We start from the raw sequence: 142,007 nt of genomic DNA on the forward strand, positions 1-142,007 counted from the left end.
TCCTTGACTAGTGTAAACACTACCTAGCAACAACTAAAACATCGGTGTGTTATCAACTTTGTTCTCACCCTAAATCCAAAACACAGCACTGTACCAGCTACTAGGAAGGAAATTAACTTTATCCCTGCTGAAACCAGGACACCAGGTCTCCTGTTTCGTTCCGGAGAGGGCCCACATTTTCCCTTGTCTTCCTTTTATCACTGACGTACCTATAGAATCTTCTCTTGTTGCCCTTGACGTCCCTGGACAGATTTAATTCTATCAGGGCTTTAGCTTTCCTAACCTGATCCCTGGCTGCTCAGACAATTTCCCTGTATTCCTCCCAGGCTACCTGTCCTTGCTTCCACCCTCTGTAGCCTTCCTTTTTGTGTTTGAGTGTGTCCAGGAGCTCCTTGTTCATCCATGCAGGCCTCCTGGCGTTTGTGCCTGACTTCCTCTTTGTGGGGATGCATCGCTCCTGAGCTTGAAGGAGGTGATCCTTGAATATCACCCAGCTTTCTTGGGCCCCTCGTCCCTCCAGGGCTTTGTCCCATGGCACTCAACCAAGCAGATCCCTGAAGAGGCCAAAGTCTGCTCTCCTGAAGTCCAGGGTAGTGAGCTTGCTGTGCGCCCTCCTCGGTGCCCTAAGGATCTTGAACTCCACCATTTCGTGGTCACTGCAGCCCAGGCTGCCCTTGAGCTTCACGTTCCCCACCAGCCCCTCCTTGTTGGGGAGAACAAGGTCCAGCATAGCACCTCTCCTCATTGGCTTCTCTACCACTTAGAAAAGGAAGATATCATTGATGCATTCCAGGAACCTCCCAGATTGCTTATGCCCTGCCGTGTTGTCCCTCCAATAGATGTCGGGGTGGTTGAAGTCCCCCATGAGGACCAGGGCTTGTGAGCCTGAGGCTGCTCCTATCTGTCTTTAGAGGGCCTCATCCGCTCGGTCTTCCTGGTCAGGTGGCCTGTAGCAGACCCCCACCGTAACGTCACCTCTCCCTGCCTTCCCTTTAATCCTGACCCACAAGCTCTCGGTTGGCTCCTCATCCATCCCCAGGCAGAGCTCCATGCACTCCAGCTGGTCATTGACATAGAGGGCGACACCCCCTCCTTGTCTCCCCTGCCTGTCCTTCCTCTTCAGAGCCTGTATCCCTCCATCCCAACACTCCAATCACAGGAGCCATCCCACCACGTCTCCGTGATGCCAATAAGGTCATAGTCCTGCAGGTGTGCGCACGTCTCTAACTCCTCTTCTTCATTCCCCATGCTACGTGTGTTTGCATAGAGGCATTGAAGTTGGGCCCCCAATGAAGCTGTCTTACTGGCTGGAGTTCCTTTGTGCTGCTCTTCAGGCGCTCTCCTGCTGACCTGTGCTCCTTCCCCAGGCTCTGGGCAACTATTGCTGGCCCTGGCATCAAACTGGTAGGAGTGGGATGGACTGAGGTTCCCCTCCCCCGGCATCTCTAGTTTAAAGCCTTCTTCACCAGCTTGGCAAGATTATGACCGAAGATGCTCTTCCCCTCCTGTGACAGATGGACCCTGTCAACCCCCAGTAGACCAGGTTTCTCAAAGCAAGTCCCATGGTCGAATTAGTCGTATCCCTGGCTGTGGCACCAGTCCCGTAACCATTTGTTGACTCGACAGATTTGACTGGCCCTTTCAAATCCCTTCCCTTTGGCCAGCAGGATTGAGGGAAAAACTACCTGCACTCCCGAGTCCCTTATCACCACTCCCAGGGCTCTGTAGTCCTTCTTGACAGTCCTCAGACTGCTCCTGGCTGTGTCACTGGTGCCCACATGAAACAGCAGCAGCGGATAATAGTCAGTGAACTGTATGAGGCTTGGTAGCCTCTCGGTGACATCCCTGACACAAGCCCCCGGTAAGCAGCACACCTCCCTAGAGAGTGCGTCCGGTCAGCAAATAGGTGCCTCCGTACCTCTCAGAACAGAGTCACCTACTGCTGTCACCTGTCACCTTTTCTTCATGGCGCTGGTTGTTATCCGGGGGGCAGATTGGGCTGCATTACTCAGCTCCAGCACTTCTCCTGGTGTGACAGGACTTTCCTCTTTGGCCTGCAGAGCAGTGAAGTGGTTCTGCAAGGGCACCTCAGGCTGCGGGGGAAGTCTCTTCCTCCTGCTGGTCCTTGCCTTTGCAACCATCCATTCTTCTGCATTATTGGCCCCCCTGCTCCCTTCTGCATGTGCCAGTGGGGGAGTTATTGGTTGTTTGACCATGAGCTGTCAGTCCGCTACAGACTGTGCTTGGAACCAGCTATCTAGCTCCTTCTCTGCCTCCCTGATGCTACGTAGGTTCTTCCATGGTTTTTGAGAATCCTTTGACTAGCAATTGTATAAAGACCTCTCTGGCAGAGAGGAACCGTTATGGACTGACCATGGTGCCGCTTTCTCCATCCCCCTGTGCCACTCACAGGTGGGGGGAGGTAGAAGAGTCAGGAGTAAGGGAGTGAAGTTGAGCCTGGCAAAAAGGAGCTTGGGGGAAAGGTGTTTTAGATCTTTGTCTCTGTTTCTCACTAGCCAAACCTATTCTAAGTAGCAGTAAACTAAATTAATTTTCCCCAAGTTGAGTCTGTTTTTCTCATGATGGCATCAGACTTGACCATCTGGAGAAAGACTCCGAAGGGATGAAAAAGACCAGGAGGCAGGTTCTTCCATGGGTTTTGAGACTCCTTTGACTAGCAATTGTATAAAGACCCATGCATGGAGGGAGGCATCCCATTACTGTTTTCCATGAGCCTGCTCCATGCCATCCACCCAGATCAAAGAGCTTGTGGGGTATAAGAGTTTTGCTACACACTACAGGCTGCCCTTTGCTCATCATCAGCTGCCTGGTCTTCCCAATCATGCAAAAGTTTGCCTACATCCTGCCATCACGCTGGTAATGACATGGTATGCCACTCTGTATTCTCTAAGCTCCTTTCACTGTTTAAATCTGTTCATCGCACTTCTGTTCTTGGACCAACCTTTTGCCTGATGCACCCTGTTCAGGAAGGGAACCTGTTGATTGGACACCTGAATCCCATTGGGCATGCTCCTTGCTGCCCCACTGGAAAATCAGAATGCATTGGGCAAGGGTGATAACCTTAAGGTGACCAACTCAGCTGGAGATTTCTACTGGACAGACACTTACACTGAATAAAGCCTCAGTTGAGGGCACCTAAACAGAAGGATCTCCGTATCACTCTACATTCTGAACAGTATCCCTTCATGTATGTAACAACCCCTTTTGGTCTTCTGAAAAGTTCATAACCATCCTGCTGTGTCGCTCCTTCCTCCTCACACTTCTCTCCTGCTCCAGCATGGGTAGTCTCCATGGGCTACAGTCCTTCAGGACCCATCTGCTCTAGCAGGGGTCCTCCGTGGGCTGCAGTTCCTGTCAGGAGAACATACTCCAGGGTGGGCTCTCCACAAGCTGCACTCCTTCAGGATCAACCTGCTCCAGTGTGGGCTCTCCATGGGCTGCGCTGTGAATACCTGCTCCAGCGTGATGTCTCCACAGACTGCAGGGAAATACCTGCTCCATCACGGATTCTTCCAAAATTTCCATGGGCTGCAGGGGAGTCTCTGCTCTGGAGCCCAGAACCCTCTTCTTACAGGGGCCACCTCTGCAGCCTCCCTGCCTCCAGCTACCAAAACTTTGCCATGTAAACCCAATACGATTTCTAACTAGAATTTGACCATTTTGACACAAGCAGCTCTGAATGTTTTTCACAACAAATAGTTCAGAGACTGAAGAGAAGTTTTACTCTCCCCTCAGCCTGTCAAAGTTTAACCAAGGCGGGTGTGAAAACATGAAATAAAATGCAAAGAAAGTGTAGATGGTATGAAGATCAGTTTACGTACAATTTATTATAGAGGTTTTGTGCAACATTTTCATGTTCGGTGAGACCTTTCAGGCATTTAGTCACATGTTTTTTCTCCCTTCTCCATGACAGATTTTTTCCACAGACACTTAACTTAGCTCCTTTCGAGTCATCGGGTCTCTAAATTAGCTGGAGTTGATGTGGGAAACGTATGAAACTCAAAGTAAAGCAGTGCAGGTTTCTTTTAGAACCAGCTTTGAGTGTTACTTCTGCCAGGACTTACTGGCAGCAAAAAGGGTCAGGTTCAAATTCAAGGTGGATGGCAATCCAACAAAACCCTTTGGTTTAACCTCCACTCGGAAAGTTTTATTACACTGTCAGGCACTCGGAGAAGAGAACGCACTCTTGGCAAACGGTGTTTAAATGTAAAGAGAAACACAGAAATCTAACAGCTTAGAGGGGGGAGCCATAACTCCTTTTTGAACTGTAGCAGTAACAACTGATAATCTTTCCCTGGGGAGGCAGCTACTGGACCGGGGCATTGCTGTCTCCATCCAGTTGTCATAAATGCCCAAGTTTGCATGGATGAGCAATAAAAAACACATTGAAATGGGGGGGGGGAGGGGGAAATCCTTGTCACCCAACAACATTCTAATTAAAGAGACAACAGAGAATATATCTAGGCCTCTACAAGGGCAGAAGACTAAATTCCCTAATAATCATAATTATTTGAATGGATTAACTAAACAGTCAAATGCTTCTGATGTTCCTTTTTTACTTCACGCATTGATTTTCTCCATACCCGTTCTGCTTAGATCATTCAGAAAGAACAATTAAGGAAGTTTTCTCTTTGTCCTGGACTTACTTACAATAGCACGTTATTTCTGTGATGGTTTATACACATCTTGGAATTCACCCACAGCTTTGAGAATATTCTCCACCAAGAAGCCATCATTAGAGGCTTTCTCTGTTCTCTCAGTTGAGAACAAATAATATTGAAGAGTTCTTTTCTTCAAGGTGCTTTTTTTTCCTAGTTTGAGACACTGTAATTTTCTCTCATTACTTCTCCCTTTTTTTCAGGTTTTCCTGTTTTGTTCCCCAGTCCTACTCTCTTTATTTTATAACTACTGATGTCCTAAGCCATTCTAGTCTCTCCTCCTCTCAGCCCTGACCTCTTGGCAGAGAACTTTGAATCTACAACCCATTTGATTCAACATTTCCTTTTACAGTGTCTCCAAAGGGACAGGGGTTAAGACCGGGCGGATAAGAGGTGTAAGTGCCCCTTCCCTTTTGGATAGAAATGGGTAAAACTTTTCTGCAGGTTCCTTTCCAAGCCTTAGAGGCATTCTCACCATGATGAACTTCACCTCTGCTTCATAAAAGTTCAGTTGCCCTTCCTCCAAGTCCAGGAGCACACCGATCACTGAATAACTGATGTTCTGCTTCTCAATCCCGCGGTCTCCTTTGCTAGAGAAAATCTCTCCCTGGGACCTGTGCAGAGCCCAGCAGTCCTCCCCAGGAAGGGTCCCTTCCTCCTCCTGTCTCCCTTTCTCCCTCACCACCCCCAGCACCCAGTCCTGCTGCTGGCCCACCTCCACCTCCCAGTAGTGTTTCCCAGCTGCAAAGCCTTCCTTCCCCACCAGGACAGGGACCGTGGAGGGAGCGTTTGGGCCAGCAGGTTCAGACGCGTTGCTCTCCACACCTGGAGCCCCTGGCACCTGGAGCTCCAGGACTCGGCAGTCAGGATTCACAGTAATGGGAACTGGAGGGGAAAACGAGAATCATCCGATGAGCAGAGTGGCTCAGGGACCTCTCTCCGCACGGGGCTACGGGTTGAAGCGTTCAAGGGTCTGAGCGGTCCTGGCGAGATTCAACAAAGAATTTGAACATTCCCCAGAACAGGGCATGCAGTCACTGATGAACCGACAGGCACCTTGGAGCTGTCACAGCCATGTCCTCTCTCGGGGCGCAAGTCCACACGCTCTACAATAAATCTCTCTTTCTCTTTTCCATACGGCCATCTGTCCTCCCCAGACTTGTGTCCGCACCCCACCCCAGACTTTGACACCTTTCCGCAGCTCCTTTTCTCGGTCTTCCCAGCAGCCACATCCCAGCCTCATTGTCCTGTTAACCAAGCCAGGCACATTCCTGTGACGCCGGCTCAGTTGGTATCTCTCTGACATCATGGCAGTGTCATTTCAGGGTCACTTGGACACATGGCCACTGCATTTTCACACCCTTCCTCCTGCCAGCTTACCTGCATGGCTCCGGGCTTCCCAGAAATCTACAGAAAGGAAACAGAGAGTAGCGCTTTATGAATCTATCGGGCAGTTAGATACTTGTCAGCCTACAGTATTTCTGTCTATTGATGTGCAATTATTGTCATTACCGTGATTCTGCCCCAGGGTTGACTTTACTTAATGCACCGGTACATATAGCAATAAAATAAAACTTTTAAACCACTTACCCAGCTCAACTTTGAGTCGCTCTGAAAGGGAAAGATGTTCTAGTTATTAACACTTATTTTGTGAGGGTTTTTTTGAAGTTGGACAACCCCAAACAGTAGAAGATCAAGCAATGCCATGAGTCAGTGTGAGGACTTTTTTTAATCTGTGTGATTTAATTTTTTGAGACTGCGTTGCAAGGTGAGGGACACAAACTGGGGCTCTAGGGAAGGTCTGCATTTGTTTACATTTAATAAACATTTTAGAGTACATTAAGTCAGCCAGTTGGGCTGTGTGGAGGAAACTAATTTCTTGGCTGTCATCGTAATTGTTCCGGTGGACGTGATTTGTAAGGAAAAAACATAGGTGTCTGTAGCTTTGGTGTAGTTTTTAGGTAAGAAAAACCTTTTGGCAAAGAGGATTATTCATAGTCCAGAGAGGTCTTATAGCAAGCCGTGTGACAAATCTCTTGAAGGAGAAAATCGAACCTCACTGTGAGGAGATATTTACATTGGCTTCACCCTCACGGACGGCATAGTCAGGCTCATCTAAACACTTGCTTTATTTTTTATGAGGTTTATAAAAATGTAAGATTTATACAAGATGTTTTCTTACCAAGGTGGTGTCTGTTTTCACGCATTGCTGTAAAAGAATAACTTTAATAAGTGAAATGAAAACTCGAGGAGATAACGATTAAGAGGTGAGATCTGAAGGAAATAATTCTATTGCTGTGCAAATACTGAAATGATTTTTTCCTTTGAAATTTGCCATGTAAAAACTTGTCAACTCAAATTCTTAAAAGCGTATGTTGTGGATAAAAGTCGGGTGTAAATTAACACAACTATACTGCACTGTTTCTATGCTCTAGAGTTATGGAACTCTTTTTTTTTTCTTTTTCTTAGCCTTATTCCCTTAGTTGTACACCTCCAGTGCTGTCTGAAATGGTGTGCCCTGGGCAGGAAACTGCATGGCGTCTCAGCAGAACCTAGAGATCCTAGTATAAACAGCTGAATTTCAACCCAAATGAACATAGTCAAAATAGTTTGGTATGCAGGCTCAGGTAACCAAAGGCAGGTGTCTATTTTTGAGTTCTCTAGGTGCGACTAGCAATATTGCTGATCAATATTGATGGCACTGATAGTATCCTCTTTATTGTGGCAGAAGTTGTCTAATGCTATTTGTCTACTCTCTATTCATAGGCACAAGCTATCTAATGTTATTTGAGATGCTCTAACGTCTCCTGCCTGGCGTTCAGGAGGTGTACTCATCCAAAAGGAGTTGACCTCCAGGGGGGTCTTTGCTGTATGTTACGTCTCCAGGTGGGTATCTCAGCTGAGGGATGAAGCAGGAAGAGAGGGGGAAGCATGACATCATAGCATTTTCCTCAGAACTTATTTTGTATGTAGCTAAACATCCAAGCCAATATTTCTCAGGATACAGAGTCTGAGCCATACATTTTTGGCTTTGTGATGCCAGTTACAGCTGTTTGAATAATGTGACCAGAAAGTGAAAAAGAACAGGAGCAGTAGGTCAGAGCTTCAAGAAATTTCGGTACAGTCAGCAAGACTCCAGGCAGAGAGATTACACAGAAACAGAAAAGTATCATAAACCTCTTAGAAATAGAGCCACACTAAATAATATATTTTAGCAATGCCTAAAAATGACATAGAAGTAACAATCATTTGAATAAAGGCAAGCTGCTATGCTATTTTATGAAGTAGCTTATTTTCATTTTCTCATACGTACTTACTTGTAAGAGCTGATTAATATTGTTTTAATTGTAGAACTATATTTACCTCCTCTATATGTTATCTTCTGGTGTTCTAAGTTGATCAACAGACAAAACAAAAAAGGAAGGAAAAAAAAGCATTACTGGCTGGCCAGCTGGTTTAATTTAGAAGTTGAAAATTATGAGACGAGCTTTTAAATTATTTCATTGTCCTCAATTACTAAAGCTCCAACAAGTTATTGGAAAATGGATCACTTCTGAATTTATAATCAAACATGAAAACAGGTCATAAAAATGTTTGTTAAAGGGGACAGACACATCCAGAAGTACTTCATATAAAAATCTACATCTCATTTGCTCTTTTGGGGATGTAAATAGCATGCACCCTAGAAGTCCTAAAAGGAGCAGAAAAACTCTATTCTTACCTAGTTCTGTCTTCAAACGTTCTTTTTCTGAAAGAAACAAGACATGATTATTAATGTATAAGTTTCAGTATCAGATTTTAAAAGTTCAATTACAATGTTTTCTTGAATACTTTTACTCTCTTTTTCTTCAATAATATTGAAGAAATAGACCACCCATGATCAACTTAATCTATTTGATGAGGTAAAGAAGGTTGAGTTACACAGAGAATTATGAAGTCAAATACACAAACAGGTAAATTAGCACACAAATTTGGAGGAGACCTTAACTGGCTAGAGAGATTAGATGATCTTCATCTGACCTCTCTTGGGTACCTACAAGATGAATATCTCTTATCTCATCTAGTTGCTTTTCAGGTCCCTTATAGTCAATGTAGGAAGTCCACACACACTCCTTGTCGTCCCCGTCCCCCGCCCCCCCCAGTCTTCTTCTCAATAATAGCTTTCTCAAACAGTGTGAATCTCGTCTCTTCTCTGAATGTTCCTGTTTCTCTTAGCTGACTACAAAGACAAGACCCTCAGGAAGACCCTTAGACGTCTCTTCTTTTAGAAACGTAGATAAATTGAATCTCACTGGTAAGTTGAAAGGCCAAAATGAGATAACTGAGCTCCTCTAGTCTATGTCTTGTTTACTGTTACCATTATTTGACAAGAAATACCTGCTGACGACACACAGAATTTGCAGAAATTGCAGCAGGAATTTTTACTTGTTTCTTCAGGCTAGACTGTCTGGGTGAGAGGATCAGAGTCAAAGCCATGGGGTGCAATTTAGCAGGAAACAGTTCAAGGCTTGTTATTTAATTTTATTTTTCTCTAACAATCTTGGGAATTATTAGCAGGTTAAAACAGAGGAGGCAAAAGATCAGAATACATGGATGACTGTGATCCAGCCGTGCAAAAAATGGAGCATAAACCTGGTCTAGAACAATGACATTTTCCAAGCAATTACAGCATCGATAAGGTTACACCTCAGGATATTAGTGCAATCATACTAGATCACGGTGTATCAGTCTGGTCACCACCTTGCAAGCATCAGAGGATTACCCTGAGTGATTTACTCTACTCCAGGCTACCTACGGAGGGGTCAATACTTTTTAATTATAAAGGACAATGTGACCAATTGTCATCGAATCCTTTATGCCCATGACTGCTACTTTTGAGGTTCAGGTCCAAGAAATCAAAATGCCCTAGAACAGTGTCTTTGATTTTATGTTTTCAAGGTATCCTCACAGCTTTCGAGAAGCATTTACCTGTTACCATGCTCTTCCTCAATTTTACTAGGGAAAAAAAAGAATTTGCAATATTAATTATTCAGTATCTCAAAACAATAAAAAATAAATTATACCAGTCAAAGGACCTGGAATGCTAGTTGAAAGTTGAACCCATCAGTTCTGTAGAAAAACTAAGCCATTTTAACAGAGGGTTATTTCAGTACCAGAATACCTTAGAAATACCTGAAGGAAAAAGAACTACTGGAAGAGCAACCATTTACTGAAGAAGCCCCTCTATAACCTCACATCTGGAGAAATGCTAGAGGCAAGGAGAACTGCCACGTGCAAATAGGTAGGCAGATTAAAAAGTCTTTGTATTGGATTCATCAGCTGATGTTGACATTTCAGTATATATATATATTTTTATTCTTGTCTTGAGGAACAGTTGAGTGAGCTCTGGAGCAATAGAAGCCATTGACTGTATTGTTGTGTTGGAGTCTATGCAGCAGGAGACTACCCCGATTTATCTGTGCTGACAACAAGATCTGCCTATGAGGGAAAGAAGCAAAGCTCCCTGCTTAAGCAGCAGTGGCGCTACTCAGAGCTGAGCAGTGTCCAAATACCCCCACTTCAACTTGGTGTTCTGCAAAACTGAAATACTTAAATATCGATCATGCCTGCATTATTATCACACCTATAAAACTGTTTCTGAGGCTGTTGCTGGCTCAGAAGCATAAACTTTTCTCCTAAAATACGTTCATGTGGGTTTATATTTAGCTTCTTCATTACTCACCTGCTTCACGGGATTGTGTCAAACTACCTGGAAAAAAACAAAGAAACTTTTAAAAATTTTTAAACAAGGTGTCTATTGAGAATATTGAAGCATAATTTCAAAATTTCTCATTTTAAAATGAGATTTTTTTCAGAAATCCACTGTTCTACAAGCTAAAATCATATTCTGTGCCTGTAAATACCTGTGATCATACAAAACGGCATGTCATAGTAGTGACCTCCCTCTAAAAGATGCTCTGTGCATTCACACACGTGCAGCCCCCACCCATACGCTACTTTTAACTATACATCTGTTAATTTTTTCTCTCTCCCTCTCATTCCCATATGTTTCTCTCTGAATCTGACGTTAAAATGTTATTTATGTTTTCATTAACTGTGTTTTGCATTGTAGATGAAAACTTCCATATCAACTGTTGTAGGCGGAAATACTTACTGTTTCGTTTATAACCTATAGCAGCAATAACAGCTATATTAAGAAACAGAATTACAAGGAAGGCCGTCATCCAAGGTGAAGTGGAAGGAAAGAAGACATCTGTAAAATATAAATGGCGTTACCTTCACTGAACGTTTGTGAAACAGCTGAGAGAGGCTCCAGTGGCCAAAGCATATGCATCTAGTGCCGTGTTGTTTGCTGTAATGTATCCTTTACAGTCTCCTCCTGCCACCCCTGAAGGTTGCAGGTCTCCCCTGAATCCCAAAACATCCATGTGCTGCGCGGCCAGCTGTTCCAGGCCATCAGAGAGAGTATTAGATGCCTATGTGCAGGTAATCAAACTGTGCTCCTACACTGCACAGACTCACACTCATTCAGACTCAGACTGCCATGGGTAGAGGCATGCTTGGGGAAGCTACCTCTTTATGAGGGATATACGCTGAGCCGCCCATCTCCGAGGCCTCTACTTGCACTCTTGAACCACAAGATGAAGTCTTCAGCAAAGCAGAACTGTTTTCAGTGGCATTTCAGGTGGAAAATATTTTTGAAATAAAGTTGCCTACTTTCCAGACTAGGAATCATCCAGAGGGAGGCACATGCTGAAGCTCAGAGTGATCATGGTGGTGTTAGGAAGAGAGAAGGGGATGGGAGCAGACACTTAGCATTCCCTGTCAGCATACTCCAGCTGTCTCAGGTCATTGTGCTGGGTACCCTGGCAGCATTGCAGGGCCTTTGTTCTCCCCATTGGCACTTCTAAATCCTTCCCTCTCCAAACCGGCACAGTGCTCTCAGGTGGCAGCTAACGAGAGCTCTGCATTAGTATTTATAGCTAAGAGGTTTCTTGAATGTAACAAGTAATCTAAGACATAAAGATGGACTTCTTATCATGTTATCCATCTAAATGCTAGTCGTTTGTGCTTGGGCTGGGTGTCCAGGATCACTCCAGGGTCAATGGAGAGACAACGGACAGCAGCCTACCAACTGGTCCTGACAGCGATTGATCCTGGAGGTCACTCACCTGAAATCAGGACTCGGGATTCACACATTGCATTGAGACGGTTATTGACTACTCTGCAGGAGACTTCCTTGTCAGATCCTGGTTCGAGATTCATGGAACTTACAACATCAAAAAAGCCTGAAGAAGTCTTTGTGCTTTGGGCGGTCACTGCCTCCTTCCGTGTCTGTCCTTTGCTGTTCAGCCAAACTACTTTGGGCTCTGGAAACCACCCCTGTGACTTGCAGGTGAGGCCGATGCCCTGACCCACGTGACCATCCAGGAAAACAGAAGACTCATCACCTTTAGCTATAGAACAGCAAACAAACAAGCTCCAACAAACAGGAAACAAGATATTCTCTCACCAAAGAGTACATGGTGGGAAGGTCTTCCCCAGATTTATCTATAAACACAGTGTGTAAATTCATCAGGTTTGAAATTTTAGTTCTCATTAAATTGCTCGTAAATATCTCTTCCTGTCTTCCATTAAAATGGGACATTTGTACGTAACTTCCCTTCTACAGTCCTGACAGAGACAGATCTTTGGACTGATTTTTGTTGTCTCCACGAACAACTGGAATTAAAATAAAGCAGCGTTGCACTGACTGGAAATTTGTTGGTAAAACAAAGTTGGACAACACCATGAATAGAAGAAGATTGGAATACTGGGCAGAATATGAGATGATGTGTAGGGCAAGAGTGCGAGAAATGGGTTGCAGTACCAAATGCAGCTTCAGTCAGGCTTCAGTTGCTTCACCTCTGCAAAAACAGGCTTGTTTTACTGTAGGATTCATCTCTCTCCTACCTTCAAATGTTTTAAAGCTAAGGTGTTGGCTACGCTTCCTCTGTAAGACATGGCAAAAAGACATCTATAACTATTCAGAGTCTGCTGGCAATAGAGGTAGCCTAAGCTATAGCAGAGGCTGGTCTTTCACATGGCTAAGAGCAAGTGAGATGAATTCAACCCATTGATACCCCATAGACCTTTCTGATGTTATATAACCGGGATGAGGAAGAAGTAGCAAATGCCTGTCATTCCACTCACCTGCCACATCCAGGTCAACAACCACTTCATCATACCAATTCTCAAAAAAGACACTGCAGGTGTATTTCCCTTTGTCCGAGAGCATGACATTTTTCAGGTGAAGAGACACGTTTCCCTTATTAAATTCAGACTGAAAAAAATTTGTTCTGCCCTGGTATGTCTCGTCCTCACGAACTGGACTGAGTGTGTTTTTTCCATCATAAGCGGTCACATCAATTTTTTTTGAGTTTCCAGTAAATATCCACTGAACGGAAAGTCTCTCAGGGATTATCTTAACTTTCAGCTGACAGGGCAGGATGACTCCTTTTCCAATGACTCCAGTGACAGGCTTGTCAGGAGGAATAATTTTATACTGGCCTGCAAGAAGATATAGATGTAAATCTCACCTGTCATAGAATCATAGAATAATACTTTGGGTTGGAAGGGACCTTTAAAGGTCACCTAGTCCAACCCCCCTGCCATGGGCAGGGACATCTTCAACTAGATCAGGTTGCTCAGAGCCCCGTCCAACCTGACCTTGAATGTTTCCAGGGATAGGGCATCCACCACCTCTCTGGGCAACCTGTGCCAGTGTTTCACCACCCTCAGTGTGGAAAATGTCTCCCTTATATCTAGTCTGAATCCACCCTCTTTTAGTTGAAAACCATTCCCCCTTGTCCTATTGCAACAGGCCCTGCTAAAAAGCCTGGCCCCATCTTTCTTATAAGCCCCCTTGAAGTACTGAAGGGCTGCAATAAGGTCTCCCCAGAGCCTTCTCTTCTCCAGGCTGAACAACCCCAATGCTCTCAGCCTTTCCTCACAGGAGAGGTGTTCCATCCCCCTGATCATTTTTGTGGCCCTCCTCTGGACCCGCTCCAGCAGGTCCATGTCTTTCCTGTGCTGAGGGCTCCAGAGCTGGACTCAGTACTGTCACAAATGTTCTCATTAGCACTTCCTATAGGAAACTGGAATACATACAGGTACGTGAATGCAAGAAAAAGGAGCTATTCTGCTCTGGTAAAAATCAGAAAATGCTCTGGACCAGGATGTTATCTCAAGAGCAAGTTCCATGATCTCCCACTGTAAAGGCTCGTTTACCAGGCAGAGACTGATGGGACAAGAGGATTGGATAGGAAGATATCCTGTGACAGTAATCAGATCACGTCTCTGTAGGTCCATATGAGCATATACAAGCACAGTTTTGTACCGAAGGTCCCTGCCATCCTCTGCCATCCTTCACCACTACCACTTATCCTAAGAACAGAAGCGTAACTTCAGGGAGATGCTGCTGAAAATACTGAGCTCAGTTTGTAGACTGGTTCAAAGGTAGAAATGGCATGTCTATCATGCAGAAAGGCTAGCTCATTTTGTAAAGCTGGAACGCACAAAGGCAGTATTTTACCTACCTAATTTCAGATGTCCATAATCTTTTCACCGCTGCATTCAGTGATGAAACAAACCACAGTAAGTACATTTCATTTCAAAAGCAGGCTACTGTCCTGCTTTCGGCAGGGATAGAGTTAATTTTCTTCCTAGTAGCTGATGTAGTGCTGTGTTTTGGATTTAGCATGAGAATAATGTGATAACACACTGATGTTTTAGTTGTTGCTAAGCAGTGTTTATACTAAGTCAAGGACGTTTCAGCTTCCCATGCTCTGCCAGCGAGGAGGTGCACAAGAAGCTGGGAGGGAGGACAGCTGACCCAAATTTGCCAAAGGGATATTCCATACCATAGGAAGTCATGCTCAGTATATAAGCTGGGGGGAGCTGGCCAGGGGGCAGCGAAAGCTGCTCAGGGACTGACTGGGTGTCCGTCGGTGGTTGGTGAGTGTTTGCATCACCTCTTGTGGGGATTTTGGGTTTGGGGTTTGGTTTTTTTCCCCTTCCTGGGTTTTGTTCCTCTCTCTTTCTCTCTCTCTCTCTCTCTCTCATTGTTTTACTTTCCATTACAATTTATTGTTGTTGTTGTAATAATTATTTTATTATTTCAGGTATTAAACTGTTCTTATCTCAACCCATGAGTTTTCTCACTTTTGTTCTTCTGATTCTCTCCCTCATCCCTCCAGTGGGGGGAGAGTGAGCGAGCGGCTGTGTGGTGCTTAGTTGCCGACTGGGGTTAAACCACGACAGCTACTTGTTGCAAAATGGTCGCTAGTGAAAAAGGACAAGCTTTATGTTGAGGTTTAACAGCAAAAATACTAATGGCCCTTTACAGAGTTTACTTTCCCATTCAGTTAGAATGTACTCCCATACTCTAAAGTGGGAGATAGAAAAAGGAACCGAGGCTTTCTCAGCATGATAAAGTGACAGGGTCAACTAAGGTGAAAAATTACTCCAAAACAGAGAAAGGAAGCTCCCCGAAAAACAGTCGGGGGGGGAGGGGGGGGGGGAGGCGGGCCTGTGAATCTATTCATAATCCTATGTTGAAGGTTTAAGTGAGGCTTTAGTATTGCCTGGGCCTTGTGTCATCTACATGGTTGAAAGGTATGAAGATTTCATACAATGCTACTGTTTGGTTCTGGCTTCAGAAAATGTGTGGAGGGAACGGTGAGTGTCTGCTATTCATATAAAAAAAGAGGTATTGCTACAAATACGTTGCAAATAAAATATGCATTGCCAAAAAACCCCCACAAATCTACTTTTTAAAATAATTATTTATTTATTTTATTTCTAGATCTATCCAGTCACTCTAGAAATTAGATGTCTTTTTAAATAAAATTGTGATTAGAACATAACCTAGATTTACCTGTGAGCGAATGAATTATCTGTAGGAAAATAATGATGTGAAGAGCTGTCACCTGCTGATATCGAGAACCCATCGCCTTGCAGTTTTGTAAGACATCAGTAAGCAAAACTTCCGGGGCAAATCTTACCAGATTCCTGTAATGTTTTCAAGCACAGAACAGAAAACGAGAAGAGTGAATCAAACTAGAGCCATACATTTCTCTATGTATCGCTGTATATGGAGTGACACAAGGGCAAATCCTCAGAGGCGTTTAGGTACCTTTGAGCGATATTAGGAAAATGACAGAAGCAGCTGTTTTTAAGGGAAGTCAGTCAATTAAGTTGTGATTTTAAGACTTACACTTGACAACCAGAGAAAAAAGAGGTATTTTTGAGAGACTGAGAAGGACACTATATTGGATCTTAAGGGCACTTCACCGGCCTGGTCCCCAAGTGTCCATGAGACACTCAGTGTTCAGGAAACTTCTAGCTAGGATAGCAACATTTTTCTAGGTGACATGAGGCTAAATCTAAACCCCATAGGATGTGTCTGACTTCAGGCAGGTGAGACCATGAGACAGGCAGAAGTCTTTGTCATTCATTTCCAAGTCCTGCTAGACAGCATCTACCGTACACTGAAACTCCATATGTTGTTTCTCTTACTCATACTTGCCTGGTCAAAACTTCTGTTGTCATTGTTAGTTGGAGGAAGAATCGAGGATTTCTAGAAAGGATCTTCAAAAATGCCAGAAGGCAAAAAATGAATTTCTACATCATTTCTGTTTTGAATAAAATGCTTACACACTTCTAACATCAGCAGATGCACATGCCATTTGAACCCATGGATTCAACTTGGGAAATTCCTGACCTAAGTAACACACATTGGCTTGCAAATGATTATTCCAGGCCCGTACAGCCAGTAAAAGCAGCAATGGGTGGAATTCACCTGCTGTATATCAGTTAAGTAAGGATGTTTGGATCCTTGGAGAGAAATACGTAGGTAAGAGGAAGCAACCTATCGATTGCTGTAAAGAAAGTCAGAGAGGATACACTGGCATGCACATTCTAGGGGTGTAGATTTAGGTGCACAGAATCTCATTCAATGTTTCCATAGTTTTTTTAGTATAAAATGTAAGTACTTTCCTCCACCCAGAGCTTTTCATGTGAACTCTGAAAAAAATTAGACCAACCTAGACCACTCGTATGACCAAACTCAACATCGGAAGGGACTGAGCCCAGAAGCATTTCTGTTCAGTGCAAGGTCTGCAGAATACGATTGGTGCTCATTTCCTTGTGAAGGCTAACCCATGTGTACCTTTGCTTTCCTAACAAAGGAGAAGCAAGAAGCAGTAAAGAGTCGAAAATGAAGCTAGGGACTGCAACTGCAGAACGCCAAGCCCATTGTCATAATCTGCACTCATTCATTGCTATTTCTGTTGAACGATTAACTGTCCACCCAAATGCAAAGCTAGCTTTCCCAAGATCTAGAGTGAATGAAGGAAGAAAAAAAAGGATTAAAAACTGCAGCAAAGGTACAGAGCCTTGTCTGTCTCGCTTTCGATTTATTTGTTTTACACTCCTCCAAATAAAGCGAAAGGCTCTCAGACACAGGCCAAAAATTTTTTTTAAAAAGGGAAAGACAGAAAAGAAATGCCACAGATTTGTACCATTCACCAGCTGGAAAATTTAGCAAAGACTTATTGTTTGCACTTAGATGAATGTAGAAATCTGTATCCTTTACCTTGATTATCTACAGAATAAATTTATACCTGAGTTATACTTCATTAATTCAGATTATCTGTGTCATGGCATATATAATAAGTCATAGTGGTATATGCCTACCAGACAAACATATAACAAGTCTATATTTCTGACACTAAAAGAGCAAATAAATTTGCTTTCATAAGTGGAAATACGTTTCAGAATCCGCACGCTGCAGTCCTCAAACCAACCCCATCATCCATCACAACAGTTTCAGCAAACTATCTCTTTTGAGCAACCTAGCAAATAACAATTAACATTTCCGTGACTAATCTCTTTAATAAAGGTTGCTAGCAGGTCGCATCTGATTCAAAACTAAAATCATAGATCAGATTTAGGCATTATCCACTCTCAAGCAAGCAGACTGTTTTATTCATTACGTTAAGGCAGTAAATAAAAAGAAACTTCAATGACCTTTAACAAGTTCATTAGAACGGCACCCACAAATGGCAGTAACATATTCCCACTGATCCAGGCAGGAAAGAAGCCTTTTTAATTCCGGACTGGAATCATCCCCTGGGGGCAGTAAATAGCAAACCGCCAGCTCAACGCTAATGCAAACACCTTCACAAACCTAATAATTCACAATTCTGTTTCAGCCAGATTTTGGTTCCTTACCTGAATAGCAAGATCCAAAGTAGCCATTTTAAATTCAGCATGGATTATGGCAGTGGGGAACCCTTGGCTTGTATTACCTGAACATTCGCACTTTCTTTTTCCATATCTATAGAGGGGATAGACTTCACTAATTTCCTCACTAAAGCTTACAGGTATTAAAACCTGAACTTTCACCACGAGCAATTTTTTGCCCTTGGGTGCAATATTCCAGCCAATATCTGCAGATACCAACAACCTATAGTAGGAGACATCCAAAGGCTTGATTTGCCTACACACCTAGATCCAAAGTACAGCAAGAGGATTATGTTTCAAATCATTTTGCACCTGCGCAGTGCAACTCATTTTCTAGTATGGCTTTCCGACAATTAAATAAAACTGAGCAAGCAGCATGAATGGGAGGTAGAGAAACCAAAATGGGGTGTTGCATGAGCCCATTACCCACTAGGAAGATTTGAAGTTAGAAGTAGGAATATACAAGACAGAGACCGGGTAGGAAACCACAGAAATGTAGAAATTGTGTAATTTCAAGTGCAAGACCTTATGATTCAATTACACCAGCTTTATTTATGTATTGAAGAGAGAGAGGAAGTTAAGATCTGCAGTGAGCAGGAAAATATCATTTTATGTTATTACGACATTCCCACTTTATTTCTTTATGAAGCATATCCTTTTTTTTTTTCCCCTGATCAACAAAGTGACTAAAAGCTTTCTGTTCAACAGGTTTCCTTTCATATATCACCTTTCTCATAAGGTAAGTCAGGTGTATAAGAAGAATTTGTCAGACCTAAAATATTCCTGCCTTAATTCTTCAAAGCTGAATCAAATTCAGCAGAACCAAGAAGTTGTGCCTAAAAGGTCTATGGACTTTGGTCCGGGTCATTAAAAATCCCCCAGGCAGAATATTGCATTCCTGGGCATTGGTGGCACCATCCAAACCTGGATGATATGGGGAGTCCAGTTGAGAAATTCTACCCTAACTACTATGGTGATCTCAGACAACTCTTCCTCCACCTGCATCCCTAAAGAAGTTAATTCAGGCTTTATATGTGCCCATTTTCTAGACGGGGTCATCACTGATGAGGTTGCAAGATGGACCTGCAGAATTCACCTCATCAATGAAGAACCCATCTAGGAAATGTCAAGGTTCACATGAGAAAGCATCACATTTTGCCTTCTTGATGTCATCGTAGGGTCCATCATTCTGCAGGTTCTTTTTCAAGCAATCTCCCCCATGCTTTCTTCAGTTTTGTCTCTGGAAAGACCATCTTGCAAAACTGTTTCATGCTCCTTCAAAAGTCTCCTTTGCTATGTGACTGTAGGATTTAACACAAATGCACCAGTGCCAGATGTCCTGGTGTAAAGAGAAAAAAATATTTTTTTCTTTAGTTATCTTGGAGGGTGATTGAGAGTAGGTCCAACTGAGTGTTGAGCAAAACCCAACAGGTTTTGTTATGTTATGGTTATGTTATGTTATGTTATGTTATGTTATGTTATGTTATGTTATGTTATGTTATGTTATTTTCCCAGACAGCATTTCAGCTAGCTCAAGAACTCCAGCTATGCAGTTTCTACAGGAAAATAGATTACGACTGTAGCCCTACTACACAGATTAGTTCCCTTGGAATAGCACAAATACTTGACTTTCTCTGGACAAATAAGCAACTGTTTTCACAGACCTTACAGAAACTTCGTAGCTCTGAGAAACTCCACTGCTCAATCAAATTGGAATAAATTGGATCAAATTATCCTCAAAAGTTAGAAGTGTGAAAGCGAAGGGCACAGTTTGCCTTGGCAATCTCTGTTTTCACAGCCATGCCTTTGTTTCAAGAAATAAAAAAAATCTGGCAAAACACCTAATCAGCATTTTGGCTGGCATTTTCAGTCAAGAGTAGCTTTTGTATTTCTGTGGCAAAAAGAAAGAAAAACAGGACAAAAGACAGACCCCCCCCAAAAAAAAAAAACAACAAACAAAAAAGAAACCCCAAAAAGCAAAGTATACTATTATACTGCCACACATAAAAGCTCTGGGACATCCCCTTTTCAAGAATTTTTGGTACAATCTGGATATAGAAAGGGAGACAGCAGTCTCCTGAGAGCACTAAATGCTTGTTCACAGGATGGCCAGGAGTCAGAAAAACTGAAGGATAAAAATGAGAGGAAAATTGGCTGAAATAGGCAGGAAATAAAAAGAACAATATGGAAAAAACATCCCAACACCACCAAGATTCAGATATATTGGCAAACAAAGGGAAAGACTTGAGCGTGTGATAGAAAAGAAGTGCCCTGCTACGTTGTTCATGACATACTTGTAAGTCTTACTGCAGTGCTTTCTGGCTAAATGCTGGTTGAACAGAGAATGATTTTGCACGGGGAGGAACATCCCTACCTTGTTCCAGCCAGGAGTATAGAGAGATGAACTGGGAAGCAAGAAGCTGTTCTGGTCTTGCAGTATGAATCTTGGCAGCTACCTTTTCCCCAGTCATACTGCCCAATCCTCGCTAGCCCTATTGGATGTGGAAAATGCAATCACAAGCTTCAGTGGTAATAAAGATATGAGGACAAAGGTTCACCACAACCATATCCCACAGAGAAGTCTTCAGGTTCTTACAATTCAGGTAAGAAATTATACTTTTGCTAAATCCATGAAGAAAACCCATTGCATTTACTATGATACTTGAATTAACTGGTGTGGAGTTGGTCCGTTGCACTGACAGGAATGAACCTGCCTGCTGTAGATGCATTATTGCCATTTTCAGATGGGAATACCTCTCTCTGACAGCACTTGATTTTATCACTGATTGGAGACGTGAGAAAAAACACAGAAAAGCAGAGGAAATCAGGAGCTGTTATATCTATAATTAAGTTGTGTTGTGCCCTTTCAGCTCACTAGTCAGTTTGCGTTACGTATCTTTACTGTGAGTATGCTGTGAGTATGGATTAGTTCAGCAGTGAGTTGAAAGCAAATGTCTTGGGAGGAATTTGGAGAGAGTCCCATTTGTTAAATCACAAGTTTCTCTTTAAAATGCTGATGTACGTCAACAGGGAGAGCGCTATAGTAACATTGCCCCATGAGGTTGTTTGGGGTTTTTTTACTAGAAGAAAGGAAAAGGGAAAAAAAGAGTAGTCTGCTAACATCAAAAGACTAGGTGAAATGCTTTAAACTCCTCACTGAAAGGAAAAAATTGCCAAAGAATGTAATAAAGGGTTTCTGGAAGACAAAGGTAAATACAGCTGAATAAAGGCGGCAAAGAGTATATTTCTTTTGCGCCATTTAGGTAGTTAAATTTGTTAAGATGAGGAAAGAAAAGATGTCCTGCAATCCTCTTTGCCTTTGACAGCATCAAACCCATTATCTGTAAGGTCATTCGTATTTTTCCCTTTTATTTTATCTCTGCAATTGCGCCTGTTATTTTGCATTGAACATGTGAAGAGGCTGAAGGAGTCACACAGGAATTTCACCTGGAAGCTTTGCTTTTGGTCCTGTGGATGATTAGGAAGCCTGGATATTGATGGGTTCCCCCTTTTGGTGGCTGACAGCTATTCACATACTGACTTTTCAGTGCAGATCATGCCTGATTACAGGTAAAGGTAGTTCCATTTTGAATATATTTTAATGAAACAGCTTATTTGTGCCTAGGTTCACAGAAATGTAAAAGCCAAAAATAATGAGTACACACCTTTCTTCCTTTTAACTTGGGTGACATAAAACACCAAATAAGACCCTGGTGCAGTCTGACGTGTGTTAAGGTACTTGAGACATCCGCGTAGGCTGGAAGATGTCATAGGGCTGCAGGAGGCTTATAACCCTCTAGACTGGTGAATGGAGGTCAGCTGGGAAGCTCTAGGGTAACCCAGCACTAGACAGCTGGGTGTAGCCAACTGAATTGTGCCCAAGGTTTTGGGTTTGGCTCGCAGGTTTAGCTGCCTACGCTTAGCTTCCTAGAAGCAGACGTCTTCATGCAAGCTCAGCATCTAGGATAAAGATTCAGTTGCTCGTGCATTGGCATCTACTGGTATTTTAGATGCTGTAGGGTCTTCTTGCTTCTAGATTTTCCAAAATAGAACAGACCTACCATGTAGCCTGTGTCACATTTGCCAATCCTGTGCCTAGAGTACCTCAGGGCATCAAAGATGGATGTTCAAGGAACTCTATCCGACCCAACAAACAGACTCACTGCCTACTGTAGAATGAACTGAACAGACTATTGGCTAGATCTCCATTGACTATAGTAGGAATGCAGTCGAGTCAATGATTGAACTGGAAGTGCCAGGTCAGCGGCAAGTCTCTCTCTCAGTTTATTCAAAGATGGAAGTTTTGCTTTTAGTCCTCTTGATGACTAGGAAGCCTGGGCATCTGTTTTTAGGTTCCCAGTTCTGGACCTTAACCCCACTCCTTCTGAGTTATTCAGGTGCCGAACCACAGACACCTGGTGCCATTGTAAATGCTTTAGCGTATCTGAGATTTCCTGTCAAATGGAGCTGGCAGATGCGACAGAAGACCAGCATGGACTGGGGCCCTTGCGGCTCGATCAGATGCAATCCCGTACAGCATATGAAGTACCATTATATTTAATATTAAATATTTCCTTGACGTTTCATGGTAGATTTTTATCTTGCCAAAGAACAAATTCAAGTTGCTGTGATACAACTTCTTTGCACATCCATGTTGGTTGCCATCTATTTGGTTATTTCCAAGAGGCTTTTTTCCTTTCTGGTGTCCTCTTTGGAACTGAAATGAGAATGACTGCTATAAGATGTCCTGGTGTTCCCTTTTTCTCCCTTTCAAAGATACATGTTGTGGGTGGGATTCATCTCCTGTGTCTTTAGAAATATGAAAGCTGCACATCTAACTTCACTACAGTAACCCTAGAGTTCACCATCCAAAGAAAAGATCTGGAACAGAGAGCCATTGACCCTTTAACAAAGGCTGATCTCTGAAGCTGCCTGTTTCTCCCCATTCGTTGCAAAGGGAACCTAGGACATCTAGCTCAAATGTAGATGACCAAGTCATTGTACATGTGATTCAAGTGCCAACGTGTAAACGTCTAGTGTCCTTCTAGGCACTGCTGTATTCTGGTCTGTTCTCCAGCTTCTCCTTCACATGAGTGCAGATCTGCTGCAGGTCATATGCCACATCTGCCAGCACCACAGGGATGTCTTGCGTATCCTACGACATTTCAAATGATACTAGGTACCAGCATTTGCGCAATTGAATCCCACCTTTACATTTTTGTTAGATAGATCCTACATCCCATATTTTACCTTTTGCAGACTTCTCAGTGCTCACCCATTTTCCATGACTTCTCAACAGCCATTACTTAATGGCCACAAACTTGCTTAACTTAGTTTTCAAAATGCTGAAGGATAAACTCCATGAGCCTCACGTAATGTGAACATTACTCCTGTAAGTAATCTGCCATGCTATTTTCCAGTTTTCTTCTGGATTCCTCTCCTATTGACAGTGATATTGGTTCTATTGGTTGCCTGATGTAGTGCCACAAAAAATGTGATATGGACAAACAGAAACAACTGCCATTTGATGTTTACACAGGTCAATTTATTAGCTCTCCTCCTACTAGTTCCGTCATTGGAGTCATTGGAGAAGGGGTCATTCTGCCCTGCCACGTGGTAGCACATAACATTCCTGAGGTATTCTCTGTCCAGTGGATATTTCATGAACAGTCTCAAAAAATAACTGTGAGCAGATATGATGGAAAGAATAAAAAGGAGAAACAAGATGAGAGATATCAAGGCAGAACAGAATTCTTCCGCAGTGAATTTAGAGCTGGCAACATGTCTCTGCACTTGAAGAAAGTCAGGAGCTCTGACAAAGGATCATACACTTGTGTGGTCTCCTTCAATGACACATACCACGATGTGTTGATTGAACTGCAAGTGGCAGGTCATTGGCAATTCTCTCCCTTTTTATTCAAAGACGGAGCTAAACAGAAACATGTATATCCATCACTGACCCAGGGAATTATAATATAAATTTAATATGATTTGATGCATAAAAAGTCTTCATGGGGGGATGCGTTTGACTTGAGTTAGTTTCCTCTGAGTTAATGGCCATAACCGATATTTGAGGTAAGTTTTAGTTCTAGTTTGAGATACTTTTATTTAGGTACCTGAAGACATGCAGCTGCATGTGACTTGAGAGTACAATTTCCCTTCATACTGAATGAAAGCCCAGTCAGAAAGTTCAGGGAACCCTGCAATTATGCAGCTGATCAATGTGAAGTTAAATTTAGATTCCTACCGTGCAATCAACCGTTACTGAGCTGATTGTCCAGAGCTTCTCTATGGCCAGCATAATCAATTGGTCCCATCCCAATACCTCACTGCTTACCTTGCTGCTTGCCCACAGCAGGAGAACAAAGCAGTGGGTAGGCCTTCATTGTTCCTATTCCTATTTCAGCACGTTAATAGATACCATCTTCATGGGTAGCTTCAGTTAATGTGGTTGGCTTGGAAGTGGACATGTGTTCCTCTGTGCTTTCCCTGCTACACAGGAACCAATTGCCACTAGATAGGTATTGTGGCATCTCATATTGCAGCCAGATTCTTCTGAAGATGTCCTCTTAGCTTTAAACCTCCAGGTGAAGCAAAGGTTTAACATGTAAGTAACACTGTAATTTAGTCTTCTGAGATCCTGATTATAAACAATACATTTTTTTTGAACTGTAGACCGGATCTGTACCATGTCAATAACAGTTTTACTTGAAATGATTAACCTGAGACACTCATACATTCTGTTTTCGTGGACAGATTGCACTAGTTGTTCATAGGCTTCCTGTAATCCATAATTATATGGATTGTTTTTTTTCTTTTTTTGCAAAATTCTGGGAAATTCCACTGACAAGTTCATTCCAGAACAGCCATCCCCAGCTAGCTCTGTTTGCTGTCATCTCCATTAAATTGTTCCTTATTCTCAGTCTGATAGACTCTGAATTGCTGACCATTAAGAAACTTCAGGGCCCCAGTCCGTCACAGTTTAAATTCAGAAAAGTCTTTCTATGTACTTCCATACAAATATATATAAAAAGAAGTGTTGAATTCAAGATAAACCAGACAATTTCCCGTTCTCAGTACTGGTTGAAATGGAGAATACATATGCTTTTTCTTAGCTGAAGGTGGTGTGCCTTCCATTTTCCTGAGGAGTCACGCAAAGCAGGGCATTGGCCTCACCTGCCATACAGCTGGATGGTTTCCTAAACCTGAGGTGATTTGGTTGGATGGCCAAGGACAGGTCCGGAAGGAACTATCGACCACAAAGATGACAATGATGCCTGCAGGCCTATACAGTGTCATAACTTCCATGAACCTAAAACCGGGCTCTGACATGGAAGTCTCCTGCAGGATAGTCAACAATCTGCTAAATACGACGAGCGAGTCTCGAGTCCTGATCGCAGGTGGGTGAGCTCTGTAGTCACCTGCCGGTAAGATTAAAAAGGCAGACTGTCTAAATGGCATGGGTCCCTTTTTTATGTCATGAGCTGGCCTGAAGATGTATTCCCAGAATCAGTGCTGGAAAAAAGTTCATGAGAGCTGCAGTCTTCTTCCACCTTTATTTCTTGTTGACTGCACAGCCTTTGACAGTGAATCAGTTTCTCCTTTTAAAAAGGGGTCAGGCAGTATCAAGACTTTCTGTGTTCCCTTCTTCAAATTTAAGGCAGTCAACTTGTTGGAGCTGCATTAAAATGGATTAAGAATACAACTGCATGCGCATACAAAAATGACATACTTCCTTAGCGATGGCCGAACACTCTAAAGGCTTTCATTATTCAGAAACAGGTTACCAGGCCATTTAATAAGATGTGCGCTGGTGGGTTTCACAGAGCATAGCTGAAAACAATAGCTACGGTCACAAGGGTTAAAGTGGTAATTTCAACATCTCACAAATGTTTTTAGTCTATGTTTTTATCTTCCCTCTTTTTAATATGTGCGTTACTGTGTAATCGCGGTGTGGATGTCATGCCCCCCCGTACTCTGTAGAACTTCACACATCTCTGCTGTGTGTATAGACAAGCATCAGGTAGTCCTAGCATCCTAAGTTGTAATTGTCTTTATGTATAATCATTAATAGAATATAACTCCTTTTGGTCATTTTTACAGATATTTTCCTTCCCTCCATTTCAAAATGGCTGATTATCTTCCTGGTAATTTTATGTCTTAGCATGGTCCTAATTTCCACTGTATTTTCCAAGCTGAGAAGTAAGTATTTCTTTGTATGTTATCTCAGTCAACGTATAGAACTATCACAACAGTTCATATTGAAATCCATGACTGTAACAAAAGCTCACAAGCAAAATCACCAGTGATTGTTTAATGATCGAATTCAGGAAATGGAACAAAAAGGGGTGGGAAAGTACACGGTCTGAAGAAGGAGTAATGCAAATTGCACGTCCTTACCTCAGGCGGCTTTAGGTCTGACAAGAGGAGCTCTGTGAGCTAAACTACGTGTGTAGTTTCCTTTCTATAATCATTGGGAAGATAACTCCAGAGTGTTGCTAATGACACTAGAGTTTAAATGACAAGTCAGAGAACTGATTTCTGTCAGTATTACTCTACAAAACCATGCAAAAAAGGGTTTTTTGCTCTTTTTTTAACCAGGTAATCACAAGAAAACCGTTAGCTCAGGTAAGTAATGAGGAAGATGAACGTGAAGATTATGACAATTTGTAAGCTGGAAGGTTTATATTAAATTACAGAACTAATTAGCAGTTCTAGTTGCATCCAAATGTTTTGTAGTTTTTTATTCTATTTTTGCACCGCACAATGTAATAAGTTCCTGTATGAGTTATACATATGAGGTTTTTTCATTTGTGCTTTATAAACAGAGTCTGTTTTCTTCTTTCATTAAGCTCTAGTCATTACTATATGCTTACTGACATACTCTACCATGTCATACACATTCAAGCTTTGTTTGCAATTGTTCAAGAGGTAATTAATTGATCAGAGGCATTCCTCAGATTCTTCAGAAGAGGAAGAACTAAATGAATTAACCAAACAGTCAAGAGCAATTCAAGGATCCAACCCAAGGCCACCTCAAGACTCTGAAAGCAACTTACTCTTTGAGTACATCTGTTTGGTACTCACCACCTATGTCTGTACTTGAAAATAAAATGGACCATTTGGCATAGAGCCACAGAATGGTTTGGGTTGGAAGGGACCTTTAAAGATCATCTAGGCCAAGCCCACTGCCATGGTGTGGGGGAGCATGGCACAGCTCATGTGGATTGTGCTGAACATTCCTGCTCACCAGGACAGAGTACCCACAGTCAAACCATCTACTGGCAACGGCCCTCAGCTCATGTTGTCACCTAGACAACACCTGCTTACTGTTTGAGACAGTACTAATTGACCCATGCCATAACCGTAGCAGGGATTGTTCTAACAAATGAATTGCATGAATAATTTTATTCCCTGAGGCACATCTGGTTCTGTTCCCTGACCAGGTTTGGCAGTTGAGGATACACATGTCCACAGGGCCAGAAGGGATTTATTCCTGGTCTCTGAACCTCAGTTAGGCTATCGTTGGGACAAGACTCGCCTAGGAAGGACTGGGTGTCTCAGAATGCTACCTCATTTTTTGTGAACTCCATTAGAAATGAGGCATGTCTCGGTATGAAAAAATAACAATTCTTTGGACTAACAAGAAGCCTTGGGAAGTTTATTAGGTTACATTAAATTAAAGTTTTAACCCCACTTATTTCTCTTTGTACATAGAGTATGTTGCTGTATGACAAGGGAAGTTTACAAAAATAACTAACTTTATGATTCGTTCTCTTTATTTTTCAGTAAAAGTGAAGATGGAAATGGAAGAAGGTAAAAGTCCTTTGCATTTCAAATGATGCTAAGATGTTGCGAGATCTCAAAGATGTAAATTCAGGGAAACACTATTCAAATGTTGATTATCAATGCAGTAATTGCAGGAGCGGCAGCCCTTTTCAATATTAAGGAAACAGTGACAACCAGACATCATATCCCACATGAGGTCTATTCTCTAGTGAAGACTGCCAATGTCTACAAGAAAGTAACATGAGCCAGCAGTGACCTTTTTGAAAACTCAGCCCAGATCTCTGCTGTTGGATGGAAAGCCTTAGCAAGCTTCTAGCACTCCTTCTCTTCCTGGTGACCACTCTTCTGCCTTTTTCAAGATTATTCAGAACTACCTTTAGTCAGCTGAGTGGCCCTGTAAACCCTGTGAACTTTATTTATGGATCTCCACCGGGAACTTGGATGCTAAGGCTCAATCCACTTGTGTACTTACAGGTGCCTTGGATCATTTATGATGTCCTTGGTCATCCCACTTATCTCCTAGCTGCCATCCTGGAAGGAAGCAGATACCTCATTGATCTTTGATTGTATCTGACAGATACAATGTGAACTAACAGAGCGTCTGTAGGAGACCAGAGATCTTTTAGAGAGACACCTACATGCCACTTGGGGTACCCCACGTGTCCTGGTTTTGAGGTTAAACTGACTGCACTAGGTGCCTATGCATCTGGATATCCCTCTTAAATGTGGTCAGTTAAGACATGATCTAAACAGGCTTTGCAAGAAGACCTCTACCAGCTGTACAAATAAGTCTTGTTCCCACCTGCTTAATGAGTTTTTAATTAATAACTTAATGAGTTATCTAAATATAATAAAGTTGAAATAATGTGATACATCCACGGGTTAAATTGTTGAATTGGATTTACATGGACTTAGCTCAAAGCAGTTGACCATGTAATCCAAGGCTGCACTTGTGACATGGTGATGCGGTTCGTGTATCGGTATTGCTGAGTGCATTAAGCCACTCTATCAAAGAGCTTACACCGATATCTCTGTACTGTCTTTTCTAGAAAAAAACCAGCTGAAGTCAATGTTAGGTAAGATGCTTTTCTTGTTCATTGTGCTTAATGGTTTTTGTGCTAAAGTTATGTCCACTTTGGGTTTTTTCTGGGTTGGTTGGTTTGTTTGTTCTGATCTGATTACTGGGTTTGATGGCACTGTTTAATGTGGTTAAGCATTTAAAATGAAATGCAAGGCTCAGCCGAATCAAATCATTTTCATGTGGAAAACTCCAGGCACAGTCTGCAATATTTACTTCTTTTTTTTTTTTTTTTTTTTTTCAGAAAAGAAAGGCTTTAAGTAGTGTAGAATTTTTGTAGGTATGCTTAGCTGTAAAACAATCTAGTAGAAAGTGTGCTGGAAGGATGTGTTTCCCACAGAAATGACACAAGCTTAAAGCTTTATGGAATGCAGTACGAAAGTCCACTAAGTAACTTTTGACTTCCAATTTCTATCCAATAAGTCCTCTGTTAAAATTATTTCTTTTATTCTATGTGCTGAACTTTTCAGAAGGAGAGAAAACCAAAAATCGAGCAGGTAAATCTCATTTTCCTAAAATATTCATTGAGAATGGATGCTGTCCGGCCTCAGTGACAATAAGCTACTCTGTTTAATTAGTTTACTTTTATTTAAAATGACTTCTCAGAAATGTTATTAGAGGTGATTACACGGCAAAGAAGCCAATGACATTTACTTCTCCACCTACACGTGGAGGATGCATTGTGCCCTAGACCCTGATGACGGTCCACTTACATCTCTCAGGGCTCTGCATTAAGTTTTTTCTCTCCCTTGTGGTTTCATAGAATCATTTGGGTTGGAAAAGACTCTTAAGAGCATCGAGCCCAACCGTTAACCTAACACTACCAAGCCCACCACTAAACCATGTCCCTAAGCACCACGTTTCACCCGGACACAACTGCAAATTTCACAGAACCCAAACTCTCAGCTTAGCTTTCTCGTTCTCTCCTTCCCCTCTTCTCACGTTACTAAGAAAAAACTGTAACTGCTTTTATCCTGCAAATTTAATGACAGAAATCTCCCACATAAGTGGGAGATTATTGTTCCCATAAGGAACAACTGGGGATGTAATTCTAATGTCTTTCTCACAAATGTGTTTTCATTTTTGCCTTGAGTTTTTACATCACTCATTTATGCTATTCCTTTTCAGCAAAGTCCAAACTCAAAAAACGCTTTGGTAAGAAAACACATTTTATGTGAATCTGACATTCTTGTCAAGTTTAGAAACAATAAGACAAGGCTTCATGTTAAGATGTCTATGTTATCCCTAGATTTGAAGCCAAGTAATACAGTGAAATAGCAACCTATGGAGAGGAATAGTCTCCTATTCCATGCTTGGGTGTTGTCCTATTTTGAAAAAATGGAATAAAAAAAGTCACTAACAAATGTTAGTGACTGGAATATCTTTCCCTTTCAGGTCGACTGAACGCAGAGCTGGGTAAGTGATTTAAAAATACTAGTAATTAGACGTCCTGGTGGGTTAAGAAGAGGAAGGTCATCACTGATGCAGAATCACAGTGATGATGGGAATTGCACACTAGTAGACTTCTCAGTATTTCAGTCTGAGAAGGCTCTAACTGCTCTATAAAAACATAATACAGTAATGTCCATTTTCTTTCTGTAGATTTCTGGGAAGCCCGGAGCCATGCAGGTAAGCTGGCAGGAGGAAGGGTGTGAAAATGCAGTGGCCGTATGTCCAAGTGACCCTGAAATGACACTGCCATGATGTCAGAGAGATACCAACTGAGCCGGCGTCACAGGAATGTGCCTGGCTTGGTTAACAGGACAATGAGGCTGGGATGTGGCTGCTGGGAAGACCGAGAAAAGGAGCTGCGGAAAGGTGTCAAAGTCTGGGGTGGGGTGCGGACACAAGTCTGGGGAGGACAGATGGCCGTATGGAAAAGAGAAAGAGAGATTTATTGTAAAGCGTGTGGACTTGCGCCCCGAGAGAGGACATGGCTGTGACAGCTCCAAGGTGCCTGTCGGTTCATCAGTGACTGCATGCCCTGTTCTGGGGAATGTTCAAATTCTTTGTTGAATCTCGCCAGGACCGCTCAGACCCTTGAACGCTTCAACCCGTAGCCCCGTGCGGAGAGAGGTCCCTGAGCCACTCTGCTCATCGGATGATTCTCGTTTTCCCCTCCAGTTCCCATTACTGTGAATCCTGACTGCCGAGTCCTGGAGCTCCAGGTGCCAGGGGCTCCAGGTGTGGAGAGCAACGCGTCTGAACCTGCTGGCCCAAACGCTCCCTCCACGGTCCCTGTCCTGGTGGGGAAGGAAGGCTTTGCAGCTGGGAAACACTACTGGGAGGTGGAGGTGGGCCAGCAGCAGGACTGGGTGCTGGGGGTGGTGAGGGAGAAAGGGAGACAGGAGGAGGAAGGGACCCTTCCTGGGGAGGACTGCTGGGCTCTGCACAGGTCCCAGGGAGAGATTTTCTCTAGCAAAGGAGACCGCGGGATTGAGAAGCAGAACATCAGTTATTCAGTGATCGGTGTGCTCCTGGACTTGGAGGAAGGGCAAGTGAACTTTTATGAAGCAGAGGTGAAGTTCATCATGGTGAGAATGCCTCTAAGGCTTGGAAAGGAACCTGCAGAAAAGTTTTACCCATTTCTATCCAAAAGGGAAGGGGCACTTACACCTCTTATCCGCCCGGTCTTAACCCCTGTCCCTTTGGAGACACTGTAAAAGGAAATGTTGAATCAAATGGGTTGTAGATTCAAAGTTCTCTGCCAAGAGGTCAGGGCTGAGAGGAGGAGAGACTAGAATGGCTTAGGACATCAGTAGTTATAAAATAAAGAGAGTAGGACTGGGGAACAAAACAGGAAAACCTGAAAAAAAGGGAGAAGTAATGAGAGAAAATTACAGTGTCTCAAACTAGGAAAAAAAAGCACCTTGAAGAAAAGAACTCTTCAATATTATTTGTTCTCAACTGAGAGAACAGAGAAAGCCTCTAATGATGGCTTCTTGGTGGAGAATATTCTCAAAGCTGTGGGTGAATTCCAAGATGTGTATAAACCATCACAGAAATAACGCTCTATTGTAAGTAAGTCCAGGACAAAGAGAAAACTTCCTTAATTGTTCTTTCTGAATGATCTAAGCAGAACGGGTTTGGAGAAAATCAATGCGTGAAGTAAAAAAGGAACATCAGAAGCATTTGACTATTTAGTTAATCCATTCAAATAATTATGATTATTAGGGAATTTAGTCTTCTGCCCTTGTAGAGGCCTAGATATATTCTCTGTTGTCTCTTTAATTAGAACGTTGTTGGGTGACAAGGATTTCCCCCTCCCCCCCCCCCCATTTCAATGTGTTTTTTATTGCTCATCCATGCAAACTTGGGCATTTATGACAGCTGGATGGAGACAGCAATGCCCCGGTCCAGTAGCTGCTTCCCCAGGGAAAGATTATCAGTTGTTACTGCTACAGTTAAAAAAGGAGTTATGGCTCCCCCCTCTAAGCTGTTAGATTTCTGTGTTTCTCTTTACATTTAAACACCGTTTGCCAAGAGTGCGTTCTCTTCTCCGAGTGCCTGACAGTGTAATAAAACTTTCCGAGTGGAGGTTAAACCAAAGGGTTTTGTTGGATTGCCATCCACCTTGAATTTGAACCTGACCCTTTTTGCTGCCAGTAAGTCCTGGCAGAAGTAACACTCAAAGCTGGTTCTAAAAGAAACCTGCACTGCTTTACTTTGAGTTTCATACGTTTCCCACATCAACTCCAGCTAATTTAGAGACCCGATGACTCGAAAGGAGCTAAGTTAAGTGTCTGTGGAAAAAATCTGTCATGGAGAAGGGAGAAAAAACATGTGACTAAATGCCTGAAAGGTCTCACCGAACATGAAAATGTTGCACAAAACCTCTATAATAAATTGTACGTAAACTGATCTTCATACCATCTGCACTTTCTTTGCATTTTATTTCATGTTTTCACACCCGCCTTGGTTAAACTTTGACAGGCTGAGGGGAGAGTAAAACTTCTCTTCAGTCTCTGAACTATTTGTTGTGAAAAACATTCAGAGCTGCTTGTGTCAAAATGGTCAAATTCTAGTTAGAAATCGTATTGGGTTTACATGGCAAAGTTTTGGTAGCTGGAGGCAGGGAGGCTGCAGAGGTGGCCCCTGTAAGAAGAGGGTTCTGGGCTCCAGAGCAGAGACTCCCCTGCAGCCCATGGAAATTTTGGAAGAATCCGTGATGGAGCAGGTATTTCCCTGCAGTCTGTGGAGACATCACGCTGGAGCAGGTATTCACAGCGCAGCCCATGGAGAGCCCAACCCTGGAGCAGGTGGCTATTCCCTGAAGGAGCTGTGGTCCATGGAGAGCCCACACTGGAGCAGGTTGATCCTGAAGGAGTGCAGCTTGTGGAGAGCCCACCCTGGAGTATGTTCTCCTGACAGGAACTGCAGCCCACGGAGGACCCCTGCTAGAGCAGATGGGTCCTGAAGGACTGTAGCCCATGGAGACTACCCATGCTGGAGCAGGAGAGAAGTGTGAGGAGGAAGGAGTGACACAGCAGGATGGTTATGAACTTTTCAGAAGACCAAAAGGGGTTGTTACATACATGAAGGGATACTGTTCAGAATGTAGAGTGATACGGAGATCCTTCTGTTTAGGTGCCCTCAACTGAGGCTTTATTCAGTGTAAGTGTCTGTCCAGTAGAAATCTCCAGCTGAGTTGGTCACCTTAAGGTTATCACCCTTGCCCAATGCATTCTGATTTTCCAGTGGGGCAGCAAGGAGCATGCCCAATGGGATTCAGGTGTCCAATCAACAGGTTCCCTTCCTGAACAGGGTGCCGCAGGCAAAAGGTTGGTCCAAGAACAGAAGTGTGATGAACAGATTTAAACAGTGAAAGGAGCTTAGAGAATACAGAGTGGGTTTAATCTATGGCATACCATGTCATTACCAGCGTGATGGCAGGATGTAGGCAAACTTTTGCATGATTGGGAAGACCAGGCATCTGATGATGAGCAAAGGCTACAGCCTGTAGTGTGTAGCAAAACTCTTATACCCCACAAGCTCTTTGATCTGGGTGTATGGCATGGAGCAGGCTCATGGAAAACAGTAATGGGATGCCTCCCTCCATGCATGGGTCTTTATACAATTGCTAGTCAAAGGAGTCTCAAAACCCATGGAAGAACCTGCCTCCTGGTATTTTTCATCCCTTCGGAGTCTTTCTCCAGATGGTCAAGTCTGATGCCATCATGAGAAAAACAGACTCAACTTGGGGAAAATTAATTTAGTTTACTGCTACTTAGAATAGGTTTGGCTAGTGAGAAACAGAGACAAAGATCTAAAACACCTTTCCCCCAAGCTCCTTTTTGCCAGGCTCAACTTCACTCCCTTACTCCTGACTCTTCTACCTCCCCCCACCTGTGAGTGGCACAGGGGGATGGAGAAAGCAGCATCATGGTCAGTCCATAACGGTTCCTCTCTGCCAGACCTTTCTCCTCACACTTTTCCCCTGCTCCAGTGTGGGCTCTCTGTGGGCTGCAGGCCTTCAGGGTAAACCTGCTCCCACATGGGCTCTCCACGGGCTGCAGTTTCCCTCAGGGAATACCCACCTGCTGCAGTATAGGGACCTCCTGGGGCTGCAGTGTGGGCACCTGCTCCACTGTGGTCCTCTCCACAGGCTGCAGGTGAATTTCTGCTCTAGCACCTGGAGCACCTCCTCTCCCTCCTTCTTCTCTGACCTTGGTGTCAGCAGGGTTGTTTCTCTCACATTTTTTCCTTACTGTTGTGCTGCATTTTGCCCCATTATAAACATGTCTTCTCAGAGGTGCCACCAGCTTCACTGATTGTCTCAGCTTTGCTCTGGGGTGGGTCCATTTTGCAGCTGGCTTGTATCAGCTGTGTCCAACAGGGGGGGCAGCCCCTCACTTTTTCCTACAGAGGCCACCCCTGCAGCCCCCCTGCTACCAAAACCTGGCTACAGATACCCAGTATACCCAGAAAATAGGTCTCCTATATTTACCTATCATCTTCTATGAGACTTCTTGATTTTATTTTTCACCAACAGGTGAAAGGCATTTCTTATCGTTATCCCATCAGTGCAGAATTGCTCCTCCTACTTCAGTGGTAACTTGAGTCATCTTGTTCCTTCCTGTATTTTTTAAAACCTCTAGCCAAGACGCTCCTTCCAACAGGTAAGAGCACAAGACTTTTTTAATGCCAGAAGGGACGCACAATGAAAATAACAAAAGGATATTCTAGATGTCTTTTGGGGCAGGTATATTCTATTTACTACTTCACAAGTGACATCTGAGGATTAATGAGTGAGAAGGAATACAGTGGAGGATATCTTAGTGTTATTCAGGAAGGAGTATTTTAATAACTAAACCTCTCAGTATTTGTGTTAGTTAATCAGGCGCTGTTCTGAGATTTGTACTGTAGTTGTAATTACTTTATCTCATTGGACTAATACTTTGTTGATATATAATGCTCTTCCAATGAGGTTGATTGAAAATGTAACATCCTCTGCTTTGGAATGGTAATATCTATTGAAATGATCTTTGTAATACAGGTAGAAATATTTAGCATAGCAGGGAATTAAGGGTTGTGGAAGACGACCGCAAACATATACGAAACAGTGGCAGCCAGATACACGTTTTGCTGTTTTCATTCATTCACAATGTTGAATGGTTGAGACGTAGATGTTAATTCTCTGTCCTTCAAACAGACTATTATGAAAAGATGTTGTAAGTGCCAATTGGTACTCAGAATGTGGGTAATTGTGCATTTTTATACGTAGCTGAGCTTTTAGGCCAAGCAGCTCAGCATGACTCTGGGGTTCAGTAAAGCAAAGGGAGGGGGCTTCCCTGGGGATGCCTTATTGTCCTCTAACGTGCCTTTCAGGTGATTAGTATGATGTGTGGTGTTTTCCTGCACTGTGCTTGCATTGCCTCCCTCTTATACTCTGTGCAGCTAGAGTAAATGCTGGCTCCTTGCAAGTCACGGTGTACTTCCCCGGTGCTTCCTTACAGCACTAACAGTTCCTCCAGTTTTATTGCCCTACTGAACAACTCTTTTTCTGCCCTTCAGCAGTTCACCAACGTTTTCTGTTAAGAGAGGACAAGAGTACAAGTTTGTGGGGAGTTAAGATAGATTGCAGGTGCAAGATAACGCAGCCATAGAGATAGGGAATGGGGTGTGCTGATTGATTTAGTCAGGCTGTGTGAGGAACTGTGAAAGACAGAAGAGAGTGGCTGGTGGGAGTAAAGTCACAGCTGACTGGGCACAGAGGAGCTGCAGTGTTGCACCTTTGTGGAATACATTGCTTTTCTCAAGCCTTCTGAGATGGGACCCTGGAAAAGTTTCCAAAGAGACTATGGGAGAACCAGACCAGGCAGTTGCTCCCATTGTCTCTCATTTATGCATGAGGACCACACCTGCTCGTCTGTAACAAAGCAAAAGCAGGATTTTCAGTGCTTCTCTGTCACATCCTCGTCCAGGATAGTGTTCCTACCTGGAGCCTCCTGCACCAAGTGACACACTGCTGCAGAATCAAAGTAGGCAGGGAAGTATGAAGCACAGTCCAGTTTCCTAGGCACATCCAACAAGAGCAGGTGATGCAGCCCATCCATTGCATGAGAGCCTAGTAATATGCGTACAGGGCTGGCAGTGGGCATCCTGGACTTCTGGCCTGCCATCCAAATCAGTTTGAAGTCAGATGTTCCTGAGCCCAAGAATAGGGACTGTCAGGGAACAGGAACGGGCAGATTTCCCTCAGAGAAAGGAGCCAGGAGCTGTGGTTGACCCCACCAACATGACGCGGTCCCACAGGATTGGAACACAGCAGGCACACCCAGGTGCTGCCTTTGCGTTTCTGTCTTTAGCAAGATTCATTCCCTTCTGTTTCATTCCTCTCGGGAATCCTTTCTCATTTTCACAGTGCATCATCCATTTCCCTTGGGAATAGAAGGAATTTGACTTGACCCACATGACATTTTTGGAGGATTTATGGAATAAGTGCTCAAAAAAGAAGCTCGTACTAGCCCTGATCTTTGCTCTTGCAACATGGGTTTTAACTGGAAAGTGGCTTACAGGTAAGAAACTCCCTACTGTATCCAGCTAGCCAGTTATCCTACGATATCACGCCTGCACTTCAGTTCATAGTCCCTAAAGGAACAAAGGCACTGTAGATCCTATGTGGTGTCTGACACCTCCGAGTCCAAGTTTGGGATAACATCAGCCATCTTGATGATGTGAGACACCCCAGTCCTGCTGTGGGGTGTCAGCTATTTCAGGGAGGCGGTGTAGGTGTAGTGATTGTCACAAAGCCAGTGCCTGTGGAGAACAAGAGCCTGTGCAGATCGCTTTGCAGGTTGTAAATTTGCCGAGTGTGCAGAACATTGCGCAGATCCTTGCACCTCATGCATGGTAACTTGCTCCTACCTCAGTGAGCTTTGGTTTGCAGTCCTCGCGCCAGCGTACCTATTGTCTTCCTGAATAAACTGCTGCCCACAATACCCATGAGTATGCTGCAGGAGTATGTAACACAACTGACTTATATAAAACCAGGAAATTTGGTAACTGTAAAGCATGTCTGTGCCTGGAGGAGGTGGTAGCAATGACTCAAGACCCTGTCCTCACTATTGTAAGGGACTATGAGACTTTAACCTAGAGCTCAGCTTTCTGGTTTGGATTCAGCTAACACATGTGGCTTTCTTCCCTCTATGGAAAGATTACACTCGCGAGGTAAACCAATGCATTTGCTCCTACCTCTTCCCTGCAGGTGAAGTGCCTATCACCATCAGCATCGAACCTTCGGTTGTCCTTGTTGGAGAGCAAGTGACTCTGTCCTGCCAGCTGACAGACAGTGTCCCATCTAACATGAGCGTGCTTTGGTACAAAAAGGAAAAGGGGAGGGATGCTCCACTGTGGTCTTCCTCCAGCCTGGGTGGGGTGGTGGAGCAGCGCCAGGATGAAGAACAGTGGAGGACTGCAGGACGCTGGCAGAGAAGAGCATTTCTTCTGGTTATCCGGCAAGTGCAAGTGGCCGACGAGGGGGCATACGTTTGTGCTGTAAACAGCAGTGTTGTCACACAGGAGGCTACGACTCACCTTCATGTTACAGGTAAGCAGGGAGATTTTCACTGTGAAATGCGACCCTCTACGACCACGCAGAGTTCAGTTCCCATCATGACTCTATGGCTCTGCCTATTCCTTGCTGGACAGCTCTGAGACCTTGTTGTGGTTAAACCCCAGTAGGCAGCTAAGCATCACACAGCTGCTTGTTCACTCCCTGCCCCGGTGGGATGGAGGAGAGAATCGGAAGGGTAGAAGTACGAAAACCTGTGGGTTGAGATAAAGACAGTTTAACAGGTAAAGCAAAAGCTGTGCACGCAATCAAAGCAAAATGAGGAATTCATTCACTACTTCCCATTGGTGGGCAGGTGTTTAGCCGTCTCCAGGAAAGCAGGACTCCATCACGCTTAACGGTTACTTGGAGAAATGAGGAAATAAGCAAAGACACAGGAAGTAGCCAGAAAGTCTTGCTTCAACCCTGAATATCTAAAAGCTGGGCACTGAGGGGGACAGGGCATGTGGCTTATCATGTGGGAAAATAGTGCAATGGGAAACTGCATTAAGATGCTGAATATCCCTATATAAATCCCTATGTAGGTGCTGAATATCCCTATATAAACAACCTATAATTGTTTTCTCTTCTGGGATTATGAATGTTCAGCCTCTCCAGTTGGGGCTGTGTTGCTTTTCAAAATGAAAAAACAATTACTCAGAGCTATTTGGGAGGGTATTCACTGATGTGCAGTGCACATAATGATATGGTAAAGGCCCCGTTTCCCTCCTTATTAGAAATCCCCCGTCTCAGAAGACCTGTCCCAAATGCAAACCTGAAAGCACTTCCCCAAAACACCTTATCAGATCTGACCTGTTGGACAAGTCACATGCTGGAGCTTCGTTTGAGTGCATGGAAACATCTAGTATCCACAAATCTGGCATCAGTCTATTCCGCAGACCAATGGCATGTTTGAAGGCCCTTTTCATTTCTTTTCTTTTGAACCTACCATGTGCTAGGCTGACTTGATGCCTCCTGTTTTGGAGTTGGACAAGACAGGGAACAATTCCTTGCTCTTCTTCCTCTCCACACCGTTCCTTTTTTATGGACCTGTATCATACCCCCCTCAGTCACGTGGAGAGTGCTCATCTATTTTGCAAACTCCCAGATGCTCTTCCTAATCTTTGATCATGCAGGCTGACCGGGGTTCACTATATCCCTGTGGCAAGATGCCCTAGTGCTCACCATTGTTGGAGTCCAGGTAAATGGCCCTTTTGATCTGACCAGGCGTGGTTCTTTTTATGAGCTATGAATTTTCAGAGCAACGTACTGAGGCTTTCTGTACTTTGTTGGTTTATTTTGTTGTTGTTGTTGTTGTTGTTTTGCAGTAACTCTAACTTTGTTTCATCCTCATTGCACTAACTGTTACAGCGATTGGGTATAAGCCAACTTTGGACAGGGATCTGCAAGAGGAGAGTATGTGTCGCTACACGTGTAAGTCAAAACAATGGTACCCAAAGCCTGAAGTCATTTGGATGAACTATGGAGGAGACGCAGTAAATGTGGAGGCCAAGACCAATGTAACCTGGAGTGAGAGAGACCATTTCACGGTGCAAAGCATCATCACAGTGCCTTGTAATAATGTAGATGTGGTGTGTGTAGTCAAACTCATCAAATCCAAGATAAGCCGGTCAGGTAGGTCACATTTTTACACCTGCATCTGCTTTGTTGAGGGAATCGGATCCCTCCATTATTGCTAGAAGAGGTGAAATTGGACAGGTCTCAGCACCTTCCCTGAAGCCCTCAAGCATCCTGCAGAATCTCACCCTTCAGGAGAAATCCTTGCTGTTGGGCGATGGAGGTTTGGGTTGGCCTTGTGGCGTCTTCAGGGGAACACCATGAAACAATGACCCAGGAAAGTGCTGGGAGTGATCTTCTCACTGCTCTGCCTCTTTGGGCCGAGTTCAGCCATAACTTAAGGGGCTCATAGCTTTCCTTTGTTTTTAACAGTCTGAACCTGAGTATTGTTATCTTTTTAGCATCACTTCTGTTTTTTACCTTCCCACCTGAAGCGACAGGCTGTATCGCTTACGGTTTGGGAAGAGCTTCTTGTACACAGTCCTGTCTCTTTTCATTTATTTCAGCAGTTTCACTCTTACACACAGAAAGTTCATACGACTCTTTCAAGTGTGGAATTATTAAAAATGAAATGCTCAAAAGCCAGATGGTTTTGATTAGAGATGAAACAACAACAAAAGTGCTGGTGTTCTGCGAGATCTCTTTCATGGCGTACTTGGTATTTCCGTGTTGTGCCAGATGCGGTGGTGTTAAATTGCCTCTGTTACAGGTTCCATGAATGAAATTATTGTGCCACAGTCAAGCACTTGTACATACAAGGGCAGAATAAGAGGTTCCTATGAAAAGCCCAGAGTGATGTGGGTTAATCACCAAGGAGAAGATCTATCTTCACTGGCCCAGACAAGCATTCTACAGGAGATGGACAATATTTTTGCAATAGAAAGCTCCATTGAGATACCCTGTGGACAATCGCCACCTTCTTTTGTGACCACTGATAGGGAACACAGTCCACAGATTGCTCAACGGTCAGGTATGCAGCAATTAAGACTTATATCATGTACTTTGGCATTCTCTGAGCGAGCAAAGCTACTCTCTTTTCACTCAGATACTGCATCACCCTGCACTAATGAGAAGGCTGGGCCTAATGCTGTGAATTATTTCACTTAGTTTCCCACAACACTCAACAGTTGAATCCGTTTGGGAGTGTCATGAAAATTCACAACTGGCCCGTGCCAACTGAGGAGAGAGGCTAGGACGCAAAGTATAGAATTGCAAAAGTAGTTCTTTTAGTCATGTGCATGAGGTGTCCCAGCCAAACTGGGAAAGCCGAATGTGGTTTTACGCATGCTTCTTACACCTTTCAAGCATTCAGTTACCACATGATTTGACTAATCACTACTTAACACACACATACTACTGTTTGCACAGCAATGATAATTCCATGGTGTCATCATCCATCTGCTTCTCTATTGGTCTAGATGTCCCTGGAGTTGGTCTTGCTACAGTTACTTATCTATGACACCAGACAATGGGAGGGTTTCACAGGGATGTTAGAGGGGCTGGGATGCTGGCGTTATGTCGGTAGTCCAGGGGTATCCTTTATCCTTCACGGATGGCTTTAAGATTCTGAGAAACAAAGGTCCGTATCTCCAGGTGGGGCTGTCCTCCTCCTTGCAATGCGCTGGGCTCCTTCAGCCATGCTTACTTAAGCATGGCTATTCAGTATACAGTGTAAACTACATATATCTAAAGAAAGTTGATAAAATTTCATACTATAAAGACTAATGGGTACAATAGTTAGGGAATGAGATTTTGCCTACGAGGAGCCTATTGCTCGATACTTTGAAGAAGTTGTCCCAGCATCCCATTATCAGGACTGTGGCTGAAAGCCAGGGAGACAGTGGGCTCCTGAGCTAAGCGCACACTAACCTGTTTCCCAGCATGGACCTCTATTTTTTGATGCTGGCAGAGAAGTTTTTCTGGCAGATCTTCAGACTATCAACTGCTGAGATTTGTACCAGTAAGGAAAGACTTTGGCATTAGGCTACTAGAGGGTTATTCTGCCTGAAGGTGGTGTTGAGCAGCAAGGGTAAGGCTGAGGTTTCCTCCAAAATGTCTTCTCAGTCAAAGATTCAAAGGCCAACTTGTCTTAAGCTAAAGTATTTTCATGGTATCACTTAGAACAATATTGCTCACTTCAGAGATAGTGGCCTCTTGAATAACAATAGAGACCAATTGCAAAGACTAAAAATAATAAAAAACTTCCCAAGGAAAAAAAAAATCATACTTCCCAGTTTATATCAAATCTCGTTTTGAGTGTGTGTGTAGAAAATTCTTGGACACGAGGCAGTGAATTGAAAATGCAACTATCAGTGTCTCATTTCATCTTTCGTTAAGCCTATTTGTGTTGCTCATCATATATCCAGATGAAAGTGTTCTTCTGCCAACCATGTCCAAATAGTGCAGATTATGTGACCCCCACGGCCACTCTGTGTATGTGAGTGCTATACTGCAAGAAAATTGCTGTCTTTTTTTTTATTGCTTTTTGCCCATTTTTCAGAAACAAGTAACTTCTCCTGGATTACCTACTTCCTTCTCCTCATTATTGTACAAGGTAAATTACTTCCCATTTGCCCAGTTCACATTGGTAGCAAAGAACCATCCCCAGGGCCAGTTGTGGGCTGCCTTTTGACTCTTCCTTTTTGTGGGGGGTCTCCCAATAGCTGTTGTGGAGGTACTATTTATGGTGTCTTTGCCTTTCAGCAACCCTTCAGAGGCAGATTGGTAAGTGTGGATGTTTGGGGTTTAGTGTCCTTGCCTGCCCACGGTGCAAGCTCGGTAGTGGAGACTTGACAGTGCCAGGGTGGTCCTATTCCTGGGGTCCTTGGCTGCTGTCGTGGCCCAGCGTGCATTTGGCAGGGCTGGTGGGATGTTCTCGTGACTGGGGGGACCCTGTTGTTGACTGGGCTCCGTTGCAAAGGCTCTGTGTCCTTGCCGCTGAGTCAAGGGGAGAAGTGGTGGCCCAAGAGAGAGAATCCATCCCCAGGGAAAGGGAACACTGTCCCCTGGGAAGTAGGAAACTGCCAGGCTGAATTGCCTGTGTGAGCCAGAAAGAAGGGGCAGGGAGGTTGTGGTGGGGGTACTCCAGCTTCTGGCTTGCCGGCTGCTGGTCGAGTGGAGATGCTGTGCCCCTCAGCACCTGACATGCCATTGAGGACATGTGGCTGTGATGTCAGTGGAGGCAGCAGCCCTGCAGGGTGTCTGTGCCAGACAGGGGCATTGACGTGAGGCGTGGTGAGCGGGTGGGAGGGCACTGGGTCTCAACAAGCATGGGGGCTGCATGTTGCTGTTCCAAGAGCCGAGGGAGCCCCTGTCCGCACTGCTGGCAGCAGCTCCTGCCTGGGCACCCCTGATCGCTCCCCCTTCTCCCTACCCCTCATTTGCAGCGGAGCTCCAGCTGCAAGGTGGGGCAGCAAGGGGGGCTGCAAAGGGTGACTGCATGCAGTGCACTGCCACCATGGCTCTGTGTCTGGGGGAGCCCTGGCTGGGGGTGGGTTTAGAGCAGGATAAATCTGCTTTGCTGAATAAGTCCCAGGCTTTAACCACAATCTTCCTTGGAGTCGGAGTGCTAAACAAGGTGTTCTCCCTTCATCCTCTATTCCTGCAGAAAACCAGAAGAAGGAAATTGGTGAGTGTTGCTGACGCCCTGGGGGCCATCTGTGCAAGTGAATCGTGGGATGCGGTGCCAGGGTGGGACAGCGGAGGGCAAGTCACCCCGACTCCATGAGATAGCTAGGAGAGCCTGCAGTGTGAGCGTGACTGGTGTCAGGAATGCTGAGAGACAGCTGGGTGGGAGGCAATCTCTCCCTGCTTTCCCTCTGCTTCCTTCCACCAAATGTCCCCGGGGAAAGGACCTCTAGTGGCAGCCATGGCCCTTGCAACAAGTGAGACTTGGGGTTGCCATGGCGGGTGGCTTGTGGTGTCCAGGCTGGTGGAGCCTTTGGTGCAGGCAGGAGCATGAGGGAAGGACATGCTGAGGGAAGGCCATGGTGTGGCTGATGGGGTGGAGAGCCTAGGTCCCTCACCAGCCCTGGGTTCTGGTAGGGACGTGGGTGTTTGTGGCTGGTGGCAACAATCCCAGTCAGAGCCAAGTGATGAGTAGCTCCAAGGGGCGTGAGCCATCCACCACGCCAGAGGATTTTTTCATCCTTCCCCGGGGGTGGACAGTCCCAGAGTGGACTGGCTTGCAAGGACCTTGTGGGTCTTGCCCTGACTTGATGTCGTCTTCTTCTCCTGTGACCGCGGTGACTCGGCAGAGGAACTGCATGCAAGGAACGGTGAGTCTTTCTACTTGCCCAAATGCCTTCCCCGCTGGGATAGAAGCCTTGGGGCAGGTGAGGAGGGACGCTCCAGCCATGCCAACTGCTCCCCGAGTGCCACGTCGAGAGACCCTGCCAGTGCCCAAGGCTCAACGTGGCAGCTGGCGCTCCCTGGCTTGGACTTTGCCAAGGCAGTGCCCCAGGGCCAGTTGTGGGCTGCCTTTTGACTCTTCCTTTTTGTGGGGGGTCTCCCAATAGCTGTTGTGGAGGTACTATTTATGGTGTCTTTGCCTTTCAGCAACCCTTCAGAGGCAGATTGGTAAGTGTGGATGTTTGGGGTTTAGTGTCCTTGCCTGCCCACGGTGCAAGCTCGGTAGTGGAGACTTGACAGTGCCAGGATGGTCCTATTCCTGGGGTCCTTGGCTGCTGTCGTGGCCCAGCGTGCATTTGGCAGGGCTGGTGGGATGTTCTCGTGACTGGGGGGACCCTGTTGTTGACTGGGCTCCGTTGCAAAGGCTCTGTGTCCTTGCCGCTGAGTCAAGGGGAGAAGTGGTGGCCCAAGAGAGAGAATCCATCCCCAGGGAAAGGGAACACTGTCCCCTGGGAAGTAGGAAACTGCCAGGCTGAATTGCCTGTGTGAGCCAGAAAGAAGGGGCAGGGAGGTTGTGGTGGGGGTACTCCAGCTTCTGGCTTGCCGGCTGCTGGTCGAGTGGAGATGCTGTGCCCCTCAGCACCTGACATGCCATTGAGGACATGTGGCTGTGATGTCAGTGGAGGCAGCAGCCCTGCAGGGTGTCTGTGCCAGACAGGGGCATTGACGTGAGGCGTGGTGAGCGGGTGGGAGGGCACTGGGTCTCAACAAGCATGGGGGCTGCATGTTGCTGTTCCAAGAGCCGAGGGAGCCCCCGTCCGCACTGCTGGCAGCAGCTCCTGCCTGGGCACCCCTGATCGCTCCCCCTTCTCCCTACCCCTCATTTGCAGAGGAGCTCCAGTCGCAACATAGGCCAGCACGTGATGCAGAGAAGGGTGAGTACAAGCAGTGCGCTGCTGCTATGGCTCAGTGCCCAAGGGAACCCTGGCTGGGGGCAGGTGTTCGTGGAGGTCAAGTCTGCCTGGTTGAAGACTTCCCATGCTATGCCAAGAGTGGCCACAGTGGGAGTGGTGCAGCCAGGCAGGGAGCGTGGGCTGGGTCTGTCTCCAAAGAGTGCCGGGAGGCCAGTACGCGTGCTCTCTGAAAGAGGGATGTGCTGTGCCCCTGTCCTCCCTTGTTCCTGGTTGAGGACTCACGGGGCAAGACCTCCTTGCAGATCCCAATGGCAATGGTGCTACGAGACACGAGTGCTTTGCTGCTACTGCCAGTCCCATGGTCCCCCGGCGAATGGTTTTCCCCCTGTTTTCCTTGAGTCAGGGTGCTAAGCAAGGTGTTCGTTCTTCCCCTTCTTTTGTCACAGAAAACCAGAAGAAGGAAATTGGTGAGTGTTGCTGACGCCCTGGGGGCCATCTGTGCAAGTGAATCGTGGGATGCGGTGCCAGGGTGGGACAGCGGAGGGCAAGTCACCCCGACTCCATGAGATAGCTAGGAGAGCCTGCAGTGTGAGCGTGACTGGTGTCAGGAATGCTGAGAGACAGCTGGGTGGGAGGCAATCTCTCCCTGCTTTCCCTCTGCTTCCTTCCACCAAATGTCCCCGGGGAAAGGACCTCTAGTGGCAGCCATGGCCCTTGCAACAAGTGAGACTTGGGGTTGCCATGGCGGGTGGCTTGTGGTGTCCAGGCTGGTGGAGCCTTTGGTGCAGGCAGGAGCATGAGGGAAGGACATGCTGAGGGAAGGCCATGGTGTGGCTGATGGGGTGGAGAGCCTAGGTCCCTCACCAGCCCTGGGTTCTGGTAGGGACGTGGGTGTTTGTGGCTGGTGGCAACAATCCCAGTCAGAGCCAAGTGATGAGTAGCTCCAAGGGGCGTGAGCCATCCACCACGCCAGAGGATTTTTTCATCCTTCCCCGGGGGTGGACAGTCCCAGAGTGGACTGGCTTGCAAGGACCTTGTGGGTCTTGCCCTGACTTGATGTCGTCTTCTTCTCCTGTGACCGCGGTGACTCGGCAGAGGAACTGCGTGCAAGGAACGGTGAGTCTTTCTACTTGCCCAAATGCCTTCCCCGTTGGGATAGAAGCCTTGGGGCAGGTGAGGAGGGACGCTCCAGCCATGCCAACTGCTCCCCGAGTGCCACGTCGAGAGACCCTGCCAGTGCCCAAGGCTCAACGTGGCAGCTGGCGCTCCCTGGCTTGGGCTTTGCCAAGGCAGTGCCCCAGGGCCAGTTGTGGGCTGCCTTTTGACTCTTCCTTTTTGTGGGGGGTCTCCCAATAGCTGTTGTGGAGGTACTATTTATGGTGTCTTTGCCTTTCAGCAACCCTTCAGAGGCAGATTGGTAAGTGTGGATGTTTGGGGTTTAGTGTCCTTGCCTGCCCACGGTGCAAGCTCGGTAGTGGAGACTTGACAGTGCCAGGGTGGTCCTATTCCTGGGGTCCTTGGCTGCTGTCGTGGCCCAGCGTGCATTTGGCAGGGCTGGTGGGATGTTCTCGTGACTGGGGGGACCCTGTTGTTGACTGGGCTCCGTTGCAAAGGCTCTGTGTCCTTGCCGCTGAGTCAAGGGGAGAAGTGGTGGCCCAAGAGAGAGAATCCATCCCCAGGGAAAGGGAACACTGTCCCCTGGGAAGTAGGAAACTGCCAGGCTGAATTGCCTGTGTGAGCCAGAAAGAAGGGGCAGGGAGGTTGTGGTGGGGGTACTCCAGCTTCTGGCTTGCCGGCTGCTGGTCGAGTGGAGATGCTGTGCCCCTCAGCACCTGACATGCCATTGAGGACATGTGGCTGTGATGTCAGTGGAGGCAGCAGCCCTGCAGGGTGTCTGTGCCAGACAGGGGCATTGACGTGAGGCGTGGTGAGCGGGTGGGAGGGCACTGGGTCTCAACAAGCATGGGGGCTGCATGTTGCTGTTCCAAGAGCCGAGGGAGCCCCCGTCCGCACTGCTGGCAGCAGCTCCTGCCTGGGCACCCCTGATCGCTCCCCCTTCTCCCTACCCCTCATTTGCAGAGGAGCTCCAGTCGCAACATAGGCCAGCACGTGATGCAGAGAAGGGTGAGTACAAGCAGTGCGCTGCTGCTATGGCTCAGTGCCCAAGGGAACCCTGGCTGGGGGCAGGTGTTCGTGGAGGTCAAGTCTGCCTGGTTGAAGACTTCCCATGCTATGCCAAGAGTGGCCACAGTGGGAGTGGTGCAGCCAGGCAGGGAGCGTGGGCTGGGTCTGTCTCCAAAGAGTGCCGGGAGGCCAGTACGCGTGCTCTCTGAAAGAGGGATGTGCTGTGCCCCTGTCCTCCCTTGTTCCTGGTTGAGGACTCACGGGGCAAGACCTCCTTGCAGATCCCAATGGCAATGGTGCTACGAGACACGAGTGCTTTGCTGCTACTGCCAGTCCCATGGTCCCCCGGCGAATGGTTTTCCCCCTGTTTTCCTTGAGTCAGGGTGCTAAGCAAGGTGTTCGTTCTTCCCCTTCTTTTGTCACAGAAAACCAGAAGAAGGAAATTGGTGAGTGTTGCTGACGCCCTGGGGGCCATCTGTGCAAGTGAATCGTGGGATGCGGTGCCAGGGTGGGACAGCGGAGGGCAAGTCACCCCGACTCCATGAGATAGCTAGGAGAGCCTGCAGTGTGAGCGTGACTGGTGTCAGGAATGCTGAGAGACAGCTGGGTGGGAGGCAATCTCTCCCTGCTTTCCCTCTGCTTCCTTCCACCAAATGTCCCCGGGGAAAGGACCTCTAGTGGCAGCCATGGCCCTTGCAACAAGTGAGACTTGGGGTTGCCATGGCGGGTGGCTTGTGGTGTCCAGGCTGGTGGAGCCTTTGGTGCAGGCAGGAGCATGAGGGAAGGACATGCTGAGGGAAGGCCATGGTGTGGCTGATGGGGTGGAGAGCCTAGGTCCCTCACCAGCCCTGGGTTCTGGTAGGGACGTGGGTGTTTGTGGCTGGTGGCAACAATCCCAGTCAGAGCCAAGTGATGAGTAGCTCCAAGGGGCGTGAGCCATCCACCACGCCAGAGGATTTTTTCATCCTTCCCCGGGGGTGGACAGTCCCAGAGTGGACTGGCTTGCAAGGACCTTGTGGGTCTTGCCCTGACTTGATGTCGTCTTCTTCTCCTGTGACCGCGGTGACTCGGCAGAGGAACTGCGTGCAAGGAACGGTGAGTCTTTCTACTTGCCCAAATGCCTTCCCCGTTGGGATAGAAGCCTTGGGGCAGGTGAGGAGGGACGCTCCAGCCATGCCAACTGCTCCCCGAGTGCCACGTCGAGAGACCCTGCCAGTGCCCAAGGCTCAACGTGGCAGCTGGCGCTCCCTGGCTTGGGCTTTGCCAAGGCAGTGCCCCAGGGCCAGTTGTGGGCTGCCTTTTGACTCTTCCTTTTTGTGGGGGGTCTCCCAATAGCTGTTGTGGAGGTACTATTTATGGTGTCTTTGCCTTTCAGCAACCCTTCAGAGGCAGATTGGTAAGTGTGGATGTTTGGGGTTTAGTGTCCTTGCCTGCCCACGGTGCAAGCTCGGTAGTGGAGACTTGACAGTGCCAGGGTGGTCCTATTCCTGGGGTCCTTGGCTGCTGTCGTGGCCCAGCGTGCATTTGGCAGGGCTGGTGGGATGTTCTCGTGACTGGGGGGACCCTGTTGTTGACTGGGCTCCGTTGCAAAGGCTCTGTGTCCTTGCCGCTGAGTCAAGGGGAGAAGTGGTGGCCCAAGAGAGAGAATCCATCCCCAGGGAAAGGGAACACTGTCCCCTGGGAAGTAGGAAACTGCCAGGCTGAATTGCCTGTGTGAGCCAGAAAGAAGGGGCAGGGAGGTTGTGGTGGGGGTACTCCAGCTTCTGGCTTGCCGGCTGCTGGTCGAGTGGAGATGCTGTGCCCCTCAGCACCTGACATGCCATTGAGGACATGTGGCTGTGATGTCAGTGGAGGCAGCAGCCCTGCAGGGTGTCTGTGCCAGACAGGGGCATTGACGTGAGGCGTGGTGAGCGGGTGGGAGGGCACTGGGTCTCAACAAGCATGGGGGCTGCATGTTGCTGTTCCAAGAGCCGAGGGAGCCCCTGTCCGCACTGCTGGCAGCAGCTCCTGCCTGGGCACCCCTGATCGCTCCCCCTTCTCCCTACCCCTCATTTGCAGCGGAGCTCCAGCTGCAAGGTGGGGCAGCAAGGGGGGCTGCAAAGGGTGACTGCATGCAGTGCACTGCCACCATGGCTCTGTGTCTGGGGGAGCCCTGGCTGGGGGTGGGTTTAGAGCAGGATAAATCTGCTTTGCTGAATAAGTCCCAGGCTTTAACCACAATCTTCCTTGGAGTCGGAGTGCTAAACAAGGTGTTCTCCCTTCATCCTCTATTCCTGCAGAAAACCAGAAGAAGGAAATTGGTGAGTGTTGCTGACGCCCTGGGGGCCATCTGTGCAAGTGAATCGTGGGATGCGGTGCCAGGGTGGGACAGCGGAGGGCAAGTCACCCCGACTCCATGAGATAGCTAGGAGAGCCTGCAGTGTGAGCGTGACTGGTGTCAGGAATGCTGAGAGACAGCTGGGTGGGAGGCAATCTCTCCCTGCTTTCCCTCTGCTTCCTTCCACCAAATGTCCCCGGGGAAAGGACCTCTAGTGGCAGCCATGGCCCTTGCAACAAGTGAGACTTGGGGTTGCCATGGCGGGTGGCTTGTGGTGTCCAGGCTGGTGGAGCCTTTGGTGCAGGCAGGAGCATGAGGGAAGGACATGCTGAGGGAAGGCCATGGTGTGGCTGATGGGGTGGAGAGCCTAGGTCCCTCACCAGCCCTGGGTTCTGGTAGGGACGTGGGTGTTTGTGGCTGGTGGCAACAATCCCAGTCAGAGCCAAGTGATGAGTAGCTCCAAGGGGCGTGAGCCATCCACCACGCCAGAGGATTTTTTCATCCTTCCCCGGGGGTGGACAGTCCCAGAGTGGACTGGCTTGCAAGGACCTTGTGGGTCTTGCCCTGACTTGATGTCGTCTTCTTCTCCTGTGACCGCGGTGACTCGGCAGAGGAACTGCATGCAAGGAACGGTGAGTCTTTCTACTTGCCCAAATGCCTTCCCCGCTGGGATAGAAGCCTTGGGGCAGGTGAGGAGGGACGCTCCAGCCATGCCAACTGCTCCCCGAGTGCCACGTCGAGAGACCCTGCCAGTGCCCAAGGCTCAACGTGGCAGCTGGCGCTCCCTGGCTTGGGCTTTGCCAAGGCAGTGCCCCAGGGCCAGTTGTGGGCTGCCTTTTGACTCTTCCTTTTTGTGGGGGGTCTCCCAATAGCTGTTGTGGAGGTACTATTTATGGTGTCTTTGCCTTTCAGCAACCCTTCAGAGGCAGATTGGTAAGTGTGGATGTTTGGGGTTTAGTGTCCTTGCCTGCCCACGGTGCAAGCTCGGTAGTGGAGACTTGACAGTGCCAGGGTGGTCCTATTCCTGGGGTCCTTGGCTGCTGTCGTGGCCCAGCGTGCATTTGGCAGGGCTGGTGGGATGTTCTCGTGACTGGGGGGACCCTGTTGTTGACTGGGCTCCGTTGCAAAGGCTCTGTGTCCTTGCCGCTGAGTCAAGGGGAGAAGTGGTGGCCCAAGAGAGAGAATCCATCCCCAGGGAAAGGGAACACTGTCCCCTGGGAAGTAGGAAACTGCCAGGCTGAATTGCCTGTGTGAGCCAGAAAGAAGGGGCAGGGAGGTTGTGGTGGGGGTACTCCAGCTTCTGGCTTGCCGGCTGCTGGTCGAGTGGAGATGCTGTGCCCCTCAGCACCTGACATGCCATTGAGGACATGTGGCTGTGATGTCAGTGGAGGCAGCAGCCCTGCAGGGTGTCTGTGCCAGACAGGGGCATTGACGTGAGGCGTGGTGAGCGGGTGGGAGGGCACTGGGTCTCAACAAGCATGGGGGCTGCATGTTGCTGTTCCAAGAGCCGAGGGAGCCCCCGTCCGCACTGCTGGCAGCAGCTCCTGCCTGGGCACCCCGATCGCTCCCCCTTCTCCCTACCCCTCATTTGCAGAGGAGCTCCAGCTGCAAGGTGGGGCAGCAAGGGGGGCTGAGAACACTGACTGCATGCAGTGCACTGCCACGATGACTCTGTGCTTGGGGGAGCCCTGGCTGGGGACAGGTGTTGGTGGAAGCCAAGTCTGATTGCCGAATAAGACCCAGGTTTTTCCCCCTGTCTTCATTGCACTCAAGATGGGGTTCTAAGCATTGTGTCCTCCCTGTCTCCCCTCTTCTTACAGAGAACCAGAAGAAGGAAATTGGTGAGTGTCGCTGTCTCCCTGGAGGCTGTGTGAGCCAGCTAATTGTGGGATTTGGGGGTCTTCATAGTCTGTTGCTTGTGGTGTCCAAGCTGGTGGAGGCTTTGGTGCAGGCAGGAGTGTGAGGGAAGGACATGTTGAGGGAAGGCCATGTTGGGGCTGATGGGGTGGAGACCCTGGGCCACCAAGCAGTCCTGGTGCCTGGTGAGAAAGTGGGTGATGGTGAGGTGTTGAAGAGATCCCTGCCAGAGTCACAAGCATTTGAGGGGTAGCTCCAAGGAGCATGAGCCATCCAGCATGCCAGTTTTTTTTTCGCTGCCCCGGGCAGAATGTCCCAGAGTGGACTGGTTCTTGCCCTGACTTGGTGTCGTCTTCTCTTGCTGCCCATGGTGACTTGGCAGAGAAACTGTGTGCAAAGGATGGTGAGTCTTTCTGGTTGCCTACATGCTTTCATGTTTATTGTCATTGAAAGTTGTAGATACTTTGCTTTCCACGTTCCTTGGAAATATGTCACCTGAATCTTCAGGAAGGAGTTTCCATTATGAAGCCAAACCTAATCCATGGGAATAACTCACAGTAGCTCAAATGGTCCTGTTTATAGACGCTATATTCTTCCCATGTCCTTTAGTTACCTCCAGCTTTAATGACCTGTCTACAATTTTATGCCTGTTGTCCTCCCATGTGCAAAAGATTACCTCATATCACTTGTGCCTCTCAGCCTTTCTGGTTGGAAAAGGTCCTCCTTGTATGCATAGGAGGAACAAGAGCCCATTTAGGAATGGCTGTGAATGTCATGTAGATCTGACTGCATGGAAAACTCTGGTGACTCCAGAAATAGCAGGTTAAAATATGGCATTTCAGGATATGGCTGAACTTTGGTATTAATAGAGTTATCTGTATCCAGAGTCATCCTGTAGTGCTACCAAGTACTGTTGTCTGATCCATAGTAATGTTAAATGTGCGTTTATCTTATTTGCAGTGGATCAGAGGAAAGAAATTGATAAGTCATTATTGTTAATTAATTAACATTAATTGTTAATTAAGTCCCTTAAACCTAGGGAAAGGGAAAGCCTGAAGAGAGGAAGGGATGGTTCTTGCTTTAAAGGACAATGAATTTAGAGCTTGTAACTTGAACTCCTGGGGCTTCAAAGCCTTTTCTGCACGCAGTTCCAGGTGCACATCTCACACCTGTCTGTTCACATGCTCAGACATTCATCCAAAACTTGACATTTTTCACATACAGATGCCTATCTTTGAGCTAATCCCTTAAGCTCACATCTCAGGACTTCGTGATCCTACCCTGCTGGGTTGTCTTTTCATCTCTCACACATAAAAGCACAAGCTCAGCTGATTCTGCCTTGGCAAACATTTAATATTGACTCATCTGATTTGACTTCTCAGCAGCTTGGTTTGTAGAGTAGACTCTCTGCCTGCCACATCTTCTCCACTATCCTTCCCTGCCCAGCCACTATTGCACAAAGCTGTCACAGTTGCACAGACACAGAAACTCACCGCAAAGTGCACTCCCTCCTGTTCCTTTGTATCCACCCCCGCCTGAGAAATGCGCAAAAGGTGGTGGAAATTTATTTCCATGAGTGTCACAAAGGGGACTGTCTCTTTCTGTGTGCCTGCAATGCTGGGGTGCTGACCAGGGATCTCACATGGCTTGAAACGTGGAGTGAGGCTGGTGGGGCATCCGTGTAAAATGCTGGCAAGGCAGCAAATTGGGACCTGAGAGAGAAAGTAGTTCCCAAGCAGGAGGCTCATCCCAGCTTCAGATCCTTCTTCAGACCTCGCAGGTGATCACAGGGCTTGAGAGAACAAGAGGGAATTTGAGGATCAGTTGACCTGCATCGTTTAACCTTAGACTCAGTCTGAGATTTCCCAACTTGGAGTTGGGTAATCTTTTCAGTCAATGTTTGGAGTTTGGTTTTTCTTACCTTTTTCTTTCCTCCTTCCTTTTCCCCTTATTTGCTTTCAGAATTCAGAAAGGCTCGTGGCAATGCAGGTAAAATAATGTATTTACTTATGTCTGTATTCAATGGCTTGAAATCTGTGAATACCACAGAAGCAGTGCTGAGCATGGACTGGATTGTGAGACTACAAATGCCTTTTATTCCAGTGATACGGAGTTATTTCACTTGGCAGTGAAATATTTGAAAGTTAAAGTGTAATTTATATGTCTGAGTGCAGTCCTTCTTCACTCCAGGCTTAGAGGTCTTTCTAGACTTGTTGTAGGGATATTTTCAGAATGAAATGTTGTACAGTGCAGTTTCCTTCTCTTCCTGCATATTTGCTTTAGAGGAATGTTTATAAAGCCCCAAATATCTCTTTGTTGTAGATGACATCAAGGTTGATGGGGACACAGCCCATCCAAATTTGTCTATTGCTGTGGACCAGAAGAGTTTTACGTATAAATCACAGGCCCAGAAAGTGACTCAAAATGAAGGGAGTTTTGATTCATCTGTCTGTGTGTTGGGCTCAGAAGGTTTCTCCTCTGGGAAGCATTACTGGGAGGTGGACGTTGAAAAAAGCAATGACTGGGACCTGGGAGTAGCCAGAAAATCCGCTCCGAGGAAAGGAATAATGTCTCTGTCACCTCAGGAAGGATTCTGGGCTCTGGGCTTAAGTTTTAAAGATTACTGGGCAAGAACTGATCCATGGGCACGGTTAGTGGTGCAGAAAAATCCCAGGAAAGTCGGAGTTTACCTTAATTGTGAAGAGAAAATTTTGATTTTTTTCAACGTTACTGACATGTCTGTGATGTTCACGTTTAAAGACTGTGCATTCTCAGAAGACCTGTATCCCTTCTTTAAAAACTCACACAAAGAATCAACCATGAGAATCTGTTCAGTTAAAGAGGAATAATTTTTTTTTAAATATGGTAGTTTTGTTGTGACATGAAAGATCATATTATTTTCTTAGACAAATTTAATGCTTAATTGCAATTTAAGTATTACACATTCTTGACCACATTCTGTATTAGGCATGGTTTAATACCTTAACTTAAAATATTTTCCTTTCCCCCAGCCTTTTCTGTATGCATTTTGTCCAATACTTGCAGCATGTGTGCAGAAGTGAGCTGTCCCATGACACAATTTGATAAATGATATATTTATCTCAAGAACAATTTCTGTAGCGTCTTTTTTCTGAAAATAATTTCAGTCCTTACAACGTGTTTCAGTGATCATCATTCTCTGAGGTTTCGCTGACTGCTGCACTGTGTATGTTGTACTTGCATACTGTCGTGGTTTAACCTCAGTCGGCAACTGAGCACCACGCAGCCGCTCGCTCACTCCCCCCCACCCGGTGGGATGGGGGAGAGAATTGGAAGAGCACAAGTGAGAAAAACTCGTGGGTTGAGATAAAAACAGTTTAATAATTGAAATAAAATGATAATAATGTAATAATAATAATAATACACAAAGCAAGTGATGCACAGTGCAATTGCTCACCACCCCCCAACCGATGCCCAGCCAGTCCCCCAGCAGCGGCCCCCCCGGCCAGCTTTCCCCAGTTTATGTACTGAGCATGACGTCACATGGTATGGAATGTCCCTTTGGCCAGTTTGGCTGTGCCCCCTCCCAGCTTCTTGTGCACCCCCAGCCTGCTCAGTCGGTAGAGCATGGGAAACTAAGAAGTCCTTGGCTCGTGTAAGCATTACCTAGCAACAACTAAAACATCGGTGCGTTATCAACTTTGTTCTCCTCCTAAATCCAAAACACTGTACCAGCTACTAGGAAGGAAATTCACTCTATCCCTGCCGAAACCAGGACACGTACAAAGCCCAACTTCAGATCATGAATTCAAATACTCACCCCCCAACAAATACACAGCACCCCATAAAGGTAACCTCTCTCTATCACTCTTCTGGATGGAATTCTCAGAGTTTTGGAGGAAAAGAAAAAAAAAAGTTTTAAAACAGGGTAATTTAAAACATAGTAATGTGTCTACACTTCACTTCTTGGGTGGAGAACTTGTCATCTGTGCTTGAAGAAGAGTATAAGAGAGGCAATGTAAATGGACTTACTGCAGTGCTACAGCTCTCTGTCATGCTTTGAACCCTTGTGGTAGAGTAATATGCTCGCTGTCCTGGTTTCGGCAGGGATAGAGTTAATTTCCTTTCTAGTAGCTGGTACAGTGTTTTGGATTTAGGATGAGAACAAAGTTGATAACGCACCGATGTTTTAGTTGTTGCTAGGTAATGCTTACACTAGCCAAGGACTTTTCAGCTTCCCATGCTCTACCGACTGAGAAGGCTGGAGGTGCACAAGAAGCTGGGAGGGGGCACAGCCAAACTGGCCAAAGGGACATTCCATACCATGTGACGTCATGCTCAGTACATAAACTGGGGAAAGCTGGCCGGGGGGGCCGCTGCTCGGGGACTGGCTGGGCATCGGTCGGCGGGTGGTGAGCAATTGTACTGTGCATCACTTGCTTTGTGTATTATTATTATTAATATCATATTATTATTATCATTTTATTTCAATTATTAAACTGTTTTTATCTCAACCCACGAGTTTTTCTCACTTGTGCTCTTCCAATTCTCTCCCCCATCCCACCGGGGGGGGGGGAGTGAGCGAGCGGCTGCGTAGTGCTTAGTTGCCGACTGAAATTAAACCACGACAGTCCTTTTTGGCGCCCAACGTGGGGCTCGAAGGGTTTGAGATAATAACAGATTAACCGGAGTGTATTAAGGAACTTATATCTGTTAATAGTTGAGGGTCACAATGTTGGTTTCTCTGTTCTCGATTTTAATTTGTATAATCTGCATCGCGCTCTTTTTCCTGCTGTACATGTTAAAGATTGGTGTTGGGTTTTGCAGTTGGCTGTGGTCTGCAGTGAATAGTAATGTCTCGCTTGTGAGGTTTGTTTTTAGAACATTGACCTTGACGTTTCTGTGGTATGTAAACTTCGCAATGAAGCCGTTACTGTACCATGGATACCATATCGTGGAGACAACTAGCAATTGCAGTAACTTTTCTGAGAGTTTTTTTTTGGAGGAAATACAGAATGGCAGTGTCACTACCTTCTTCTATGATATTTCCTCCTTCATTACAGTAATTTTTCAGTATTTTGAGCATCCTTGGGCAGTTAAGATACTTCTATTAATACTTCTTGGGAATATTGTTTCGGTTTTGTCTAAAGTTGGTAAGCAATTTAAGAATATCATCCAGAGATCTGCCCCAAGGCTGAATAATTATGAGTGGCAGGGTGTGTGGGACAAGATGGGCAAGTACCTAGGCCAATGGGCACCCCCAGTGTTTTGGAACTTCACCCCTGAGCAAATGCAGAATCCTGAAGTGTTAGTAGAACATTTGGACAAAGTATGCTGTCACCCTGGCAACTCCAGAGAGATGCAGATCATGGCAACGTGCTGGGGCCTGGCCCATGCCTACCGAGCCCTGTTCAACACCATTCAGTACCCTCAAAGGGAAGAGAAGGTCTCTGGCTCTGATAGTAAAACGACACGCACTGCGGCCACTCAGACCCGGGCAACAGGCCCTGCGGCCACTCAAACACGGGCAACATGCACTACGGCCACTCCAACCCCGGCGACAGGCTCTGCGGCCACTCAGACCCCGGAGACAGGCCCTGCAGCCACTCCGACCCCGGCGACAGGCCCTGCAGCCACTCCGACCCCGGCGACAGGCCCTGCGGCCACTCCAACCCCGGCGACATGTACTGCGGCCACTCCAACCCCGGCGACTTGCACTGCGGCCACTCCAACCCCGGCAACATGCACTGCGGCCACTCCAACCCCGGCGACAGGCCCTGCGGCCACTCAGACTCCGGTGACATGCACTTGCACTGCGGCCACTCCAACCCCGGCAACAGGCCCTGCGGCCACTCAGACTCCGGTGACATGCACTTGCACTGCGGCCACTCCAACCCCGGCGACATGTACTGCGGCCACTCCAACCCCGGCGACATGTACCGTGGCCACTCCAACCCCGGCGACAGGCCCTGCGGCCACTCAGACTCCGGTGACATGCACTTGCACTGCGGCCACTCCAACCCCGGCGACATGTACTGCGGCCACTCCAACCCCGGCGACATGTACCGTGGCCACTCCAACCACGGCAACAGGCCCTGCGGCCACTCAGACTCCGGTGACATGCACTTGCACTGCGGCCACTCCAACCCCAGCAACACGCCCTGTGGCTGAACCAAAGAACCAGCCTGTGCCGGTATCAGTCACCCCTGTACACAAGAAGAAATCTTGGAAGCGGAAGTCAGCTCGTTTAGTAAGGGAGGAAGAAGCTTCTTCTAAAAGGGAACCGGAGGAAGAAGCATACGAGACAGATGACCCTAGAGAAGGACCATCACGAGAACGGGAGGAGGAAAGCCGGCCGCTGATCGGGGAGGAGGAAGAGGAAGAACTCATAAACGAGGCAGTGACCACCCGATCTCTATCCCTGAGTGAGCTGCGAGATATACAAAAAGATTTCAGCCGCCGTCCAGGTGAGCATATTGTCACCTGGCTGCTCGGATGCTGGGATAATGGGGCCAGTAGCCTGGAATTAGAGGGTAGGGAAGCCAAGCAGCTGGGATCCCTTTCTAGGGAAGGGGGCATTGACAAAGCAATTGGAAAAGGGACACGTATCCTCAGCCTTTGGAGGCGACTCCTGTCAAGCGTGAAGGAAAGGTATCCCTTTAAGGAAGATGTCATATGTCGCCCAAGCAAGTGGGCCACCATGGAGAAGGGTATCCAGTTTCTGAGAGAATTAGCTGTGCTGGAGGTGATTTATGATGACCTGAACAATGAACAACTATCCAAAGATCCAGACGAAGTCAAGTGCACACGACCCATGTGGCGGAAGTTTATAAGGAGCGCACCATCGTCATACGCCAATTCATTGGCAGTGATAACCTGGAAAGATGGAGAGGGACAAACGGTGGATGAATTGGCTAGTCAACTCCGGCAATACGAGGAAAGTCTTTCTTCCTCCATCGTCTCGGCTGTGGAGAAACTGTCCCGGGAGATCCAGCAACTCAGAGAGGATAGGTCCTACTCCTCACCTATACGGACCAGTATCTCGGCTATTAGAAGTAAGCGTTCTTTTGCTCAAGAGAGAGAATATAAAGGATACACACCACGGGGCACCCTATGGTTTTACCTGCGTGACCACGGAGAGGACATGAGGAAGTGGGATGAGAAACCTACTGCAGCCCTAGGGGCACGGGTACGCGAATTGCAAGGGAAAACAATCACAGAAAGAGGTTCTTCCAGGAAAATTGCTGCTCCAGTTTCCAGCGGGCAGTTCCCCAGAGAGAGTAGAAGGGCTGATCTTACTCTTGATCTTAATGAAGAAACTTCTGACTCATACGTACAAGAAATGAGAAACGAGAACTGTGATGAGGAGTAGAGGGGCCCTGCCTCCAGCCAGGGGGAGGAAAGGGACAACCGGGTTTACTGGACTGTGTGGATTCGGTGGCCTGGCACATCAGACCCACAGAAGTATAAGGCTCTGGTAGACACCGGTGCACAGTGTACCCTAATGCCATCAAGATATATAGGAACAGAACCCATCTATATTTCTGGGGTGACGGGGGGATCCCAACAGCTATCTGTATTGGAAGCCAAAGTGAGTCTAACTGGGAATGGGTGGCAGAAGCACCCCATTGTGACTGGCCCAGATGCTCCATGCATCCTTGGCATAGACTACCTCAGGAGAGGGTATTTCAAGGACCCAAAAGGGTACAGGTGGGCTTTTGGTATAGCTGCCTTGGAGACGGAGGAGATTAAACAGCTGTCCACCTTGCCTGGTCTCTCGGAGGACCCTTCTGTTGTGGGGTTGCTGAAGGTCGAAGACCAACAAGTGCCAATCGCTACCACCACAGTGCACCGGCGGCAATATCGCACCAACTGAGACTCCCTGATTCCCATCCATGAGCTGATTCGTCGACTGGAGAGCCAAGGAGTGATCAGCAAGACCCGCTCACCCTTTAACAGTCCCATATGGCCAGTGCGGAAGTCTAATGGAGAGTGGAGACTAACAGTAGACTATCGTGGCCTGAACGAAGTCACGCCACCGCTGAGTGCTGCTGTGCCAGACATGCTAGAACTTCAATACGAATTGGAATCAAAGGCAGCCAAGTGGTATGCCACAGTAGATATTGCTAATGCGTTTTTCTCAATCCCTTTGGCAGCGGAGTGCAGGCCACAATTTGCTTTCACTTGGAGGGGCGTTCAGTACACCTGGAACTGACTGCCCCAGGGGTGGAAACACAGCCCTACCATTTGCCATGGACTGATCCAGACTGCATTAGAACAGGGTGGAGCTCCAGAACACCTGCAATACATTGATGATATCATCGTGTGGGGCAACACAGCAGGAGAAGTTTTTGAAAAAGGGAAGGAAATAGTCCAAATCCTGCTGAAGGCCAGTTTTGCTATAAAACAAAGTAAGGTCAAGGGACCTGCACAGGAGATCCAGTTTTTAGGAATAAAATGGCAAGATGGACGTCGTCAGATCCCAATGGATGTGATCAACAAAATAACAGCCATGTCTCCACCAACTAGCAAAAAGGAAACACAAGCTTTCTTAGGCGTCGTGGGTTTTTGGAGAATGCACATTCCAAATTACAGTCTGATTGTAAACCCTCTCTATCAAGTGACCCGAAAGAAGAACGATTTCAAATGGGGCCCTGAGCAACGACAAGCCTTTGAACAAATTAAACGGGAGATAGTTCATGCAGTAGCCCTGGGGCCAGTCCGGGCAGGGCAAGAGGTAAGAAATGTGCTCTACACCGCAGCTGGGGAGAATGGCCCTACCTGGAGCCTCTGGCAGAAAGCACCAGGGGAGACTCGAGGTCGACCCCTAGGGTTTTGGAGTCGGGGATACAGAGGATCCGAGGCCTGCTATACTCCAACTGAAAAAGAGATATTAGCAGCATATGAAGGGGTTCGAGCTGCTTCAGAAGTGATCGGCACTGAAGCACAGCTCCTCCTGGCACCCCGACTGCCGGTGCTGGGCTGGATGTTCAGAGGGAGGGTCCCCTGTACACATCATGCAACTAATGCTACGTGGAGTAAGTGGGTCGCACTGATCACACAACGGGCTCGAATAGGAAACCCCAGTCGCCCAGGAATCCTGGAAGTGATCATGGATTGGCCAGAGGGCAAAGATTTTGGAATATTGCCAGAGGAGGAGGTAACACGTGCTGAAGAGGCCCCAATGTATAATGAACTACCAGAAAATGAGAAGCAATATGCCCTGTTCACTGATGGGTCCTGTCATCTTGTGGGAAAGCATCGGAGGTGGAAAGCTGCTGTATGGAGTCCTATGCGACAAGTTGTAGAAACTGCTGAAGGAGAAGGTGAATCGAGCCAATTTGCAGAAGTAAAGGCCATCCAGCTGGCTTTAGACATTGCTGACCGAGAAAAGTGGCCAGTGCTCTATCTCTATACTGAGTCATGGATGGTGGCAAAGGCCCTGTGGGGGTGGTTGCAGCAATGGAAGCAGAGCAACTGGCAGCGCAGAGGCAAACCCATCTGGGCTGCCGCATTGTGGCAAGATATTGCTGCCCGGGTGGAGAACCTGGTTGTAAAAGTCCGTCACGTAGATGCTCACGTACCCAAGAGTCGGGCCACTGAAGAACATCAAAACAACCAGCAGGTGGATCAGGCTGCTAAGATTGAAGTGGCTCAGGTGGATCTGGACTGGCAACATAAGGGTGAATTATTTATAGCTCGGTGGGCCCATGATACCTCAGGCCACCAAGGAAGAGATGCAACATAGAGATGGGCTCGTGATCGAGGGGTGGACTTGACCATGGACACTATAGCCCAGGTTATCCATGAATGCGAAACATGTGCTGCAATCAAACAAGCCAAGCGGTTAAAGCCTTTTTGGTATGGAGGACGATGGTTGAAATATAAATATGGGGAGGCCTGGCAGATCGATTATATCACACTCCCACAAACCCGCCAAGGCAAGCGCCACGTGCTTACAATGGTGGAGGCAACCACCGGATGGCTGGAAGCAGATCCCGTGCCCCATGCCACCGCCCGGAACACTATCCTGGGCCTTGAAAAGCAAGTCCTATGGCGACATGGCACCCCAGAAAGAATTGAGTCAGACAATGGGACTCATTTCCGAAACAACCTCATAGACACCTGGGCCAAAGAGCACGGCATGGAGTGGGTGTATCACATCCCCTGTCATGCACCAGCCTCTGGGAAAATTGAACGATACAATGGACTGTTAAAGACTACGCTGAGAGCAATGGGTGGTGGGACGTTTAAACATTGGGATACGCATTTAGTAAAGGCCACCTGGTTAGTCAACACTCGGGGATCTGCCAATCGAGCAGGCCCTGCCCAGTCAGAACTTTTACGTACTGTAGATGGGAATAAAGTCCCTGTAGTGCACGTAAAAAATATGCTGGGGAAGACAGTCTGGGTTATTCCTGCCTCGGGCAGAGGCAGACCCATCCGTGGGATTGCTTTTGCTCAAGGACCTGGGTGCACTTGGTGGATAATGCGGAAGGATGGGGAAGTCCGATGTGTGCCTCAAGGGGATTTGATTTTGGGTGAGAATAGCCAATGATCTGAATTATGTGATGTTAAGTACTAATTATAGTTATAATAGTTATACTAATAATACACAGATATACTAATAATGCTAATAATATTATATGCCATACTAATGTTATTACAATAAGAATCACCCAGACTAATGAAGAATAACTTCAGTGAAACCAACCAAAGCACAGTGATGATGGTACCAGAACTGACTTCAACATGAAACAATCCAACACCACATACCATCTCCATTTCTCCTGCCCTGAAAGATTATGACAGGTGGAGCCTGAAGTCATAATGACTAAATGAACTCACCGAACATTTTAGAGGGATGGCCCACAGATGAAGGGAATGATATCTGTGTATATATATATATATATATAAAAAAGGGGGTGGTGATTAATGAAAATGTACTGGAAAATGTGAGACTTGAGCATGACGCAGATGGTATAGAATAAGGGGTGGATATTGTCCTGGTTTCGGCAGGGATAGAGTTAATTTCCTTTCTAGTAGCTGGTACAGTGTTTTGGATTTAGGATGAGAACAAAGTTGATAACGCACCAATGTTTTAGTTGTTGCTAGGTAATGCTTACACTAGCCAAGGACTTTTCAGCTTCCCATGCTCTACTGACTGAGAAGGCTGGAGGTGCACAAGAAGCTGGGAGGGGGCACAGCCAAACTGGCCAAAGGGACATTCCATACCATGTGACGTCATGCTCAGTACATAAACTGGGGAAAGCTGGCCGGGGGGGGGCCGCTGCTCGGGGACTGGCTGGGCATCGGTTGGCGGGTGGTGAGCAATTGTACTGTGCATCACTTGTTTTGTGTATTATTATTATTATTATTATCATTTTATTTCAATTATTAATCTGTTTTTATCTCAACCCATGAGTTTTTCTCACTTGTGCTCTTCCAATTCTCTCCCCCATCCCACCGGGTGGGGGGGGGGTGAGCGAGCGGCTGCGTGGTGCTTAGTTGCTGACTGAAATTAAACCACGACACTCGCCTAGTGCATAAATAGCCCTGACAGAGCTGTCTGCTCCACAAGATCTTCTGAATCCTAACTCTTTGCCAGGTAAAATGCAATTCAGTTGCCTGAACACAGGCATCTGTTGTTCTTTAAGACTCTTTAGGGCATCCAACACATCTACACGGGGCTGGTCACAGAGCACAAGGCTTGTGGGAGACTTGTGCCTTTCTGAAGTGACAGCTGGGGACCTCCTGAGACAGAAATGACAGTGGATGCTGAAGGATCCTTGTTTCCAGGCTGTCATGGTTATTTTCTGTGAGCAGTCCTTTCTTCTGTGGAATTTAAGCTTACCAGCTTTTGTCCTGTGCATCACGGAGGTGGAAGACAATTTATTCCTTCATTTTTGCATCAGTGATCTCAGGGTTATAGCTACATTCATAAAGGGGGTGTAGACCTTGGTGGAATCATAGAATCATAGAATATCTCAAGTTGGAAGGGACTCGTAAGAATCATCGAGTCCAACTCCCTGCCCCTCGCAGGACCACCTAAAACTAAACCATGTAACTAAGAGCGTCGTCCAGGCGCTCCTTGAACTCTGACAGACTTGGTGCTGTGACCACTTCCCTGGGGAACCTGTTCCAGTGATCGACCACCCTCTCAGTGAAGAACCTTTTCCTAACGTCCAATCTGAACTTCCCCTGGCACGGCTTCATTCCATTTCCTCGTGTCCTATCGCTGGTCACCAGAGAGAGGAGGTCAGCACTTCCCCCTCCGCTGCCCCCCTTGAGGAAGTTGTAGACTGCGATGAGGTCACCCCTCAGCCTGATTCAATACCTATCTTGTTTTTTAATGAGGGTCACTAGTAAATTCTGAGTCAATTTTTAACCAGGATTTGACTTGACTTGACTACATCTCCACTGCCTCTTTACAGAAATGTCTCATGATACAAATCCAGTGTCTTTTTTGTAAGAGGAGATTCAGTCTGAGGCGAAGACCTAAATGTAGGTGTCCACATATGAACTAGGCATCTATGTTTAATTACACTTAACAGAGTTCTAAATTGTGATTCAGTTGCCTAAACACAGGTGTCAAGTGCCAGTTCAGACCCGACATTATATCTGAGACTGGTAGAGGTGAAGCAAGACCCACAGAAGACCCATGTGCTTTTGGGTCTCTCTGGCATCGTTTCCTACAAATCTGTTTTTAGCTGAAGAATTTTGTAGTTTTGTTCCTGCTGAACAGAACTGAATTTTGACACACAAAATACCCGTTGGACACAAAATCCAGGTGACCAATGAGCAGACTGTTATCTAAGGAACACAGAACATGCTATTGCCCTTGAACCAACAGTCAAACCACTCGAAACCCACGGCATTACAGACAGAGGAAAAGCAACCTGATAGCCCAGTTAGGCTGTCTTCATTCAACTCTCTAGTTATGAGAATGCCTCCAATTTCTTCTTCTTTATCATAAACTCCATAACATTACTGGGGATGGGAGTCAGACAGCGCTGTGGTTTCCAAGATCCTTCCTAGAATCCTGTTTACAAATAAGATTTACAATGGCAGCCTGCCACTTCCCCAGCGATGTAGTTCTTTCTAGTGACAGGTTACACTGCTCTTCTTCCCAGGACAATGTATCTTAATCCACCTTAAAAACAGCAAATACATTGGGCCAGATTCTGGTAAAAACAAAGCCACCTAATTCATGGAGTCACAGAGTAAATTAGCTTGGAGGAGATCTCCGGAGGTCTCTTCTCCAGTCCCCTGCACAAAGACAGGCCAGATTGCTCAGAGCCTCTACTGAACTAGCAGCAAACTTAAGTCCTCTGAACTGCACTTCTAGTAAGCCCCCATGAAGTATTCGGTGATTTTGTAGGTGCTGTTGTACATCTGGCTGGCCTCCAGCTGTCATGCCAGAAGTCGAGATGTCTTCCTGTATCGTATGTCAGGCCTGAATAGGCATTTCCAGCTCTCTAGGACATCTGAAATGCCTGTAGGTATCTGCCCTGGTTTTGGCTGGGATAGAGTTAATTTTCTTCCTAGTAGCTGGTATCATGCTGTGTTTTGGATTTAGGATGAGAATAATGTGGATAACACACTGATGATTTAGGTCTTGCTAAGTAGTGCCTACACTAGTCAAGGACTTTTCAGCTTCTCATGCCCTGCCAGCGAGAAGCTGGGAGGGGGCACAGCCAGGACAGCTGACCCAAACTGGCCAAAGGGATATTCCGTACCATATAGAATCATAGAATAGTTTGGGTTGGAAGGGACCTTTAAAGGTCATCTAGTCCAAGCCCCCTGCCGTGGGCAGGGACATCTTCAACTAGATCAGGTTGCTCAGAGCCCCGTCCAACCTGACCTTGAATGTTTCCAGGGATGGGGCATCCACCACCTCTCTGGGCAACCTGTGCCAGTGTTTCACCACCCTCAGCGTAAAAAATTTCTTCCTTATATCTAGTCTAAATCTTTCCCCCTTTAGTTTAAAGCCATTCCCCCTTGTCCTGTCGCAACAGGCCCTGCTAAAAAGTCTGCCACCATCTTTTTTATAAGCCCCCTTGAAGTACTGAAAGGCTGCAATAAGGTCTCCCCAAAGCTTTCTCTTCTCCAGGCTGAACAACCCCAATGCTCTCAGCCTTTCTTCATAGGAGAGCTGTTCTATCCCACTGATCATTTTTGTGGCCCTCTTCTGGACCCGCTCCAACACATCCGTGTCTTTGTTATGCTGAGGGCTCCAGAGCTGGATGCAGTGCTCCAGGTGGGGTCTCACCAGAGCAGAGTAGAGGGGCAGAATCACCTCCCTCGACCTGCTGGCCACGCTTCTTTTGATGCGGCCCAGGATACGATTGGCCTTATGGGCTGCGAGCGCACATTGCTGGCTCATGTCCAGCTTTTCATCCACCAGTACCCCCAAGTCCTTCTTGGCAGGGCTGCTCTCAATCCCTTCATCCCCCAGCCTGTATTGATACTGGGGGTTGCCCCAACCCAGGTGCCGGACCTTGCACTTGGCCTTGTTGAACCTCATGAGGTTCACACGGGCCCACTTCTGGAGCTTGTCCAGGTCCCTCTGGATGGCATCCCATCCCTCTGGCGTGTCAACTGCACCACTCAGCTTGGTGTCATCTGCAAACTTGCTGAGGGTGCACTTGATCCCACTGTCTATGTTACTGATGAAGATATTAAACAGTACCGGTCCCAGTATAGACCCCTGCAGGATGCCACTCGTCACCAGTCTCCATCTGGAGCTTGAGCTGTTGACCACTACCCTCTGGATGCGACCATCTAACCAATTCCTCACCCACCAGACAGTCCACCCATCAAATCCATACCTCTCCAGTTTAGAGAGAAGGATGTTGTGGGGGACCGTGTCAAAGGCCTTACAGAGGTCCAGATAGACGACATCTGTAGCCCTTCCCATGTCCACTGATGTAGTCACTCCATCATAGAAGGCCACTAGGTTAGTCAGGCAGGACATGCCCTTGGTGAGGCCGTGCTGGCTGTGTCGAATCACCTCCCTGTCCTCCATGTGCCTTAGCATAGCTTCCAGGACGATCTGCTCCATGATCTTCCCAGGCACAGACGTGAGGCTGACTGGCCTGTAGTTCCCTGGGTCTTCCTTTTTTCCCTTTTTAAAAATGGCGGTTATGTTTCCCCTTTTCCAGTCAGTGGGAACTTCACCGAACTGCCACGACTTGTCAAATACGATGGATAGTGGCTTAGCAACTTCATCCGCCAGTTCCTTCAGGACCTGTGGATGGATCTCATCGGGTCCCATGGACTTGTGCACCTTCAGGTGCCTTAGATGGTCTCGAACCTGATCTTCTCCCACAGTGGGCAGCTCTTCATTCTCCCAGTCCCCACCTTTGCCTGCTGCAGCTTAGGCAGTAAGGCTCAAGCACTTGCTGGTGAAGACCGAGACAAAAAAATCATTGAGTACCTCCGCCTTCTCCATATCCTGGGTAACCAGGTGTCATGGTTTAACCTCAGCCGGCAACTGAGCACCACACAGCCACTCACTCACTCCCCCCACAGTGGGATGGGGGAGAGAATCGGAACGGTAAATGTGAGAAAAATCGAGGGTTGAGATAAAGACAGTTTAATAGGTAAAGCAAAAGCTGCACATGCAAGCAAAGCAAAACAAGGAATTCATTCACTACTTCCCATCGGCAGGCAGATGTTCAGCCATCTCCAGGAAAGCAGGGCTCCATCACGTGTAACGGTTACTTGGGAAGACAAACACCATCACTCCAAACGTCCCCCCCCCTTCCTTCTTCTTCCCCCAGCTTTATATACTGAGCATGACGTCACATGGTATGGAATATCCCTTTGGCCAGTTGGGGTCAGCTGTCCTGGCTGTGCCCCCTCCCAGCTTCTTGTGCACCTCCAGCCTTCTCAGTCGGTAGAGCATGGGGAGCTGAAAAGTCCTTGACTAGTGTAAACACTACCTAGCAACAACTAAAACATCGGTGTGTTATCAACATTGTTCTCACCCTAAATCCAAAACACAGCACTGTACCAGCTACTAGGAAGGAAATTCACTCTATCCCTGCTGAAACCAGGACACCAGGTCTCCTGTCTTGTTCTGGAGAGGGCCCACATTTTCCCTAGTCTTCCTTTTATCACCGATGTACGTATAGAATCTTCTCTTGTTGCCCTTGACGTCCCTGGACAGATTTAATTCTATCAGGGCTTTAGCTTTCCTAACCTGATCCCTGGCTGCTCAGACAATTTCCCTGTATTCCTCCCAGGCTACCTGTCCTTGCTTCCACCCTCTGTAGCCTTCCTTTTTGTGTTTGAGTGTGTCCAGGAGCTCCTTGTTCATCCATGCAGGCCTCCTGGCGTTTGTGCCTGACTTCCTCTTTGTGGGGATGCATCGCTCCTGAGCTTGAAGGAGGTGATCCTTGACTATCACCCAGCTTTCTTGGGCCCCTCTTCCCTCCAGGGCTTTGTCCCATGGTACTCAACCAAGCAGATCCCTGAAGAGGCCAAAGTCTGCTCTCCTGAAGTCCAGGGTAGTGAGCTTGCTGTGCGCCCTCCTCAGTGCCCTAAGGATCTTGAACTCCACCATTTCGTGGTCACTGCAGCCCAGGCTGCCCTTGAGCTTCACGTTCCCCACCAGCCCCTCCTTGTTGGGGAGAACAAGGTCCAGCATAGCACCTCTCCTCGTTGGCTTCTCTACCACTTGGAGAAGGAAGTTATCATTGACGCATTCCAGGAACCTCCCGGATTGCTTATGCCCTGCCGTGTTGTCCCTCTAACAGATGTCAGGGTGGTTGTAGTCCCCCATGAGGACCAGGGCTTGTGAGTGTGAGGCTGCTCCTATCTGTCTCTAGAGGGCCTCATCCGCTCGGTCTTCCTGGTCAGGTGGCCTGTAGCAGACCCCCACCATAACGTCACCTCTCCCTGCCTTCCCTTTAATCCTGACCCACAAGCTCTCGGTTGGCTCCTCATCCATCCCCAGGCAGAGCTCCATGCACTCCAGCTGGTCATTGACATAGAGGGCGACACCCCCTCCTTGTCTCCCCTGCCTGTCCTTCCTCTTCAGAGCCTGTATCCCTCCATCCCAACACTCCAATCACAGGAGCCATCCCACCACGTCTCCGTGATGCCAATAAGGTCATAGTCCTGCAGGTGTGCGCACGTCTCTAACTCCTCTTCTTCATTCCCCATGCTACGTGTGTTTGCATAGAGGCATTGAAGTTGGGCCCCCGATGGAGCTGTCTTACTGGCTGGAGTTCCTTTGTGCTGCTCTTCAGGCGCTCTCCTGCTGACCTGTGCTCCTTCCCCAGGCTCTGGGCAACTATTGCTGGCCCTGGCATCAAACTGGTAGGAGTGGGATGGACTGAGGTTCCCCTCCCCCGGCATCTCTAGTTTAAAGCCTTCTTCACCAGCTTGGCAAGATTATGACCGAAGATGCTCTTCTGCTCCTTGGCAACTCAAGAAGAGTACAGGGATCTCGTTAGGTCGTGCAGAAAAGAAATGGGAAAGGCAAAAGCCCAGCTAGAATGTAATCTGGCCACTGTCGTTAGAGACAACAAAAAATGTTTTTACAAATATATTAATGACAAAAAGAGAGCCAAGGAGAATGTCCATCTGTCGTGGTTTAACCTCACTTGGCAACTGAGCACCACGCAACTGCTCGCTCACTCCTCTTCCCCCCCCGGTAGGATGGGGGAGAGAATTGGAAGAGTAGAAGTGAGAAAAACTCGTGGGTTGAGATAAAAAGTTTAATAATTGAAATAATATGATAATAATAATAATAATAATAAAATAATAATAATACACAAAGCAAGTGATGCACAGTACAATTGCTCACCGCCCCCGACCGATGCCCAGCCAGTCCCCGAGCAGCGGCCCCCCCGGCCAGCTTTCCCCAGTTTATGTACTGAGCACGACGTCACATGGTATGGAATGTCCCTTTGGCCAGTTTGGCTGTGCCCCCTCCCAGCTTCTTGTGCACCCCCAGCCTTCTCAGTCAGTAGAGCATGGGAAACTAAAAAGTCCTTGGCTCGTGTAAGCATTACCTAGCAACAACTAAAACATTGGTGCGTTATCAACTTTGTTCTCCTCCTAAATCCAAAACACAGCACTGTACCCGCTACTAGGAAGGAAATTCACTCTACCCCTGCCAAAACCAGGACACCATCCTTTATTGGATGCGGGGGGGGACATTGTCACCGAGGATGAGGAAAAGGCTGAGGTACTCAATGCCTTCTTTGCCTCAGTCTTTAACACTCAGACCAGTTATCCTCAGGGTATTCAGCCCCCTGAGCTGGAAGACAGGGACGGTGAGCAAGATAAACCCCCCAGAATCCAAGAGGAAGCAGTCAACGACCTGCTACGCCACCTGGATGCTCACAAGTCTATGGGGCCAGAGGGGATCCACCAAGACACTCTCCATCATTTATCAGCAGTCCTGGCTAACCGGGGAGGTCCCGGACGACTGGAGGCTTGCCAATGTGACGCCCATCTACAAGAAGGGCCAGAAGGAGGATCCGGGGAACTACAGGCCTGTCAGCCTGACCTCAGTGCCGGGGAAGATTATGGAGCAGTTCATCTTGAGGGCGCTCACAAAGCATGAGCGGGACAACCAGGGAATCAGGCCCAGCCAGCACAGGTTCATGAAAGGCAGGTCCTGCTTGACCAACCTGATCTCCTTCTATGACCAGGTGACCCACCTAGTGGATGAGGGAAAGGCTGTGGATGTGGTCTACCTGGACTTCAGTAAGGCCTTTGACACCGTCTCCCACAGCATTCTCCTAGAGAAGCTGGCGGCTCACGGCTTAGACAGGTGGACTCTGCGCTGGGTCAAAAACTGGCTGGACGGCCGGGCCCAGAGAGTTGTGGTGAATGGAGTTACATCCAGTTGGCGTCCGGTCACGAGCGGTGTTCCCCAGGGCTCAGTTTTGGGGCCGGTCTTGCTCAGTATCTTTATCAATGATCTGGATGAGGGGATCGAGTGCACCCTCACTAAGTTTGCAGATGACACCAAGTTGGGCGGGAGTGTTGATCTGCTCGAGGGTAGGAAGGCTCTGCAGAGGGACCTGGACAGGCTGGATTGATGGGCCCAGGCCAACTGTATGAGGTTCAACAAGGCCAAGTGCCGGGTCCTGCACTTCGGCCACAACAACCCCATGCAGCTCTACAGGCTTGGGGAAGAGTGGCTGGAAAGCTGCCTGGCAGAAAAGGACCTGGGGGTGCTGGTCGACAGCTGGCTGAACATGAGCCGGCAGTGTGCCCAGGCGGCCAAGAAGGCCAATGGCGTCCTGGCCTGTATCAGAAAGAGTGTGGCCAGCAGGAGTAGGGAAGTGATCGTGCCCCTGTACTCGGCACTGGTGAGGTCGCACCTCGAATACTGTGTTCAGTTTTGGGCCCCTCACTACAAGAAGGACGTTGAGGTGATGGAGCATGTCCAGAGAAGGGCAACGAGGCTGGTGAGGGGTCTGGAGAACAAGTCTGATGAGGAACGGCTGAGGGAACTGGGGTTGTTTAGCTTGGAGAAAAGGAGGCTGAGGAGAGACCTCATCGCTCTCTACAACTCCCTGAAAGGAGGTTGTAGCGAGGTGGGTGTCGGTCTCTTCTCCCAAGTAACTAGCGATAGGATGAGAGGAAATGGCCTCAAGTTGCGCCAGGGGAGGTTTAGATTGGACGTGAGGAAAAATTTCTTTACTGAAGGAGTGGTTAAACATTGAACCAGGCTGCCCAGGGAAGTGGTTGAGTCCCCATCCCTGGAAGTATTTAAAAGACGTGTAGATAAGGTGCTTAGGGACGTGGTTTAGTGGGCTTGGTGGTGGTGGGTCGACAGTTGGACTCGATGATCTTAGAGGTCTTTTCCAACTTTAATGATTCTATGATTCTATGATTCCTCTGACAGATGGACCCCGTCAGCCCCCGGTAGACCAGGTTTCTCAAAGCAAGTCCCATGGTCGAAGTAGCCGAACCCCTGGCTGTGGCACCAGTCCCATAACCATTTTTTGACTCGACAGATTCGACTGGCCCTTTCAAATCCCTTCCCTTTGACTGGCAGGATTGAGGAAAAAACTACCTGCGCTCCCGAGTCTCCCACTCGGCCTGTGGAATGCCCCTCCTTCAAAGAGGCACCCTCCCTCACGAACTGCCACGCTTACTGCTGTGCCATGCCCTGTTTGCCTCTCCTGGTCGCAGTGCTCCTGGTCGCTAGCGCTCCCTGGGGCTGCCTTTAGTGGGAGTGGGGGGGTGGCAGACAGTTACTCCTGGCCTTGTCATTGCCTCATCAGCCCCCCTCGTGAGAGCTGCTGGCTTCCACCAGGTCTCTGCACTCCCCTGTGGCTTCCCCGGCTCAGGAAATCCCCCTGTATGCCGTGATCTGCCGCTCCGCTGCAGGATATGCCTGCACCGGAGCTGATCACCTCTGCGAGTGACCAATGATGTCATATCATTGGCATATGATATTGTCATATCAATGACACCTGACGTCATCCTCAGTATATAAATGGGGGGGAGCTGGCCAGGGGGCAGTGACCGCTGCTCAGGATCTGGGTGGGCATCAGTCGGCAGGTGGTGAGCAATTGCATTTTGCATCATTTATTTTGTGTATATTTATTACGCATGAGATGGATCTGGTTATTTCTGGAGATTGATACTGATACCTTAACATAGTGGAGAAACATTTTCACATCTTACTCTTGCATTATAGTGAACATTTTTCCTTTTCCAAAAAGAAAGAATTCATTCTGTGAGCATTTTTTTTTTTTAATGGTCAATATTATTGATAAAACAGGAGCAATTCAACTCAGGGCAGTACGTTAAATAGGGATAATGCCACTGGTGTTCCCAAGGAGCAAATGTGCATAGCTATGACTTTTGGATGTTTAAAGACAAGTGTTAATACAAACCATGCTCTCAGCTAGAGGAAAACCTCATTTTTTTTCACTTTTCTACCGAAGGCATGGCCTTTTGAGAGAAGACAACATCTCTTTCTATGTGCTATAAACTCAAGGCAACATTGGTATAGCAGAACAAAGGAAGGAAATTCTCCCTTGTTCTGTTTCAGATAAGGCAGAATCACATAAAATTATCATACTTGCAGACCAGAGATCTGTTCATATCTTGCTGAAAATATGATCATTTGAATTTCTTAGCTTGAAGGTGGTTTCTTACCTGGACAGCAGGAAGGAAAACAGCCATCACAAGCTTTCCTTGGGTTCAGGAGAACTGGACTTTTGTACTGAGAAATAGATTGGCATTATTACTATTTCCTTGTTTTGCTTTCATACCTTGCACAGTCATGGAGTTGTTTATTAACCAGGGACTTGGGTAAACAGATATTACTCCAATAAAAGCAATACCTTTGTTGTCACAACCATGACACAGGGCTCCGTTCATCCCCGTTGAAATCTCAAGCTACAAAGTAACACAATTGCATCCTTTCATATGACGGTCTTCCCCGGTACCTCAAGACATGGATTATTTGCTGCGTGAACATGTGGCTTCAACCGGAGCAAACACCACCATGCTTTGTGTGAAAGGCATTTTATAAAAGGCAAGCACAAAAATAAGACTTTGAATTTGTTGGCTGGAGGGAGAACTGAACTTCATCGCCCCTGTCCAAGGTGTATGTCTTGACTGTTGAGCTAAACTGTCTCCCTAAAAGTGTGTCATCGTCCACTCACCGCCATCTTTTTGATGATTTTCAAATAGCAGAAGGAACTTTTCTTGGTTCTTTGAAACAAAGGGCTAAGGACACTGATAAAGGAGGATGGATTTTATATCCCCTTCTTTCCGTGCTGAAGCTACGAGCCTACTTTCTCCTGGCCCCTGCCTGTACTACTCACTTACTGTGAAGTGTTGTGTGGAAGAGCTAGTTGTCTTGTTTCCCTCTGGAGCTGATGAAGAAAGACAGGCATCTCCAGAGCAGGATTCATCCCAGCAGGCTGAACAGGGAACTCCTCGCTCAGTTTGAACACAAGGAAGAAGTGTATGGCAGGTGGAGGATGGTCAGAAAAACCAGGAGGAATGAAGAAGCATTGTCTGGGCTTGCACAGATGGAATCAGGAAGGTCGGAACTCACCTGAAGTTAAAACTGGTGAAGAACAAGATACCTGGGCAGCAAAAGGAAGACTCAGAGAAGTGTAGGATCACTGCCAAAAGGGGTGGGAAATTTTCAGGCCCTAAAAGGACCTTTTCCCCAGTTCTGAGACAATCTATGCCAGGCTATGGTGTGAACCTTATCAAAGGCTGGGTGTGCTGGTTTTTTTCTTTAAATCCACGTGCATTCTACCCACTGGATTCCTTTTATCTACGTGCTTATCGACAGCTTCGGGCAACTCCAGGTGGTGCAGAGAGGTATGATTTCCCTTTACAGGAGCTGAGCAACTCTTCTTCAACAGATTGTGTTTGTCCCTGTGCCAAGAGTTCTTGCTTTTAAAACAGCCTCTATACCCTCATTGAGGTGAGAGTCAGATGGCTCCACAGCTTCCAATATCCTATCCAAAGCCTTATCTGTAAACAGAAGTTATATAGACGGCCCACCAGTCCTCCAGCGCATGGTCATTAGGTAAACACTTGGCTGGCAGTTCTGCAGTTTCCTTCGGGACTTGTGTGTGACATCACGTAATTCTAGTGACTTACTGATATCCTATTTGCCCCAGTCCATTCCCAGCTGATGGAATTTTCACTATAGTCTTGAACATCCTTTGCAAGATTATCTTGATATTACTGCTTTTTTGGATCTCAATTTTTTAATACATATTTGACCTTGTGGACTTCCCACTTATTCTGATTTTCCATTCCTTTTATGCTGATCTTTTCTGTGTGACATGCTCTTAATTTTCCTACTGAATCAGGGATGTATTTTAGACAAGGTTTCTTTCTGTCTGAGTTGAGGCACACACTTTACGAGAGCTTCCAAAGCAATGTATCTCTTGGAGTCTCTGGGCAGCTTGTGGGCTCCTTCCTTTCTGCCCGGTACCTTTAATGGTTTATTTGCTTGGTTTTTTCAAGACATATGACTCACTTTTACATAGTTCCCTTCCTTCAAATGGAATATCTATGTGCTGAACTTACCTGACTTGCTTTTCAACTACAACGTTAAATCTAATTGCTTTGTGGTCACAACTTCAGAGCAGCTCACAGAGTAGCACTTCTCCAATTAGGTCGTGTTCATCAGACATCTGCAGTCTCTTTTTTTTTTGTGGTGGATTCTTATAATATCCATACTGACTCCAGTGACAGGGTGAACACCTCACTCAAATAGAGACGCCTTCGCAGACAATTGCTGAAGGGTCATAATTCAAAGCTGAATTTCCCTCTAAACAGCCTTCCAAGGTGGGTTGCTGTCTCTCCCCTTTGAGCTAGGTTGCTAAGAAGTAATCTCAATAAATTCTTTTGAAATTTTCATCTCCACCTCTCAGAACCATCTCCTTTATATAAAGAGTAAGATCATTCAATTAACTGTGCTTTCTGTCCATAGGAACAGGTTTGTGAATCAGTTTTTAACTGGAAGGTTTTGAGAGAAAATTTGCTATGGGTGTAGTTAATTGACTATCGCAGTCCACCCTTGATTTGTCCACAGAAGTTCACTTTTATTAAAAAAAATTGGGAAACTGGGCTTCATGAATTAAGAAAACAGACCCAGTTTTAAAGACTTTTAATTATCATTGAAATTCTTAGATTTTTCTCCAACATCACCTTTGCTGGCAGAGAAAGTTGCAGAGAAGTTAAACCAGACTGCAACCGAGAGTCCAGATACACAAATGAGTTAGAAGTTCATAGCGAAAGCTAATGCCCACCTTTTACTCACAGACCAGGGCTTCAGGTGTCTGTGACTGAAGGTAAAGACCAAGCTTCCTTTCTCTCTAAAAAGTACTCATCTAAGTTTAAACTAGCTGTCTGTAGCCAGCCAGCCATGAATTTGTAAGTGCCCTCTCATTCCCAACCTCCATCCTTTGGGCTGTAACAAGCATGGAAACGTGCCGGTCCACAGCAAAAGTACATTGAGAAAAGAGCCGATTTTTCAGCTGCTGCCACAGTGGAGAACTGATCTCAGGAAACTGTGTCCCCCAAAGGGATGAGGGCTAGCAAGCAGATGTTAAATGATTAAATGATTACTGTCCCCAGCCATTGTCTTCCTTCTGTTACAGCACTTCTCATGGCTGGGCTAAATCCAGACCTTTGTGTCCTGGCATGTACCACCGCACTTTTATGGCCCCACTTCCAAAAATATGTCTTTGCACCATTACCTTGCATCTGCAATCTACCTCATCTCCAACAATCTTGTCCTCTCATCCTCTCTTAATGAGCACACACCTCTCTTAATGAACACACGCTTTTCTTGCCCACTGGCAGTTATCTATGAAATGCAGAACACCTTGGGTCATCTGGATTAACAGAGTTAGTATTACTACTGTAAATGAGCCATTACGGATTATGCCATGACTTGAAAGGATCCAGTATTTACTCTAAATGCATAGAGTACAAGAAGGAGGCAATATAAGCCTAGTACTGCAGAGCACTACACTCCTCAAAGGCAGGTTAGAAGATAACACATTCACAGGTTGGTCCCCTCCCTTTGCTTTAATGTATCATCTCTCCCATTTCATGGTTGGTCATTTTTCAAGGCATTGGTCACTTTGAGTAATTGACACATCTCATGGCATTGAACCAGTGCCCTGATTGTCCTTTCAGTTATTTAAGCAATTTTTATTGATGAGAGTTTTAAACTCAGCTAAAGTGGCGGGATTCAGATAACTTCATTTTTAATGGTGGCTTCAGCTCACCCTGAATTGCAGGTGATATTCAGCTTGCAAATTAAGTCACCTAATTCTAGGTGCCTGTATTGGGTTTATGTGGCAAGCTTTTGGTAGAGGGGGGCAGCTACAGGGGTGGCTTCTGTGAGAAGATGCCAGAAGGTGCCCCTGTGTCCAACAGAGCCAGTTCCAGCCAGCTCCTAGATGGACCCACCACTGCCCATCAGCAACACTGGTAGCACCTCTGTGCACATTTAAGAAAGGTTAAAAAAAGTGCTGCGCAACAGCAGCTGGGAGAGTGAGAAAACGTGAGACGCAACCCTGCAGACACCAAGGTCAGTGAAGGAGGGGGAGGAGATGCTGCATGCGCCAGAGCAGAGATTCCCCTGCAGCCTGTGGAGAAGACGTGGTTTAACCTCAGTCAGCAATTAAGCACCACGCAGCCGCTCGCTCACTCCCCCCCACCCGGTGGGATGGGGGAGAGAATTGGAAGAGCACAAGTTAGAAAGACTCATGGGTTGAGATAAAAACAGTTTAATAATTGAAATAAAATGATAATAATAATATGATAATAATAATAATAATACACAAAACAAGTGATGCACAGCACAATTGCTCACCACCCGCCGACCGATGCCCAGCCAGTCCCCGAGCAGCGGCCCCCCCGGCCAGCTTTTCCCAGTTTATGTACTGAGCATGACGTCACATGGTATGGAATGTCCCTTTGGCCAGTTTGGCTGTGCCCCCTCCCAGCTTCTTGTGCACCTCCAGCCTCCTCAGTCAGTAGAGCATGGGAAGCTGAAAAGTCCTTGGCTCGTGTAAGCATTACCTAGCAACAACTAAAACATCGGTGCGTTATCAACTTTGTTCTCATCCTAAATCCAAAACACTGTACCAGCTACTAGAAAGGAAATTAACTCTATCCCTGCCGAAACCAGGACAATATCCACCCCTTATTCTATACCATTTGCATCATGCTCAAGTCTCACATTTTCCAGTACATTGTCATTAATCACCACCCCCTTTTATATATATATATATATACACATACACAGATATCATTCCCTTCATCTGTGGGCCATCCCTCTAAAATGTTCGGTGAGTTCATTTAGTCCATGACTTCAGGCTCCATCTGTCATAATAATCTTTCAGGGCAGGAAAAATGGAGATGGTATGTGGTGTTGGATTGTTTCAGGTTGAAGTCAGTTCTGGTACCATCATCACTGTGCTTTGGTTGGTTTCACTGAAGTTATTCTTCATTAATCTGGGTGATTCTTATTATAATAACATTAGTATGGCATATAATATTATTAGTATTATTAGTATATCTGTGTATTATTAGTATAACTATTATAACTATAATTAGTACTTAACATCACATAATTCAGATCATTGGCTATTCTCACCCAAAATCAAATCCCCTTGAGGCACACATCGGACTTCCCCATCCTTCCGCATTATCCACCAAGTGCACCCAGGTCCTTGAGCAAAAGCAATCCCACGGGTGGGTTTGCCTTTGCCCGAGGCAGGAATAACCCAAACTGTTTTCCCCAGCATATTTTTTACGTGCACTACAGGGACTTTATTCCCATCTACAGTACGTAAAAGTTCTGACTGGGCAGGGCCTGCTCGATTGGCAGATCCCCGAGTGTTGACTAACCAGGTGGCCTTTGCTAAATGTGTATCCCAATGTTTGAACCTCCCGCCACCCATTGCTCTCAGTGTAGTCTTTAACAGTCCATTGTATCGTTCAATTTTCCCAGAGGCTGGTGCATGACAGGGGATGTGATACACCCACTCAATGCCGTGCTCTTTGGCCCAGGTGTCTATGAGGTTGTTTCGGAAATGAGTCCCGTTGTCTGACTCAATTCTTTCTGGGGTGCCATGTCGCCATAGGACTTGCTTTTCAAGGCCCAGGATAGTGTTCCGGGCGGTGGCATGGGGCACGGGATCTGTTTCCAGCCATCCGGTGGTTGCCTCCACCATTGTAAGCACGTGGCGCTTGCCTTGGCGGGTTTGTGGGAGTGTGATATAATCGATCTGCCAGGCCTCCCCATATTTATATTTCAACCATCGTCCTCCATACCAAAAAGGCTTTAACCGCTTGGCTTGCTTGATTGCAGCACATGTTTCGCATTCATGGATAACCTGGGCTATAGTGTCCATGGTCAAGTCCACCCCTCGATCACGAGCCCATCTCTATGTTGCATCTCTTCCTTGGTGACCTGAGGTGTCATGGGCCCCCCAAGCTAGAAATAATTCACCCTTATGTTGCCAGTCCAGATCCACCTGAGCCACTTCAATCTTAGCAGCTTGATCCACCTGCTGGTTGTTTTGATAGTCTTCAGTGGCCCGACTCTTGGGTACGTGAGCATCTACGTGACGGACTTTTACAACCAGGTTCTCTACCCGGGCAGCAATATCTTGCCACAATGCGGCAGCCCAGATGGGTTTGCCTCTGCGCTGCCAGTTGCTCTGCTTCCATTGCTGCAACCACCCCCACAGGGCATTTGCCACCATCCATGAGTCAGTATAGAGATAGAGCACTGGCCACTTTTCTCGATCAGCAATGTCTAAAGCCAGCTGGATGGCCTTTACTTCTGCAAATTGGCTTGATTCACCTTCTCCTTCAGCCGTTTCTACAACTTGTCGCATAGGACTCCATACAGCAGCTTTCCACCTCCGACGTTTTCCCACAAGACGACAGGACCCATCAGTGAACAGGGCATATTGCTTCTCATTTTCTGGTAGTTCATTATACATTGGGGCCTCTTCAGCACGCGTTACCTCCTCCTCTGGCAATATTCCAAAATCTTTGCCCTCTGGCCAATCCATGATCACTTCCAGAATTCCTGGGTGACTGGGGTTTCCTATTCGAGCCCGTTGTGTGATCAGTGCGACCCACTTACTCCATGTAGCATCAGTTGCATGATGCGTACAGGGGACCCTCCCTCTGAACATCCAGCCCAGCACTGGCATTCGGGGTGCCAGGAGGAGCTGTGCTTCAGTGCCGATCACTTCTGAAGCAGCTCGAACCCCTTCATATGCTGCTAATATCTCTTTTTCAGTTGGAGTATAGCGGGCCTCGGATCCTCTGTATCCCCGACTCCAAAACCCTAGGGGTCGACCTCGAGTCTCCCCTGGTGCTTTCTGCCAGAGGCTCCAGGTAGGGCCATTCTCCCCGGCTGCGGTGTAGAGCACATTTTTTACCTCTTGCCCTGCCCGGACTGGCCCCAGGGCTACTGCATGAACTATCTCCCGTTTAATTTGTTCAAAAGCTTGTCGTTGCTCAGGGCCCCATTTGAAATCGTTCTTCTTCCGGGTCACTTGATAGAGAGGGTTTACAATCAGACTGTAATTTGGAATGTGCATTCTCCAAAAACCCACGACGCCTAAGAAAGCTTGTGTTTCTTTTTTGCTAGTTGGTGGAGACATGGCTGTTATTTTGTTGATCACATCTATTGGGATCTGACGACGTCCATCTTGCCATTTTATTCCTAAAAACTGGATCTCCTGTGCAGGTCCCTTGACCTTACTTTGTTTTATGGCAAAACCGGCCTTCAGCAGGATTTGGACTATTTCCTTCCCTTTTTCAAAAACTTCTTCTGCTGTGTTGCCCCACACGATGATATCATCAATGTATTGCAGGTGTTCTGGAGCTCCACCCTGTTCTAATGCAGTTTGGATCAGTCCATGGCAAATGGTAGGGCTGTGTTTCCACCCCTGGGGCAGTCGGTTCCAGGTGTACTGAACGCCCCTCCAAGTGAAAGCAAATTGTGGCCTGCACTCTGCTGCCAAAGGGATTGAGAAAAATGCATTAGCAATATCAATTGTGGCATACCACTTGGCTGCCTTTGATTCCAATTCATATTGAAGTTCTAGCATGTCTGGCACAGCAGCACTCAGCGGTGGCGTGACTTCATTTAGGCCACGATAGTCTACTGTTAGTCTCCACTCTCCATTAGACTTCCGCACTGGCCATATGGGACTGTTAAAGGGTGAGTGGGTCTTGCTGATCACTCCTTGGCTCTCCAGTCGACGAATCAGCTCATGAATGGGAATCAGGGAGTCTCAGTTGGTGCGATATTGCCGCCGGTGCACTGTGGTGGTAGCGATTGGCACTTGTTGGTCTTCGACCTTCAGCAACCCCACAACAGAAGGGTCCTCCGAGAGACCAGGCAAGGTGGACAGCTGTTTAATCTCCTCCGTCTCCAAGGCAGCTATACCAAAAGCCCACCTGTACCCTTTTGGGTCCTTGAAATACCCTCTCCTGAGGTAGTCTATGCCAAGGATGCACGGAGCATCTGGGCCAGTCACAATGGGGTGCTTCTGCCACCCATTCCCAGTTAGACTCACTTCGGCTTCCAATACAGATAGCTGTTGGGATCCCCCCGTCACCCCAGAAATATAGATGGGTTCTGTTCCTATATATCTTGATGGCATTAGGGTACACTGTGCACCGGTGTCTACCAGAGCCTTATACTTCTGTGGGTCTGATGTGCCAGGCCACCGAATCCACACAGTCCAGTAAACCCGGTTGTCCCTTTCCTCCCCCTGGCTGGAGGCAGGGCCCCTCTAATCCTCATCACAGTACTCGTTTCTCATTTCTTGTACGTATGAGTCAGAAGTTTCTTCATTAAGATCAAGAGTAAGATCAGCCCTTCTACTCTCTCTGGGGAACTGCCCGCTGGAAACTGGAGCAGCAATTTTCCTGGAAGAACCTCTTTCTGTGATTGTTTTCCCTTGCAATTCGCGTACCCGTGCCCCTAGGGCTGCAGTAGGTTTCTCATCCCACTTCCTCATGTCCTCTCCGTGGTCACGCAGGTAAAACCATAGGGTGCCCCGTGGTGTGTACCCTTTATATTCTCTCTCTTGAGCAAAAGAACGCTTACTTCTAATAGCCGAGATACTGGTCCGTACAGGTGAGGAGTAGGACCTATCCTCTCTGAGTTGCTGGATCTCCCGGGACAGTTTCTCCACAGCCGAGACGATGGAGGAAGAAAGACTTTCCTCGTATTGCCGGAGTTGACTAGCCAATTCATCCACTGTTTGTTCCTCTCCATCTTTCCAGGTTATCACTGCCAATGAATTGGCGTATGATGATGGTGCGCTCCTTATAAACTTCCGCCACATGGGTCGTGTGCACTTGACTTCGTCTGGATCTTTGGATAGTTGTTCATTGTTCAGGTCATCATAAATCACCTCCAGCACAGCTAATTCTCTCAGAAACTGGATACCCTTCTCCATGGTGGCCCACTTGCTTGGGCGACATATGACATCTTCCTTAAAGGGATACCTTTCCTTCACGCTTGACAGGAGTCGCCTCCAAAGGCTGAGGATACGTGTCCCTTTTCCAATTGCTTTATCAATGCCCCCTTCCCTAGAAAGGGATCCCAGCTGCTTGGCTTCCCTACCCTCTAATTCCAGGCTACTGGCCCCATTATCCCAGCATCCGAGCAGCCAGGTGACAATATGCTCACCTGGACGGCGGCTGAAATCTTTTCATATATCTCGCAGCTCACTCAGGGATAGAGATCGGGTGGTCACTGTCTCGTTTATGAGTTCTTCCTCTTCCTCCTCCCCGATCAGCGGCCGGCTTTCCTCCTCCCGTTCTCGTGATGGTCCTTCTCTAGGGTCATCTGTCTCGTATACTTCTTCCTCCGGTTCCCTTTTAGAAGAAGCTTCTTCCTCCCTTACTAAACGAGCTGACTTCCGCTTCCAAGATTTCTTCTTGTGTACAGGGGCGACTGATACCGGCACAGGCTTGTTCTTTGGTTCAGCCACAGGGCGTGTTGCTGGGGTTGGAGTGGCCGCAGTGCAAGTGCATGTCACCGGAGTCTGAGTGGCCGCAGGGCCTGTTGCCGTGGTTGGAGTGTCCACAGTGCATGTCGCTGGGGTTGGAGTGGCCGCAGTGCATGTCGCCGGGGTTGGAGTGGCCGCAGTGCATGTCGCTGGGGTTGGAGTGGCCGCAGTGCATGTCGCCGGGGTTGGAGTGGCCGCAGTGCATGTCGCTGGGGTTGGAGTGGCCGCAGTGCATGTCGCCGGGGTTGGAGTGGCCGCAGTGCATGTCGCCGGGGTTGGAGTGGCCGCAGTGCAAGTGCATGTCACCGGAGTCTGAGTGGCCGCAGGGCCTGTTGCTGGGATTGGAGTGGCCGCAGTGCAAGTGCATGTCACCAGAGTCTGAGTGGCCGCAGGGTCTGTCGCCGGGGTTGGAGTGGCCGCAGTGCATGTCGCCGGGGTTGGAGTGGCCGCAGGGCCTGTCGCCGGGGTTGGAGTGGCCGCAGGGCCTGTCGCCGGGGTCTGAGTGGCCGCAGGGCCTGTCGCCGGGGTTGGAGTGGCCGCAGTGCATGTCGCCGGGGTCTGAGTGGCCGCAGGGCCTGTCGCCGGGGTCGGAGTGGCCGCAGGGCCTGTCGCCGGGGTCTGAGTGGCCGCAGGGCCTGTCGCCGGGGTCTGAGTGGCCGCAGAGCCTGTCGCCGGGGTTGGAGTGGCCGTAGTGCGTGTTGCCCGGGTTTGAGTGGCTGCACGGCCTGTTGCCCGGGTCTGAGTGGCCGCAGTGCGTGTCGTTTTACTGTCAGAGCCAGAGACCTTCTCTTCCCTTTGAGGGCACTGAATGGTGTTGAACAGGGCTCGGTAGGCATGGGCCAGGCCCCAGCACGTTGCAATGAGTTGCATCTCTCTAGAGTTGCCAGGGTGACAGCATACTTTTTCCAAATATTCTACTAACTTTTCAGGATTCTGCATTTGCTCAGGGGTGAAGTTCCAAAACACTGGGGGTGCCCATTGGCCTAGGTACTTGCCCATCTTGTCCCACACACCCTGCCACTCATAATTATTCAGCCTTGGGGCAGATCTCTGGATGATATTCTTAAATTGCTTACCAACTTTAGACAAAACCGAAACAATATTCCCAAGAAGTATTAATAGAAGTATCTTAACTGCCCAAGGATGCTCAAAATACTGAAAAATTACTGTAATGAAGGAGGAAATATCATAGAAGAAGGTAGTGACACTGCCATTCTGTATTTCCTCCGTAAAAAAGCTCTCAGAAAAGTTACTGCAATTGCTAGTTGTCTCCACGATATGGTATCCATGGTACAGTAACGGCTTCATTGCGAAGTTTACATACCACAGAAACGTCAAGGTCAATGTTCTAAAAACAAACCTCACAAGCGAGACATTACTATTCACTGCAGACCACAGCAAACTGCAAAACCCAACACCAATCTTTAACATGTACAGCAGGAAAAAGAGCGCGATGCAGATTATACAAATCAATATCGAGAACAGAGAAACCAACATTGTGACCCTCAACTATTAACAGATATAAGTTCCTTAGTACACTCCGGTTAATCTGTTATTATCTCAAACCCTTCGTGCCCCACGTTGGGCGCCAAAAAGGACTGTCGTGGTTTAATCTCAGTCAGCAACTAAGCACCACGCAGCCGCTCGCTCACTCCCCCCCACCCGGTGGGATGGGGGAGAGAATTGGAAGAGCACAAGTTAGAAAGACTCGTGGGTTGAGATAAAAACAGTTTAATAATTGAAATAAAATGATAATAATAATATGATAATAATAATAATAATACACAAAACAAGTGATGCACAGCACAATTGCTCACCACCCGCTGACCGATGCCCAGCCAGTCCCCGAGCAGCGGCCCCCCCGGCCAGCTTTCCCCAGTTTATGTACTGAGCATGACGTCACATGGTATGGAATGTCCCTTTGGCCAGTTTGGCTGTGCCCCCTCCCAGCTTCTTGTGCACCTCCAGCCTCCTCAGTCAGTAGAGCATGGGAAGCTGAAAAGTCCTTGGCTCGTGTAAGCATTACCTAGCAACAACTAAAACATGGGTGCGTTATCAACTTTGTTCTCATCCTAAATCCAAAACACTGTACCAGCTACTAGAAAGGAAATTAACTCTATCCCTGCCGAAACCAGGACAATGGTGAAGCAGGCTGTCCTCCTGCAGCCCATGGAGGTCCACGGTGGAGCAGATATCCACCCTGCAGCCCGTGGAGGAGCCCACACTGGAGCAGGTGGATGCGCCTGAAGGAGGCTGTGATCTCATGGAGAGCCCGTGTAGAGCAGGCTCCTGGCAGGACCTGTGGACCCATGGAGAGAGGAGCCCATGCTGGAGCAAGTTTGCTGGCAGGACTTGTGACCCTGCGGGGGACCCACCACACTGGAGCAGTCTGTTCCTGAAGGACTGCACCCCGTGGACAGGACCCACACTGGAGCAGTTTGTGAAGAACTGCAGCCCATGGGAAGGACCCACGTTGGAAGTTCGTGAAGGACTGTCTCCTGTGGGAGGGACCCCACGCTGGAGCAGGGGGAGAGTGTGAGGAGGAAGGAGCGGCAGAGACAATGCATTATGAACTGACCACAACCCCCATTCCCCATCCCTGTGTGCTGATCGGGGGGAGGAGGTAGAGAAGCCAGGAGTGAAGTTGAGCCCGAGAAGAAGGGAGGGGTGGGTCGAAGGTGTTTTCTAAGATTTGGTTTTATTTCTCATTATCCTACTCTGATTTGATTGGCAATAAATTAAATTAATTTCCCCAAGTTGGGTCTGTTTTGCCCATGACAGTAATCTCCCTGTCCTTATCTCGACCCATGAGCCTTTTGTCATATTTTCTCCCCCTGTCCAGTTGAGGAGGTGAGTGATAGAGCGGCTTGGTGGGCACCTGGCAGCCAGCCAGGGTCAACCCACCATGCTGCCTACATGTGAGCATGAGTTTTACGCTCCAGTTACAGACAGTAGAGAATAGGATATCATTCACTTGCCTGAAGACAGACATCTATTGTCACTTGAGATGCCATGTCACATCTTCCCTCATCTTCAGTTGCTGCTTCAGGAGCGTCTGAGAATCCCATAAATCCCATGCTCTGACAGCTCTGTGGGAGCTCAAATTGCATTAGGCTTCCACATTTGGGCAGCTAAATCTAACTCTTGACTCCCATTCCTTAATTCAAACTAACTTAATCAACTACTTACATATAAGCAATTTTTCCTGAGTTTTATCACATCCAGTATGTGATCTGTGGATTTCACCCTTATCACTTAACACCTCTTATAAGCAGACCTCTAAAAAGACTACTTGCATTTCATAGTTCACAATCTGATTGTTATTAATAGTTTTCTGACTTTGTATAAAATTTGAAATTTGCATTCATACTCTTCCTGGTAAACTGTTCTGGTGGGTTTATTAGTTAGAAATGAATACACAACAAATGCAACAAATACTGAAATAAATCCATGTTTCTTTAGTCCAGGAAAAATGAATAAAATTGCAACATTTGATAGGCCTGGGTTTTTACAAAATTAGTTCTTAGTACAAGATGAATCCCTAAGAAGTACTTCAGAGACTATTTCTTTCTTGACCATGGTTTTAAAAGCTGATATTACTTTTTTTTCACTTCCTCTCTGCTTTCACATCCTCTGCAATTCACTACATTATTAATTTTTTAATCTCCTCCTGGCCCTGTGGAAGGATGTCACAGAGAGGGTAATGTGCTTTAAGTGTATAGAGGGCGTACTCCCAGCCATTTGCCATCAGAGCCTGGACTGAAGAATGGGTACAGATTCCCAGAAAACTCAAAAAAGAGAGACTCGAGAAGGCACTTCTCTTCAACATCAAAGAATGAAAGCTTGTACTCTTCCTGATCCAGGAAAACACCTACCACGCTGCAGGGCTTGCAATTTCTTACACCCTTCCCACCAGTTAAGCTGTATTCTCCCTGAGAAAACCGCAGACTGAGTAAATTCCCTTTTAGGAAAATATTCATCAGGTTGCTCCTCAGTGCATTTCTAATTTCCTCACACACCACACCCAGCTCCCACTCTGATTTGCCCCCCACCTCCACTTCCCAGTAATGTGTCTTTTCTGAAAACCCTTCAGTAGCTACCACCACCGCTTTGGGCAGGATCTCTTCCTGGGTGGAGGACTTGACCCTGTTTTTCTCCTTAATGATGAGGCTGGGATGTTTGCAGTTCTCATCCAGAGTAATATCAACTTGTGAAAGGAAGGGAAGGAAAAAAAAAAAGGAAAAAAATACAAAGCACCAAGTTATTTCTGGTTTTCAGGAAAATAAACAGTAATCTCAAAGGAAGTGAATAAAGGACAGAAATTATAAAATTTAAAAAAAAAAAAAAAAAACCCCTAAATACCCCAGGAATATACAGCATGTTTTTGTCAGACAAAAACTCAATAGCAGAAACAGTATCCAGCAGGGCATGCCTGTTCTCTGGCTTCACTGTGCCTTTATTAACTCATCTTTACTCTGACTGAGGGGATCCAGGCTCTCTGGTCAGTCCCATCTGGCAGCCTGATTTTTTGGAATAAAACACAAAGCTGAATCTCTCAAAGCCACATAATATGTAAAAAGGTCCTAGTTGGTACAGAAACGATTCACCCCAACTCGTGACACCGAGAACTGTGTAGGTGGGAGATGCCTAAGAAAACCTGGGTGCCTGTTTCAACCAATGGGCTGCAGAATTTCCTCAAATTCTGACAGCCTGTGAATTTTTGATAACACAAGGGATAGACTCTGGTATGTGCATGAAAGAACATGAGGTTAATGCCAGGCGAGATTTGGCTTACCTGCACGGCTATGAGCTCTCCTGAAGTCTGCAAGAAAATAAATGAATAATTAAAATTACTGCAGAATGTTAATATACCTAATTTTAGTACAGCATGGGGTTGGAGGGGTGTAGATTTGACAAAATTAGTTTTCAGCTTTCAACTCACCCAGTTCATTCTGGACTTTTTCTGAAAAGGACAGAAAGTTATATTATCCTCATGCATGGCAAGGCTCTTCTGTAGGGTATCTGTGCTAACAAGAGTATTTCCAATACTACATTACTTAAGTATGACCTGGCCTAGGATTTTGGAAACGATGCTAGCTTAACTTTGGAGGGCTAGAGGTTATCTAAACCCAAGCTAGTCACCTGGGCTTTGTGTAGAGTGAGAAGAAAGAGAATGGCACATCAGAAAGTGTTTCTTCTCTGCCGTTTCAACCACCTATCTGAAACTACTCTTAGATGCCTTCAGCTCTCAATGAGGGAGCCAAGAATACTGCCTTAGCCTCAATGCCCAAAATTTAGATAACTAGTTAGGTGAGCTGAATCACCTGCAGGTACATACAGGACCTGTGGCCATGCTTCCAGACCCTGTCAGATGACAAACAGGAGCTTCACATGGCCAACAGTTGAAATGCATATAAAAGTATATATATAGTTTTTTCCTTCCTTCAGAATTATCAGTTTGTTAGAAGGAAGGAAAATCTGTCTTCTACTCAGCTACAGCAAAAATTAAACCCTTAAAGAACTGAAATGATGTTCCCTTGTAATGGAAACAGATGTTCTAGAGTCCAAGATTGTGTCAGATAAACACTGTTTTTTAGGGACAACTAAGTCTAAGTGTCGAGGAGAATGAAGTGCTGCAATAGCCCTCAAATGGTGGCACAGTTCAGTTCCAGAATGGTATTTCTGATCACAAATAATTTAATTTATTTTTAAGGACCAAAGTTAACTTAATATCCTTACCAATTTTGGACAATATATCCTGATTTTCTACAAAGAAACAACATTAAATTAAAAGTTAGGATGACTAAATCAGGTGAATTATGGTACACTCACTATGCATTTTGGAATACTAATATATAGGTTATCTATATATATAGGATTAATCTGTTTATTAATCTGTTTATATATCTGTTTATATATATAAATATATACAGGATTAATCTGTTTATCTTTGTAGAATAATAGACATGTATTATGTAAATTTTCTCTGGCATTAAATAATGTGTTGCACAAATATTCCTGAACACAAGACATGACAAAATAAATAAAGGAAAATACCAGAAACAATCAGGGAGTGATTCAGACCAAATAGTTCCCAAGTTCACAGAGCATCATAAGAGAAGGAGAGTAAAACCTCTCTCAGTAACACAAAGCTTGAGATTATATTTGTCTCTTGTACACAAATAAAACCCAATGCTATCCTTTTTATGGTTCTTAGCTTCACCTGGGGACACAGCTTGTCACAGTTGCTTTTTGAGAACTCTTCTATTGTCAGAGTTCAACAGGAATTGCGCTGGGATTCTTCCCATTATATTCTTTTTAATGCTGTGATCAGATGCTTTAGTAATTTTTTTTTTCTGAGATGCAATAAATAAAATGTTCCAGTTAAATATTTTCTAGGGGGGGGGAGGGGGGAGAGCGCTATATATACTCTCTATCTATAGATATATAGATACATACCTATAGATAAAAAGGGAGAGACTGTGTGTACACATACACATAATGCAACTTTTCAGTTACCTTTTTGGTTGGAATAGGGGAGTTAATCTTTGCAAATGTGAAGTTCTGAGAGCATTTTCCAACTCTAGTATTCAAAACTGCATAAAACACCACTATTTTATTAGAACAGTCACCTGCAAAGCATCTTTCAGGGTATGGTCAAAAGAATAGCATGTGGTACTAAATGCAAAGTAGAAAAAAAAAATGTTATATTACCCTTCTGAAAGCGGTCTTGCTCCTCAGCTGAAAAACAAAGCAACAAACCCAGAAATAGCACAGAATGTTACATTTTTCAAGACAAAACCACACAAAATGTGAGTGAGAATTTCAGTGTTAAAGAATGTTTTCATTTAGGGAACTGAGGCTTGGCACTAAGTTCAGAATATAATTTCAAAATAGGTGGGGCATAAATTGTCCTCTGAAGATATCCATCCTGTAGAAGGAGTCTAGATTATTAGCTTAGATTAGATACGTAAAATTCACTGGCTAAAACCAGGTGACATTGAAGCTAATAATACCAGATATCATTAATTTAACTGAAAAACCTAGCTTTAGAATAGAAAAACATTTTCAATATGGGCCCTCTTTCATGATATTATAACTTTTTTAAATATAGAGGATTCTTCTAACCAAAGGATACTCAAAACCAACATAACAAAGCAGTCAAAATACATTCTTACCTAGTTCGTTGTTGAGTTGATCTATCTCTGAAAAAGATTATGTTTAAATATTAAAACACCATTTCCTTTCTTTTTCTTTTTTTTAAACACAAATACACTGAATTTTTTATCTGTTCCACTGTGTTCTGTATAGCAAGAGCTAACATAAAATGAAATGATCCGAGCTTCATAATAACGTCCAGATGTTCCCCTGCTATAAGGCAGCCAGAGTTATTGTCTTCATTATGCTGGCACCTTCCCTGAAGGTGGGAACAAAAAGACTGGTCAAGAAATTCACCTTGGTAAAATGAAGTACTTCAGATGACTGAACTAAGGGGAAAAAACAGAACTAATACTTTAACGAGGATGTGATTGAATGGCATTAGTGTCCAATTGAATGGCATTAGCACACCCATCCGCGAATGGCTCTTAGTACTTATGTTGAAACAATGGAACCTTGTCCAGATCATGTTAAACATGGCTTTAAAAAAGCTATAATTGCTGTTTCTCCATCGTACCATAACGACGACTAAAAAGTTTCAAAAAGTTTACTAGATTTATGACATCTCTGCGAAACTTTGCATATTCAACTTACTTGCTCTGCACAGTAAAAGCAATCTTCTTGTTCTACTTTTGTACAATGCAGTCCTAACCAGTCTTTATAAAAAGATCAGGAAACTATTTTTTTTTTTATTTTTCAGACTGTCAAGCTTAATTCTTTCTTTTCTTACAGACTGAAATTCAGCACGAACCATGATCCCAAGTTAAGAACACATTAACTTACCCAAATTAACCAACAGAACAATTTGCAAGCTCAAATACTGAGCAAAAAATACCAGCCATAGGTCAAACTTCTCCATGGAATTAGTCCTCTTCTTTGCAGTAGGCATCAATTATCTTCAAATGGTCAATATAAAAGGTATTGCAATGATTTTTTTTTTTAATTTTATTTTGCAAAAGCAAAACAGCCACTAATATTTCCTGAGCTCAGCTTTTATCTGGTTCTAAAGGACCAGAGAGATTAATAGATAGAAATCACTGAAAAAAAGCTGTTACACTTACCTTTTTTAATTTCCTTTTGTGCATTTTCTGTGAACAGAGAAATATTTTTATATCCTAGAAATAATTCTTCAAGCACTTAACATTCGGCTTTAAAGACTATACAGAAGTGATTAAGCCACAACGATTTGTATGTATAGTTGCACGTATATAATTGCATGTATATATACATACACTTAAATTATTGAATGCTAGGTAACTAGATTTCAAAAGTAAATTATTTTTAATAGACTCAGTTTAAACAAGTACAGTACAGGCATTGACTGAAACAAAAATAGAAACTTTGTTTCCTCAAGTTAAGCCAGTTTGTTGCAACATTCAAAACAAAAATACTCGACATCAAGCACAAAACACATTGTGACAGCTAGCCTTTTCTCTGCTGTTCAAACTCGCAGCCGTTCAGGGACCAGCAGCTAAGACCACGTTTTACAGAGCCACAGAAGAGTCGAGGTTGGAAGAGAACCTCTGGAGATCCATCTAGTCCACCCACCCCGCTCAAGAAGGCTCGGCCCAGGGCTGTGTCCAGTTGGGTTTTGAATGTCTCCAAGGATGGAGACTCCGCAACCTCTCCAGAGCAACCTGTGCCAGTATTCAAACACCTTCACAGTAAAAGACTTTCTTCTGTTCTCTGATAATTTAGTATATACCCAGTTCTATTTCACAAGTCATACTGACTGATCATCTGACAGGTGGCAAAATTCTGCAAAATGGATGAGAAGTTTCAGGGATGACTGGACGCAAATTTTAAAAATCTCCATGGATTTGTTCCCACATACTCTTTTTTTTTTTTTTTTTAATTCCAAAACATTTTTGTTTGTATACAAATTTCTGAGATTAGTTCCTGGGCAGCAGTTCACTCCCTCAATTATGGCATCACAGTTTAACCTCAGCTGGCAACTGAGAACCACACAGCCGCTCGCTCATTTCCCCCCTGCGCCGGTATTTTCTTTCCTTTAGAGTTACCATCAATATAAAACAGCTACTAGATATATTCTGCTCTCCTTCTGTAAGTCAGAAGTCCTAAAAAAAAAAAAATTAAAATCTCATCCTGAAGATTAAGCTGTTCAGAAATTGAAGTAAATATTCAGACAAACAATCAGGTTTGCATTTAAAAAAATGAAAATAACTTCCTAGCATGTCGTAATTTCAAGCAGAATATGTTGGATTGTCCAGAACTTTACAAAAGCTACCTTTAGCCCAGGAAGCTTAATTTTTTTTAATTGTTTCTGTAGTCATTAGAGAGTCAAAAAACTCCATGTACAATTCAGAGGAATAAGTTGGGTTCCTCCTCTGAACTGCATCCTGACTTCCTTCACTGCTGGTGAAAGACGCAAGCTGTCTGGAAGAAGCTATATAGTTTTCTCTTTTTCCTAAAACTTTTTTTTTTTTTTTAATACAAAAGTATTTCTAGAAAAAACATTTTATAAAGTATTTCTAGAAAAAACATTTTATAAGTGTCTCCAGTTTTCACATGAAACAAAATTTTGTATTGAAAATTTTGCATCTACTGAAAGGTGGAGTGGGTCTTGGCAGGGAAAAATTGGTCTGGACACGTCTTCTGGCCAAAACACACTGCCACTTCTATGCCCTGCTCAATCACATCCGTGTGGCGGCTTTACCCACACTCCAACATGGTATTTGGGGTGTCTGAGGGGTCTTTCTATCACAGTTTTGCATAAGGGCACTAGGAAATGTTCTAATGCTCTAAGGAGCCTGGACATGACAGCTTGGGGAACTGTCAAAAAGTCATTTTTCTGGAAATGGTAAACTCTTAGCTAGATAGTGGGTCGGGGGGAGAAAACCTGTGAAAGTTTTTGCAGAAAAGGTGACTCATACCAAAAGCTTTTTACCACTTCTTTCAACATCTGCAGGCAGAAAAGCTGAGGTTAAATGGGATGCAAGAATTTCCTCATTTCTCATCAGAAGCAGGAATCAGCAGTGGACCAGTCTTTCTATGTTGGCTGCACGTAAGGTGACTTACTCCCCGAAGGCACCCTAGCTGGAGCCTACAGGTAGATAGAGTCAACCAAAGTCCCAATCTTTTGAAGTCTCTGTCATAAAACAACCTTAGAAATACAACTAATTAGCCCCATGGTTTATACCACTGGCCAACATTTCCACTGTTGCATATATCTTTCAAGATGTTCATGATGAAATATAGTATTAATATGACTTTTAAATACGGTATTAATATGACTTACTTTCACGAGTAGTTGTCTTATTGTTCTCTGGGAGAGAGAGAGAAAGAGAGAGGCAGGGAGAAGGAAAATGTTAACTTACTCTCTTCTTGCTTGTAGGTTTTCAAATGAAACTTTTCATATTTCATGGCGGTCATGTTTGGTAAGGAAGCAATTTATTTTCAAAATATCTTGGTTTTCATATACTTATATCTTCCATTAAAATAATGAGAAATCATACAGAATTTAATGAATAAAACTAGTGACGCTGAAGGCAGAAAATAATCAGACTTAGTATGCTGTCTTGGCAACAGATTTATATTGTATAACTGTGTTAGAAACCAGCTTATAAATCAATAAAATGACTTGCAAATAAATTAAGCCACTGGATACACTTGGGTACACTAACATATTTCAGTTATTTGCAAGAATTTTTTTATTTCAAAAATGAGATTAAGTTGCAGTGATAATTTTGCTATAGTAATATGTCAATTCATATTGCCAAATATGATTGTACAGGTTTATACCCCAAGATGTCGGAGTAGTTAAGAGATGCTTTAAAATGAATATGCAAGGAAAGCAAAAATACAGTGAAAAGGCATGAAGAATCACGAGGGTGATTGTTCATAATCCTGTACCCTCCTCCCCAGATAATCCTGGACATGGTGATGTTGTCTTTCAACTGGATTGTATGAAGCATTCATCACTTTAGCATTAAGAGTGGAACTTACTTCTGAGTTTATAAATTGCAGCGATAACCAGGAATATGCCCAAGAGCAGGATCACGACAAAAGCCGCCAGCCAAGGGGAGGTGGCAGGAAAGAAGACATCTGCAAATTATTTCAGATTATCAGCTACAACTTTCCTTGAACTATCAACTTTATACTTTGATTACATGCCTAAAGTGAAACAAAACAAATTTGGATCTAAATTTAATTCCTAGACACCTATAGGAGCAATTCACTGGGATTTTTACATCCCTAGACTATTTTACAAAGCACCATCAGAGATTTGTGTAAACCACTGCCATAGAATAGAATAGAATAGAATAGAATAGAATAGAATAGAATAGAATATTAGATGTTACAGGAATAGAAACAGAAGTGGAAGAAAATGAGGGGAAAAGAGAGAGAGAGAGATGGAACAGCATCCTCCATCCTTGCAAGCGAGAATAAGCACCACTCGATAACAAGATTTCATTTCCCGCAGATGGCATTACATCCATGGAAGGGTGTTTTTATTATTAATATTTTGACAATGTTTGGGAGTTGCCCATGGAAACTAATGGTCGTTCAGTGCAAAGACCAAGAAGTATCACAGAAGAAAACTTCTGTGAAAACTGATTATTCTATTCCACTAGAAATCTGAGGTTCTGGGGCAATCTGCTCTGTATGCATCTTTTTCCTCCCAGGACACAAGGACACAGGCTCATACTCACCTGCAATGACAACTGAAGTTTCTGTTGATGTTTTCAGCAGTTTATCAATTATTTTGCAGGACACAGAGTTTCCAGATCCTGGTTTTAGAATGATGGAGCTGCTGGTATTAGCAGTGGTGGTGCCAGTGGTGAGAGGAGTCCCAGTGATGTTGTCTCCTCTACCATCTGTCCACAACACCTGAACTTCAGAAAACAACCTCTCAGAGAAACATTTGAGTCGAATACCACCATCCTCATAACCATCCAAGACAAGTAACGGATCATGGCCGATGCCTACAGAAGAGAGAGACAAACGGGTGAGCTGTGCTCAGCAATCGCAGTGGTTTTAAAGGCTAAGGGGGAAGAAGACTGTGAGAAGTTTTGCATTTATGATGCCCTGTAAGTGCTTTCCCCACTGAAGTTGCAGCCCTTATCCTATGACATTAGCACATCCTCTCACAGCTCTGATCAGGAGCAGCAGCTACAAATTTGTGGATGAAGAAAAGCACATAGATGCATTTGAAACACAAAGTCATCCATTTCAAATTACAAGCATCCAGCACTGCCACGCATCATGCAAGTCAAAATTACCTATCACCTCCCTTTGTAGTGTTGACAACATTAGGTTATCTAGGTATGTTCATCTCACCAAATTTTAGCCACCTAAAAGATGAGTGCTCGTTGAGGCAATCATCTTGTAGAGAAACCATGGTGAAACTGCATTCCCTACAGAGTGATTCATTCCCTTAGAAGATGGGAATCCGAGATAAATGAGTTATGTTATGCTTTGGGAGGGCCCGTCTTCTCCTATTGACTGTACAGGTACCTTAGACGAATAGCTCTCAGATGCTCAATTTTAATGCCTACAGTTGAACACATTGAATCCCAGAACATACATCTGTGTTCACACGAAATCCAAAGAAATCATCTAAATCTGGACCTCCTTCAGTGGAGAAGAAAGTCATAGGGGACATCAGTTCAAATCTATTCATAGTCTCCGAAATGGATTTAGTACAGAGTGAAATTAATCTATTACAGAGCAAAATTACCTGCAGTGGGATGGTGTGTAGATACCAATAGCAAGATGAAGATGACTGCTGTCAGCTGGACCAGCGGCCCCATACCTATGTGGAAGACAAAAGTCTATGTTTGAATACAAAATAAATTATGTGGGGTGCTGCACAGTTAGGTTACATCATTCCCAGATTCACTCCAACATCTTCTTGTCTGCTTATGTGCACTACCCACATGCTTAGTTGCACCCCAGATGAACCTGGGGAGTGATTCAGCAGCCAGAGAAGTCCTATGATTGTTCTTATGGTCTGTATGGAGACACTCCAACACTGATAATAGTCAATGGTTATGAAGTGAGCAATTCCTGAGCTGGGCAGACATGTGTCTCCTTAGTAGTACCAGTAACAGGACTTGAGATGGCTCCTTGGAGTTAAAAGGCAAAGACAATACAGATACAAAATCCCAGAATATAATTTCTGCCTTTAAAAAAAAAAAAAAAAATCAAAAATAAGGACACACTGGTATTTTGTAAATTAAATATTTCACTTTGCAAATATTATAAACATTTTTTTCCTCAAATATTTTTAATGAAAGTGGAAATGAAAGTTTCTAAATTAACCGGGATTTTAAAGCAGAAGTTTCCAAACAAACCCGCCCTTTTCTCTCTCTCTACATGTATAGATATAAAACCACACATAAAATATATATATTATACTATAATAAATATAACTCAAATAGAAAAAAAAAGGAAGATCTTCATTTGACTTTGACCTAGCAAAACATAATAAACTCTGCTTTGAAGCTCACCGCATGTCCAGGTAGGTCATGGATTTGCTTCTCTCCTCCCCACCACACACTTTTTTGCAATACAAAATGGAACCTCTCATTAGTTATGGCCTGTGCGAGAGCAGGCTCCTGGCAGGACCTGTGGACCCATGGAGAGAGGAGCCCATGCTGGAGCAGGTTTGCTGGCAGGACTTGTGACCCTGCGGGGGACCCACCACACTGGAGCAGTCTGTTCCTGAAGGACTGCACCCCGTGGACAGGACCCACACTGGAGCAGTTTGTGAAGAACTGCAGCCCATGGGAAGGACCCACGTTGGAAGTTCGTGAAGGACTGTCTCCTGTGGGAGGGACCCCATGCTGGAGCAGGGGGAGAGTGTGAGGAGGAAGGAGCAGCAGAAACAACGTGTGATGAACTGACTGCAACCCCCATTCCCGCTCCCCCTGTGACACTGGGGGGGAGAAGGCAGAGAAAATCGGGAGTAAAGTTAAGCCCAGCAAGAAGGGAGGGGTGGGGGAAAGGTGTTTTAAGATTTAGGTTTTATTTCTCATTATCCTACTCTGATTTGATTGGCAATAAATTAAATTCGTTTTCCCCAAGTCAAGTCTGTTTTGCCCGTGAGGGTAATTGGTGACTGTCCTCATCTCGACGCACGAGCCTTTCGTTGTATTTTCTCCCCCTGTCCAGCTGAGGAGGTGAGTGATAGAGCAGCTTTGGTGGGCACCTGGCGTCCAGCCAGGGTCAACCCACCACAATGGCTAGTAAAGGGAGACCAGGAAATTAAATTATGTTAGAAGCCTAACACTTAGCTAGTTAATGATACATAGTATGAGTCCTACTTCTTTTATCTTTTTGAGGCACAATATAGTCCCTTCCTATAGCCATTAAGAATGTGAGATTTTGACATACTTTTTATTTGTTTTCATAATTTCCTCTTTTTTTGAGCCTTCACACACCATCTTCAGGACTTCCTCTGCTGCCAAGATAACTAGAGAAATTGTTTCGCTTTGGTTTTTGTATCACAGCTGAGTCTGATAGAGCTACAAGAACTGAGATGCTTGGGATCCAAGGCAATAGGAAAGGAAAAATAGAAGAGAATGGAGTAGAGTGGAATGGAAAGGAAAAGGAAAGGAAAAGGGAAGGGAAGGGAAGGGAAGGGAAGGGAAGGGAAGGGAAGGGAAGGGAAGGGAAGGGAAGGGAAGGGAAGGGAAGGGAAGGGAAGGGAAGGGAAGGGAAGGGAAGGGAAGGGAAGGGAAGGGAAGGGAAGGGAAGGGAAGGGAAGGGAAGGGAAGGGAAGGGAAGGGAAGGGAAGGGAAGGGAAGGGAAGGGAAGGGAAGGGAAGGGAAGGGAAGGGAAGAGAAGAGAAGAGAAGAGAAGAGAAGAGAAGAGAAGAGAAGAGAAGAGAAGAGAAGAGAAGAGAAGAGAAGAGAAGAGAAGAGAAGAGAAGAGAAGAGAAGAGAAGAGAAGAGAAGAGAAGAGAAGAGAAGAGAAGAGAAGAGAAGAGAAGAGAAGAGAAGAGAAGAGAAGAGAAGAGAAGAGAAGAGAAGAGAAGAGAAGAGAAGAGAAGAGAAGAGAAGAGAAGAGAAGAGAAGAGAAGAGAAGAGAAGAGAGAAGAGAGAAGAAAAGAAAAGAAAAAGTAAAAAGAAAAGAAAAGAAAAGAAAAGAAAAGAAAAGAAAAGAAAAGAAAAGAAAAGAAAAGAAAAGAAAAGAAAAGAAAAGAAAAGAAAAGAAAAGAAAAGAAAAGAAAAGAAAAGAAAAGAAAAGAAAAGAAAAGAAAAGAAAAGAAAAGAAAAGAGAGAAAAAGCACAACATATTGCAAAACACATAGGAAAAAAAGCTGTGAAAACAAACAGCAAGGCTTAAAGTGCCTGCCAGGTACTCTGCTGAGACTGCAATGCCAACACTGTAGCAAATGCAAAGACTGCAACAAACACCCGGAATGGGAAGAATAATGCTGCACGCTGAGCACAGCAGCTACAAGCAGGGGCAAAGAGAAGGATGAACAACAAAAATGAAAGTAATGCCATAGGAAAAAAAAAAAACCACAACACAAAATGGAGACGCGCAGTAAGGGATCTGTGCCCGTTACATGATATCAGTGCTCATCTGGGGCTTTCCAAAGGGTCTGTACATCCACATCTCACTGTCAGAGCATGGATTTCTCTCCACTAAATCCAATCTACTCGACCCCAAAGCCAAATCTAATAGTAAGCATGGCTTCAGGACAGATAGATATGAAGGTATGATTGAGGGTTTTCTCTCAGCAGTTCACCATGCAAAAATACACACAAAACAGAGCTCAGCAGAGATAATCCCCAGATCTTTCAGGACAACACCCAAAACGTCTGGCAAACAACACAACACAAAGCCTGCAGGAAACAGAGGGCTAAGAAAACGTTCAGAGCTTTTCCCTACAGAAGCAGCCAAATAAACCGTTGCTTTGACAGAGAGAAACACAAACCTGGATTTCCAGAAACGCAGCTGCTCCTTAAAGAAATGCATATGCAGGTGCTTGCGTCTGTTGGCAATGCTCAGAAGGCTGCTGGCACCTTTGGACCCTGCAATCCTGACCATAAAACTAACCCTTTTCTTTTGAAAGGTTACCTATTAACCTTTGCAATGCAGTACAGTGAGAGTGAAAGAAAATAAAAATGGGTGGGGCTGGGGATTTATACTCTGTGGTCAAATATCCTATGACAAGTAAAAAGAAGTGGAAAGAGCCCTTAGAAAACTTCAGACAGTGGAAGCTTTCTTTAATGCTGTGGAAAATGGACTGCAAGAAACTAGTAAGGCTGTCCAATAAATTACCATTAATCTAAAAGTGCAATAATCACTGGAAAAAGGGATGACTGTTATTGACTGTTGTGCCGGTGTGCTCCCCCCGACCCCTGTGTAAGCAATGACCACCAGTGGGGGTCGTTGTGGCTGCACCCAGTTTGTGCTGGACTTTGGGGATGGATGGCAACACAGTCGCCAAGGGCTGCCTGGAGCAGTGAGTCAAATGACTTGCTGATATGCAAATATGACTATAAGTCAACCATCTTACTCTATAAACAGTGGACAGCCCAGGGCCCGTTGAGCTCTCCTGCATGGCAGCGGGCTGCACGCCAGGATCTCCCCTTGAGTAGGGACACCTCTCAAGGTTACTCCTCGAGGTTGACAGATTCCTTGCCACAACAGATCCTCGGTAAGTGACGAACAGCTTGCTAAACTCTGAAATCTTAGCTAAGTGATATAAAGGATTAATTGCGCATATATAATCCTTTAGACATAAACCATTGACCAAGTCTGGGACCAGGTTTGGATCCAGCCACACCTAGACTCCTCCCTGAGAAGGAGTTTAGAAAGCAAGGGGGTCCTTGCTGAACCTCATGGCTCAACAGGAAGGTCTCCCTGGCAGTGTTGTCTGACCCTGTCCTCGATGCAGTAAATAATCAAGTGTACCTTGCCATCGAATCTTGTTCAACCACTGTCACATTTACCATTGAACTTTGTTAACTCACACTTTATATCACTAAAGTGTATCGTTGCTTCTCTCTCACGAGTGAAGTGCAGTCTCACTCCATCCATGACACCTGTGCTGTAAAAAAGTGTTGTTTTACTGTCCTAGTAGTTACCTGATGTTTGCCTTAGCCATGCTGCAAAGTGCTTTCGCAGGAACAGGTTTAGAAGACTTGGAGGTAAAGCAGGGGGGTGGACTGTCTCCAATCCTGAACTACTTTTAATAGAAGGAAGAACCAGGGTGAGGAAGGAGGAGAAAAGGGGACAGGGGAATAGTAGGTTTTTCTAGGTGGCAATGTGAGCTTGACATTGGATGTTTTGGAGGAGGTCTCTTTGGGGAGAAAAAAAGCCTTCTTACTTGCAAGCTGGCATCTATGTCCTCACTTGCTTTGATATTAGAAGATAAAATATGTGCCCTCCCCAAACTGACAGCAGTCCCTGTCTGTGTATAAATCAGTGTTAAATATTTTGCATAAAACCTCCCCTCTCTGGAAACCTTGCATTCTTCTGAGGCTATTTCAATGAACCAAAAAAAAAAAAAAATCCTTCAATGAAAACATGCACACACTGCAGAGGGGGAGTTTTAGCAAGTGAAAAGACATGGGGAAGGGAAGTCAAACTGAATAAATTCATGCTGTTGTGTCTGACAAAATACTCCATGCAAAGACAGTGTCATCCCACTAGAGGGGGTTGCAACCTCGGCGGAGTTGCATGGAGTTTGGCGTGAGCCAAAAGGCAAGCTTTACTTCTTCCAATACTTTTGCTTTTGGTGAATTTGGGAACCAAGAAGAGGCTCCCTTTCCTTCTACGGGTCATAGGAAGCTTTCTGATTATCTCTGACAAATAGCTTATTTTCCCTAGAGATGTACGGTTCCCTTTATGAACTGTTCATTTTTATCCCCCTGATGCTACAACTGCACATCTCTGATGACCAAGACAGTAAATATTATCCTCTATAAAGCATGAGTTTTATATAGTGTCTATTGTTCAGTGATCAAATGTGCTTTTAGAATTACGTTACCTGCCCCAAAAAAGCCCTTAGTACCAAAAATTATGACACCATTAAGTGTCTCACCATTTTTTTCTTTTTTTTCTTTTTTTTTTTTTTTTAATGCTACAAAACACATACATGTGTAAATATGCTGGCAAGGGAAGTTGGAAAATGAGCTGTACCTGGACATCTGTCAAAATACCTGGTGATCATGTACGGTGAAGTGAAGGTCCAGAGCTTGAACACCTCCTGGTCTCTGATCCAACAGGATTTGAAGCTTGTGTCTGTAGCCACTCATCTCTGGGTTTCCACCCTTGTACTTCCAGGCTGTGGTGGACTATCTGCAAGCAGGATTTCTGCAGGAAGAGCATGGACGAGCATCCAAGGAGCTTCTTGCTCTTCAGCTGGAAGAAACTCTTTGGCTTCTTTTCAGGGAAAAACTGTGTGAAGGGCTCTGTTCATTTTGTATACAAGACCACAGATTCCCATTCACACAAAAAAGGGTCAGTCAAGACACAGGGACCTCCTAGAAAGTGTCTGCAACCTCAGGAAAGCTCACCTCATCCACTACCAGGCTAGATATGCATATGCATATCAAAGACCTTGCCTTTGGGTGAGGCATCAGCCAAAAGTTGGAGCACCCTGCCCTCCATCTCCACTATCCTACAATTTAACCTCTTGTGTGCCTGCTGTGACCCCATCCCACGACTGTTTTTGGATGTCAGTCCGGTTGTGTCACTCAGAGAAGAGAGGGATCACAAGTTGATGTAGAAAAAGAGGCAGAGACCTACTAATGGAGGCTGGGAATTCATAAGCTGGTGGATAACAAAAACACAGTGTTGATGTGATGGATGGTCTGGACACACCCCAGCCAAACATTATCCCTCACTGTTTGTCCAGGACCTTTCTTCAGTGCTAGCTAAATGTTTCACCACATCCTAGTACCAACGTACTTTCCTGGCATCAACCTCATCAGAGGTTGAGAATGGGCTTTTGTTTGCAGAGAGATATTTCTAACGGTTTGGCAAGAGCTTTACAGATCTCTCCTCCCCCATCCCTTTTCCAGCTTTCAGATCTTGCAGATGAGTCCTTGTTGTCTCCATCTACACATAGATGTCATCCATGAGGCATAACATGGCATAACAGCTACAACAAAGAGCATGTCATTGCTGGTCTAGTGCAGGACAATGGAGATGGGAGTGACACCATGATGGTCAGGATGGCCCTCCAGGTGCTCAGAGGAAAAAAAAAAATTAAACAGATTGTGTGGGTACAATTATGTCCTTGAACAGCTCCTTATTGGCAACTTTCTTCATGCCCCTGTTTAGCTTTGGCCCCTATTTGCTATCATCCGAACACATCCCCAGGAAGAGGCTGACTATAAATGCACACTAGCTATTCCTTTGAGGATTAAACCTCTCTGAGCAGAAGGGGAGAGGGGTTTTGCTGTCACTGCTGGAGGCCTAAGCAACAGGAGCCCCAGAGCCTCACCCAAAGCAAGGTGCTCATGGAAAGGATGTGGCACTGTTGATTTCTCCCAAGATATGCTTCAAGAATGAGGAATCCATCTTGTTTCTGCAGAGCTGTTCTGTACGTGCCAAATATTTGCTTTGCTTTACTCGTTAGTTGGAAGCTTTCCAAGAGCTGTAATGAATAATGACAGGTCTGTTCTCCAACAAAGAAAGCCTGAGGCACTTCACCAGACTGATGCTGGGAGAATAGGGAGGAAGTCGCATGCTATTCACCTTGACAAAGAAAAGATTTACTTCTTTGAGCACCTGAAATGACCCTCTCCACTGCAGTTCTACTCTCAGGAACTTAAGGCAACAGGAAGATACCTCAAGCACATCAAGAAGAGGAAAGGCCATCTCATCTGAAAGAATGATGAGGTTTTGGGTAAATGTGTGAGTATTTCTATAAAGGGAACATAGGTGAGGTAGAGACATTTAAAGCAAATTCAGTAGCAGAACTAGTGGGAAAATGAGTTTCAAACGAAAGAACACACTAAGAGGTGTTAATGCTTCAGGAATTGGAGTTAGCAGTTAAAGAAATTAAAAGTTATGCATTTGAAGTGAGAACTAAATTAATTAATTGAAATTAATAACTTACACTAGAGACTTTTTTAAAAAAGATGAGCAATTTGTTCAATAGGTAACTTCCTCAAGTGGAAGAGAAGATTAAATATTAACACAATACTATTTGCCTGCATAGTAATCATAGAATCATAGAATCATTGAGGTTGGAAAAGACCTCTAAGATCATCGAGTCCAACCGTCAACCCAACACCACCATGCCCACTAAACCATGTCCCTAAGCGCCTCATCTACTCGTCTTTTAAATACCTCCAGGGATGGGGACTCCACCACTTCCCTGGGCAGCCTGTTCCAATGTTTCACCACTCTTTCAGTAAAGAAATTTTTCCTTACATCCAATCTAAACCTCCCCTGGCGCAACTTGAGGCCATTTCCTCTCGTCCTATCGCTTGTTACTTGGGAGAAGAGACCGACACCCACCTCACTACAACCTCCTTTCAGGTAGTTGTAGAGAGCGATGAGGTCTCCCCTCAGCCTCCTTTTCTCCAGGCTGAACAGTCCCAGTTCCCTCAGCCGCTCCTCATCAGACTTGTTCTCCAGACCCCTCACCAGCCTCGTTGCCCTTCTCTGGACACGCTCCAGCACCTCAACGTCCTTCTTGTAGTGAGGGGCCCAAAACTGAACACAGTATTCGAGGTGCGGCCTCACCAGTGCCGAGTACAGGGGCACGATCACTTCCCTACTCCTGCTGGCCACACTCTTTCTGATACAGGCCAGGATGCCATTGGCCTTCTTGGCCGCCTGGGCACACTGCCGGCTCATGTTCAGCCGGCTGTCAACCAGCACCCCCAGGTCCTTTTCTGCCAGGCAGCTTTCCAGCCACTCTTCCCCAAGCCTGTAGCGCTGCATGGGGTTGTTGTGGCCGAAGTGCAGGACCCGGCACTTGGCCTTGTTGAACCTCATACAGTTGGCCTCGGCCCATCGATCCAGCCTGTCCAGGTCCCTCTGCAGAGCCTTCCTACCCTCGAGCAGATCAACACTCCCGCCCAGCTTGGTGTCGTCTGCAAACTTACTGAGGGTGCACTCAATCCCCTCATCCAGATCATCAATAAAGATATTGAACAAGACCGGCCCCAGTACTGAGCCCTGGGGAACACCGCTCGTGACCGGCCGCCAACTGGACTGAACTCCATTCACCACAACTCTCTGGGCCCGGCCGTCCAGCCAGTTTTTGACCCAGCACAGAGTACACCTGTCTAAGCCGTGAGCCGCCAGCTTCTCTAGGAGAATGCTGTGGGAGACGGTGTCAAAGGCCTTGCTGAAGTCCAGGCAGACCACATCCACAGCCTTTCCCTCATCCACTAGGCGGGTCACCTGGTCATAGAAGGAGATCAGGTTGGTCAAGCAGGACCTGCCTCTCATGAACCCGTGCTGGCTGGGCCTGATCCCCTGGTTGTCCCGCTCATGCCTTGTGAGCGCCCTCAAGATGAACCGCTCCATAATCTTCCCCGGCACCGAGGTCAGGCTGACAGGCCTGTAGTTCCCCGGATCCTCCTTCCGGCCCTTCTTGTGGATGGGCGTCACATTGGCAAGCCTCCAGTCTTCCGGGACCTCCCCCGTTAACCAGGACTGCTGATAAATGATGGAGAGCGGCTTGGCGAACACCTCCGCCAGCTCCCTCAGCACTCTCGGGTGGATCCCATCCGGCCCCATAGACTTGTGAGCATCCAGGTGGCGTAGCAGGTCATTGACTGCTTCCTCCTGGATTACGGGGGGTTCATCCTGCTCGCCGTCCCCGTCTTCCAGCTCGGGGGGCCGAGTACCCTGAGGATAACTGGTCTGCCTGTTAAAGACTGAGGCAAAGAAGGCATTGAGTACCTCAGCCTTTTCCTCATCCTCAGTGACAATGTTCCCCCCCGCACATTATAATCTATCACATTATTTTGTACGTAAGAAGATGACTGCACCTGAACTTAGAAGAAAGATGTCAGTCATCAAAACCTGGCTGAAAAGACCAGTGAACAAATGTTTACGACTGAAAAAGCAAATTAACTTTACAGTCATAAAAAAAAAAAGTCATAACTATTGATATCAAACATAAACAAGTCATAAGAGTTGGGCCATTGTTAGCCCTAGGCAAAGTTGTACAGTTGCCTTATCTCAGTCAGCAATTAGGCAGCCTCATCAAAATCTAGTCATTAGCAAACAGCACATACCTCCAACAGTCATAACTTTTGATGATCAGTTCCTGTGGCTTTCATCACCCTTACAAACTGATGTTTATAGACAAAATCCTTTCCTATTTTGCCTGAGGGTTATAATGTTTGCAATGACCGATGTCAAACAAAAATGTGCGTGCATTAGAAAATGATGTTTTAATATGAAGGATCAAGCATTTTGCGCTAATCAAACTCCTTTCTGTGTGCAAAGCCAAGTGGTGTAAACAAATTAACGTCTACTTAAAGCTACTTTTGCAATTACACTATAGAACTTTACTCTTTCATGAACTATTTAATGCCTCAAACTGCCAAAGTTGCAGAACAAGTAAAAGTCTTGACTATCACACAGCATGTCCAATTTAAGGTATCTAAAGCCTTCAATAAAATAAATTTACAGCCATTGGTTCCTAATGAAAAGGGGGGGTTTTGTGGGTTTTGGGGTTTGGGGTTTTTTTAAACAGTCCCAGAAGCTGCCATGATTTTTCCACGCAATGCTCCAGTTTGATGGAGGTCAAATGTCGCCATTGCTAATGGTTGTATCATACACCTTTCTTCCACACATGGCAGAAAAATATTGCAGCTTGAGGCCCTTCAAGCAGCAGGGAAGCAGACAGCGTGCAGGGAAGGTGAGCGGGCAGGGCGCAGTCCCCCTCCTGGCTCTAGAGGCCAACTCAACTAGTACTCGTCGCCTTCCCAGAAGAGGACCGGCTATGGTTTCCACTCGGCCGAAAGCCGTCGCCAGAAGGAATGTGGCGACCCAGATGGAGCCCTCACACAAGCACAAGCTGTCCAGGTCTCTGGCTGCAGGGAGTGCCTGAGCCTGTCAGCTGTGCCGGAGGGCAGCAGAGACACCACCTGTGTGTGGTGTGACCAGGTGGATGATCTGCTCGGCCTGGTGGCAGAGCTGAAGGAGGAGGTGGAAAGGTTGAGGAGTATCCGGGAGTGTGAGAGGGAGATAGATTGGTGGAGCCACACTCTACCATCCCTGAGGCAAAGGCAGCAGATGGAGGCTCCACGAGAAGCAGAGGATCCCCTGCCTTCTTGCCTCCAGGTAGGAAGAGGGGACCTAAGCGACAGGGGGGAATGGAAACAGGTCCCTGCTCGGGGTGCCAGGCGAACCCCCACCCGGCCTCCCTCACCTTTCCGGTTGCCCTTACAGAACAGATATGGGGCCCTGGAACTTGAGGGCGAGGCAAACGAGGATGTAGACGAAGGTCCATCCGGGGGGTCGCCTAGGGTGAGGCAGTCAGCCCCATGCACTATGACTGCCTCTGCTAAGAAGAAAAGGAGGGTAATTGTCATAGGCGATTCCCTTCTGAGGGGAACAGAGGGCCCAATATGCCGACCGGACCCGTCCCTCAGGGAAGTCTGCTGCCTCCCTGGGGCCCGGGTCAGAGACATCACTAGGAAGCTCCCTGGTTTGGTACGGCCTTCTGATTACTACCCGCTGCTGGTTATACAGGCTGGCAGTGATGAGGTTCCAGAGAGAAGTCCTGCAGCGATCAAAAGGGACTTCAGGGCACTGGGGCGACTGGTTGAAGGGTCGGGAGCACAGGTAGTGTTTTCCTCTATCCCTACAGTGGCAGGGAAGGATACTGAAAGGAGCAGGAAAACACACCTGATCAACACGTGGCTCAGGGGCTGGTGCCATCGGAGGAATTTTGGCTTTTTTGATCACGGGGAGGTTTACACGGCACCGGGCCTGCTGGTGACAGATGGAGTCCAGCTGTCTCACAGGGGGAAAAGGATCATGGCTCATGAATTGGCAGGGCTCATTGAGAGGGCTTTAAACTAGGTTCGAAGGGGGAAAGGGATAAAACCAGGCTCACTAGAGATGAGCCTAGGGGTGGCATGCCGATGCTGGGGGCGAAATCGATAGCCCAGCTCAAGTGCATCTACACCGATGCACGCAGCATGGGCGGCAAACAGGAGGAGCTGGAAGCCATTGTGCAGCGGGAGAGATATGACTTAGTCGCCATCACAGAAACATGGTGGGGTGACTCTCATGACTGGAGTGCTGCAATGGATGGCTACAGACTCTTCAGAAGGGACAGGCGAGGAAGGAGAGGCGGTGGGGTGGCCCTGTATGTTAGGGAGTGTTTCGATTGTATAGAGCTCAATGATTGTGATGATGATACGGTTGAGTGTTTACAAGGCAGATATCCTGCTGGGAGTCTGTTATAGACCACCCAACCAGGATGAAGGGGCGGATGAAGCGTTCTATAAGCGGCTGGCAGAAGTCTCTCAATCACTAGCCCTTGTTCTCGTGGGGGACTTCAACTTCCCAGACATCTGCTGGAAATACAACACGGCAGAGAGGAAGCAGTCTAGGAGGTTCCTGGAGTGTGTGGAAGACAACTTCCTGACACAGCTGGTAAGTGAGCCTACCAGGGGAGGTGCCTCGCTCGACCTGCTGTTTACAAACAGAGAAGGACTGGTGGGAGATGTGGTGGTTGGAGGCCATCTTGGGCTTAGCGACCATGAAATGATAGAATTCTCGATTCTTGGTGAAGTAAGGAGGGGGGGCAGCAAAACCGCAACCATGGACTTCCAGAGGGCAGACTTTGGCCTGTTCAGGATGTTGGTTGAGAGAGTCCCTTGGGAGACGGTCCTGAAGGGCAAAGGGGTCCAGGAAGGCTGGACGATCTTCAAGAAGGAAGTCTTAAAGGCGCAGGAGCAGGCTGTCCCCATACGCGGTCATGCAGAGAAGAAATGAGAAAGGCAAAAGCCCAGCTAGAACGCAATCTGGCCGCTGTCGTTAAAGACAACAAAAAAAGTTTTTACAAATATATTAATGACAAGAAGAGAGCCAAGGAGAATCTCCATCCTTTATTGGATGCGGGGGGGAACATTGTCACCGAGGATGAGGAAAAGGCTGAAGTACTCAATACCTTCTTTGCCTCAGTCTTTAACAGGCAGACCAGTTATCCTCAGGGTACTCGGCCCCCTGAGCTGGAAGACAGGGACGGCGAGCAGGATGAAACATCCTGTGCCTAGCTCACTCTTGCTTTCCTTCCCATCCTGTTAACGCCACAGATTTACATCAATGCTGCAGCATGGCTTTGCATGAACAAATTATGTTACATGCTCCTGAGAAGACTTTAGGAAAGAGCAGTGCAGCAGACTCCCCTCCTCCAAACACAGGGATGGGAAATAAGCCAAGGCAGGATGCTTTCAAAAGCAGAGGGAGTTGTAGGAGCAGAGGAATGCAGAGCTGCTCCACTACTTGGCCAAAGGCCTATTGCTGCCAGTAAGTGGGGATAAAGAAGATATATATGGTTATATTAAAGGTCAATAGGAATAAGATTGAAGGCTAAACAAGGAACTACAAAGCCAACTGAAGTTGAAGCAAATAGTAAATAGTAGGCTCAGAACACAAGCTGAAGGAACAATGGCTACTTGAGAAAGACATATCTTGATTGAAATTGTGAAATACTAAGGCAGAGCAGGGAGATGAATTGGCACCTCTGACAAAGATCGGGGCATGAGGATTCAGTGGCTCCCTTCAGAGACATAGAAGGTGTTGCTGAGATTTTGTCCACAGCAGATAAGATTTGTTCATTGTTGCTCCGATACCTCATGGGATCTCTCCTCTTGGCTTATGGTCTCTGTCCCTCTTTCAGCCTGCTCTGCTCCAAGCCTTTCTTTCCAGTTGCCAGCTCATCTGCTCAATTTTCTTCATGGCATGTGATTCAGTAAGATTCACCTCTTGACACTTTTCCTATGCAAATATGACTCAAAATATGCTTCCTCTTCCATCTAGGAGTCTTCCACGCTCCCATAATGCAGAGAGGGGGAAAAAAAGTAGGAAAGACCAAATAAATTGAATGACCTGAATATCTGCTATGATCCAAAGGGTTTCTGCACTCAGCCTTGGTCTGTGCCGTGGTTTGGCTCAAAGGTAAGAGCTAACAAGATGGCCAGGGACCTAGAGCACATGATCAATAAGGAGAAGCCAAAAGAGTTGGGTTTGTTTCTTCTGAAGAAGAGAAAGCAAAGGATGATGAAATAGCAGCTTAGGATCACTTGAAGGTCACCAGTAAAGATGACAGAGCCAAAAGCTTCTTGACAGGGGCAGGATCGATAACAAGGCAATCAGACAGGCCCTGCACCTTACATTGTTCCTCATGCCTCCAAATGTTCATCTTGGACATCTAGAGTCAAGGCCAATCATACCAGCACAGAAGTCCAAAAATTCATCCATAATCTGTGTCCATGAAAACAACTGGTCCATGGCATTGAAAGCATCTTCATCAGGCTTGCATCTGAACTGGTGACTGTGAGTTTGGCCCTGTAGGTCTCAGAAAGTCTGCTTTTCCCCAGGAGCGCACCAGTGAAAAACACTTCTCTAAGGGAAGACTTAGCCTGCAGTTTGTTTATTTTCAGGACTAACTTAAAGCTTTTCTGGGGAAAAAAAAATATTAATATCACCAGTATTAAATACCAAAAACGTAGGTTCACCAGTGTTATTTATCCAAGCTGATGTTAAGCAGAATCCTTGCAAGCCATCTCTCTCCAGAGGCCATGTTTACCTTCTGCTTCCTACTTCAACCTCTTACTTGCACATGCTGTGTCCCTGTCCTGGGACAATGTCTCGCATTGCACTCTTTGATCCTGAAGTTCTCATTACTGCAAGTGGTTTACAGTGACTTGATGAATGTGGCCCCATCCAGTTCCTAAGAGACCCTTCTCCACCACCGCTATATGGAGACTGTGTTTCACTGTCCCCCAGTTCAGGCAGGAGTTAATCCACAGTCGCTGAGGTGGGAAGGGACCTCTTCTTCCTCATCTAGTCTAGCCCCCTGCTCAAGCAGGGTCAGCTTAGAGCAGGTTATCGAGGACAATATCAAGCCAGGTTTTGGATATCTCCAAGGATGGAGACACTACAACCTCTTGTGGGCAGCCTGTTCCTGTGTTTGAGCACCCTCACAGTAAAAAAAAAGTGTTTTCTTGTTTTCCATACACTCCCTGTTCCTAGACAGCATTTAAGAGTCAGAGGAACAGGCAGACACGGAGATCATTCCTGCCTTCTCCAAGAAGCCTTCCTAGGGCACTGCCTGTTCACGAGCTAGTCCTGACAGGAGAATGGCAATTTTAGAAGTACCAGAAACAGTTTGCTTTTTGCCAAAACAACAACAGAGGAGAAAAGATTCAGTGCTTTCTAGCAGGGGTTATTCTCCCTTAATATGTTCATGAACAGAAGAGCATGGGAGGAGGGAAGTAGCATAGGGAGATGCAAGGAACAGGAGGGAGGGGGCCAGCACTGGAGGGTGAAGGGGGAGAGGCCAGTTAAGGGGAGGAGTCAGGGTAAGGAATATTTGTCATCTACCTCCCATCTTGGTCCTTACTGTCTTCTTTGCTGCCTCCCCAGCCAGCCACTGACTTTTTGTCTCTCCTACAAGGACAGTCTTCCTGCTCTACCCTGCCAACCAGGCCTTCAGGAGCCAGTCTCTGCTGCTACCATGGGACCACCAGGAAATCTTCTCCCACCCAGGGATGTCCGCAGTGGGAGCCTGGCTGCCTTCGCTGGAATCAGGATGGAAACTGCTCTTCCTCTTGGCATGTCTTTGGGGTAAGTTTTCTCCTTTTCTCACGGAGAACAGGGTTGTAGATACAGCCTGATAAATGGGATTCATGATGGATTGGCCCCTCTCGTGGGGGTCCTTGGCAAGGAAATGGGTTTCGTGGCTGGAATAAAGGACTGAAGATCCAGGAAGCTTGGGTTTTAACTCCTGGCACTGGAAAAGGGCTTGACGTTTCTGAGGCAAGAGAATACAGTAGTAGAGATGATCATTTGGCTTCTGAAGGTCACCTAGAGATTTAGAGGCATTAACAATGCAAACATACAGAGACAAACCCTGGGAACAAACAAATGCAAGCATAAAGACAGAGCTTCCTTTGATTGATCTGTGTAATCCAGAATATAGAACTGGGTTTTTTCCTCCACCCTAGAGTCACAGTCTGTGTTGGAGCCAGGACCTAAGAGTGAATAAGCATAGCAGACCTCTGTTGCCTCCCTGACAGAGTCAGTGCTTAATGTAGCTGCATCTATATCGTGCAAATCAGCATAATCCAATAACTTAAACCAAAAAGTAGTAAAAGAATTGGATAAGGATTGTCCTGAGACAGTGATGTTGGTTTTTAACAAAACCTGGTACAAGTTGAGGCTGTTTCAGGGGCTAGGATGTGCAAATGATCAAGGAGGATGATCTGGGAATTTAAAGTTTGTTAGAAAAATATCCGTGCTTCCCAACAGCATAGAAGAGTGGACCTGGCAAGCCTTAGGTGGTAACCCTTGCTCTAAAGCCTCTGATACAAGTGTATAAAGGCCATGGGGAGCAGCACCCAGGACCAAAGATGTAGACACAGTTTAAGCATCTGACAGGGCCTTTCTGAATAAGGAGGGATCTTTGGCATCTTCTGCCAGGCTTAAATCCCAACAGTAGCCTGGATTTTCCTTATACCCATAAAGAGGCCCTTCTCTACCTCAAGTCTTCTTCCCTTATGGATGGATGTTGATTGGAAATACTTTCTTTTCTGCATTGTCCAGTTGTTTAGCACGGACAACACTGCAACTGTCAGCAGCTGGGAGGTGACTCCTACCCTATGGACTGTAGGCAGTTGCCTTAATGTAGGTGTCTAGAGCCATTTGAGTTGCCCTAGTTTCTCAATCCTGGACTCCAGCTACTGCCCCGGAGGGTGCAGGTCTACAAATGGCACTAGAAGCCTTCATTTAGGTGAACAAACTGTGCTCCACATGGCACCAGCTGAGCAAGCTCTGGATAGCAAAGTTCTGACAAGCGTTTTGGACAAGGATGTGGATATCCTAATTTGTACCCAGAGAAGTGACCTCAAAGCTTCCTTTGCTAACTTGCACAACTCGGGGAGAGTGGCAGACCTCAGGAGGAACGTTCACGGTCTTGTGCATGGAGCAGGGAGCTGCACAATGAGCGTGGGGGGGATGATCTGAGACCCATGGTGCTGCAGCAGCTCAGGTTGTGTGGAGGCACTTACTCTGGGAACTCCATCTTCCTCAGGACCATAATCTGAGGTTTTCCTCTCATCTTCCTGACTGTGCACAGGGTACAGTCTAGGGTTTCTGTGGTGTGGAGCTGTCACGCACCACGTCAGAGGGTGTGTTGGGACTATTCCATGGCTGGAAATGATTGGTTCTCATCCAAGGTTTTGAATATCTGGCATGTGTCTAGGAGGGACTTATTAGTAGGAATCCCATGATCAGAACTGTCCTAGATGACTAAGACCTTGCAGCTGCTTATAGAGATGCAGACATGTGTTAGAGGTTCTAACACCGTGTGTGCAAGAAATTTACACCACTAATTAGCCAGCAAGCTTTTCTTATAATGTTCCTGCTGGAAAAAAAGTGGTGAGCATTTCGGCAATCCTTCCCCAGACAGACCCAAAATGGCATTATTCCTGCAAGAGCAAGATGTTACATTCTCCACTATCAGCCAAAACCTGGCTCATGCCTATTTTCCACCTTGGCTTGTTTTGCAATTCAGGTGTGGCCAATTCAGCTCTGATGAGACTTGTGAGCAGACCCAGCTGCTGTGTGGGGCAGCTTGAGGTGTTTTGGAAACAGCAGTGGGGAACCGTGTGTGATGATAGCTGGGATCTGTCCGATACCATGGTCATCTGCAGGCAGTTGGACTGTGGAGAAGCACTGTCAGCCCCTGGCTCGGCTCACTTTGGTCAAGGAACTGGTCATATCTGGCTGGATGACATGAACTGTACCGGTACAGAAGCTGACCTTTCTGCCTGCAGGACTAGACCCTGGGGAGAGCATAATTGCAATCATGGAGAAGATGCAGGTGTTGTGTGCTCAGGTCACTCACATTTACACCCCTCCCCGTGTGACCCCAGGAGGCTGTGCTGTGTAGAGGGAGGTTTTTAGGCCTGTTTGCAAAATTTTATTTCTCCATGAGTGCTACTCTTAGGGCTCAAGATGGGGATGGTTGCTTCAGGCACTGACCTGTACCATGCCAAGGACAATGTTATCCAGCTCAGTTCTACCAGTTAAACGGGGGGGGTGGTGTTTGTGCTTGTTCTGTTACTGGGGCAGAACAGAGATCGTGGGGGTTTTTCACTGATCCACATTATTCTTGCCTCTTATGCCATCACCTTGAAGTTAATGGGCAAGGAGACTGAAGGATCCCCACCTGGATGCACATATGCTCCATGAACATATTTCATGGCTGAAATGTGCCAGGGAAGTTGAGCATTTACATGGCCTCTTTCCATTCGTATTTTGTGACAATACTCTCTCCCGGTGGATGTGTTTATTCTCCAGACTGGGACTGGGATGAGAAATTCAATTGTGGGTCGCTTTGTCTGTGAGCCAGTCCTAACTTGGACATCATGGCATGATGCTAATGAATGCTGAGCTCCAGGAACCGGGTGGGGAAGGCTTGAAGGTGTGTCATAGAATCATAGAATAGTTTGGGTTGGAAGGGACTTTTAAAGGTCATCTAGTCCAACCCCCCTGCAATGAGCAGGGACATCTTCAACTGGATCAGGTTGCTCAGAGCCCCGTCCAACCTGACCTTGAATGTTTCCAGGGATGGGGCATCCACCACCGCTCTGGGCAACCTGTGCCAGTGTTTCACCACCCTCAGCGTAAAAAATATCTTCCTTATATCTAGTCTAAATCTACCCCCCCTTTAGTTTAAAGCCATTCCCCCTTGTCCTGTCGCAACAGGCCCTGCTAAAAAGTCTGCCACCATCTTTTTTATAACTCCCCTTTAAGTACTGATAGGCTGAAATAAGGTCTCCCCAAAGCCTTCTGTTCTCTAGGCTGAACAACCCCAACTCTCTCAGCCTTTCTTCACAGGAGAGGTGTTCCATCCCCCTGACCATTTTCGTAGCCCTCTTCTGGACCCGCTCCAACAGGTCTGTGTCTTTCTTATGCTGAGGGCTCCAGAGCTGGACACAGTGCTCCAGGTACTACCCCTCTACATCATGGTTAGCTGGGGATTAAATCTTCATCAAGTGGGCCATGGACCCCAGGAGGTGGAAAGGGGATTGGCATGTTGACAGGCTGCCCATTGCCCTCTTTCAGGTCGGTATTTCCCAAACACTGCTCCACCCAGAACTGAACAACAAACCAAATTTCCAAGTGCACATCCTCCTAGTGGGATCTGGAATGGGATTCAGCTCCATGTTAAGACCCAGACATATATATGTCTAAATGCAGGTGTCACCACTGCTGGGCTGGGTGTCTTCCTGTTACAAGCAATGGGGATCTAGGGTGGAGTCAGTTCCCTACACAGAGTTGCCAAGTGCAATTAGAAATGCCCTGGGGCATTTGACACAACCTTGCAGATGAGATACAGGCCCTAAGGGAGACCCTACAGGGCAGGAGTCTGGGGGAATACCAATGGCATCACGTGTGCTGCTGAATGCTTATTTGGGCAATTTAATCAAATGCCAGTACTTGGCCAGCTGAGCAGCTCCACAGATGTTATTGACTAACCAGAATTTCAACACCCACCTCACATGGAGACACCAACAGGTCTATAAGACATGTGGGTGTCTTGATCTGTAGCCAGTCCCCACCTCTGGAGTAACATCACAGGGGGAATGGCACAGTCCTGTTTCATAAGGGATTCCCAATCTATGATATTTATCTCTCTGATTCTGAGCTCTGAAACCACAGAGGAAGATACAGAACTTGATACTCACCAGCCTTCACCTTGTCAAGTCCTGGGCAGTGCTAGTGGAGATCTTTCCTTGCCTTTGATATCTAGGCAATCTTTCCATGTGCAATCCCTGATCCTGTATTTGGGTTTTTTTTCTTTTTTTAATGCAGAAATTAAAAAAACAGTTAAGCTGCAATTAGTGAATGGTTCGAGTCACTGTGCTGGGAGAGTAGAGGTGCTTCATGGCCAGCAATGGGGAACTGTCTGTGACGACAACTGGGATATAATTGATGCTGAAGTTGTATGCCGGCAGCTGGGCTGCGGGACTGCTCTATCTGCTCCTTCCTCAGCTTACTTTGGGGGAGGGTGTGGGGGTGAAAAGCGGCACGGACTCCGGCAGACACGGCAACCAAAGACCTTTATTGCTTTTTGTTAGCATCTTTTATAGCAAGCAGAAGTGTACACGCGCTACCTGCAGCTTGCAGATAGGTTACAGCCTTGTGTTCACGCGCATCTATGCTCTAGCAGATTGGCCTGTTCTTCCTGATCATGCGAAATGCCTTCATGGTCTTTATCTTGTTTTTCTCCTTCCAGCTGCACATTCCTTTCTCCGTTGTTTTCTGCTTAAGTGCCTTGTCATGCCAGGTGGTGCAGTGTTTGCTCATTAAAATCAAACTCAGGAATGTCCGTTAGTGAGATTCCCATCCCCACATCTCCCCCTTTTTGTTTTACTAGAAACACTGCTGAAACAGATCTTTCAATCATTTTTCGCATACCTTGTAACAGACACGGCACACAAACCAGGATGCAAAGGAACATTACTAAGCATAGCCCTCCTAGCTTGGCTAGTCCTTTTAACCAGCCACTTAGACCCTATTTCCCAAATAATTTATCCAACCAGTCCCAGGGGTCTTCCACTCTTAGCTTCTGTACTCCTTCCTTCAACATCTGAATGCTGCGGTGAATTGATTCCGAATGATCAGATAGGTTCATACAACACATTCCCTCCAACTCTTCACACCCATGGCCTTGCGCTAAAAGCAAAAAATCTATCGCTGCTCTATTTTGCAAAGTAGCATGTCGTATAGAATCTACATCCATTAATAATCCCGTTAGTGCTTCAGAGGTTGCATTTGATTGTTTCGCTAGCCAACATCCTAATTTATTTAATGTGACCAAACTCTTTGCTGCTGCGACACCTGGAGCCAAGATTGCAACCACAGCTATAGTGTTCCGGTTCCATAGGTCGACAGCATCATCACATTGTGAAGTGTAGGCATGTGCTCTGCGCTTACTGCGCGTCTTAGGGGTGCTCCTTCTGTGGTCTAGGATTATAGATGTGTTTGGCATTAGTAGAGTTAATCTTCCCAACGAACACGGCCCACCTTTAATATGAGAGGGAGTGCCAGGCCAGGCCCGGTCTCCACATATTAAAAAGACCCCCCTGGGTAATCCTATAGGTGCATTAGATGATTTAGATATATTGCTGCTTGTGTGGTTACACCACAGTGATTCATTTTTATAGATTCCCAGGGTAGCGTTAACTGACCAGGCTCGGGAAACATTGGCCCCTGAATAATTGAAATACAAACACCAATCCATTTTTATGGACCCTAATAGCTCGAGTTCCTGAGGTTCTATTGGCAAGTGATTAAGATGTGGTAGGCATCCATCCCAATTGTCAGTGGCGTGTCGTCCCCCCCCGCAGGCCTCCTTGAAAGGACTAATCAGGCCCCAGTCCCAATTATCTAAAGGAAGCCCCACTAGGCAGGTAGAAAAGGGGTTACCGGGGGAAGATATCGACAGGCAGATGGAATCCTGTCCTGTCTGATTGGCCAGAGTTACCCAAACATTTTCCTTCGGCTGTGAGGGTGCCCATAACGCAGCAACCGCACACAGTGATACTAGCCACAAGACACCCCCCCATACTGGCGTCATGGTTTACGTTCTCTTTTTGTTCCATTTCCACCCAAATCGTTTGTCACACTGTCGTTTGGTACTTTCCCAGTCCACGGCTAATGGCAACCCACTTGGTCCCCTATATACCCCGGCACGGCCTGGTCCACTAGGTGGTTCCCCAAATATCGAATGAGATACTTTGTGTAAGTCCCAGTAATCTACTTCAAACCGTTGATGCATCCGTGGGCTCCTTGGGCTCCTTGTCCAGATACGGTCGAACGCAGCGGGCAGGTATCCACCGGGGTCCACGATCTGTGGAAACACAAGCATATCCTCTCCCCCATGTTATAAGATCATAAGGGCCTTCCCATTGGCTATTTTCCAATGACTTGACCCACACCCGAGCCCTTTCTCCTGCTGGAGAAGCCGAGTTACAAGATGTAAAGTGTCTCGCTATTACTGTGTTAGGGCTGCCAACTGCTGTCCTGTCTTCCCTTATTGTAAGATGATTTAACACATATATCGCTTTATGGAGGCGGGCTTGCGGTGATTCCCCTAGCATTCCCCCTTTTTGTTTTTGTAGTAGCTGCTTGAGAGTGAGATGAGCCCGCTCAACGATACCCTGGCTCTGAGTGGAATAAGGGATACCAGTGATATGTCGAATGCCCCATTGTGCCAAAAAGGCCTGCGTCTTTGCGCTTATGTACCCGGGCCCATTGTCCGTTTTGATCTGGTGTGGAACCCCTAGAGCAGCAAAGGCCCCTTTCCAGTGCCGTAAAATATCTTTGCTTTTTTCTCCGGTCTCTGCGGTCGCCCATAGAGCTCCGGAGAATGTATCGATGGAAACATGCACATATTTTTGTTTGCCAAATTCTCCGATATGAGTAACATCGGATTGCCAAATCTGTAGGGCCTTTTCTCCTCGGGGATTTACCCCTGTTTGGGGTATGGGAACTAATTGCTGACAGTCAGGACACATTTGTGCGATACTTCGTGCCGTGTCCCAAGTCAACCCAAATTGTCGACGCAGCATTCGGGCAGATTGATGGAAAAACTCGTGCGACAATCGGGCTTGTGTAGAAACGTCTGGTACAGGGATTGTCCATACGGGGGCAGCGAGACGATCAGCTCGCGCATTCCCTTCTGATATAAACCCTGGGAGAGAGGTATGACTCCTCACGTGGAGCACGTAATACGGGTTTACGCGGCGATTCAACAAGTCCCATACCTGTTTGAACATTAAAAACACTGGTTCGTTATCAACTTCTTTGAGCCAAGCCTTTTCCAAGCGCCTGACAACGTTGGCGACGTACTGAGAATCAGTAACCAAATTTAATGGCATCTCCCATTGGCGAAAGACCTGAATTACTGCGTATATTTCCACCAGCTGAGGACTTCCTACAACATGGTGAACTTGATGTTTCCATTCCCCTTTTTCACACCACACTATAACTGCCTTACCTGTTCGTCCTGATCCATCGGTGAATAAGGTGGGTCCTTCGACAGGTACCTCCTTACTCAACGATTCAGGAATTATACTAATTTCCTCATTAAGGGAGAATAATTTGTGAGATGGATAGTGAATTAGAATTTGTCCCTTAAAGTTTTCCAGCGCTATCTGTAGTTCTAGGCTATTAGCCTCACACCAATTAAGGTGGTCTTTAGTCAGTGGGAGATAAATTGTTTTAAGATCTGTGCCCGTTAATTCCAAACATCGCGCGCGTCCCTTTCGCACAAGCATCGAAAACATTTCCACCCTTGTCACTATTGTTTTTGGTGCTTGATGCGGCAGGAATACTCACTCAATGATGGCTAAGGGATCCTGGGTACCCTTGGTGTCCCATTGGCCTAAGAGGCCCACTGCTTGTCGGGACTGATTTAGGACATACAAGTTAACTCCCAATCCTTCAATTACGCGTTGTGCTTGCCTTTCGGTAAGCGCCTGTGATATTTTTTGTAGCGCTTGTTTGGCCTCTGTCGTTAATTCTCGTGGAGATGTCAACTCAGGATTACCCTTTAACAACTTGAACAGTGGGTTTAACATGTCATTATCTATTCCCAGCAATGGGCGTACCCAATTGATAGTCCCTACTAGTTTTTGCAAGTCATTCAGTGTTTTAATGTTAGATTGCAAGGTTATGGGTTGGGGCTGTATTGTATGTTCTAAAATCTTCCACCCCAAGTACTTCCACGGGGCTTGCACTTGCACCTTTTCAGGAGCTATTTGCAAGCCGTATGTCTTTAACCCCTGCAACATATCTTTCATAACTGTGACGAGTTCCTTTGGGTCTCGTCCGGCGATTAAAATGTCATCCATGTAGTGATAACAAATTAAGTCAGGATATTTGTTTCTTATGGGCGACAACGCACGCGCAACATACATTTGACATATTGTGGGACTGTTTTTCATGCCCTGGGGCAGCACTGTCCAATGATATGGCAACCTAGGCCCTTGATGGTTTACAACTGGGAGAGAGAAGGCAAATCTGGGAGCATCTTCCGGCGCTAAGGGAATCGTGAAAAAGCAGTCTTTCAAATCGATAATCACAATGTCCCATTGACGAGGTATCAATGTTGGTGAAGGCATACCTGGCTGCAATGTCCCCATATCTTGAATCACAGCATTTACTTGCCGTAAATCATGTAGAAGTCTCCATTTTCCACTTTTCTTTTTTATAACAAACACTGGGGTGTTCCAGGCGCTGGTGGTGGGAACCAGATGTCCTTGACTCACTTGCTCGTCCACTAACGTTTGCAACGCGTCAGCCTTTTCCTGTGATAGGGGCCACTGATCCACCCACACTGGCTGATCGGTGAGCCATGTGAGTCGAACGGTGGGCCGAGCGCCAGTGACCCCCGCTAAAAATGTTGATGCGGATCAGCAGTGCCAATCACTAGTCCCCAAGTGCTCAAGACATCTCACCCCCACAGGTTTAACGGCACAGGAACCACAAAAGGTCGAATAGTTGCAACCTGTCCTTCCGGGCTTACAGTCTGTATTAAGTTGGCACTCTGCTTGGACGTCGACAGGCCTCCGATTCCCACTAGCCCCGTGTTGACCGGGATGGTTTCCCATGATCCAGGCCACTTTGCAGTACTGATGATAGTAACGTCTACCCCTGTATCTATCATTCCCTTCACTACCAGTTGTTCCGGTTTGCTGCCTTTATTCTTTAGAGTGCAGGTCAAAGTGGGCTGAGTTCTTTGGACAAGCTGAGTCCAAAAAATATTTGGTTCACCTGTGGACCCAAATCCACCAGCTCCCCGGGAAATAGGATCCCGATTACGAACCATACTCTTAAAAGGAACTAGCTGTGCAATCCTACTTCCAGCTGGAATAAATACTGGAGGAGAGGGGGTCCATAGCAACGCTTGCAGCTGTCCCGTATAATCAGAGTCGATAACCCCAGGTAACACAAACAAACCCTGTATAGTAGCACTGGACCTCCCCACCAATAGGGCACTCAGCCCCTGGCCAAGGGGGCCTCTCACATTGAGGGGCACCCTGTGCACAGTCTGATCGTTTATAGAGAGATTGGTGGCTGTGGAGACATCCACTCCGGCACTGCCGATGGTTCTGGCCTTGAGGTGATCCAGGCCTGCTGAGACAGCGGTCTCATGGGGTTTTGGGGTTGGGGATTTTGGGGTGGCATTTGTGTCGGTGCGCGCCCCCACCTCGCGCTCGACTTCCCGTTTCCCGACAAGGGTCGACCGCGGAGATCGTATTTCGACCGGCATTGATTAACATAGTGCCTCCCCTTGCGGCAGCGCGGGCAAATACCAGGGGGCTGCTGAATTCCTTCCGATCCTCCCTTCTGTACAGGATTCTCAGGACATTTCCGTTTAAAATGCCCCGAGTTTCCACAGCGGAAACACGCTTTGTTACCGGGACGCAAGGCAGCGGCTAAACAGGCTGCAAAAATCTCATTCTTATGTGTAATTGAACCCACACGATTGCACGCGTCAAGCATGTCTATTATGGTCGGATTTCGCAATGTCTGTAAGACTCTTTTACAGTCCTCATTGGCATTTTCTATAGCCAATTTCATAAGCAATGCCTCTTTGGCTTCAGGATTTTGTATTTGTTTTTGAATAGCTTCTTGGAGCTTGTCGATAAAATCCATATAAGGTTCGTTGGTCCCTTGCTTAATGCTAGTAAAGGATTTTACCGGTCGTCCTGTATCAGGGACCTTTATCATCACTTGAAACGCAAGGTCTGCTGATTGTCTTAAAATTTCAGGCGCCAGCCGTGCCTGCAGTTGCGGCGTATTGATAGGGTCCTCCCCCATTAACTGAGCGAGTCCCGCGGCCCGTAGCGGGTCTCCCGCTCGCCGGTCCAAGTTCTGTAAAGCTGCACGATCACAGAGCTCTCGCCAGTGGGCTTGCCAGAGCACTCTTTGTGTAGGGGAAAATATTAAATCAGCTAACGCTTTGGTATCGAAAGGGGTTAACAAGTGTCCCTTCACAATATTTTGCAATAGGCTCTGTGTAAAAGGCGCTCCCAATCCACATTGCATGATGGTCCGCCTTAACTCCTTAACCAAATCCCATTGAAGGGGCTGCCAACTGTTAGGACCTTGTTCACTAATTATGACAGGGTATGCCACAGTAGAAAGGTCTCCTTCTGCCAAGGCTTGTTGTCGAACAGCCTGCCAGTGAGCAGCCGGATCATAGTTTAAGGGTTCATTGTTGTGGCTTGAGACCCCTCTGCTCTGTTGTTTAGGAGACTGTCCGAGATCACTTGATATCGTCAGGGCCGAAAGAGCCTCGGTCAGAAATTTTTCCCCTCCCTCAGGCTGATCTGTCCCACTCGGACCGGGCAAAGGTTCCGAGGGAGCCTGGTCTGGAGTGGCCAGAGTCAGTGGATCAGGAGCAGTGGCTGCCACCACAGCTTGATGGGCAGTACGATCACACTTCAATTGTTTTAACGTATCTGAGACTAAGCGCCATGTAGTAAGGACCGTTTTTGCAGTCTCATCTCCCCCAGTAGCTGCATCCCACAACAAGTTCCCTGCTTTATCCCAAGTTTCCTTCTGAAAAGCAGTAGCCGAATCAGGGGGAATTCCCTTTCGTTTTAGCCATGAAAGCAATAGGCGGAGGGTATGGTCATCATACTTAACTCCACGCTTTTCTAACAGTTTCTTAATAATACATAGTATAGATTCCTCCTCCTTAGTTAGTTGCGATCCCATTTTAAGTTTCCCAGCTGCTCACCTCTGCTCCAACGAGGCGATGATTCAAAGTTCCGGCTCCAGCTCTTTCCTGAGACTGCTCTGTCTCCCGCTGGCTATGACTCGTTCAGCTGGCTCCCCACCGGTGCTCTGTTCAGGCATTTTCGCCCCACGTTGGGCGCCATTTGTGGGGGTGAAAAGCGGCACGGACTCCGGCAGACACAGCAACCAAAGACCTTTATTGCTTTTTGTTAGCATCTTTTATAGCAAGCAGAAGTGTACACGCGCTACCTGCAGCTTGCAGATAGGTTCTTGTGTTCACGCGCATCTATGCTCTAGCAGATTGGCCTGTTCTTCCTGATCATGCGAAATGCCTTCATGGTCTTTATCTTGTTTTTCTCCTTCCAGCTGCACATTCCTTTCTCCGTTGTTTTCTGCTTAAGTGCCTTGTCATGCCAGGTGGTGCAGTGTTTGCTCATTAAAATCAAACTCAGGAATGTCCGTTAGTGAGATTCCCATCCCCACAGGAGGGCATGATGCCATTTGGCTTGATGATGTGACCTGCAAAGGAACTGAAGCTGCCCTCTCCAAATGCAGTGCGAAACCTTGGGGAAGGCATGACTGTGCGTGGAGAAGATGCTGATGTTATGTGCTCAGGTAAATCCCACTCTGCATGACACAAGTGGGTTTTATGGGGTGTGGAGAGATGCTGGAGGTTCTGTAGGAGGCCCTGTTCCCTTTGGAGCAGCACTGACCCCAACAACCAAGAGAACTGTAAGATAAAAAGTGATTCATACTGTCAAGCCCTAAAGTGATCTTGCCTCTTCTCCTTAATTAAAATCCACCACCACATGAGCCACTGGTAAAAGACAGTGGTGCTGCAAGACTTATTTGTAGGGCTCACCACACTACAGTACATGGCCAGTAGATGCCTTGGTAGAGCATCTCCTCTCACTGCAGGGAGCAGTGGCTTTGGCAGCCCTACCATCCCACTCATGCCAGTATACATAGTTCCTTCTGAAGTTCCCCAAAATCTCTTGCATTGAGGTTCTTCCCTTTGCCTGCATTGTCCCACTGTCATGGATGGAGTGAGACTGCACTTCACTCGTGAGAGAGAAGCAACGATACACTTTAGCGATATAAAGTGTGAGTTAACAAAGTTCAATGGTAAATGTGACAGTGGTTTAACAAGATTCGATGGCAAGGTACACTTGATTATTTACTGCATCGAGGACAGGGTCAGACAACACTGCCAGGGAGACCTTCCTGTTGAGCCATGAGGTTCAGCAAGGACCCCCTTGCTTTCTAAACTCCTTCTCAGGGAGGAGTCTAGGTGTGGCTGGATCCAAACCTGGTCCCAGACTTGGTCAATGGTTTATGTCTAAAGGATTATATATGCGCAATTAATCCTTTATATCACTTAGCTAAGATTTCAGAGTTTAGCAAGCTGTTCGTCACTTACCGAGGATCTGTTGTGGCAAGGAATCTGTCAACCGCGAGGAGTAACCTTGAGAGGTGTCCCTACTCAAGGGGAGATCCCGCCGTGCAGCCCGCTGCCGTGCAGGAGAGCTCAAAGGGCTCTTGGGCTGCTCACTCTTTATAGGGGTAAGATGGTGGACTCACATTTGCGTACCAATCACTGTGGTTTGGTGGGTGCATTGCTCACAATAGCCCTTGGCTATTGTGTTGTTATCTGGCTCCCGAATCCACTTTGAGCCGGACTGAGCTGGACGCAGCTCAGATATTGCAACCAGTATCCATTACGACCACCCCTGGCAGTTATCACTTGAGCAGGGTTATGGGAGATAAAGGTCAGGTTGGGCGGGGGAGCACACCGTCACACTCCACCCAGTGTATTAGTATCAGGTCCTCCCGTGTAACTGGAGCCCCAAGGTTACACTGCCAAGTCTCCTTTTGTGATTCCCAGAGCCACCCACTCCTTCCCAGTTCACCAGCTGTCTGGTCAAGCAAGAAGCAGCATATGTCACAGCTGGTTTACCATTAGGCATTTGCTGGTGGGCCAGTTATTATGAATATGCTGATTTCTTGGACAACACTGGAAGAAGAATCATAGAATCATTGAGGTTGGAAAAGACCTCTAAGATCATCGAGTCCAACCGTTGACCCAACACCACCATGCCCACTAAACCATGTCCCTAAGCGCCTCATCTACACATCTTTTAAATACCTCCAGGGATGGGGACTCAACGACTTCCCTGGGCAGCCTGTTCCAATGTTTAACCATTCTTTCAGTAAAGAAATTTTTCCTCATGTCCAATCTAAACCTCCCCTGCCACAACTTGAGGCCATTTCCTCTCGTCCTATCGCTTGTTACTTGGGAGAAGAGACCAACACCCACCTCACTACAACCTCCTTTCAGGTGGTTGTAGAGAGCGATGAGGTCTCTCCTCAGCCTCCTTTTCTCCAGGCTAAACAAGAAGAGTTGGTTTCCACCTGCCCTTCCTGTAACAAGGTGCTAATTAGTGTCTTTCCTCTGTAGCCACATACAGAGTTTTGCAAAGTTTGTAGGGTCTTAATATATTGACAAATCCACGTTTTATTCATTGACTTGTGGGTAGAAACAGCATTAACATGAGGCTGAGAGGTGGATAGCGATAGACAGTATGAGAGTGATTCTGGCTTTGCAGAACCTGCCCCGCTTCAATTAGTGGATGGATTGACCCACTGCTCTGGGAGAGTCGAGGTGGTTTATGGCCAGTGCTGGGGAACTGTGTGTGATGATGACTGGGACTTGATCGAGGCAGAAGTGGTGTGCAGGCAGCTGGGCTCTGGGAAGGCCTTGTCAGCTCCCCATGGGGCTTACTTTGGGCAGGGATCTGGTCCCATTTGGCTTGATGATGTCAGGTGCACAGGGACAGAAGCTGCTCTCTCCCAGTGCAGAGCCACTTCTTGGGGAAGCCATAACTGTGGGCATGGAGGAGATGCCGGCGTGGTTTGTACAGGTACCCATCACTCATGACATGTCATGGGGGAAGCTGAGGGCAATCCTTTCAGACAGTTCCTGAGGCCCAGTTCCTTCAGCACAGGTCTTCCAAAGAAAGTGACACAGAGTGCTTCAAAAGTGCTTAAGAAAAAGATGTGTCTAAACCTATAGACAATTCTGAGCTCTCTTTTTCATGGATTCCTTCTGGAGGCCAGTTTGCTACAGCAGACAGAGGAAACACTCATTTTGGGGTGTTTTCTCAACTCAGCCATTCTCCAACACAATAATTTTGCACTTCTTATAGTGCAGCAGAGAAGAGCATGTGGAGTAGGAGGGATATTCTTGCTGACTAAGTCAGCTACTGCCCAGTCCATCCATGGCTGACAGCTCTGGGTCTCAAACGTTACCATTCTTCTTTCTCTTGTTCCTCTTCCTTCACACAGATTCACAAAAATGCATCTGTCAAGGATGCCTGTAGGTCTTCCAGTCCACTGCTCTGCCCAGCCGGTCCTGAGCAGTTCCCATCAGCAGTTGCATAGTCTGAGGAGGAGGTATATATCTCAGACCGTAGATGTGAAAAATGCAGATGTTAAATCTAACAGTGTGGGTTGACTTCACATCTGTGAAGGAAATAGGCACCTCCAGTGAGATTTGTCTGGCCTGTCTCTCAGTCCCCAGCACCAGATACCTGATGTTCACCAACACCAGAGCTAGAAAACTTCAGCATCTGATATTAGCAGTCCTCAATCAACTCTTTCTGCGTTACCAAAATTCTGATCCCAGATGCGAAGACTCCTTAACACAGCCTAGACTGTAAAGCGACCCGGTGCTCCTGGACCAGTGTTAGTCCACAGGTCCCTGTCCCTTCCCAGCTCAGCTGGCCAGCCCAGTGCTACTCCCCCTAGTCTGGTCCACCACAGTAACAGGCTGCAGGCATAACTGTCATCCTCTGGTGAGATAAAGGTTCAAACACAGCTGGCTGATTTTAGTAGGGACTAGTCAACAAGAGAGGTCAGCAGGAGACCACTGCTCTAAGGGACTGAAATTGCTGCAAGGGACTGCTGAGCTGATATGAAAAAACGAGCAATGTCTGTCTATGCCAGACAGATGCAATCCAGGATTGAGAAGCACAGTGCTCTACCCTGTCAGCACAGACCAAAACACAACAGAGAATTGAGGTCTTTATTATTTCTCAACACAGGATTTGCTGAGCTGTTTCCAGTCCAGCTGATGAACGGTACGAGGAACTGCTCTGGGGGAGTCGAGGTGTTTCATGAGCGGCGGTCAGGGACAGTCTGTGATGACAGCTGGGATTTCAGCGAAGCCACCGAGGCGAAGGGCTCCGGAGCGGAGGATCGCGACGGGGAACCCTTCCTGAAGCGGCAAAAAACCGCGGCCAAACCCGCGAAAAGCAAAAGCGCAGGGAGCGAGAGGGAGCCCCAGCCCCGCCATTCCCCGAGCCGGAGGAGGGCGTTCCTGACGAGCGGCAGCTCTGACTCAGCGTGGGCGGGGACAAGAGGGGCGGCAGCCAAACCCCCTCACTTACAAGAGCAGCTCCAGGGAGCGCGAGCGACCCGGAGCGCGGCGAACAGGGCGGGCAAACAGGACGTGGCGCGTCAGAAGGGCGTGGCGCGGCAGTTTGCGCGGCAGTTCACGCAGGCAGGGCGTGCAGGGAAGGCGAGCGGGCAGGGCACAGCCCCGCTCCCGGCTCCAGAGGCCAACTCAACTGGTAATCGTCGGCTTCCGAGAAGAGGACCGGCTATGGTTTCCACTCGGCCGAAAGCCGTCGCCAGAAGGAATGTGGCGACCCAGACGGAGCTCACACGCAAGCATACAGCTGTCCAGGTCTCTGGCTGCAGGGAGTGCCTGAGCCTGTCAGCTGTGCCGGAGGGCAGCAGAGACAACACCTGTGTGCGGTGTGACCAGGTGGATGATCTGCTCGGCCTGGTGGCAGAGCTGAAGGAGGAGGTGGAAAGGTTGAGGAGTATCCGGGAGTGTGAGAGGGAGATAGATTGGTGGAGCCGCACCCTACCGTCCCTGAGGCAGAGGCAGCAGATGGAGGCTCCGCGAGAAGCAGAGGATCCCCTGCCTTCTTGCCACCAGGTAGAAAGAGGGGACCTAAGCGACGGGGGGGATGGAAACGGGTCCCTGCTCGGCGTGCCAGGCGAACCCCTGCCCGGCCTCCCTCACCTTCCCGGTTGCCCTTACACAACAGATATGGGGCCCTGGAACTTGAGGGCGAGGCAAGCGAGGATGTAGACGAAGGTCCATCCGGGGGGTCGCCTAGGGTGAGGCAGTCAGCCCCACGCATTACGACTGCCGCTCCTAAGAAAAAAAGGAGGGTAATTGTCATAGGCGATTCCCTTCTGAGGGGAACAGAGGGCCCGATATGCCGACCGGACCCGTCCCACAGGGAAGTCTGCTGCCTCCGTGGGGTCCGGGTCAGAGACATCACTAGGAAGCTCCCTGGTTTGGTACGGCCTTCTGATTACTACCCGCTGCTGGTTATACAGGCTGGCAGTGATGAGGTTCCAGAGAGAAGTCCTGCAGCGATCAAAAGGGACTTCAGGGCACTGGGGCGACTGGTTGAAGGATCGGGAGCACAGGTAGTGTTTTCCTCTATCCCTACAGTGGCAGGGAAGGATACTGAAAGGAGCAGGAAAACACACCTGATCAACGCGTGGCTCAGGGGCTGGTGCCGTCGGAGGAATTTTGGCTTTTTTGATCATGGGGAGGTTTACATGGCACCGGGCCTGCTGGTGACAGACGGAGTCCAGCTGTCTCACAAGGGAAAAAGGATCATGGCTCATGAATTGGCAGGGCTCATTGAGAGGGCTTTAAACTAGGTTTGAAGGGGGAAGGGGATAAAACCAGGCTCGCTAGAGATGAGCCGAGGGGTGGCGTGCCGATGCCGGGGGCGAAATCGATAGCCCAGCTCAAGTGCATATACACCAATGCACGCAGCATGGGCGGCAAGCAGGAGGAGCTGGAAGCCATTGTGCAGCGGGAGAGATATGACTTAGTCGCCCTCACAGAAACATGGTGGGGTGACTCTCATGACTGGAGTGCTGCAATGGATGGCTACAGACTCTTCAGAAGGGACAGGCGAGGAAGGAGAGGCGGTGGGGTGGCCCTGTATGTTAGGGAGTGTTTTGATTGTATAGAGCTCAACGATTGTGATGATGGTACGGTTGAGTGTCTATGGGTAAGGATGAGGGGGAAGGCCAACGAGGCAGATATCCTGCTGGGAGTCTGTTATAGACCACCCAACCAGGATGAAGGGGCGGATGAAGCGTTCTATAAGCGGCTGGCAGAAGTTTCTCAATCGCTAGCCCTTGTTCTCGTGGGGGACTTCAACTTCCCAGACGTCTGCTGGAAATACAACACGGCAGAGAGGAAGCAGTCTAGGAGGTTCCTGGAGTGTGTGGAAGACAACTTCCTGACACAGCTGGTAAGCGAGCCTACCAGGGGAGGTGCCTCGCTCGACCTGCTGTTTACAAACAGAGAAGGACTGGTGGGAGATGTGGTGGTCAGAGGCCATCTTGGGCTTAGCGACCATGAAATGATAGAATTCTCGCTTCTTGGTGAAGTAAGGAGGGGGGCAGCAAAACCACAACCATGGACTTCCGGAGGGCAGACTTTGGCCTGTTCAGGACGCTGGTTGAGAGAGTCCCGTGGGAGACGGTCCTGAAGGGCAAAGGGGTCCAGGAAGGCTGGACGATCTTCAAGAAGGAAGTCTTAAAGGCGCAGGAGCAGGCTGTCCCTGTACGCCGTAAGAAGAATGGGCGGGGAAGACGACCGGCCTGGCTGAACGGGGAGCTCTTGCTGGGACTCAGGAAAAAAAGGAGAGTTTACCGCTTGTGGAAGAAGGGGCAGGCGACTCAAGAAGAGTACAGGGATCTTGTTAGGTCGTGCAGAGAAGAAATGAGAAAGGCAAAAGCCCAGCTAGAACGCAATCTGGCCGCTGTCGTTAAAGACAACAAAAAAAGTTTTTACAAATATATTAATGACAAGAAGAGAGCCAAGGAGAATCTCCATCCTTTATTGGATGCAAGGGGGAACATTGTCACTGAGGATGAGGAAAAGGCTGAGGTACTCAATGCCTTCTTTGCCTCAGTCTTTAACAGGCAGACCAGTTATCCTCAGGGTACTCGGCCCCCCGAGCTGGAAGACGGGGACGGCGAGCAGGATGAACCCCCCGTAATCCAGGAGGAAGCAGTCAATGACCTGCTATGCCACCTGGACACTCACAAGTCTATGGGGCCGGATGGGATCCACCCGAGAGTGCTGAGGGAGCTGGCGGAGGTGCTCGCCAAGCCGCTCTCCATCATTTATCAGCAGTCCTGGTTAACGGGGGAGGTCCCGGAAGACTGGAGGCTTGCCAATGTGACGCCCATCCACAAGAAGGGCCGGAAGGAGGATCCGGGGAACTATAGGCCTGTCAGCCTGACCTCGGTGCCGGGGAAGATGATGGAGTGGTTCATCTTCAGGGCGCTCACAAGGCATGAGCGGGACAACCAGGGGATCAGGCCTAGCCAGCACGGGTTCATGAGAGGCAGGTCCTGCTTGACCAACCTGATCTCCTTCTATGACCAGGTGACCCACCGAGTGGATGAGGGAAAGGCTGTGGATGTGGTCTGCCTGGACTTCAGCAAGGCCTTTGACACCGTCTCCCACAGCATTCTCCTAGAGAAGCTGGCGGCTCACGGCTTAGACAGGTGGACTCTGCGCTGGGTCAAAAACTGGCTGGATGGCCGGGCCCAGAGAGTTGTGGTGAATGGAGTTACATCCAGTTGGCGGCCGGTCACGAGCGGTGTTCCCCAGGGCTCAGTACTGGGGCCGGTCTTGTTTAATATCTTTATTGATGATCTGGATGAGGGGATCGAGTGCACCCTCAGTAAGTTTGCAGACGACACCAAGTTGGGTGGGAGTGTTGATCTGCTCGAGGGTAGGAAGGCTCTGCAGAGGGACCTGGACAGGCTGGATCGATGGGCCGAGGCCAACTGTATGAGGTTCAACAAGGCCAAGTGCCGGGTCCTGCACTTCGGCCACAACAACCCCATGCAGCGCTACAGGCTTGGGGAAGAGTGGCTGGAAAGCTGCCTGTCGGAAAAGGACCTGGGGGTGCTGGTCGACAGCCGGCTGAACATGAGCCGGCAGTGTGCCCAGGCGGCCAAGAAGGCCAATGGCATCCTGGCCTGTATCAGAAATAGTGTGGCCAGTAGGAGCAGGGAAGTGATCGTGCCCCTGTACTCGGCACTGGTGAGGCCGCACCTCGAATACTGTGTTCAGTTTTGGGCCCCTCACTACAAGAAGGACGTTGAGGTGCTGGAGCGTGTCCAGAGAAGGGCAACGAGGCTGGTGAGGGGTCTGGAGAACAAGTCTTATGAGGAGTGGCTGAGAGAACTGGGACTGTTCAGCCTGGAGAAAAGGAGGCTGAGGGGAGACCTCATCGCTCTCTACAACTACCTGAAAGGAGGTTGTAGCGAGGTGGGTGTTGGTCTCTTCTCCCAAGTAACAAGCGATAGGACGAGAGGAAATGGCCTCAAGTTGCGGCAGGGGAGGTTTAGATTGGACGTGGGGAAAAATTTCTTTACTGAAAGAGTGGTTAAACATTGGAACAGGCTGCCCAGGGAAGTGGTGGAGTCCCCATCCCTGGAGGTATTTAAAAGACATGTAGATGAGGCGCTTAGGGACATGGTTTAGTGGGCATGGGGGTGTTGGGTTGACGGTTGGACTCGATGATCTTAGAGGTCTTTTCCAACCTCAATGATTCTATGATTCTATGATTAACAGATGCTCAAGTCTTGTGCAGGCAGCTGGGCTGTGGGACAGCAGTCTCAGCCCCCGGATCTGCTAAGTTTGGACAAGGAACTGGCCAAATTTGACTGGATGGTGTGAACTGTGCAGGGGCTGAAACCATCCTCACCGACTGCAGGGCCAGACCTTGGGGAGACCCCAACTGTAACCACAGAGAGGATGCTGGTGTGGAGTGCTCAGGTACCACTAATGCATGTCATGAGATGTGGGGTACGAGGGACAGCCTGTATTTGTAGGAAGCGTGCCAGTGGCCCTGAACCTCTCATGGGGACTAGGGTGCTGCCAACTTTGTTGACCAGTCCTGATGGCCAGGATTGTAGAAGCTCACAAGTGGGGACTCAGCACTCTCAAATGCACTGTTTCCATCAGCACTCTATTCCCTCCTCCCCATTTCGGTGGTCTGTTGTTAGGGAAGTAACCTGGGTGCTCATCTATGATCACTCTGCAGGTGATTGATTTATTGCAAAAGCTCTAGCCGAGGATGTGGGATCAAGCTGTGAGGCCATAGGTACCTAGTGTCACTTTACACATCATGGGCCCAAGCCCTGTTGACCTCCAGACCCCTGTGAGGAGGGGTTTTTGCCCTCTCCACAGAACTCTGAGGCATGCAAAGCTCCTTGAACACTTTGCAATTGTGTTTTGGTCCAGGTGTTGCAGAACCAGCTCCCATCCGGCTCGTTGAACAGTCCAAATCGTTGCGCTGGCAGAGTCAAGGTGTTTCGTGAGCAGCAGTGGGGAGCCGTGTGTGATGACAGCTGGGATACAGCTGAAGCCAGAGTTGTGTGCAGGCAGCTGGGCCGCGGGGCAGCGCTGTCAGCCCCTGGTTCAGCTCATTTTGGGCAAGGGCCTGACCCCATCTGGCCGGACGATGTGAATTGCTCAGGGAATGAAGCTGCCCTCTCTGAGTGTAGGGCCCAGTCTTGGAGGTCCCATAACTGCGAGCATGGAGAGGGTGCTGGTGTGGTGTGCTCAGGTAACCCCTCTCTGTGTCCATCTGTATGATGGGGAAGGTTTTCTATTTCCAAGAGGGGTATTCATGTACCACCTCAGCAGCAGGATCTGTCTTAGAAGTGTCCTGAATCTGGATTGTGATCTCTCTTTCATCACAGTGGAGACCTGTTACAAATTCCTCTTTTTTTTGTTATGTGTGTAGCTGTTTCTGTAAACAGAAGCTGCATGCTTTCCTTGGCTTGGCTTTCTGACTTATATTCTGCAGAATACAGTACGCTGTCTACTGTCCACTTACCTCTGAATACAAGAACTGGGGAAGATATCCCAACATTATGCAACTGGATAAATGCATCCTGGATGTCATTAGGCTCACATACATTTTATCTTATTTTTAATCACGCAAATGGCAACTGAATGTATATCCCTGTCCTTGTTTTTTTTCTTCAGATATACCAAGAATAGCTCCACTGTGGTTAATGAATGGACCAAATCATTGCAGTGGGAGAGTTGAAGTTTTTTATGGCCAGCAGTGGGGAACAGTATGTGATGACAGCTGGGATATAAGCAATGCTGAAGTTGTTTGCCGACAGCTGGGCTATGGGAGAGCACTATCCACTCTGGTCTCTGCTTATTTAGGAGAAGGAACTGGCCCTATCTGGTTGGATGACATGAACTGCATAGGGACTGAAACTGCCCTCTCCAAATGTGAGACCACTCTATGGGGAGTCCATAGCTGTAGGCATGGAGAAGATGCTGGTGGTGTGTGCTGGGTAAGTCTCATCTGTGTCACCAACTGCTTGACTTTTGGGGCATGTGGAGGGATGTTTGAAATGCCATAGGGTACCCTCTTCCATCTTATGACTCTAAAACCATAGTACTGTACAGAGTGCAGTGCTTCAAACAGGGATGTGGGTAAATCATCTGTGTTCCCCTCTCCTTCCCATTCAAAAGCTAATCATGGCACTGTGATGCTACAGTCCAGTCTGCTGCTGGCTGTGCAGAAGAATTTAAATTTGGGACTTTTTCCCACGTGAGTTACCAGTAAACATGGTGGCATTGCAGGACTGGTGTGATTCATCCTGTTATAGAGGGTGTAGACTCACTTGGACTCTTCTACAGCTGCCAGTGACAACCCCAATGAACATACCACACTTGAAAAATCAAGATACACTCTCCATTTTTCTCTCTCTTTTCTCTTCCAGACAAGAATATTAAAAAAAACTTGCAGAAACCCACTTAATCTACCTCTCCTCCTCCCTCACTTGGTAGAACCATCTTCATGAGACCTTTTTTCACCAATGTTTTTCCAGCGTCTTCTCTGAAACCTCCACAGTTGAGACAAATTTCCTCAGCGTTGCAGCACTGCACTTTGTTGCCACTAGGAGGAAACCCTGCGCTCACTATCATTACCTGGAATTTATTCTACAGCCTCTTGTCTCTTTGCGGTGCGCATTACTACCATTTATTCTTTGCACCTACCATACTGCTATGTCCCTTTTCCGTTTCCTCAGCTTCTTCCCATTTCCCTCGAGACACATTTTTAAGCTGCTTCTCATTCCTGTCATTCTTCTCTGCTTTCTCCTTAACTGTTGGGCCTATTTCTTTTAGTTTGTTTTGCTATCTGGGGCTTTGCCAGTGCTGAGTAGCTCTGAAGGCTTGGTTTGCATAACTTACAGTCAGCACTCCCATTTATACATGTCCGTGCCTTTCTCAGAACAGCATGACACTGTAGAGTGTCACTCTCAATTCTTTATATCCCTTAAATCCCTTTGTGAAGACTTGTCACTTAATTAATTCTTCTTCATCCTCTATGTGATCATTTTACCTCTGTCATGGATGAGTGGAATGTACCTCACCCAAAAGAGACAAGCAGCAATATCTTTTATTGAGGTAAAATAATAATTTGAGAGAGTTCAGTGAGTTTGATGGAATTTAACAAAGTTTAACAGTGATTTGACATGGTTCAGTAAGTTTGATGGCAAGGTTCACCTTATTAATTACTGCATGGAAGAAACATACAATGGAAAATTGAGTTAGAACTGAGTTAGAATGATTCACACAGAGACTGGAGACGCAAAGAGTAAGGAGGACCCTCCCGTTGAGTCACGAGGTTTGGAGTGGACCCCCTTGCTTTCTAAACTCCTTATGGAGCCTAAGAGCAGCTGGGTCCAATCTTAGTGTCAGACTTGCACAATGGTTTATGTCTAATGGAATTATCCATACAATGTTTATAATAATATTGAGTAGCTACATAGCTAGTAGTAGCTATGAAACGTAGTAACGTTTCATTAGTATTAATTCACCATGCTATCAGTCACTTACCCAGGATCTGTCATGGGTAAGGGATCTCTCCACCTTGGGTAAGGAGGGATCTCTTCACCTCAGGTAAGGAATCTCTAACCTTGAGAGGGGTCCTTGCTGAAGGGGAGAGCCACCTGGTGTGCAGTCCAGCTGCAATTCAGGGAGAGCTTAAACTGGGCCCATCCTCATGGTAATATTTATAGAGTGAAGTAGTTGGCTATTAGTCAATAGTATAGACAAAATAGATGTCTTCGTTTTAGCTCTGGTATCTTGTTCTGTACTTTGGTTATCTTGCATTTCTGGGTTTCAAAACCACCTTTCAAAATATTTTTTCAAGGCACATTCACTCCCCTGTACATGAGCCAGGGGCTTTCCAGCTCGCAAGTTCCCCACAAGGACGTGAGGTCTGTTGCTTCTTAGTCAGCCTGAACCAAAGTACGGCTAGGAGTCAGTGCAGTCAATGGCAGGATTTGGCCCATCCTGATGCAGGTGCCCAAAGCAGATTAAAGAAGTTGTAACCCAACAGTACTCATTTCCTTCCATTGACTATTAAGGGTACCGAGCGTCCTCAGCAGAGTTGTAAAAGTGAGGTTCAGTTGCCTAAACATAGGCGTCTAGTGTCATCTGAGATGTCCCACTATATCCCACCCAGTCTTTAATTGCAGATCCAGAAGGGCACCAATCTCCCTTGTGTCCTGCATCAAGTCTGCCAACCCCATTGCGATGTCTGGGATTCCCTTGGCCTCTCAGATGGCACCAGGTACCAATGCTCAGGCAAGCCCCTGGAAGTTTATGCTTAAGGGCTCCAAGTCTAGCTGAGATGAATCATACCCCAGTTTTCTCACTGTTCTCCTGAAGAGTTCTTTCTTGCTAAAGTCCTTTCCCTTGGTCAGTAAAGTTACCTGCATTTGCTGTCTGGGCACAGGTATCTTTCTAGTTAAAGACAGAGGGGGAAAGAAGTCCTCGGTTTTGGACAGCACCTTTCCTTGACTTCTGGGACAAGAGGAGGGAAAACAACCACGTTGAACTTTCTTTCTCCATGCTGCTTGTCCTTGTCAGTTGTACTAAGCCAACGGGTACATGATGCGTTTGCTGACATGGCTAGCAGGAATGTGTTTGCCAGAATAAAACTTACCTGGTCTCACCTTTTTGGTTCAGGTGTTCCAGAACCAGCCCCGATCCGACTGGTGAACGGTTTGAATTTCTGCTCTGGGAGAGTCGAGGTGTTTCATGAGCAGCAGTGGGGAACCGTCTGTGACAACAGCTGGGATTTAACAGATGCTCAAGTGGTGTGCAGGCAGATGGGCTGTGGGACAGCGGTCTCAGCCTCCGGCTCTGCTTGGTTTGGACAAGGAACTGGCCAAATTTGGCTGGATGATGTGAACTGTGCAGGGGCTGAAACCGCCCTCTCTGATTGCTGAGCATGGTCTTGGGGAGACCACAACTGTAACCACAGAGAAGATGCTGGTGTGATCTGCTCAGGTACTGTTATGCCATGTAATGTGGGGTGCAATGGGGGCTATGTTTCAGGAATAGTTGTCTGTGGCGCTGGGGGGACACATTTTACCATGAGATACAGAAGGAGTGAATCCAGTGCTATTTTAGATTTCTTAGGGGATCCAAGATACCTGCACAGTGCTGGGGAATATGACAGAGGACCCGGTGCTCCTCTGGAGCAGCAGCTGGAAACCAGGCAGAATAAATTGGCTCCCAAAATGGGCATGTGTATTTAGGTAGCTGAAATTCCATCTGCAGTATGGGCCAAGCGGGGAGAAGGCAGGCTCAGGTGCTGTGGAGTGATGTGCGGGAGGGTAGTGTTGAGTAACGAGGTAAAGGGCACTCTCCACTTGAAATCACAGCAGCACAACATCGTGACAGAGAGACCTGTGCCACAGTGGCTGGGGAATATTTCTGGGAAGATGCTGTGGGAAGGAAAAACAAGGGGAACAGGCTGCCCTGGCCATCCTTGACCTCTGCAGAAAATGAGAGTGCTGTGTAGCCAGTGATGGCATTGGCAGCATCTACAGCTTACCCTGAGGCCCTGAGCCAAGAGTTCAGGTCCTGAGTTCAGTTTATTGAAGCTCTCTCCAGTAGTAATCTGCTGCAGGTATGAATTGGCTCATCTAGGTAGCAAAGCTCACATGCTCTGGTGATCAACATCCACGTCCACAACCTTTTTTAGCACAAGACCCCTATGAGGAGGGGTTTTTGCCCTCTCCACAGAGCTCTGAGGCATGCAAAGCTCCTTGAACACTTTGCAATTGTGTTTTCGTCCAGGTGTTGCAGAACCAGCTCCCATCCGGCTCGTTGAACGGTCCAAATCGTTGCGCTGGCAGAGTCAAGGTGTTTCATGAGCAGCAGTGGGGAGCCGTGTGTGATGACGGCTGGGATACAGCTGAAGCCAGAGTTGTGTGCAGGCAGCTGGGCCGTGGGGCAGCGCTGTCAGCCCCTGGTTCAGCTCATTTTGGGCAAGGGCCTGACCCCATCTGGCTGGACGATGTGAATTGCTCAGGGAATGAAGCTGCCCTCTCTCAGTCTTGGAGGTCCCATAACTGCGAGCATGGAGAGGGTGCTGGTGTGGTGTGCTCAGGTAACCCCTCTCTGTGTCTCAGTTTCAATGGTGTTGGAAAACATGGAGGAAAGATTTTTACCCTTGGTGGAAGGTCTTCTCTGTCCAAGTGTGTGCTATTAATCATAAACCCATTCTACACTTTTACATGAAGATCACAAGTAAAACTAAGCAGTGTTGTCAGAAAGTCTTGGTCTCTGGCTGATTGGGAAGTCCATTTCATTCTATCATGAGAAGAAATAAAATGTCCCATTTCAGGATTCATAGAGAATTTTAGAAACCTGAAACCCCTGAATGTGTCTTTACAGCATTTGTATCTAAGTGCTTTTTCAGTTTTCTCTCTAGTGTCTCTTGCAATCTGCAGTCCTGAAGAAACCTCTTGCTTTGTTAAAGCGATTGGGAGGCTCGTAGGATAATTCAGGTTGAAAGGACCACAGGAGGTCTCTACACCAGTCTCCTGCTCAAAGCGAGGTCAGCTATGAGATCAGACCAGCAGACCTTTATCCAGGCTCGAAAACCTAGTCTAATAGTCTTTCAGGGCAATCCTAAACAATTCCAATATTTTCTTTAAAATCAGGCATCCTGTTTTCTCAACTTTTAGCCATTTTTTTCTACATTTCTGGGATGTCAGAGTGAGAAGCTAGCAGAGCTTTCCTGGAGTCCCTCCTTCTTTCCATGAAGAGCTTTGGGAAACTTCAGGAGAACTCAACGCTCTTTCAGGAGGAGTCATCTCCCCTACCATGAACATAGCAAAGTGCACGCCTGCAGCTGAGCTGGTTGAAATGCTGTCACCCAGTGCTGCGTTCTCAGCCATGAACAGGACAGACCCTCTGTTAAAAACCTAATTTTAACCTCCCCTTTTGACTAATTTTATTTGGCACACTGCTTCAGTGCAGGAAACGGTTGGCTGATGCTTTTTAAGGTGATTTATTGTCCAATTCAGCTGGTTTTACCAGCCATGAGAGTTTTCAAGGAATAGTAAGTGTCTATTAATATACATTAGCATAATCTGCTTTCTCCTAGCAAATTATTCAGAACACATGGTGAATATTGCAGTAACTGGAGTAAAAAGTGTAAGGCCAAAAGAAGGTTAAGCAATATGGGCATTGGCCAGTCTGTTCACTGATGGACATTACGAAGCTTCACATACGTGACCCAGTTTATTTGGGCATGCATCATGTTCCTGGACATAGGTACCTAATGCTATGTAAGACACCTAACAGTATGCAGACATCTACATGGGGCTGACTGATACAACCCTGAAGCTATGAGACCCACACGCTTCCGACATCACAGCTGGAGGATGGCAAGGATGCCCCAACGCATCTCAAATGGGAAAAGACACCTAATTGGAGGCTCCTGAATTGCTCCCTTTTACAGGTTTCGTCTGTAGATAACATTAGATTTTTATTTCAGAGCTCAGCCCAGCAGATTGCTATTTATACAGAGCAGGCACAGGGTCCCGTGTCACTGTAGCATCGGCAGCGATTCAAACAAACCATCTGAAACGTGCCTGCTTGGAAGGGATGCATTAGCATGCCTTACTGGCTGGGAGACTGAAATACCACTCCCAGTCCTAACTGGCACATTTCTGCCAGCCTGCAGGCCGTGCAGTGCCACACAGACTTTGGGGTAACCCTGAGTGGACACCCAAAATGTCCTCTTTAGCCATCCATTTTTCATCCATGGGACACCCTGCTTGGCACTCGTCCCCTACAATGTGTCAGCAGGGTTCAGGTGCAATGTATTTGTGTGCATTTATCTTTTTCAGTTGCTTTTTGTGCAGGTATTCCAGAAGTGCCTCCTCTCTGGCTGGTGAATGGCCCAATTCATTGTGCCAGGAGAGCTGAGGTGCTTCATAGCCAGCAGTGGAGGATGATCTGTGATGACAGCTGAGACTTGAGTGATGCTGCAGTGGTGTGCCAGCAGCTGGGCTGCAGGACAGCCATGTCCACCCCAGGTTCAGCTTATTTTGGGCAAAGTTTTTGTTGTATCTGGTTGGATGATGTGAAATGCTCTGGTAGAGAGGCAGCCCTCTCCGAGTGTGTGGTGAGGCCTTGGGGAGTCCATGACTGTAATCACGGAGAAGATGCGGGCCTTGTATGCTCAGGTAACCTTCATCCATGTCCCGTTCTACTAGGCATTAGTTGATACTAAGCTTCTAGGTTGGATGCTGGGGCTGGTGGCTCTTTGTGCTTTCCCAGTCTAACCTTCTTGTTTTACACAAGTACCACAGGATGACATTGGAGGCATGGAGTTGGAGCTTGCTGTTTTGAGGGATGATTCCCATCTCTCCATGTGGCAGCACATTTTTCCTATTTGCATTTTTTAAATATCACTAAATATTATATGCACACTAGTAACTTTCAGTGGCTTGTCAGGCTAAAGCAAGCTGCTTTTACAGGTCTGGATTGCATACATTTCTTTCCAGGTGGGATCTAAACCTCACAGATGTTCCAGAGTGGAGAAGAGAGATGATATTGCCAGCCAACAGGAGTACAACATTCATTTAACCCAAACAAAAGTGATTTCTGAAGTCCAAAAAGCATGCAGTACAGAAGCAAACAACTGAGACTCAGATCTATCACACTCAAATGCAAGCACCCAACTGACGTGCCCAAATCAGGGGTATCTTTGCCCTGGGATGAATGGGGTGAACTGGTCTGGAGGGAGGTGGGGAAGAGGATCTAGTCATCTGTCCTTTCCATAAAACTAGCTTGAGTTGGCCAACTAACTTGGAGACAGCCGATGTCAATATTGAGCTAAAGAGCTTTGCTCTTTGCTTTGTTGGGATTGAAGCATTTGTGTTGTGCCGACAGGCACAAAGTACATTGCGTTTTGGAAAGCAACAAATCACAAAAACTATCTGTGTTGGAGGCTAAATCTTGATTGGACATCCCTGAAATGGGAAATTATCCACCTGTAAAGTGCCAGCTTTAGTCTGTGGGAAGAGTGAAGGAGGAAAAGGGGTGAATTGTTCCCTATGGGGGGCAGTTCCCCTTGGTCCCTTCCAAGGAGGGACAGACAAACCTTCAGGGATAAGTTTGTGTTGTGCAATGTTCACATCCCAAGGCTCTCATGGCTACCCTTGTTACTGGTCTGAATGTCAGTGGAGGCAAATGTTTCTCTGCAGACCTGAGAAATGGTACGCTGCCATACTATTGGCATAAATATTCATCGTATTCATTCATCACATAAATATTCATCATGTTGGACCAACAGCTCATTGCCAGATATGTGTTCAGGCAGCAGAAGTCCACAAGCAATTTAGGAGACAGCCAGATGTTCAGTTTTAGGGGAACTTTATTGATGTTTTCATCACATACTTTGTGATGTTCGCTTTGCAGTGGGAATAATGTGTTGAGCTGGGTTTTCCATCAGTGCGGTTATAACCAAGTTTGTGGATCCTTCAAAGGATGAGAGAGAACGGTTTTGCCAAGCCCTGGATCCCATTATGGCACACTGGTGGTTCTGCAACATGCCTGCCCTTCGCCTTCTTAGCTGAATCTTGCTGGCCCACCTTCCTGCGGCAAGGTGAGCACAGTCCAGTGGGGCCAGTCTGGCACTTATGGTGCTTCTGGCTCTTCCAGGTTCTTGTTAACTGCAAAGAAAGGGAACAAGGTAAAGCAAAATCTGCTCCCAGGAACTCTCTGACACCAGAATTGCCTGCCAGAAGTGACAAGGAATCTGCTCCCAAAGAAGGTCTGTGGGTTGGGGCTGTTGGGAACCCAACATCTGAGCTTTGGACAGGGCCCTGTGAGAGCCAGGACAGGACTGCATGAAGAGCAGACTCTGACCCTGATGCACAATGCACTGCTTGATCCAAAGGACTGCAGCACATGGTCCTGACAGCATGACCCTGTGCAGCACCCAGGTGAAATCCAAGACACTACAGCCCTGCTCCTCCACAATGAAACCAGCCAAAGACTCCCAGGGATTCCTTCCTTCACCCATGCAGGGCCTGTCCAAGCTTCTTTCCCAAGAAACAGGGCATGAGGAGTCAGGAACCCAGCTCCCAAGAGCTTCAGAGAGTCCAAGTCAGACATTTATTGAGTATTGATGATGGACCAATACAGAGGCATCTCGCCCCAGACACCGTTCCAGCTGTCCTCCCCTTGCCTCCCATGGATGCTCATCGTTACCTCCTGCCCTAGAAACTTCCCTACTTTCCCTCTTTCTGCCCTTTAGGAGCCTTGCCCTATACAAAAGTCCCTTGTCAGCATCTCCCCGGCAGGATCCATCCCATAGTCAGACGGTCACTGGTGTGTTTGCTTCTGCTCTGCTGATGCCCCTCTCCCACCAGCTGGTCCCACCACATCCATCCTAACCAAAAGCTCTGTATTCCTTACAGCTCCCTGCTGTATCCATTTCCCTGCCTCCACCAGCATAATCCTGAGCTGGGGGGAGCCTTCCTGCCCTGTGATTCCCCTTCTGTACCCTGCAGTCCAGCCTGCTGGCGCTGCTAGAAGTGTTTGACCCTGTCCCCACACCACTTCCGATGCCACGGTGATGGGTAGTTACCTGCACAAACAACATCAGCATCCTCTCCGTGATAGCAGTTGTGTTCACCCCATGGCCTGGCCTGACAGTCAAAGATGCTTTCTTCCGTCCCATTGCATTTGACATCGTCCAGCCAGATGATGTCTGGCCCTCGCCCATAGCGGGCGCCTCCAAGAGCTGACAGCGGTGACCCGCAGCCCACCTGCTTGCACACCACCTTGGCGTCCTTCATGTCCCAGTGGTCATCACACACACTGCCCCACCGGTTCTCGTGGAGCACCTCAACTCTCCCAGCACACTTGTTCGGGCCATCCACGAGCCGAACCGGTCCCTCCTCAGGAATGTCCACCTCTGTACCAATGCCCAGAAAATAAATGTTAAGGGAGCGTCCTACACACCCCACTGCCTGTGGAAAGCTTGCCTGCTCAGCAGAGGCTCAGGTATCTCCGAGCACACCAGACATATGGCAAGGTCTAGGCTTCTCTGGGGTAGGAAGGAAGACAGAAAAGCCAGGGAGAGGGGCTGTGGGAAAAGGGCAGGAGGAAGCTTTCCTGGTCTTCATGGATGGCTGCAGGCTCTACTGCGTGTCTGCTTCAAGGAGTCTGCTAACGCTAATCGCCCCGCAGCGCAGAGGTGGGACAAGAGACCAGAGCAGTCTCGGGTAGGAGAGGATTTAATGCTGCCCCTGGGTCAGCTACATCCACATGCCCGCCCTGGGTCATTGGGCAAGCACTGCACCCAGAGTTAATCAGCTGTGTCCCTCTCTTGTTCCCACCAGCAGACATCCACAGAGCTGCACTGGGACTCAGGACCAGCCCTGATTCAGGCAGGGGCCATGTGTGTGGTGGGATCTGCCCATCCTACTGCCCAGCACGTGCAGGATGGGGGACGGAGGGGGAGGTTACCTGAGCACTCCACGCTGGCATCTTCCACGTGGTTGCAGATGTTGTCTCCCCATGGCTTCGCCTCGCATTCAGTGAGGGACGCTTCTGTCCCTGTGCAGTTCACATCGCTCAGCCAGATTTGGCCTTTCCCTTCCCCATATTTAGACTCCCGAGGGGCCGATACCGCCGTCCCACAGCCCAGCTGCCTGCACACAACCTTTGCCTCCCGTAAATCCCACTGGTCGTCACAGACGGTCCCCCAGACGTCCTTGTGAAGCACCTCAACTCTCCCAGAGCAGCGGTTGGGGCCACCCACCAGGCGGACTGAAGTGGAGACGGTGATCCCCGAGTCTGCAGACACATTCAGAGAGGGCATGCTCAGGCTGTGCATTGGTGTGTGTCCCCCCCCTTCCCCAAGTATCCTTGCCCTGCCCTGCAAACAGCAGCCTCTCCTCCATAGCTTTCTCCACATGTAACATGCAACTGTCCAAGCAAGAAGCACAATGGCAGTCTTAATCTCAAGCCTGAGCTGAAGAAAAATGGCCACAGAGCACCCCAGTAAGCAGAGAGGAGAGAACCTCCCAGACTGCAGCCCTCTTCCATGATGTGACAACCCCAGGCCACCAGCAGGACTATTAGGTTAGCATCAACTCAGTAGCAGAGTGCTCCATAGGAAGCCCTTGTTCCTGTCCAAGGTTGTGCCCACGTTGATTGCGAGGACACCCTAATGCATGGATGGCAAAAGCAGGAGAATGGCAGGATTACCTGAACAGACTGCACTGGCATCTTCCCCATGGTAACAATTGTGGTCCCCCCACGGCCTCGCCGGGCATTCAGAGAGAGCAGCTTCCATCCCTGTGCAGTTCACATCATCCAGCCAGATGGTGTCAAATCCTCGTCCAAACTTGGCTCCAATGGGGGCCAGCACCGCATCCCCACAGCCCAGTTGCTTGCACACGACTTGGGCATCATTTAGATCCCAGTCGTCATGGCACACGCTGCCCCACTGTTCTTCATGAAGCACCTCAACCCTCCCAGCACATCGGTTCGGGCCTCCCACCAGTCGGATTGGCCCTGGCTCAGGTACTTCTGTTCCTGTCAAAAACAAATGAGGGAGAAGTTTTGGGACAAGTCTCTGTGCCCCTGATCACCTGGAGAAAGCAGAATCTCCCATGATGCACCAAAAACTGTCTCTGCTCATCCCAAACACCTGTCAAAGGCTCCCTTCCTAACTTCTGGCTTGAGAAGAAAAGTTGAAGGGAAAATAATGGCAGCATGGAGGCCGTCAGGGGAGGGAGGGGACTATCTGTGTCCTCTCCCAGCTCTGCAGGTTGTTCCAGGTCCAGGAGTTGTGATGCAACTTCTCTGGGTCAAGTGAGGTAGGAAGCTGGAGCTGAACAAAGTCATTCTGCATCCCTGATCTCCT

General features: G+C 47.0%; 5 protein-coding genes and 1 pseudogene across 6 annotated transcripts in view; 3 read left to right on the plus strand and 3 right to left on the minus strand.

Annotated features, from left to right (window-relative positions):
* Positions 1-5,025: 5,025 nt before the first annotated feature.
* LOC143169242 (butyrophilin subfamily 3 member A2-like) lies at positions 5,026-15,670 on the minus strand. Its single transcript, XM_076356516.1, has 8 exons — positions 15,598-15,670; positions 12,873-13,229; positions 11,852-12,136; positions 10,834-10,932; positions 10,402-10,428; positions 8,401-8,427; positions 6,060-6,086; positions 5,026-5,564 (listed from the first exon to the last, which is right to left on the minus strand). Exons 1-8 carry the CDS (start codon positions 15,668-15,670, stop codon positions 5,026-5,028), a joined length of 1,434 nt encoding a protein of 477 aa, XP_076212631.1.
* A 5,793-nt stretch (positions 15,671-21,463) lies between these two features.
* Positions 21,464-31,496, plus strand: LOC143169243 (butyrophilin subfamily 2 member A1-like). The gene is made up of 10 exons (XM_076356517.1): positions 21,464-21,536; positions 23,506-23,856; positions 25,082-25,366; positions 26,070-26,168; positions 26,568-26,594; positions 27,756-27,782; positions 29,962-29,988; positions 30,229-30,249; positions 30,436-30,462; positions 30,958-31,496. Exons 1-10 carry the CDS (start codon positions 21,464-21,466, stop codon positions 31,494-31,496), a joined length of 1,476 nt encoding a protein of 491 aa, XP_076212632.1.
* A 2,051-nt stretch (positions 31,497-33,547) lies between these two features.
* LOC143169244 (butyrophilin-like protein 9) lies at positions 33,548-51,131 on the plus strand. The gene is made up of 7 exons (XM_076356518.1): positions 33,548-33,614; positions 37,541-37,882; positions 39,257-39,520; positions 40,173-40,433; positions 41,964-42,017; positions 43,071-43,091; positions 50,989-51,131. The coding sequence occupies exons 1-7, from the start codon at positions 33,548-33,550 to the stop codon at positions 51,129-51,131; spliced, it is 1,152 nt and encodes a 383-aa protein (XP_076212633.1).
* Positions 51,132-84,969: 33,838 nt separating this feature from the next.
* On the minus strand, positions 84,970-97,663 carry LOC143169445 (butyrophilin subfamily 2 member A1-like). Its single transcript, XM_076356821.1, has 12 exons — positions 97,604-97,663; positions 94,394-94,468; positions 93,366-93,638; positions 92,659-92,757; positions 91,952-91,978; positions 89,754-89,780; positions 88,713-88,739; positions 88,249-88,275; positions 87,274-87,300; positions 86,477-86,497; positions 86,330-86,356; positions 84,970-85,741 (listed from the first exon to the last, which is right to left on the minus strand). The coding sequence occupies exons 2-12, from the start codon at positions 94,464-94,466 to the stop codon at positions 85,245-85,247; spliced, it is 1,125 nt and encodes a 374-aa protein (XP_076212936.1). The 5' UTR covers positions 94,467-94,468; positions 97,604-97,663; the 3' UTR covers positions 84,970-85,244.
* A 10,139-nt stretch (positions 97,664-107,802) lies between these two features.
* Positions 107,803-137,093, plus strand: LOC143169246 (scavenger receptor cysteine-rich domain-containing protein DMBT1-like; annotated as a pseudogene).
* A 1,389-nt stretch (positions 137,094-138,482) lies between these two features.
* The window catches only part of LOC143169489 (scavenger receptor cysteine-rich domain-containing group B protein-like), a 7,128-nt gene continuing 3,603 nt past the window's right edge, over positions 138,483-142,007 (minus strand). For both annotated transcript variants that reach the window (XM_076356900.1, XM_076356899.1), the window contains exons 4-7: positions 141,347-141,676; positions 140,603-140,932; positions 139,719-140,048; positions 138,483-138,798 (exon numbers count right to left, since the gene is read on the minus strand). In XM_076356900.1, coding sequence (XP_076213015.1) covers positions 138,764-138,798; positions 139,719-140,048; positions 140,603-140,932; positions 141,347-141,676 — 1,025 coding nt within the window. In that variant the 3' untranslated portion in view covers positions 138,483-138,763. The remainder of the gene's footprint in view (positions 138,799-139,718; positions 140,049-140,602; positions 140,933-141,346; positions 141,677-142,007) is intronic.

The sequence above is a fragment of the Aptenodytes patagonicus genome, chromosome 20 (genome assembly GCF_965638725.1).
Source record: "Aptenodytes patagonicus chromosome 20, bAptPat1.pri.cur, whole genome shotgun sequence".
Taxonomy (NCBI): domain Eukaryota; kingdom Metazoa; phylum Chordata; class Aves; order Sphenisciformes; family Spheniscidae; genus Aptenodytes; species Aptenodytes patagonicus.

Excerpts from the sequence above, each read along its gene's own strand:
- LOC143169242 (XM_076356516.1), bottom strand. The coding sequence starts at position 15,670 with ATGGGTTCTCGATATCAGCAGGTGACAGCTCTTCACATCATTATTTTC. Across the intron at positions 10,933-11,851 it reads ATCCCGAGTCCTGATTTCAG|ATGTCTTCTTTCCTTCCACT; the intron begins GTGAGTGACCTC and ends TATATTTTACAG. Across the intron at positions 6,087-8,400 it reads ACGTTTGAAGACAGAACTAG|ATTTCTGGGAAGCCCGGAGC; the intron begins GTAAGAATAGAG and ends TCCTTTCTGTAG.
- LOC143169445 (XM_076356821.1), bottom strand. The coding sequence starts at position 94,466 with ATGGGGCCGCTGGTCCAGCTGACAGCAGTCATCTTCATCTTGCTATTG. Across the intron at positions 91,979-92,658 it reads TGCAATTTATAAACTCAGAA|AGAACAATAAGACAACTACT; the intron begins GTAAGTTCCACT and ends TCTCTCTCCCAG. Across the intron at positions 86,357-86,476 it reads AAAAGTCCAGAATGAACTGG|ACTTCAGGAGAGCTCATAGC; the intron begins GTGAGTTGAAAG and ends ATTTTCTTGCAG.
- LOC143169243 (XM_076356517.1), top strand. The coding sequence starts at position 21,464 with ATGGGTTCCCCCTTTTGGTGGCTGACAGCTATTCACATACTGACTTTT. Across the intron at positions 26,595-27,755 it reads CAAGAAAACCGTTAGCTCAG|TAAAAGTGAAGATGGAAATG; the intron begins GTAAGTAATGAG and ends TTTATTTTTCAG. Across the intron at positions 29,989-30,228 it reads CAAACTCAAAAAACGCTTTG|GTCGACTGAACGCAGAGCTG; the intron begins GTAAGAAAACAC and ends TTTCCCTTTCAG.
- LOC143169244 (XM_076356518.1), top strand. The coding sequence starts at position 33,548 with ATGCCCAATGGGATTCAGGTGTCCAATCAACAGGTTCCCTTCCTGAAC. Across the intron at positions 39,521-40,172 it reads ATCCAAGATAAGCCGGTCAG|GTTCCATGAATGAAATTATT; the intron begins GTAGGTCACATT and ends CCTCTGTTACAG. Across the intron at positions 43,092-50,988 it reads AAACCAGAAGAAGGAAATTG|AGAACCAGAAGAAGGAAATT; the intron begins GTGAGTGTTGCT and ends CTCTTCTTACAG.